General features: G+C 39.4%; 1 long non-coding RNA gene across 1 annotated transcript; it reads right to left on the bottom strand.

Annotated features, from left to right (window-relative positions):
• Positions 1-102025: 102025 nt before the first annotated feature.
• On the bottom strand, positions 102026-104384 carry LOC133276395 (uncharacterized). Its single transcript, XR_009745862.1, has 3 exons — positions 104294-104384; positions 103781-103859; positions 102026-102139 (listed from the first exon to the last, which is right to left on the bottom strand). It is a non-coding gene; the product is annotated as an uncharacterized LOC133276395 (long non-coding RNA).
• Between the last annotated feature and the right edge of the window lie 39795 nt (positions 104385-144179).

Here is a 144179-nt window from a genome sequence, read left to right as displayed (position 1 = left end):
TCTTCCTAGATGTAGTTGAGAGTAAACTGTAACAATGATTGTTCCAAGAAACATGATTTCAATTTTCTTTAGATGAATGTATGTTTTTTTGCAGATGCTGAACATTTGTAAATGTCAGAAGTAGGCTTTTCTCATTGTTTCAGCAATCCTTTTTTATTTTTTTTTCCCTTTCACAGAAATAAGAACTACTGCGTGTGTTTGTTTAAAGCATCTCTGTTAAGTGGCAGGCTGAGTCAATATCCTTGTATCAGGAAGTTGTGGTAAATTAGGATGTTTGTGAGATTAGGTATTCAATGTGAAACACAAAATGAGATACAAATATGAAGCCATATTTTATACTTGAACTTTTTAAAGGCTAATAATGTAGACACTATTATGTTCAAGAAGGTAGTCTGATAGGAGGAAGGTTATACCCTGTATATCCTGATATAGAAAGAACATGTCAGTGACTTGACTATTTTTTTTTTTAATCCATATAATTTCCTATTTTGTTGTTAGTTCACATTAAGGATTTGTAATCAGATGATTCACAAAGTAATTATTATATAAAACTTCTGTTTACACTCCTGCTCCTCATAAAATGTTATTGCAGAGCAATTTCCTGCTACCTTTTCCAAAGCTCACACCTGTTTGTGTTAGAATCCACAATTTCACAAGCTTGTTTACAGGAACCATCTTTACTTTTTTATGAAGGATTTCCTAATATTAAGATTTTTGCATGTACCACTACAGATGACTACATAACAGAATGACAATGGTTTTATAACAAGCTGGTACTAAACTTAAGTAAAGGTTGTGAATTACTTGCTTATTACCCCCAGCAAGAAGTTAACATTTGAACTGGAAATCCCAAGCCAAATACATGCTTTTCTGTCAGTTCAGTAAAAAGTGTATCTAACACCAGTTTTCTTCACACTGAATGTTCTTGAATATTCCACATAATGCAGCTACATAGATACAACATTTTACAAATTCTTTTCACTAAGTACATTGTTTATATATGTACCATCCCAGTCAGAAAAAGGCATGGTTGTTCCAGAAAGATATATCTGATGCACTGTATGTTTAAAGACTGGGGTTTTTTTTTACTGAACGTGTTTCCTTCAAGATGAACACAGTAGCAAATCGATTATGTAGGCAATTATGTTTAATGTTTTGCTCCCTTCCTCAAGTTGGGTGATGAGTACTGTCCCTTAAACTGGTTGCTGTGGTATAAATGAGGAACATGTGGTGAAGTTTCATTGCAGTTCTACACACAGACTGAGCACAATCAAATGCTAGTGGCAGGTCCCACCAGGTATCCAGAACAAGACTGGCCTTGCAGGGTGCAGCATGCCTCATTGGCCTTCCCAGAGAAGCTGCTGGCTACAGAATGTCATCCTTGAACAAACAAGTATGCCAGGAAAAGCAACTTTCACTTGTGTTTGTTTAAAAAAAACTAAAACCAACTTTAACAATTAGGGATATTAAACAAATAGGAGAATGACTTAAATTCCTGAAGAGGGTATTTCTGTGAAGTGACAAAATATTCTAGAGAAGTGAGACAGGTTTTCTAACTAGTCTGTGCCTATGGAACAGAATTCAATAAACATGCTAAAAGAAAGTCACAATGTAAATTTAGCAAGATTTTTAAATAGAAGTGTTTTAGCCATTTGCAGGCAACAGGTCTTAAGCCCTTAAGGAAAAGCACTGTTAACACCCTTCTCTGTTCAACTCAGCCTGCACTAAACAGGATTTGTCAAAGTAAGGACTTCAGCCATAAAGAGATTGCCTTTAAAATTACAAGACCTGCAATGTTCTTTCTTTTATTTAAGAGTGGAGGGGGACCTGAAGGTGAGAAAGTTTTTACATATTTGCTTTTATATTAAGGATATTGTATTTTATTTCATTATTTTATTTTATTTTTATTCAATTTTTATTTTATTTTTTAATTTGACCTTGAAATCTGATTTACTCACCCACACTTTGCTGTGTCTGAACTCCAGAAATGGCAAAACTGTTTATTCTAGATTGTGACAAACTACATCGCAGGGAGGTAGAAGTAACTTGAGACCAATTTTTCCCTTGAAACTTTCTTGAACTAAGAATTAATGCATTATTTAAATGTTGCTTAATAAAAAAGTCCTTTAATAGCTTTTGGAGGGCATTAAAATTTGAATCTTGTTTATAAGAAAAGCACAGAATGTGCATGACATTGCTATGTATTACACACTTGCAGAGTAAAAGAAATAAAGACAAAAAAAAAAAAAAAAAAGGCTATTTTAAAACTCACGACCAGATAGTAGAGTTGATTTAATTTCTACTGAAAGGCTTTTTATAGCTCCTTAGTGGGTACAGTGTGTATCAGTTACACCAAACAACTGAAACATTAATTAATAATTTAAAAGGATTGTATTCCTTGGGTGGGAAATGAAACCACCACTTTCAACACCCTTCTAAAAGCTGAGTTACACCAAGGCCTTAAAAACACATGGGTTTCCTGCTCTTATTATAGATCCCTCTTCCTCTGTGCAAGTGAGTCACTGGCAATTAAAAAATCCAGAAATTAAAAATAATCTCATAAATGCATAATTAAAAATCATATACTACTCAGAAGCTTTTGTTGAACATTCTTTGTATCATTAAATCAGTAACAGATGTATAGAAAAATCTTCTTACCTCTATGTCCCCTGCTATTTCTTTTTTATGAGTAGAAATTATTTTTACAACAAAATCTGTCATCGAAAATGTTAAGCTAACAGTGCTGTGGGAGATGGGGAAATATGGACGCCATGGAGAGTAAGCTCCCATCCATCCCACACCATCCAGAGAGCTACAGCCTGGATCTACTTTGCACCTGGAGGGAGGAAGGGGTGAACACAGGGTGTGTAAATTGATTACAGAATGTGTGCATTGATTTTTATTCATGCGTCTTACTAGCAAACCAGAACCTCTTTGAGAGGGACAGATGGGTGCATCTAATAGGGGATGTGGTGCAAAAAGGAGTCAGTCAGCAAGCGGGTTTTGTTCAGCCAAGCAGATACACGTGTAGGCAAATCTTTCTAAAACCAGTTAAATAACAGCAGTCCCAAACTGGATGTGTCTGTGGAGAGAATATCACAAACTTCATATTGAAACAGAAAACGTAGGGACACTTCTTGGTTTTAAAACCCCAGACATTTCTCTCTTGATTCTAGTTATTTTGTGTGTGTGTGAGCGTGTGTGTGTATCTGTGTGCACATGTGTCTTCTTACCTCTTTAGTTTTGCTTGCTGTTTGAATGCTGAGCTGATGGACTCATCATGCACCTTATGAACATCTCAGCATTTATAAGAGGCCTGTGCATTAGGGATGATTTTGGGGGATTTGGTTGGCTCTGCCATTGGTTTTGTTGATGCGTTCAAGTAATATCGGTGCATGTTTCAGATCCACTGATGATGGCTGTGAAAGTGGGGTGAAAAGTCCCACCAGAGCCAGCAGTAAGAAAATGACACCACCACCACAAACACAATATTTTTATAAGTACATAAAAAAAGGAAAAATAAAAATAATTAAAAAGAAAGGAAGAAACCAAAGGTTTTGACAAATAAAGTGCCACAAAAGAAAAATATGGACCCTATTGTCATGCCTTGTACTCACACCTGGATGGTAGGAGTCTAAGGATGATTAGCTGGCTTGGAGGGAAGGGGTCATGAGTGATGGGCTGTACTGCCTGGACATGCGCACATGAAAGGATGAAGAAGCTGTTTTAAACAAAAGGAAGTATCAAAGTGAACTGTTGTAATCCTGTTACTGGAGTCAGAGGAACATCACAGAGGAAATTCGAGACTCACCCTGTTTCGTTTTGATGTTTTCAGGTCTGTGTTTTTCAGTTTATGACAGTTGTTTTCCATTGTGATTATTTTATTTCTTCTTGTTGGTATGGAGTTTTACATCTGTAATATATATTTTTCTGTGTTTTTTCAAGAAAAAACTTGAATATCTCAGAGACAATGAGAATGAAAAACTATGGGGAAATGGGAAGCTCCTTGAGATTGGTGTCTTAACCCTTCCCGATTTCCCCATTAGGCACTTCCATTTTCTCTCCACCCTCTTCTTTTGCCCATCCCCAGGATTTGAAAGAAAATCTCTATTTTGCTTCTCTTTCATCTCCTCCTTAGTTTTGTTTTTCTTTATTTAGTGTTTGAGCTGGTTTTGGGTTTTGTGTGGAAAATGTGCCAGAATTGTGATGTAAATGCGTGGGCTTCCTCTGCTGTACCCTTCAGTGCCCTCCCCATTTACAACCATTGTCCCAGCATCCCCCAGTCTATGAGAGGTCTTGGCATCTTTCTTCCCAGCCTCAACTCTTCAGCTAACTATTTTTTAAATGCATGTAGAGTACAATAAAATGCAAAGACACAAGCAGAAGAATGAGCCCTACTATAACATGGATGTGTTCTTTTTCTCTTCCTTTGATTTGTTTCTTCCCACCTCCCTTTCTGCACTTGACGAAAAAAAATCTCAATAGGTGGTATTCCATTCTGGTTTTCAAGCCTCATGGAGAGAACTGGAGACAAAATCCCTTGAAGTCAATAGACAGACTCCTAATATCCAAAATATGCCAGATTATAGGCTGATCTTTATGGGCATTTCTCAAACACTGCAATGTTTCAATGAATCATAGAATGGTTTGGGTTGAAAGGGACATTAAGGCTCATCCAGTTCCAAACCTTGCCATGGGCAGGGACACCTTCAACTAGAGCAGGTTGTCCCAAGCCCTGTCCAACCTGGACTTGAACACTGCCAGGGATGGAACAACCACAGCTTCTCTGGGCACCCTGTGCCAGTGCCTCACCACTCTCACAGTGAAGAGCTTCTCCTTTATATACAACCTAAATCTCCCCTGTTTAAGTTTAAGCTTGGCTTAAACCAGAGGGTATAATCCATTTTCTGTTTCTCCAGACTAGGGAGCTATGATCATTTTCACAATCACAGTAGGCTCTCTTTCTATGGTGGCAGATTCCTCACCATGACAGCCGATGGACAGAGACATTGGCATAACCTCAGTGATCATAGGATCATAGAATAGTTAGGGTTGGAAAGGACCTTAAGATCATGTCGTTACAAACCCCCTGCCACGGGCAGGAACACCTTCCACTAGACAATGCCAGGACAATTTGCTTCATGCAAGTAGTAAAAGAGGGCAAGTGGAAGTCTCAGATAGCTATGGCCATCAAAACATGGTATGCTGTGGAGCTGGCAAGTGGTGATGCAAGTGAACCCCAACATCATGGTGTGAACTTCAGCCTCCTGGCCATTTGCAGCCTGAGTTTTCCCTCTTTGCATCCAATGCTGTTCCTGTTTCAAAGTATCATTTGTTCCATGGAGTCCTGCAGTTTTCCCTCACTTCTTTCACCGTGCAATGCCCCTTTCTCCCCAAAAAGTTGAGTTGTCTTACAGAGCATAACTACTTTGTGTAGAATGCTTTGAAAACAGAGCTTGTCAACCACCTTTTCTTTGGGATGGCTCAGTTCACTACGCTATTGGAGAAGGACCCAAGGGGACACAGGCTTACAGCAAGGAATTAATCTGTAGAAAGAGGTCAGAAAAATAATAGATATTTACACTTGGAACAAATAAAACCACCAGCTCCGCCCCCCCCCAGCAAGGATATAAAGCTGTTTAAGTCTAACCAACCTGTCACGTGCGTGATTTCTGTTGTTGTCATTGTCCATTGGCGCTCTTTTGGTTTGTGTTAATCTTCTGTTCTAAAAATGGAGTTTTACCTGATGAAATTTTTTCTGCTTGGAAACAGATCACCTCAAAGATGTTGGCAGCAGAGAGCAGGGTGCAGGGAAGCTCAAAAAAGCAAACCTGGGTGTGGGAAACAAAGGGGAAACCAGGACATTTAGGCTCTTTCAGCATTCCCTTCTCTTGCTGGTGTGCTCTGACGTGTCTCCTTGACTCTGAAGGCAGCATTTCTCAGTAGGAGAGGTTGCTGCTTGCTTTCAGATAGACTGAGACATGAGAGCCAGTTGGAGAAATCAAAGCATATGTCCAAGCTTGCACACCTTCCTGAAATATCTTAAGAGAAACTTGGTGTTATTTAATCTTTCCATGCTGCTCTTTCTCCAGTGCCTGGAGAAAACCCACTTTCCACCCCAGAGTGGGGTAAGGAAGCAGAAATTAGGTGCTAGCTAAATGCTCCCACTGTTTTCCCCAAGGAATCAAGATGAGAGGCAACTGGATTATTTAAGGTCACAAGACAGACCCCTTCCTAGTGTCTGACCCTGTGTCTTGGACATATACATGAGCCCAGAAGTCTCATTCTGTTTTGCTAAAGCTTTGACCTTGAATACAAAAAACAATGTAAAAGCATATCCTTTCTTACAGTGTTAACTAACAGCCTCAAAGAGATGTCAAGACAGCATTAGAAAGGAGGTTGGGATCCTTTTTCTTAGATTGTTGTTGTTGGTTTGATTTTTTTTTAATTGATTCTAGTTAAAAAAAGAAAAGAAATAAATTCTATACTATTTAAATTGGAATCCCGTTGTTACTTGGTAAAGGCAAAGCTTCTGTACCTTTGTTATAATTAATTGTATACCTGTGTATGTAAATATAAGGCATTCCTATTTGCAGTCCAGAACAAAAAAAAAAAAAAAAAAAAAGAAGAAAATACACCTTATTTGTAATATAGAATAAAGTTTATTAAAAAAAAAAAAAATGTTCCAGGCTGTGATTGCTGCTTCCTGAAACTACAGTCAGGGAGAGGGAATTCAAGTGGTTGGTAAGCATGAGACTGGATTCCACATAAGTGCTCAAGGCATGTCTACGTCACATCTACACCGTAACAGCCCTCTCCAAACTCAGGCTTTCCCACCATCCACTGTATGTGCTCTAGAGTTTCCCTAGTGTTCCAGACAGTTGGCTTGTGTTGACATTTTGGGCCTGGCTTCCTTGTTATGCCCATGGGCTGGGCTGGGGAAGTGTGGTGGGAAGTAGATCCCAGATAGACCACTTTGCCTTCCCTTCCCTTCCCTTCCCTTCCCTTCCTTCCTGGCATGGTGTTTCTTCTTAGCATGTATGTTCAAAACTGAAGCTGTTCCCCAGGCAGTGAGAAATGCAGCCTCCCTCCTTCCCCTGTCTCATACCCTGCTCTCCTCCCACACATGGGGAGAAGTAGCAGCTGACGGACACTCCAGTTTCTACAGAATCCCAGACTGGTTTGGGTCGGAAGGGATCTTAAACCTCATTCAGTTCCAGCCCCTGTCACAGGCAGGGACACCTTCCACTAGAGGAAATTGCTCCAAGCCCCTATGTCCAGCCTGGCCTTGAACACTGCCAGGGATGGGCAGCCACAGCTTCTCTGTGGGCAACCTTTGTCAGCGCCTCAGCACCCTCGCAGGGAAGAACTTCTGCCTTATATCTAACCTAAATCTCCCCTTTAAGTTTTAGCTTAGCTTAAAGCAAGAGGGGAAAATCCCTTTTCCCTCTCCCATGTCTGTTCCTCACTACAGTGCTCCCTTTATCTTACAACTGTTATATTATGATACTGTCTTTTGCACTGCTGTTGCAAAGGGTAAATCTTTAATGAAGGATGCCAGATATCCTAGGGCAGATGACCTGCCTTGACACAGGTGTGCATGGCTTAACATATCAGCCTCATCTTGTACCCCAAAGGACAGGAAACTTGACCCAAGACACCTCAGCTGAAGGCAAACTGGAGATAAAAGATTCATGGATACTTTTCACTAACCCTGCTCTTGAAAAGCCAAACTGATGCAAGCAGAGACAGGTCCTTTTGGACGTGGAAAGAAGACATGGTGGTGAGGACTACTGAAACTACCTTCTTTCATGATTCATCACTCTCACAGCAATGAGACATGGCAGAAGAGGTCAGAGCCCCATACCTCCTTCCTCCTTGTGTCCTGTATCCCCCAGCAACCAGTGCTGCACATAGCTACTAGCCTACCTCTCCACACAAAGCAGGGATAAGGTTTTTATCCTCTGTCATCCCAAGGGCTTAGCACCTGGGCGTGCTCCTATCAGCCTCCTTATCAGCCTCCTTTTCCCATGTATACCTCCAGCATTTCCTGCTGCTTCCCTTCTCTCAACCATCCCTGTGCCCCCCTATTCAATTCATCAGAAAGGAAAGTAGAGCTAGGATTGCATGCCCAGAGCTGGTGAAACTCTTGCCATGCTCCAAAGGCCTAAACTTCTGTCACCCACTAAAGAATGAGACAGCTAGCAGGGTTTCTGGGATATGAAGACCACGGTGCCAATATAAGGCTTGTGGAAAGCAAACACCTTCCTGAAAGTCTCAGCTCTATAAGGAGCATGAAATGGAAGTAAAAAACTGTATTTCAAAAAGGAGAAGTAGTCAAATGAAACTCTGACAGCTTTAGCAATAGTCTTCAGCCTGATACCACTTAGCAAGTGTCTGGGTGCCTATAGATGAACAACAGACAAACTGACCACATCCACATGAGACATCATTGTCCAGCTGCTGCTTGGGACACAGCAGAGGAAAAGTCCTTGTCACCAAGAAGGGTTTGCATCACTCTATCAGCACATCCCAGCAGCACATCTATCAGCAACAGTGTGTTGCCTGTGTAGGTATCACCTGTCAGACCACTCTGGGCAGCAGGGTGAATTGAAGGAACTGAGGCTAGAGAATTCTGTGTGCAAAGAACTAGTGGGGCAATGTTCTAGTATTAATGAAAACCAGAAGGCCTCCCGCCTCCCAAGGGTGCCACTAGGGTGCTCTGCTCTCTCCCTGAAATGCCTGTACACCAATGCACGCAGCATGGGGAATAAACAGAAGGAGTTAGAAGTCTGTGTGCGATCTAAAGGTTATGACCTGGTGGCAATTACAGAGACATGGTGGGACAGCTCACATGACTGGAATGTGGTTATGGATGGCTATGTCCTTTTTAGGAAAGATAGAGCAGCAAAGTGAGGTGGTGGAGTTGCTCTTTATGTGAGAGAGAGACTACAATGTATTGAGTCTTGGTGCAGATGAGGAGCAAGTGGAAAGTCTGTGGGTATGAATTAAGGGACAGGCTGGTACAGGTGGCACAGTTGTGGGGGTCTATTATAGACCTCCTGATCAGGACGAAGGAGTTGACGAGGCTTTCTACAGGCAATTGAAAGCAGCCTCACGACTACATGCCTTGGTCCTTATGGGGGATTTTAACTACCCCGATATTTGCTGGAAGACTTACACAGCCAGTCATTCACAGTCTAGGAGGTTCCTCCAGTGCATTGATGATAACTTCTTAATGCAAATGGTGGACAAACCAACTAGGAGAGGAGCACTGCTGGATCTGGTACTCACCAACACGGAGGGTCTGGTTGAAGTAGTGACGGTCAATGGCAGCCTGGGCTGCAGTGACCATGAGATGGTGGAGTTTAGGATCCTGTGTGGGAGGAATAGAATACCTAGCAAGGCCACATTTCTGGATTTCCAAAGGGCAAACTTTGGCCTCTTCAATCAATTGCTAAGGGAAGTCTCATGGGAAAGGGTACTGGGTGGTAAAGGGGCTCAAGATAGTTGGTCAGCATTCAAGGACCACTTCTTCAAAGCTCAGGATCAGAGTGTCCCAGTGAGTAGGAAGTCAAGTAGGGCAGCCAGGAGACCAGCATGGTTAAACAAGGAACTGCTGCACAAACTCAGAGAATCTATGGATTATGGAAGGAGGGGCTGGCCACTTGGGAGGAATATAGGACAGCTGTTAGAGGATGTAGGGAAGCAATTAGGACAGCTAAGGCCTCCTTGGAACTTAATCTGGCAAGTCGGGTCAAGGACAATAGAAAGGGCTTCTTCAAATACATAGCGGATAAAACTAACACAAGAAGCAGTATAGGCCTGCTGCTGAATGAGGTGGGTGTCCTGGAGACAGAGGATATAAAGAAGGCAGAGGTGTTGAATGCCTTCTTTGCCTCTTACTCCTGCAGACTCTCCCCGGGGGACCCAGTTTCCTATAGCCCTGGAAGGAGTCAGGATAAAGGAGGAGTTTGCTTTGGTAGATGAGGATTGGGTTAGGGATCAGTTAAGTAATCTGGGCATCTATAAGTCGATGGGTTTGGATGGAATACACCCGCAGGTGCTGAGGGAGCTGGCAGAGGTCATTGCTGGGCCACTCTCCATCATCTTTGGTAAGCCGTGGGAAACAGGTGAGGTGCCTGAGGATTGGAGGATGGCAAATGTCACGCCGGTCTATAAGAAGGGCAAGAAGGAGGACCCGGGTAATTATAGACCGGTCAGCCTTACCTCCATCCCTGGAAAGGTGATGGAACAACTTATTCTTGACACCATCTCTAGGCATATCAAGGATGAGGGGGTCATTAAGAGCAGCCAACATGGCTTTACCAAGGGGAAGTCATGTTTGACCAACCTTATAGCCTCCTATGAGCAAGTAACTAGGTAGATGGATGATGGTAGAGCGGTAGATGTGTTTTTTCTTGATTTCAGTAAGGCATTTTATACTGTCTGCCACAGCATCCTCATAGATAAGCTAAGGAAGTGTGGGCTTGATGATCAGGTAGTGAGGTGGATCAAGAACTGATTGGAAGGCGGAAGGCAGAGAGTTGTGGTCAATGGGGTAGAATCCAGCTGGAGGTCTGTGACTAGTGGAGTCCCTCAGGGGTCGGTGCTGGGACCAGTGCTGTTTAATATTTTCATCAACAACCTGGATGAGGGAACTGAATGTACCCTCAGCAAGTTTGCTGATGATACTAAAGTGGGAGAAGTGGCTGACACACCAGAGGGCTGTGTTGCCATTCAGCAAGACCTGGACAGGCTGGAGAGTTGGGCGGAGAGGAACTTGATGAAATTCAACAAGGGCAAGTGTAGAGTTTTGCATCTGGGGAAGAACAACCCCATGTACCAGCACAGGTTGGGGGCTGACCTGCTGGACAGTAGTGAAGGGGAAAGGGACCTGGGGGTCCTGGTGGATAGGAGGATGATCATGAGCCAGCAATGTGCCCTTGTGGCCAAGAAGGCCAATGGCATCCTAGGGTGCATTAGAAAGGGTGCGGTTAGTAGGTCAAGAGAGGTTCTCCTCCCCCTCTACTCTGCCTTGGTGAAGCTGCATCTGGAATATTGTGTCCAGTTCTGGGCCCCTCAGTTCAAGAAGGACAGGGAATTGCTTGAAAGAGTCCAATGCAGAGTCACAAAGATGATTAAGGGAGTGGAACATCTCTCTTATGAGGAGAGGCTGAGGGAGCTGAGACTCTTTAGCTTGGAGGAGACTGAGGTGTGACCTCATCAATGTTTACAAATATGTAAAGGGTGTCAGGATGATGGAGCTAGGTTTTTTTCAGTGATGTCTAATGATAGGACAAGGGGCAATGGGTGTAAACTGGAGCATAGGAGGCTCCATGTGAACATCAGGAAAAATTTCTTTACTGTGAGAGTGACGGATCACTGGAACAGGTTGCCCAGGAGGGGTGTGGAGTCTCCTACGTTGGAGATATTCAATGCCCGCCTGGACAAGTTCCTGTGTGATGTACTCTAGGTTACCCTGCAGGAGGGTTGGACTAGATGATCTTTTGAGGTCACTTCCAACCCTTAGGATTCTGTGATTCTGTGATTGCATAAACAGAGAAACAGTGTCCCCTGTAGCAATAACAGCTTCTATGTCAGTGAGAGCAGACAGGAAAAGGAAGAGGTGGGAAGGAAACTGAGGCATGAAGAAGTGAAATGAGATGCCTGCAGTCTCACAGCAGCTCAGAGGCAAAGTTATGGTCTCTGCAGGCTGTTCCAACTAACCCTGTCACTACTTTTGCAATGGGACAGAGTGCAGTGGTGGGAATCCATAGGGAAAAGCATGGTTAGCACTTACATTGTGATCCATTAGCTAATCTCATGTGTGATACGTACAGGACCACGGTTTCCTCTTCAGCACCAAGACTGGGAAACAACACAACAGTCATTCCCACAAAACCACCCTCCAAGCATTAAAAGGTGCTGCAATTACTTAGCACAGCCAAATAGATTCCAGGCTTGTGGGAACTCCCTTTTGTCAGCTGTAAACTCAGGACGTTTGTTTTTCAAGGGGATTACATGTGTGGGTTTGCTACTACTTAGTGAAGAATTTACCTATTGATTTAATGAGAGCTGCAAGAATAGGAGTGAGGAGCAAAACCACATCTACAACAGGACAGGGCATCCGTATGGTTTCTGCTGCGGCACACGGAAGGTCCTCAGAGGCTTTGGCTCAGGCTCTGTTAGCTGTGTTTGCAAGTGCAAGACAGAGACAGCACAACTGTGCTGGAGGTAGCAGCCACTTCTCCCAGGTTCAGCATCTGAAATGCTTCTGATCAGCTTCCAAATGGGCCAAGATGGATATTCCAGACCAACCAGGTATTTACAAAGCTGACAGGAGCTGTCTTCCCATCTATTCTTTGTTCGTGCTGGGTACTCCCACCCCCAATCTAAAGAAAGGAGGCATTTTCAAAGCTTTCCTGCTTTTACTGTCCGCAAGAGGTGATGTCCGTTTCCTGCATCTCAGTCCATCCCTTCTTCAAGCTCCTCCACTGAGGACCATTTGCCTCAGCTCCAGTGTAAATAGCATCCCCCATGGAGAGGGCAGGGCAAAGTTAGGAGCCAGTCTTCAGCTCTCAGGGCAAAGCTAGGAGCTGGTCTGCAGCTCAGCTTCCCAAAGCAATCCCAGATGTCAGCTAACAACTATTTCCAGCAACCTGGAGAATATTCAGTTTGCCTTTATTATATCCCAGTTCCTTCACCCACTTTCTGACACTTCACAGGTTCAGTTGCCTTCATCGTATTAAGCTGTTCCTCTTCCTGGAGGTTTTTCTAGTCCAGTAGAGTATATCTCCAGCATCAGTTCTCTCATGCCCACTTAGTTCAAGGAAACTAACAGATGCTTCTTTCCTTGTTTTCAGCCTCAGGTTCATTATGCTCACCAAGGTGGTGAGAGTGATGGGGACCATAAATCTGAGTCACTTGTCCTTCAGAGACTTTCTGGCTTCAGTATCAATTATGTCAGATGGCAAGGAATGATTCTGGGATCAATGAGCTTTTATTTAGGGCCATCCTAGTAATGTGTATGTGCAGCTCAGAACTCCCCCGTGTGCTGGGCTGCATCCCCAGAGCGTGAGCAGCAGCTCAGGGAGGGGATTCTCCGCCTCTGTTGTGCTCTGGGGAGAAACGAGAAACACACCCCCCCCCCCCGCAGTCCTGATCCAGCTCTGGAGCAACAGCACAAGAGGGACGTGGAGCTGTTGGAGCGAGTCCAGAGGAGGCCATGGAGACACTGGGAGGGTTGAAGCAGCTCTTCTCTGGAGCCAAGCTGAGAGAGTTGGGCTGGTTCAGCCTGGAGAAGAGAAGGTTCCTTAATGGAAGACCTTAGAGCAGCTCCAGTGTCTAAAGGGGCTCCAGGAAACCTGGAGAGGGGCTTTGGACAAGGGCCTGTAGGGGCAGAACAAGGGTAATGGCTTTAACCTGCCAGACGGGAGGTTTAGATGAGCTCTTAGGCAGAAGTTCTTCCCTGTGAGGGTTCTGAGGCACTGGAATGAGTTGCCCAGAGAAGCTGTGGCTGCCCCATCCCTGGCAGTGTTCAAAGCCAGGTGGGATGGGGCTTGGAGAAACCTGCTCTAGTGGAAGGGTTCCCTGCCCATGGCAGGGGGTTGGAACTGGATGAGCTTTAAGGTCCCTTTCAACACAAGCCAATCTGGGGTTCTATGTTTCTATGATTCTACAAAATTCACCTCTTCTGGTGCTGGGAGTTAGCTGAATGGCTTGTGGGTGTTTTCTTCTGTGGTAGTTGTCCTGTCTCCCTGAACAGGCACAGCTGCAAAATAGTTCCTTTCAGGACACAATTCATCTCATTACAACCTCGATGGCTAAAATAGATCAGTGAATGACAAAGGAAAATACTTGTTTCCTCTTGCTGACCCTAGGGAGAATGGGGGAGCTAGCCCAGCTGCACTATGCCTTTCTACAGCCAGGTGGGATGAAACCCACCAGTGGGTCTGCTTTGAGCTTTCCTGTCATTTTGACCTGTAATTGTTTTAGGAAAGGGAATGTCTCTTGTTGTACATGCAGCAGAGCCCTATAATCCTCTGTGGTGTGCTGTATGTTCCCATAACCCAGCAAACATTCAGGAGGAAAGCAGGAATCGATTAGGTTTCTCGTCTTCAGCTAAGCTCTTCAAAGAAGGAGTAAAATTAAAGGAAAACTGCTTTATTTTTGTTATTACTATTTGCTTCTTTGAATTTCCTGCCTTCCCATAAATTCTAATAGGAAATGTATTCACTGACCTTATGTCCTGGGTTCAGCAGTAGCAGTCATGTTTCTCCTTCTTAGTAGCTGGTGCAGTGCTGTGTTTTGACTTCCAGCCTGGGAACAGTGCTGATAATACCGATGTTTTTGGTTGTTGCTAAGTGATGTTTACCCTGACCAAGGACTTTGTGAGGCTCATGCTCTGCCAGGGAGGAGGGGAAGCTGTGAGGAAGCAGAGACGGGGTGCCTGACCCAGGCTAGCCAAAGAGGTATTCCATACCACAGCACTGTCATGCCCGGGGTGGGGGGACAAACGGCTTCCGGGTGGGACTCGTTTCTTGGCCGGTGATATTGTATTCTCTTCCCTTGTTATTTTCTCTTATCATTGTTGTCGGTGGTGGTAGCGGTGGTGATTTGTGTTGTACATTGGTTGCTGGGCTGTTCTTGTCTCAACCCGTGGGAGTTGCACTCTTTCGATCCTCCTCCCCTTCCTCCATATAAGATGCAGGCCTCGTTCCTACAACATAGGCAATCAGATCACAATTCGTGACACACAAACATTTTATGGGCAGGAACATGACAAGCAGATAACACTATCAGGCATTATGTTTTTCCTAGCTACATCTGTGCTGGTAAATAAAAGAAGGCCAAGGTGAGTATCAAGCACTACTGAAGCTGTCTGTGATGCTTATCTGTTAGCATGCTCCCCAGCACAAGTCTGGTCAGTGCCAGCTACCTGTCTCCCAGAGAATTCCCAGTTTGGAAGAGCATATATGAGGGATTTTTTTCCTTCATGGATAAAGCTGCATCTAGTCTGGCTCTCTTTGTCCTTTATGCTCTTAATACAGTTGCTTCACTGATCCTTATATACAGAGCTAAACCAAAGAAAGGTATATTAGGAAAAGGGGCTACTGGGACAGGAGATATTTGTAATAGAATACAGAATATAGAATATTGGAAAAGGAGCTGCTTTAAAGGTTCAGGCTGTTATGACCATGACAGAGTGATGCTTACCTCTTCAGGTACGTAGGGATAGGAGAATGAGCCCTAAGAAATGCTTGTAGTTGGCTTTGAAGTTAGATATGAATTCTGAAACATGGCCTTTTGGGACAGAAAGAGGATGCCAAAGAGAAATCTATCCACTGGAGCAAGTGATACTTCCCAAGACATCCCAACTTTGTCCCTCAGACACTATTGATTTCTGTCATATTGGTCCTGTAAGTGCTGTCCTGTCCAGAGTAGCCCTTTGCTGGAGGAGCACCAGAGTGCTGACCCTGAAGTACTGCCAGGACCTGTTCTTCTTTATAATGTTATGGGACAGGTCGGCAGGTATGGACATGAGCTAGACTTCATGTCCTAAGTTAGCTAAATTTCACCCCCCAGCTTCAATACAGCTCAGGCCTGCAGGCAGCTTGAAGCCCCTCAATGTCACTAGGGAGATCCAAATGGAAAACTTACAGGGTTCAAGACACCAGGGCTGCCTCGATGGCCATGCCATGGCTCTGGTCCTGTGCTTTAGGATGGATGACTCTGAAGAAGGCTGCAGACACTGATTCAACTATGTTAACAGTACCTAAGCCTGTTCTTGGCCTTCTCAGTGCTCAAGCCAAACCAGAATGCACTCACAAGGGAAACTGTCTCATAAAACTGCCCTGCTTTGGATTAGCAAAGGCAATGAGGTGTCCCTGCCCATGGAACTAGATTATCTTAAGGTCCTTGGGTTGGAACTAGATGATCTAAAGGTCCTTTCCAGCCCTAACTATTCTATGATTCTATGTGATTAACTCCCCAGCAGGGGCAAGACACAACACTGAGCTTGATCTCAACTACCACATCAGAGACCTCTGGTGAATTAGATCCTGAAGAGGCAGCTGTGAATTATGGGGCTGGAATTCCATCAAGGGCTTTTGGGGAGGTCATAAAGCACCAAACTGCTCTTGCAACCTCTCCCCTCTTCCTGTCCACTGTCCACAAATAGAATTATAGCCCCATAATTCAAGTGGGGTCTGTTTGTCTGCTAAAGGACAAATGCAAGGAGCCGTCTGTGGGAGTGAGGCTGTAAATCCATTCTTTCTCCTGCCATTCTTCCACCTCTGACTTCACAGGATGCTTCCAGGCTGCACCCAGGTCTCCTCACTTTCTACACCCATCCTATCTTCCTTTCATCTCTTTCCTCCTTCCTTTCCTGCTTAATGCACACAAATCCAACAATCAACTACTCACATCTAATCCCCATCCTTTCATCCTGGAAAGTAAAAGCAACACTCAGTCTGCTTCTCACTTCTTTTATCTGCAAACCATTCCCTAGCACAAACCATATTGCAAACATCTAACCCATGTAAAACCTTCTGAATGAAAGGCTTATCCTGGTTCTTTTCAAGTTGGGCCAAACAAGGTAGTTTCCTTTAATGGCATTCCTTTTGATAGTTTAGGGGATAAGAGTGCTTTATACTTTTGCTGGCATTTACATGTAGACATTAAACCTGCAAACCAGAAAGCCAGTCTGGAATATTTCAGCATTACAAGTTAGAGAAGTCTAAGTGATTCCAACCTCAGTCTCTCTGTGGGCCATTGTGGGCAGCCTGAACTCCAGAGGTGGTCCATGTTTCCCAAAACGTGCCTTCACTGGTTGATAAACAGCCAGACTGTGAATCCTGTTGTCCTGGGTTCAGCAGTAGCAGTAAATTAAAGCTGTCAGGCATTGCAAAATACCCCTAGCATGAATTCAGAAAGAGAATTTGCTATGGTCAGACACAAAGTTAGGACTAGAACTTGCTGGCCCAGAACTTGGGTGATGTGTTAGATAACACCACCTCTTCTAACAATCGAGCTTGTCAGTGTGAATATGTAAGAAAGAGACGGCTTGAGCACTTTATGCTATACCAGTATTCATTCTTCTCCTTTCACCAGAACATTTATAACTTACTGAATTTAGGAATTTGATGTGACAGATCAAAAAGCACAACCTGGAGGTGCTGGACATCCCTACATGAGAAATAACAGGTCACTGTTTCTCACCGGCTCAGAGCCTTCTGTGCCTTCTGCATCATTTTCATTGCCTTTCAAATCATTTATGATATAAATGATCACAAACTCCCTTTAAGTCAGGAGGGAGTTGTACCAATGTCAAACCACAGTAAAATCAGTAGCATACTTGCCATGTTTATTTAAGCCAAAATGGCTTAAATGCTTCTGTGAGTTGAAAGCTGAATGGTTGGGTTCACGCTGCTCTGACTTAGGCATCAGCTTCCAAACCCTTGGAAAGGCTTTTCATGACAAATGGTGCAAATTTGGATCATAGCCTGTGCTACTAACTCTGAAAACAGTCTTAGCACACTAAGAAGGTTTTTTCACCAGACAATCCAGTGCAAATACACTTAAAGTCATATGTGGGTTTAAGTTAATGACATAGTTCTGTGGTTCAGAGATTTCTCATAGCAAAACAGGTTATTGGTCAGTGCACATGGGAATGATGTTTCTCCTGAGCTCCATGAGAAAGATTTACAGCAACAGGTAAAGACATATAATCATAGAATTATTTGGGTTGGAAAGTGCCTTAAGATCAACTAGTTCCAACCCCACTGCCATGGGTGGGGGACACCTCACACTAGACCATGTCACCAAAGACTCCGTCTTGGCCTTGAATACTGCCAGGGATGGAGCATTTACCGCTTCTTCAGGAACCCTGTGCCAGGGCCTCAGCACTCTCACTGTAAAGAACTTCTTCCTTATATCCAATCTGAACTTTCCCTGTTTCAGTTTGAACCCATCACCCCTTGTCCTATCACTACAGTCCCTGATGAAGAGTCCCTCTCCAGTATCCTTGTAGCCCCCTTCAGATATCAGAAGGCATCTTCTTATTGATTTTAAATAACTTCTTCTAGATGTTTTCTCCTAGTTTGGCCAATGAGGATGTCAAGTTTTGTCATCTGACCTTCCACTTTCTTAGTCAGATGGAATCCTAGACAATTGGGTTTTGTGGAGCTTTTTGTTTGGTTGGTTGTTCTGGGGCTTGTTTTCTGTTCATCCCTTAAAGCTGTCTCACAGGACTAATGCCGATGTCTTCCTGTCTCCCACTTGAGGCTTCTTTAGTCCGCTTCCAATCTGATAACTCCAGTACTGGTCTACTGTGAAGGGCTGTGCTGCAAACAGATTTTAGAAGTCACAAACTAAAATTTAAGGAGAAAGAGGGGAAAAAAGAGACAGAGGAAGAAACTGGTTGTGCAAATGAATGAGAGCCATAGAGTAAGACCTGCAATTTATGAGGGAAAACATCTGGAAAAAATAGATTAAAACCACTCCAATCTATTTAAAAAGCCAACTTATATTAAAAGAGTAAGTGTCTTGGTGAATCCCAGCAGAAAAATGCTTTGCAAACTGGATTGTGCCCTATGACCGGCATCATGGTATTTCATATATATATATGAATTTATATAAAAATATAAATTCCTTAATTACTAAGATTGCTCCATGTTATACTTGATAATTCTGCCCCTTTAGGAAGTTGATTGTAAGGGAAAAACACAAAACAGTCTTCCAGATTTCCAGTCTGGAGAAATGTTTCAGAGGCTTGCTTAAATTTATTTCTTTTTGCTTTGTTATTTCTTAACTCCTTTGGAAATCTTTCATTTTCCTTCTTTAGGACAGAATTTCAATTAGTAGAAGGATAATGCTATCAGGAGGCACTGAATATCCTTGGAGATAAAGCTAGCTGGGAGTTGGCAATGGAGTATCTGAAATAGCCTGGCGTTACAGGTCATGTAAAGCTTAGATTACTCCTTAAAAACAAGCAAAAATAATCAGTTTGCCTTTAGAGAAGGAATGAATGGGTTGAGAAGGAGGTTGTTTATGGAATTGTTATGTTCAACTACAAAAGAAGATGATAAAAGAATAGACAGTGTATTAAAGACACCCAAACTGCTGGATCTTACTAAGATCATGTCTAGATAAATTTCTAGGTGCAGTCTGTAGCCACCTTCAAACCTGGTGGATGTTTTCATCAGATGACTGAAAGAGTTTCTTGTTGAACCTTTACTCATGAGAAGGATAAAATTGTTGAAAGAGACCCATGGATGCAACAGGAGCTCACATGGAGTAGAAGATGCTGAGATGTGCTCTAGATCAGCCGTGCCCTCAGTACATAGGAGTGTTGGTTTGGTCTTTTCTGGTTCTTAAAAAACTTGAGTTTCCGGGTAAGGCAGCCTTCCCCCTTTTTGCATCTGACCCTGCTGATGGTTTGCTTGTGAATAATGTTAGAAGCACCACCATGGACATACTGACTGAATATATCTAAGTGTAAGAGGAGAGGTCTTAAAATTTGTATGGGATTCCAGGTTCCAGCTGATGCCTCTAAACTCCCTGATGTGTTGTACAGCTCTTCCTTTTAGTCTTCAGTGGAATTCCCGTCCACTGGAAGGCTAGGGTTTGTCTTGCTAGTTAATCAGAAGTGTGCTGCATCACTGGTACGGCTGTTGGTATTAGGTGTATGGGAGGCTGGGGAAAAGGCCACCATGTCTCTGAAATTGCTGCATCTGTATTGTATGGAGCTTGAGATGTATTTGTGGTCTTGAGCATGGTTATCTCCTAAGGAGGGGTGTCAGGAATAATAGAAATCAGGGAAACTGAAGAGGCCAGTTCTCATGAGCTACATTATTCCTTCCTCACACACCCAAGCTGAAGGGACAATAAGCTTAGCCCCAACCCACCTGAGCAGGGAGCATCTGGCCCAAGTGTTCCTCAGCAGTGAGGAATGGAAACATGGATAAGAGAAGGTTTATCTGAGCCTCCACAGAGCTGTTTTGCAGTGCCATATCTATTCCCAAGCCCCCATACTTGATGCAACTAAAGTCAAATGAACATACAACCATTGGGCAGTTATTATCCTCATCTCAGGCTTTTCTAGTCCTGTGTTGTGAGTGCTTTCATACCTTCAGAAGAATGAGCAGGAGCTGATGTTCTGTGATCAGAAGCATCTGACAGTACAGATCTCTGCCTTTGCATTCAAACTATTGACCTTTCTCATTCACCTGGCAAGTTTAACCAGCTTAGCTCACCAGAAACGGCATAAGGCATTCTTCCTGGCATGAGGCACTGCAGAACTATGACTGCTGTTTGAACTCAGGGCTGGCGAAGCTATTGAAGGCTTTCAGAGATAAAACACACATGGCCCAAATTCCATTGGCTCCTTTATCTGCTTACATCTGGTTATCATCAATGCAATCTGTTTGCTGAGGCACAATTGCTGGTTAATTGTATAGTGGCCTCAACAGAGCTGGGGTTAGGGACATGCTGCGAAGGCCCCTCCTAATCTATTCGAGAGGCTCAAAGGAGCCATGAATGCTCCTTGGCAATGATTTCAGCTTAGCTTGGGCATGCAAAGTGAAAGATGCCATCACCTCAAAAACAGTCTGGCAGCGGAAGGCAAATATTCAAGGATAAAGGGCTGATACCACCAGTGAAACCACTGCAGACCTAGGCTTCAATGAAGAAGTGTATATATGGGCATATTTTTGTGATATACTCTTAGAAAGCATCAGGAGGTCTGGACTCCAGGTCTGCAGAACCTAATGCATAGTCTATGCTCCACCAAGGTTTTCTCTTTCAGCATTTACAATCTAAATCTAGATAAAAGTGATGAAGAAAATAAAACGCCTATTTTTAAGAAAAAGGCTGATAGTAAGACATCTTCCATGGCCAGCTTAGGACATACTTGGACATTAAAATCCTATTTTCTCAGTCACTGAATGGGCATTCTTACACTGAAAACATTGGCCTGGTATTCAACCCCCTATCTCTTGGTTTCTGATTAGTCAGCTTGCTTGAGGGTGATTCTGGATTAACTGGAATGTTTGTGCCAATATCTCCTTTGCTAAATGTCTTCAGGATATGTATCTGCACAAGAAAACGATGCACAACTCTGGCCACCTGGTGAGCATCTTTCAGCATTAATAACCAGCCAAGAGAGAAAGGGAAAACATATCTGTCCAGCTGGGAGGCAGAAACAGCAATCATAAATCAAACATGAAGAACAAGCGGTCATCACTTTCCCCAGCAATTCTGACCCTAAAAATGTTAACAGAAGCAATATTCCAGAAGCCTGGGACAAAGAGCTGGGTTGGGAATACAGTGTGATTCACAGAGTAAATGACAAATGCTCAGTCTGTGGGATAAATTAAACTCCAGAATAATCATAGAAGCAAAGAATACTTAGGGCTAGAAAGCACCTTAAGATCATATAGTTCCAACACCCCTGCCATGGGCAGGGACACCTCACACTAAACCATGTTACCCAAGGCTCTGTCCAGCCTTGCCTTGAACACTGCCAGGGATGGAGCATTCACAACTTCCTTGGGCAACCCATTCCAGTTCCTCACCACCGTAAGAGGAAAGAATTTCCTCCTTATATCCAATCTGAACCTCCCCTGTTTAAATTTTAACCTGTTACCCCTTGTCCTATCACTACAGTCCCTGATAAGTAGTCCCTCCCCAATATCCTTATAGACCCCCTTCAGATACTGGAAGGCTGCTATGAGGTTTCCACGCAGCCTTCTCTTCTCCAGGCTGAACAGCCTCAACTTTCTCAGCCTGTCTTCATAAGGGAGGTGCTCCAGTGCCCTGATCATCCTCGTGGCCCTCCTCTGGACTTGTTCCAACACTTCCATGTCTTTTTTATGTTGAGGACACCAGAACTGCGCACAATACTCCAAGTGAGGTCTCACAGGAGCAGAGTAGAGGGGCAGGATCACCTCCTTTGACCTGCTGGTCACGCTCGTTTTGATGCAGCCCAGGATACGGTTGGCTTTCTGGGCTGCGAGCGCACACTGAAGCCGGCTTATGTTCATTTTCTCATCAACCAATGCCCCCAAGTCCTCCTCCGCAGGGCTGCTCTGAATCTCTTCTCTGCCCAAGCTGTAGCTGTGTCTGGGATTGCTCTGACCCAGGTGTAGGACCTTGCACTTGTCATGGTTAAACTTCATGAGGTTGGCATCAGCCCACCTCGCAAGTGTGTCAAGGTCCCTCTGGATGGCATTCCTTCCCTCCAGCGTATCAATCGAACCACACAGCTTGGTGTCATCGGCAAACGTGCTGAGGGCGCTCTCAATCCCACTGTCCATGTCAGCGACAAAGAGGTTGAACAAGACTGGTCCCAACACCGATCCCTGAGGGACACCACCTGATAGTGGTCTCCATCTGGACATTGAGCCATTGACCACAACTCTTTGTGTGTGGCCATCCAGCCAGTTCTTTATCCACCAAGTGGTCCATCCATCAAATTGATGTCGCTCCAATTTAGAGACAAGGATGTTGTGAGGGACAGTGTCAAAGGCTTTGCGCAAGTCCAGGTAGATGACGTCAACTGCTCTACCCCTGTCCATCAGTTCTGTAGCCCCATCATAGAAGGCCACCAAATTGGTCAGGCAGGATTTCCCCTTAGTGAAGCCATGCTGGCTGTCACCAAGCACCTTGTTGTTTTTCATGGGCCTTAGCATGCCTTCCAGGAGAATCTGCTCCAAGGTTTTGCCAGGCACAGAGGTGAGACTGACTGGTCTGTAATTACCCTGGTTATCATTTTTCCCCTTCTTGAAAATGGGGGTTATATTTCCCTTTTTCCAGTCATTGGGAACTTCACCTGACTGCCAGGATTTTTCAAATATGCTGGACAGTGTCTTAGCAACTTCATTTGCCAGCTCCTTCGTGACCCGTGGATGGATTTCATCATGTCCCATGGGCTTGTGCACGTTCAGGTTCTTAAGGTGGTCTCAAACCAGATACTCTTCTACAGTGGGCCCAATGTGTTCATTCTCACAGTGCCTGCATCTGCCTTCCAAGAAGGTGGTGTGGTTGGAGCCTTTGCCAGTGAAGACTGAGGCAAAGAAGTCATTCAGAACCTCAGCCTTCTCCAAACCCAGGGTAGCCAGTTCTGCCGAGAGCTTCCTGAGGGGGCCTACGTTCTCCCTAGTCTGTTTTTTATTTGCTATGTACCTGTAGAATCCCTTCCTGTTATCCTTAATATCCCTAGCCAAGTTTAATTCTAACTGGGCCTTAGCTTTCCTAACCTGGTCCCTAGTTTCCCGGACAGCATCCCTGTATTCTTCCCCAGGCCACCTGTCCTTCCTTCCACCTTTTATAAGCTTTTTTTTTCATTTGAATTTTCCTCAGCAGCTCCTTGTCCATCCAAGGAGGTCTCCTGGCCCTCCTGCTGCACTTCCTTCTAGTTGGGATGCAACACTCCTGAGCTTGTAGTAGGTGATCCTTGATTATCAACCAAGAGTCTGGCTCCCCCCTGCCCTGATCGTCTCAAAGCTTGCAAAGGGGAAATGCACTTGCACTCGAAAAATCAGTGGTCACAGAGGTCATCTGCATTTCTACTTTCACAGCATCTGTTTTTTCACTTCCTTTCCCATGCCATCCTTACCTACTACTTTCTCCTGGTATCTCAGCTCCCCACACACCTTGTGTGTACTTGGTAAAAGGTTCATGCTGCCACCATGAAGAGCAAATCACCAACCAGCTGTCACCTTACAAAGCCATCCTCCAAAATCACCAACATGCTCTGGAACTCACTACACCAAGATTTTTTTCTCACACCATAAGACCTGAAATCTTATTATTCAAAGCAATCCCTCCACAATATTTCACAACCACATTACGAGCTGAGCGACACAAAGTTATTCTGCTCCTTGCTTTTTTTATTTTTCAGGTATGCAAAATAAGACAGCAGTGGTGTTGGCCAATTTTTGTGGGTAAGTAATAATACTGCATGCTGTGCCTGACTTTCTGTATTGTTCCATAGTCATTGCTTTACAATGAAAGTGTAAGGCCCCTAAATTGATAAGGGTAAAATTGTTCCATAAAATTTATATTGCCGAAAAAGATAACTTTGCCTGGGAAATGGCGCTAATGGGACTAATAAAGGAAATTTTTGTGAGAAATTCTTTGTTTTATTTCTATCAGGAAACTGGGACTTGAGTGAGGCTTGTGGAACTGTACAGACTCACCACCACGCCCCCTTGGAAGTGTGTCATTGCTCTCCTCCAGTATGAGGGCTGCAGCAGGATTTGAAGAAGTGAGGTGCTGGCACAGTTGGCAAACACAATTCTGCAGCAAGGGAAGGGAAGGGAAGGGAAGGGAAGGGAAGGGAAGGGAAGGGAAGGGAAGGGAAGGGAAGGGAAGGGAAGGGAAGGGAAGGGAAGGGAAGGGAAGGGAAGGGAAGGGAAGGGAAGGAAAAGAAGAATGCTTAAGGACATACTTTGAAATAAAGTTGTTTTGATGTGAGTGTATACTTCCAGAGAAGCTCAACTTTGTGTAAGACAGTAAGGAATTAATGAAAAACAAAATTGACATGAAAACTTATTATAGTGTAATTACGCTAATGCATAGCTTCAAAGGCCTGTTTGGAAGTTTATGTAGAATGGTTATGAAGTATGCAAAAATAAATGGGAAGTTAGCTGCTTCTTTCTCTTCACTGTGAAAATGCTTGTTTCATTATCAACATTTTTTCCCTCCACAGCACATTTTTATAGCCAAAGTGTCATTGCATTAAGAATTTTAACCTCATTTGCATAATGCTAATAGCACAAAGTCAGGTTTGCTTAACTATCCATACAGGAACAGGATTGCTACAGCCCTGGAAGAAATGGATCCACTTGCCAAAAAAAAAAATAAAAATGTAGCTAACACTAGACTGTCAGCCAGAAACTGATTTCACTGCTAATGCTAAGAGTTTTATTATCTCAACTAAGCAGACATGTGTCATTAACTCAAAAGGAAGCATCCTAATAAACCTCTACATCCCAGTGCTCCTATTGTGCAGTGGCATGTGGGTACTTTTTGAAATAGTATAACAGGACTTAAGTCAAGGGGAGACAAAAAAAAAGTGCAAAGTTAGGACACACTGTATGGCATTATTATTTTTTTCTGTTTTGATGGCAAAATAAAAAAAATCTTCACTGGCATCCAAATATTATTTCAAACTCTTTTCAATTAAGATTACACCAGAAGAAGTTCAGCATGCTTTTAATATCCTTATTGCTGATAGTGGGAATTCAAGGCACGGAGTAAGGCAATGAAGATTTTCTTAATGTTATTGTAATGGTTTCTTTTCACCAGGTCCAAATGGCTAAAACACTCCTAACTGCACTAACTGCCATTAGCTCTGGATCTTGTCAGTGAGGAGAATTTTAATCTTTTTAAGCTGTATAGATTGTTTTCCCTCTAAACAAACAAACCAACAAACAAACTAGTCCTTCAACAAAATTGTGAAACAGTTCTATTTACTAAAGAAAAATATCCAAAATTTTCTGGATATTTTCTGACTTTATGTTAGTGATATATACTGTACTCCAAGGGACAAAAGAGAAAGGACCCCTTCTTACCTATAAAAAAAGAAAATATATTTTTTAAACCTGGTACATAATTTTAACAAGTACTTGATGTTTTCAAACAAAAATGGATCAACGTAAACAAGTCAATATGTAGATCTATAAAACAGAAAAAAATTGTATTTACCATTAAGAAAATTCTGGTCATCCAGTGAAAGATATCTTTTGGACTTGTTGATGTTTACAATTCCTAATAACGTTTTAGAAAAAGAAAATAATTCAAAACATACCTCACACTTGATTCTCAGAAGAAGTAATCCACAGGAAAGAAAGTATTTTTATCAGTATATGAATACGATGAAATCATATAGAATCCTCTTTCGGGTGGACAAAGAGAAAATGATCCTATTAGTAGTCATAAAAGGAGTTTTACTCTTTTTTAAAAGCACCTATTAATTTTGAGCAGATCTTAAAGATTGATGAAACATGTAAATTGCAATTGTGTTTATTGGTTTAGAATTATGGGATCAGGTACGGGCCATGAAAGAAGGATTGATATCCCTTAGTAAACAAGCCTAACTGTGAGCTGATCATCATGATGGGAGCTCAGAAACATGGTATAGGAGATAGGGAAAGAAAGATTACAACAGCCAGTAGTCTCAGAAAAATTTTATATACGGACTAAGAATAAACTCCCTGAATTAATGATATTTTCTGTAGGGGAGGGTCAATTCTTGTTCAAAAGAATATAAGTTTCTTTCAATCAGAAATTACAAGAGAGAATTGAAAGAAGATATGTGAATTCTAATAATACCATGTGGTCCAAACCTGTCAGAATTAAAGATATTTGCACTGGTTAATTATTGAACTGTGTTCAGTTGTGTTTTATGCACTGCCCCAGGCAAAAGAAAGAAAAGAGATGAGGAAACAGATTTCAAACAGATACTCTTGGGGAATCAGGAAGCTAATATGCTTCTAAGGTTTAAGAAAAATCAGAAAACAAAAGCAAAAATCCCAGCAACCAAACCCATGACTATCAGAAGCTTCAGGAAGAATCATTAATGTAGGGGTTAGAAGAGGAAAAACAAAACGAGAGGTCGAGAGGGATAAATGAGAAGAGCTGACAATGGTGACGAATGGAATAGTAATGGCCCGGCAAAAAAGTTAGAGCTATCCTTTAATAGATAACATAAACCACAACATCCTTCCCCCTACTCTCTGTATTTGTTTGCTGTCATTTACTGCTGGAGGCAAAGATTCATTCTGGTTTTGTAATTGGTGGTACAGTAGAGTCAAGATAGCAGACTTTGTTCTAGAATAATAACTTGACAGTCAGTGGGACTTAAAGGTAGGTTTATCTTTCTAATTCACACTTTGCTTGAAACTTATTTTTATATTATACATTCCCAAAACTGTACATAAGAAGTGTTTGTTGAGAAAAGGGATTACAGTGGGTTATTACAAGTGTTAAATGTTGTGTCTCTACAGGATTTAAATCTATTGCTTTCAGTGTTAGAATCTCTTGTAAGATTTTTTTTTCTTAAAAATGAATGTTTCCTATGATATGCTAGATAATTTGTTAACTTTTGATTATGGAAATTTCATTTGATTTAGCAAAGTTTTTTTGAGAAGGAAACAACTGGGTTATTATCAGAGGATTACACTTGACAAAATATACATGATCATAGAATCACAGAATTATTTGAGTCGGAAGGGACCTTAAAGTTCATCTAGTTCCAACCAGAGGCAGATGCTACTAGGCCAGATTGCTCAAAGCCCACCCAGCCTGGCCTTGAGCCCTGCCAGGGATGGGGCATCCAAAACTTCTCTGGACAACCTGTTCCAGTGCTTCACCGCCCTCACAGTAAAGAATTTCTTCCTAATCTAATTCTAATTCTTCATATTCTAATTTCTATCCAATCTAAATCTACCTTTTTTTATCTTAAAGCCATTTCCCTTTGTCTTATTCCTACATGCTCTTGTAAAAAGTCCCTCTCCAGATTTCTTGTAGACCCCCTTTATGCTCCAGAAGCTGCTCTAAGTTCTCCCTGGAGCCTTCTCTTCTCCTGGCTGAACAAATCCAATTCTCAGCCTGTCTTCACAGGAGAGGTTCTCTAGCCTCCTGATCATCTTCGTGACATTCCTTTAACTCACTCTAACAGGTCCATTTCCTTGTTATATTGGGGACCCCAAGCTGAACTCAGTTCTCTAGGTAAGTATGTTATGTTTTTTCATAATTTCAGTAGTCTTATTGAGCTTTTAATTCATAAAGAATAAATAACAATAGGCATTGAAAGCTGGAAACTTCACCCACACTGACCTCAGAAAAAATACATTCAGACAAATATAGGATAATCTGGACTAGCATATTATGAAAACTTTGCATGACAGAAATTTTGAAAAAAAAAATTGTATTATTTAGCTGTCAAATATAACTAAATATCCATTTAGAATATTGCAGCCAATCTCAGTTATAATGCCCATCTAGTACAATGTACTGAAATTGCAGTTTCAGCAGGTGGTCTTTAGTTAATTAATAGGAAAACTATAGTAGTGGTTTATTTTTTATAAATTTCTTTATGTTTCAACTTGAAATAACAATGTCATCTTCCAAAACTACAGGTGGAATTTCTACTATAGTTACAGAACTCAGAATTATTTAGATTTTTCTAAACACATGGCATTTTCAAGGTGTTATCCTAAAGGACACAAAGGCTGAAGATGACATTTGCAGCTAAGTTCCACAGACTGTAGCTTTTGACATTTCAGTCACTCAATCACAAAAGTCCTGTTCCTGCAGATGCTTAGAAGAGTAATCTTTCTCTACACATGCCTAAAAGGTTGTTCTCTGCACAAAATTCAGTAAGAGAGTCTATTTTTTTCTTTCTTTTTTTTTTTTTTTCCTCCCAACAGGTTAAATGAAACAGTTTCTGCTTTTCTTTCTCAGTAGCTGAAAACTTTGAGTAATTAGCAAGGATATTAGAAATCAAGATTCAAATACTTTTTCCATGTTTGGGTCTTTGAATCCATGTGTTTTTATTTTACAGAGGTGTCTAAGCTAAACTCTATCCCAAATGAGTCATTATAAGTGCATGCATCCTCAATAAATTTTGTTGGAACTATTATCTTTAGTCTGTTGGTTATTAATATAAAATATATAAAAGTACAGCTTATTTTATAGAAAACAGTGATTTTTGCTGTCACTTTCAAAATAAAAGTAGGCACACAGTAGTAGAATAATACTGTAGAAGTTGAGTCTGGAATAATTTTGAGTGTACAATCCTGTCTGAACATAAGAGATTTCACTTTTTGACAACATCCAGCTCTAGATTCCCACACATGGCTTCTTGTGCTTCATTTTTGAGGCATCCTCTTCTTGCCACAAAAATCTTGACACTTAGTGCCTTGATCTGCCTTTCACTATGGAGAGAAACATTTCAAAAGTTAGATCACATCTTGTGCTTTCTCCTACTCGTCTCGTGCACAGCCAAAAGTTAGTAGAGTAACAGAAAATGATTATGTTTCTCAAAATCTATACCTGCTTTATAACTGGGACATTTTCCCTCTTTTCTTCATTATAGTAACTTCGTCATTCTTATTTTTATTCTGTGTACATTTTATTTGTATTCCATGTCCAACAGAATTTGCATAAGTTTTACTGAGTATTTGTGATGAGTAAAAAGAATTATGTAAAAGCTGCTTCAAGAAATTAAAATTTGGCTTTTGATAGAAGCAATGTATCTAAGCCATTTAAAAAATATAGGTGAAATGATGAGCAAGTTGAAAAACACTACTGCCAAATAATAGATTTACTGGTTTACACATGCTGAGAAAAAAAGGCTTGCTGGAGCAACCTTTAGTCAATTGAAATGGCCTTTAGTCAAGTCAGCTAAACACCACCTCCCCAGAGAAAAAGACAAATCTTTAAATTATGATCAATTGAAAATAGAGGTCTCTCATTATATTTTCATTTTACAACATAAGTGCTACTTTAATGGTGTCCCAAGTCTTTCCCAGGCACTTAAAGTACATGCTTGAACTGCACTTTATTTTAATGTACTTTGAGAAATAAATTATTCCCCCTTCAGGTTAACAAGTTTCTGACAAACTGTTAGCCACAAAGGTTCATTATTTTTATTTTTACAAGGATTCTAGCAAAGCACTGAAAACATATACAGAAATTCAGATAACAGTCTGTTGGTTATTTTTAAGTTTGACTATCTAAGTATGCAGAAATCAATAACAAGGGAAACATCTATTTCTTGAGCTCTATTATTAAAACTCCAGTTTCTAAGCATTAGACAGTTTGCAGCCTAAATGCAAAGCCTGCTTGAAGAAGAGAATTTAGCATAATGCAGATAATTTAAAATTTGTGTCCTCAGCTGTGCAAGATTACAAAATTTATCATCTTTCTAAAATCTGCCTCACAAAGATTTTTCTTGTTGATGATAGAGCTGAGAGTCCACACAATTGATATTTAATTAAGAACAATTCAATGAACAGACCTTCATCTTATCACAACTTACCGTGCTTAATGCAACTAAGCATGCTACGTTTGCCTTGTTCGTGAGCTGTACTGTATGAAATGTTTTAGCAGTATTTGGGTCCATCATTTAGATACACATCCTAAGAAGATTATCTCTAGATGACCCTTAAGTAAACTTTTAGTATTGACTGATGAACAGAAATTCAAGCCAAGATTTCACCTACAGTTTGGAGAGTTCCATTTTATGTTAATGGCAGACTGATCTAATACATGTACTCTGATTTTAATTTTGAACGGTTTAATACTTTTTCAAGTATTTTTCAAGACAATAGAAATATACAAATGATTTAATGATTGTCATGAAACATATAGCAGCAGTGACTAGATGATTTAGAACTGTCTGGGAAAGGTAGGTTGTTTGTTTGTTTCTTATGTAAATAATCTACAACTTCAAAATTAAAAAATATGAAAAATATATAGAGTTGGTGAAAACTGGCAGGAACACCATTTGAGGCCCATAAAAATGTTTTGGTTGTATGGCATAAAATAACAGAAATAATAAAATTACTGTATTATTCTGTTGTAATCAATGGGGGGAAAAAATGCAGAAAGGGAGAATCTAAAGATAATTTTCCCCCAAAAGGCTGAAATAAATTTTGTTCTTTTTTTCTCTTTATCATATGTTAAATCAGTTTTACTTTCTGAAAGCTACAATCTTGAAATCTCTACACCTATGTGAAAGTGAGTGGTTTGCGTCAGGAAGAATTGTCTCTAACCTGCACTTTGGGTCTTCTTTACCCCAGTCATGTCTATCATGCTCACAGTGGTTTTCATTCTGTCATACCACATCTTATCTATCTTGTCTTACTTCAGCCTGAGTATTCCCTATTGGCAATGCTAATTTTCACATCTCTTGGATGATGGATGCTTGTCAGGACATCACTGGTGAAAAAGCTTCATACACATCTCTGTACGCATCTTTGTGTTGTCACAGTCTGAATGTCTCTTCTCAGCACTCAACCACAGTGCAACTTTTTACCTCATATTACAGTGACAGTGCATATTGACTTAAAGCAGAGGGATTTTTCCTTCTGCACCTGTTTCTTTTCATCACTCTTGATGCTTAGTGATAGCTTGTCTATGTCTAGCTTTTTTTTTTTTCCACAAAATACATGAAAGCAGTATACAAAGGGACTATCTGAGCAGAAATGTTTAGCAGAAAAATCATAGAATCGTTAGGGTTGGAAAGGACCTTAAGATCATCTAGTTCCAACCCCCCTGCCATGGGCAGGGACACCTTACGCTAAATCATGTCACCCAAGGCCTCGTCCAACCTGGTCTTGAACACTGCCAGGGATGGAGCACTCACAGCCTCCCTGGGCAACCTATTCCAGTGCCTCACCACCCTAACAAGAAAGAATTTCCTTCTTATATCCAATCTAATCTTATATCCAATATCCTGTTTAAGTTTTAACTCATTACCCTTTGTCCTTCACTACAGTCTCTAATGAATAGTCCCTCTCCAGAATCCCTATAGGCCCCCTTCTGATACTGGAAGGCTGCTATGAGGTTTCCACGCAGCCTTCTCTTCTCCAGGCTGAACAGTCCCAACTTTCTCAGCCTGTCTTCATATTGGAGGTGCTCCACTCCCCTGATCATCCTTGTGGCCCTCCTCTTGACTTGCTCCAACAGTTCCATGTCCTTTTTATGTTGAGGATGCCAGAACTGCACACAATACTCCAGGTGAGGTCTCACAAGATCAGAGTAGAGGGGCAGGATCACCTCCTTCGACCTGCTGGTCATGCTCGTTTTGATGCAGCCCAGGATACGGTTGGCTTTCTGGGCTGCGAGCGCACACTGAAGCCGGCTCATGTTCATTTTCTCATCGACCAACACCCCCAAGTCCTTTTCCGCAGGGCTGCTCTGAATCTCTTCTCTGCCCAAGCTGTAGCTGTGCCTGGGATTGCTCTGACCCAGGTGCAGGACCTTGCACTTGTCATGGTTAAACTTCATGAGGTTGGAATCAGCCCACCTCACAAGCGTGTCAAGGTCCCTCTGGATGGCATTCCTTCCCTCCAGTGTATCAACCAAACCACACAGCTTGATGTCATTGGCAAAAAATAAATGTTTATTTATGCATGTTCTGCTGTTATCTAAATACAGCAACTTATAGAACTTTAAATTTTCTGAAGAACAGAAAAGAAAATAAGATTTAACCCCCCCCCCCCCCAAACTTTGGGGTACACTTCAAGAGAAATTTTCTGAAGTCATTGTTTAGGGTAGGTAATTTAGATGTTTACATAGTTAACATGTTATCAAGATCATGACACAGTTTTCTGCTGTTCTCACATTGTTAGCTGAAAATATTTTACCTTTCCATCCAGCAAAGTAATGTTCTTTCTGATAGCATTCAGATGCACTATCATGCTGATTTATTGGAATATCTCCTGAATTAAAATGATTACTTAGGTCATTAAGGAAATGAGATTTTGATAAAATGAGGTGCTAATGATCAATATCTCAGTCTTGTAGATTTTTCCACTCCTGCAGAAGACATTTATACATGCCAATTACAACCTCTTAAGGTGTCATTTCAATCCAGTTTATTGCAAATTCAGCGACTTCAGAGATTTTAGTGCAAAAGGAGAAATACATCATTTTCAGAAAGGGAGATACTGAATTATTAGTGAAATAACATGCATGCCACATAATGTGATAAAAAAACCCAAACGAAACACCTACATATTGTTACTGTTGGTTGAACAACAGATTTTATGAAAGTCATGACATGTATGCAACATAGCTAACAAGAATACACACATGCTACATTAAGTTTGCAGACAGAGAGAAAAAATATGAGGTTTTAAAGAGAGGATTTCTTTCCTTCATAGGTCTAATTAGCATGTTTTGTTCATTGGAGAAAGAAGGTCATGTTGTGACACAACCCTGTTATCAGACTAGATAGTGGAAGCATCTGTGACAGCTGAGTTTAGCATCTGTGACTATTGCAGAGAGTCTAATAAATGGTTTTGCGGAGTGATTTCAAAGGGAATGTGGTTGATTGATGAATTTTATAAACTTGAAAAACACTTTCATAAGGTCATGCTGTGATGCTGTTTTCCTTCTGTTACAAAGGATATAAAATGACACAGTTCAAGTACAGTTGCACAGAACTGACTACGTTAATAACAATGGAAAAATTTCTCTATTCAAACTTAACAGGGAATAGAAAAAAAAATGCTGAAATATTTTTTGCAAAAGTCATTCTTTTAAATTACATCTTTTTATCATGATTAATTTTTAAGATTTAAAATCCATGCATCTGTCTATCCATACAGCTGTTTTAATTATTATTTTTATTTCAACTTTTGTCCATTACTATTTAAATGCAGTTATTGTCCTCGCAAGTCACTCATCCACCTGTTAGCTGAGATAATAGTACTCTCAGCAAAGTGGTTATACATTGGCTGGTTGTGTCTTTGTAATGCTAATGTTAAAGGCCCCAGAAATACTTTAACTGTTAATATCTATAGGAGGCAGAGCTGAGATGAAAGAAAAAAAATGTGCACAGTGCAGGTTGAGACATGACACTTTGATTTTGGAGAACAGACTGTCAGTAGACAATGGCTGACTAATCAGAGCTCTACCATATTGCATTCTCGTCTCCAAGTTATTTTGCAGGTTTTTACAATTTTATAGAGTGCTTTGATGGCTTAGCATGCATTATCCCTGTTAGGCCAACATTTTCAGCTACATATGCTACAGACAGGTATGTCTTGGCAACAGTGCTTCTCAAATATCCTTTATAAAGTCTTTTATTTCTAGAAACTGAGCTTCTATTTGCTTCAGAAATCTTCAAACTTACATTCTTGTAGGGAAACTTTTCCCTTTAATTTACCCTTAGGCTAAACTATGTTTCTGTGGCTAGTTTTATTGATCTTAGGATACTGGCATATCTGAAGTCCTATCTAAACAATTGCTGTATAATACTGAAAAATTAACACAAGATACCAGTGCAGCCCTTTTTTTGCTGTGTCCTATATTGTCTGCTTTTTCATGACACTAATTCCTCAAATTCATACTGCTGGCTAAATAACAAAAATCTGTTTCGAGTTTTCTGTTTCAGATAACTACAGAAAAATGCACAGGACTGCAGATTACAAAGCAAGTATAAATTCCAGTTTCCCTAGGGTGGGCTGAGAAAAGGAATCCATCAGAGATTGAGACAGAATCTGCAGCACAGATTTAAGGTATGTTTTCATGCTCATTACTCTGTCTTTTATCTTCTCTCCTCCTATTTCTATGTTTTTTCCTCATTTATTTATTGGCGGTTTTACTGTTCAAAACACTAATAAAGCTACTTAATGAAATCTTAGAAGTTTTTGGAAGTGATGCATTGGCAAACTGGGTTACTCTTACACATGCTGATCCCAAAATATAGAGACTGAGAGCTAAAATTAAAACCGATAGCTTTTCAATTTCAGTCCTGTTAAATATATCATTGTTCTTGCTATCTTGTATATATATGGTATCAGTTAACCAAGTAACTCATGTTTAAGAGTGTACTAAGGATAAATTTAAAGAACCATTCATAAGGATACATTTCCCAAGATAAATGCTTGCTTTCTTCACTTTTGTTTTTTTTCCAAAACACCAAAAAGTTTAAAAATTATTTTATCTGAGAATACTGCCTTTCCATCCATAAATATTTCATTCTCAAACAATACGGTATGATCCTTGTATTCTGAACTGACTCTTTCATTGTGTTGGCTACTTGAATTGTAAAAATTAATTCTGAGGCTCAGTTCTTTCTCTTGGCTATTAAAGGATAATGAGAATATCTCCATGTCATTTGCGAAATGTAGCGTAAAATTTTTTAAGGAATTATAAGTAGTAAATACAGAGTAAAAGTCATGAAACAAACTCCAGTGGTAGCTTGCAATGTCAATGCACAAGAATATTAAGTAGGAAAAGCTAAAATAAGTGAGATTTAGCCAGAAAATCCTGTTTTAAGTCAAAAGAGCACATAAAGATTTGAAGACGTATACATATCTACTGTATACACACAAGTCTGTTTTGAGCTTTGAGTAAGAGAGATATTTGGTTGCTGGAGAAGGTCCAGAGACAGGCATCAAAGCTGGTGAAGGGCCTGAAGCACAAGCCTGATGAGGAGCAGCTGAGGGAACTGGAGTTGTTTAGCCTGAAGAAAAGAAGGCTCAAGGGGGACCTTATCACTCTCTACAACTACCTGAAAGGAGGATGGAGTGAGGAGGTGCATGGTCTCTTCTCCCAAGAAAAATGACAAGAGGTAAATGTCTCAAGCTGCACCAGGGGAGGTTTAGACTGAACATTAGTAAAAATTTCTTCCCAGAGAGGGTGATCAGGCATTGGAAGAGGTTGCTCAGGGTGGTGGTGAAGTCGCCGTTCCTAGTGTTCAAAAGCTGTGAAGATGAGGCCCTTAGTGACATGATTTAGTGGTGATGTTTGCAATCCTGGGATGACAGTTGGACTTGATAATCTTAAAGGTATTTTCCAACCCAGATGATTCTATGATTCTATGAGTTTATGCCAGGTCTAACAATAAGCCCTACTTAGGACTAATAGCAATTAAAAAAAAAAAAAAAAGAAGGAAAAAAAAAAAAAGAAAGGTTGTCATAGGATCATAGATGGTTTGGGTTGGAAGGGACCTTCAAAGGTCATCTAGTGCAACCCCCTGCCATGGGCAGGAACATCTTGCATTAGAGCAAATCAAATCAACCCTGAAAGTGTCCAGGTATGGAACATCAGCAGCTTCTCTGGGCAATATGTTCCAGTGCCACAGCCCTCATTGTAAAACATTTCTTCCTTATGTCCAATCTGAACCTACCCTCTTTTAGTTTAAAACCATTGCCCCTTCTCTTGTCACTATGAGCCTTGGTAAAAAGTCTTTCTTTGTCTTTCTTATAAGTCCCCAGTAATTATTAGAAGGCCACAGTAAGATCTCCTTGGAGTCTTCTTTTATGCAGGCTGACCAACCCTAACACTCTCAGCCCATTCTTTATAGCAGCAGTGTTCCATCCTGGATGATTCCCATTCACTCCAGATCTTTAATCATTCCTCCTTGTTCAAGCGTATATTTTGCAGTCACTGTGCTTGTAAAAGTGGTGTTGAAGAGAGTTCACTGGTGTGAAGTGCCACCATGCTTTTCCAGACAGGAACCGTTGAACTAGAATAATTTATTTTGGCAGTAGTCATCTCTCTTGGTTTACATTTGATTTACTAATAGTCCTTTTCTAGGGATCAAGTCTGAAAAAAATATGGAGGCATACTGTCTATCCCTCTGTCAAATGTCCTCTGAATCTTGCAAGATCCTCCTGGTCATACTAAATATGTGCTTATTTCAGTGACATAAGTAAGGCTGTGACAGAAGAAGGGGCAATTTTAGATTAGCCTGAAAAAAAATCTGTTAGGAATATTATGATTTAACCTTTTGTGTTTTGAAGAAGAGTTCCTTTTTCTTCGTCAGACATAAAAAAAGAAATAAGGCAAAAACCTGAAAATTATCATTCATCATCAAGAGGCTGATTTTAATCACTGACCAGTTAGTTGTATGAGATTACACATCCAGAAAGCTAATTTGCTGTACTCCCTCAGCAAAAGAGTTGCTATTTTCTTCTACTACCTAATAATGTGGTAATTTCTCTGTTTTTGTTTCTCCTTTCAGTTCTTAGGGCTTCATGTTTAGATGAATATTTCTGGGATAAGGAAACAGCCTTTTCCCTCCATTTTTTAGATCACTTACAATGATGTGATCTACTTTTAGGCAGTACACTGTTGTTTTAATTATTGTTAGTATCACTGGGCCTGCCCTTTCATACAATACTGTTTGATTGGAAGCCTTTACTCACAAAAATAGATAAGTGGATGTGCTGTCACTTTTTCTTACATAGAAGTCACTAGCATGCTCTCTAATGGTCTTCTACTGTTAACTCTAGTTGTACCCTAAAGTGCACTGAGCTAACAACATAAGAATCACAAGTCTTTGCTATTGTATAAAGAGTGTAAAGGGCTTTTCTTCTGGTTGCTTCCTCTACTGAGAGTTCTGCCTCCTTTCTGTAGGTGTCTCTGAGAAGAAAGTGTGACTGTGACAGCGGTACCTCTGATCTTAACTTGGGACATACCCTGAGAGTATAGGTGCATGCTTGTCTCTTTGCCTGCAATATGTTTGCATGTCCTTTAGTTTCCTGTGATGTTCATCTTCATAGACCTTTGTAGAAGGGACCAGGATTGTATTTTTACATTGTCTAAGTTAAAAAGAAAGTCAGTATAATCAAGATTGAAGATTCTGGGCCTACTGGGCACTACTTCCATTTGGATAATAAATATATACCTTGAGGGAATTAGATATGATTATTTTAGAACAGACTGTCAGACTTGCTATTCTGTGAAAAGGTATATTCTTAACAAAGGCAAGAATGAGCTGACGTAGAATTACTTGTCTTCTGGACTAAAGATGTCAAAAATAAATGACAAGAAGGGATGGATATACATGGTTGGCAGTTATGTTAATTCTTCAGTTTGATAAGAAGGGAAGAAGGAAGCAAAGAAATAAACTGACAAACGAGTATTCCACGAAGACTGATAAGGGGGCAGTACAACTACAGCTTCAAACCACTGAAGAGAAGCTAATAATAATCATAATAATGAATGAAGAAATGTGGTGAACCAAAAGAGGGGAAAAACAAACAAATAAGCTTACAAACTAAACCAAAAAAACACAAAAAACACACAATCAAACAAACAAAAAACACACCTGGACTGAAGAAGAAAAAGGATTCTGAAGAAACTGGAGTGGAGAAAAAAGGACTGAATATGAACAGGAGAAACAAGAGAGAGGTGAAATACCAGCATAACTCACAGAGAAGCAGGCAGCAAAAAGACAAAAGTTTTGCATAGAATATTTTCACTGAAAATAATGGAATGAAAAATAACAGAACAATACAAAACAGTGTCTTAGAAATCATGGAAATAAGAATGAAAAATAAGTCAGGAGGTTGCCAGAGATCCATATCTTGCTCAGGCACACAAAACGGAAGAGATGGTAGTTTACATCACCTTCGAGGCTCCATGTTTAGAACAGAGACTGGGTTAGCACTTTGATGACAAATTATGGTTAAGTACTGTAACCGATAGGAACATTTATGATCTTTTAGTAGACAGGTAGCTCAAAGCACACATTGACATTTACTATCCTGGCTTACAGATTTTTAATCTCTTTTTCATATTAGCTTTGCTAGACTGCTTGATATCTACATATGAGATAAAGTCAAATGCCTGACTGCACAGGACAGACCGTCTTATGCTTTCACCAAATACTTAACCATGCACACAGATCCTAATCCATCTATTAATGACAATTAAAAATTCTGTTTGGTCAGAAAGATGCAGACATTAATATAATATATTTCTGTTGCTGAAGTGCTATCATTTAGCCAACAGTAACCGATCTTTCCACTCTTGTTATTGCAGATGTCAATATGCTTTGTTTCAGCTTGTAGACCAGTTTGAATTGACTATATATTTCTGTCTCAGTGCCAATTAAGAATTCTGCGTAACATCAATAATGAAGAGAAAATTTGATTTAAATAAGAAAGAGGTGGGCATCTGCAGACCTTACAAAGTTCAACAAGGCCAAGTACAAGGTCCTGCACCTGGGAGTAGACAACTGCAAGCAAAAATACAGGCTGGGCACAGACTGGATTGAGGGAAGCCTGGAGGAGGACTTGGGAGTGTTAGTTGATGAGCAGCTCAACATGAGCTGGCAGTGCGCGCCTGCAGCCCAGAAAGCCAAAGGTATTCTGGGCTACATCAAATGTGAACAGCAAGTAGATCATGTTAACATTTCTACTGAGAAATGATCCAAAGATCTCAGCTGTTATTCATTAGTGGGTAGGTGGTTGGTGGTTTCTGCCAGAATATTGGCTAACCAGTTAGCTCACGCATGTCTCCACAGGAACTGTACCACATTTCTTTACCTCTTCTTTGCTAAAACAAAGGGCAGACACAGAGGACTCAGGAATATGGGACAAAGAGAAATTAAGTCTGGGTTGAAGGAGGGTGTGGAAATACCTTATAAGTCAGAGATTTAGAAAAAAATCTTAGAAGATGGAGCATGTGGATGTTGTGATTCAATGGGATGGAAAACGACATAGCTAAATAAATAATTTGTGCTTTCCTACTTAGAGTACTTATTGAAAACTTCTTATAATCACAAAAATGGCATTACAGAATCAGTGATCAGACAATGGTCATTTAGAAAATTCACATCTACACACAGTAAATTCAGATTTATATAGGACAAAAACATTTTAGTGGTGATGACATTAACATTTTATGTAAAATTTTAACGACTTATTTAATGAAAGTCTAAAAGTGAAAAGTAATTGTAAGTAGATTCTGGTATTAGTGTTAGCATTGTATTAACATTAACTTATGTTCCTCTATATAAGGATGGGAAAACCATAGAAAACAAGGATACAATAGGGGTAAGAAATTTCTCTTCATCAAGTTCATTACAGTTGCTACTTAATAATTGTCTGTGCAGAGCAGAAGAGATAAATCTTTCCTGTTGAAATCTTCACTTTTTTGAATAGCATAGATATCTATAGATAGGACTGTAATCTTGGAATTGAAATAGATTTCTCTCCATTGGGGGATTAATTTTGCTTGTTCCAAATAAAATTATTTTCCATATAACCTAGCTAAAAGCCTCAGAAAATCAGGAACCAAGGATGTTCATTTTATTTTAACTGGGTTTCTAATGTGCACATGACAAAAGGGTGCACTTTGCTTTCTTTTGGTGCCATTACTCTTTATATAATGATCTTTGTCTGTAATTTAGCTTCTACAGGACTCTTGATGAAGGGCACACCATTCCTTTTTCACTGTGTAGAGATAAAGTAGAACATACAGTTCTACAAGTAAGGAGCTAGACTGCATCAGATATTGAAACAGCTCTTGGTAAAACCAGAAACTTCCTTGTTTGGGGTAAATCACTCAATGCAATGCATCTCAATTAATGATTACTACATAAAAGTAAGGTATCTAATCAAAGTTGTCTAGAGTCAATGGAGAAAGAAAAGCACCTGAAAAGGAGGATTCATTGTTTGTATCTCAAATGCCAACATTTTTTTCCTCAGCTTTAGCTCAAATAATTTAAACAATAATAATAATTCTCTCTTTTTTCTATCTCTTGTCTTCTTTTACCAGTTACATTTTTAAATTTTGGGGAGGAAGATAACTCTATTGACAGTACTTAATGCTTTATACTCAATGTCAACAAATCTTAACTGGTAAATATGAGGAGCTCATAAAGTAGCTGTACCTCCCAGTCTCCTACAGGATCAGTTCAGGAGATTAGGGAAGTAAAAAAAAAAAAATCAATTTTGGAAAATACAATGCATGGTATTTGAGAAATAGTATCTAGTGATTTAACTGTAGTGTGTGTTTATCATAATGCATTCTATGGTCTGGTGCATTTCATGAGAAATCGTAACTTAATGTAGTCTGAATTATTAATTTTCCAAATAGTAGCAAACCAGCAAAACAGTTTGTACAATATTATATTTTACAATCTTACACATAAAATATTAAGAATAGGATTCCTAGACTTGTTTATTGAGCAAGTCTAGATTCTTTTGTAAAAACATGGATATAATTTCCTCCTACTTACTGTAGTCTAGTTAGCATTAATGTATGTGGCCAACCAGCATACTCTGCTTGACCTGTACTGCTTCCTTGATAACTCTAGTTTATAATTGTGTCTTGTTCTCCTACGTGGTGCTTAAATAGTTAAAGCAAAAATGTTTTTTTCTTGTTGCTCACAACAGAGCCCAAAATTTCAAAAGATAACAAAAACTTCTTGCTATTAAGAAATTATAAACTGTATTTGCAAATATGTGTTTAATGGCAATTGTCAGAAGCAATTAGCTTCAAATACATTTCACAGTTTAATCATGCTGAGAGATGCTTCTGAACTTAAAGGATCCAAACTGAGTAATATGGATACAGTTTCTTGCTAAAGAGCATGAAAAATATTGGAGGAAGATAATTACCACAGATTAAACAGTATATAATATTTATGTCTCATTCATTAGTTTATAAACTGACTCTTAAAAGAGTATCAAGTGTGTTCAAATGAGCACAAGTCCTACATTTTCATTGAGAGAGGCTTTAATTTGACGGAAGACATGGAAAATGTTTTTATGTACGTTTACTTTCATAGCTTCAGATGGATCAGGGGTCGAGTAGTTTTTGGGCTGACAAAAATTACCATCTACATAAGTGTTCACTTATGAACAGTGCTCATAATGATTCTATGACATAATGCAGCCTTTGATTTTTGTCCTTATATAGCATCATGGCTGTTAAGAATCACAAAGAACAGATCCCGAGAAAACATGTAGATTGCATGCGTTTCCTGAAAAGAAAAAAAAAAAAAAAAGGTAGCAAAAAGAAAAGTGCTGGTTTGCTCATTTGCAAAATGCAATTAAGGGAAGGTACTAATGGCAAATGGAAAAGGGATGCTGGAGACAGAGACATAGAGATGAATGCGTAAAATGTGAGAGGAAGCATTTTATAATCAACAGTCAGATGATGGAGTAGACCTAGTATTAATAGGGACAGATACAAAAATAAGAGAAGAAAAGAAAAATAAAAAGAGAAATGAGCGCACATTTCATGTACTTAAAACCAGCCAATACTTTAAAGATAAACTGCACAGAAAATAGTTATAACAGAGATTTTTCTGACATGTATTGCTTAACTGTAATATATTGTGTGGGTGCACAATGTGGCTGAACATTGTGTGGGTGCACAAGAAGGTGTTCCCTAAAAGAGTGAAGTTTTCTTCTTGCCTTTTATTGATCCAAACTATTAGGTCACAATGCCAGTGATTTCTCTACAGGACTTTCTTCCCATTTTCAGAGCCTGGGGACTTTTTGTAAGCAAAAGATGAAAATTGCTCCAAGATTTTTTAATGGCTGCTTAAAAAGCTATGGTACAAGTAAGATACTGAGCTACAGGAGAGACTCCAATGAAGGGCCACTGTTGTGATAGAGGGACAGAAGCATTGTGTACATAAGGAAAGACTGAGAGAGCTTGGGCTGTTTCACCTGGAGGAGCCTTAGGGAGGATCTCAGCAATGTATAGAAATACCTGAAGGGAAAGTGTAAGAAAGGTGAAGCCAGCCTCTCTTCAGTGCTGCCCAGTGACAAGCAAGAAGCAATGGGCACAAACTGAAACACAACAGCTTCCCTATCATCAGGAAAAACTTTTCTACTGTGAGGATGATATAAGTTGCCAGTAGTGGGAGGTAGTGGAGATATACAAAAGCTGTTTGGGCATAATCTTGGGAAACTGACCGCAGGTGACCCTGCTCGAGCAGAGGATTTGGACAAAATGACCTCCGGGGTCCCTTTTAACCTCAACCTTTATCTGGTTCTCTGTGTGATAGATGCCAATTTACGTGCAGACATTACCTTTTCCATTCAGTAACTTCTGATGTCATAAAACATTTTATAAATCTTAATATATTGTGGCAGGCTGACCTTGGCTGGATGTCAGCTGCCCACCAAGCTGCTCTCTCACTCATCTTCCTCAACAAGGACAGGGGGAGAAAACATAACAAAAAGATTATGGATTGATCACTTACCAGTCACAGTCACAGGAAAAATAGACTTTGATTTGAGGAAATTAATTTAATTTAATTTACTGCCAATGAACAAAGCAGGGTAATGAGAAACAAGAACAAATTTTAAAACATCTCCTCCCCCCTCCCTCCCCCAGTCTCAACTTCACTCTCCACTTCTTTACTTCCTGCTCTCCAGAAGCCCAAGTGGGATGGGAAATGGGGGTTGTTCATCAGGTCGGTTGTCGTGGTTTAAACCCAGTCAGGTAACTTGTTCACTCACTCCCAGTGAGTGGTGCCGAGCTGACAACAATCGAGGTCCGTGTCCCCCCCCCCCCCCCCCCACTGGGGTTCTCCCCCACTCCCGGAGGAACGGGGAGGAGGATCGAAAGAGTGCAACTCCCACGGGTTGAGACAAGAACAGTCCAGCAACCAATGTACAACACAAATCACCACCGCTACTACCAACTACAACAATGATAAGGGAAAATAACAAGGGAAGAGAATACGATACCACGGGCCAAGAAGACGAGTTCCACCCGGAAGCCCCGTGTCCTTCCGGGTAACTCCCAGTCACCCCCCACCCCGGCCATGACGTGCTGTGGTATGGAATACCTCCCTGGCTAGCCCGAGTCAGGCGCCCCATCTCTGCTTCCTCCCGGCTTCCCCTCCTCCCTGGCAGAGCATGAGCCTCACAAAGTCCTTGGTCAGGGTAAACATCACTTAGCAACAACTGAAAACATCGGCTTCACCAACACTGTTCTCAGGCTGGAAGTCAAAACACAGCACTGCACCAGCTAGCACAAAAGAAAAAAAAACAACAAACATGACTGCTACTGCTGAACCCAGGACATCGGTTCATCACAAATGGTCTCTGCTGCTCCTTCCTCCTCACACTCTTTCCTTGCATGGGATCCGTCACAGACCCACACTGTGGGTCTTTCAAGAGCTGCTCCAGCGTGGGTCACTTCCGTGGGGTGCAGTCCTTCGTGCACAGGCTTCTCCAGTCTGGGTCCCCTGCAGGGTCACAAGTCAGCAAAACTGATCCTTTGTGGGCTTACCGCAGGCCACAGTTCCTGCAGATACATTCACTTGATCTAGTGTGGAGTCCTCAGAAGTCTGTGGGTGTATATCTGCTCCACTGTGGACCTCCATGGGCTGAAGGGGGACAATCTGCATCAGCCTGATCTGTACCACGTGCTGCAGGGGAATCTCTGCTCTGGCACCAGAAACACTTCCGTCCCCTCCTTCTCCACTGCCCGTGTTGTCTGCAGGGCTGTTTCTCCCATGTATTCACAGTTCTCTCTCCCAGCATCTGTGCAATGTCTTTTTTATAAATATGTTGTCATAGAGGTGCTACTAATGTTGCTGACGGGCTCAGCTTTGGCCAGTAACAGGTCCAGCCAGCTCCTGCTGGCTGGAAGTGGCTCTGTCAGTCATGGTGGAAGCTTCTAGCAGATTTTCACAGAATTATTTTTTTCCCTGGATGTAAAGACTAAACAGTTTGCTAGACTATACACCTGAACTTTAGATACCTAAAGCTGGATGAGATCAATCTTTAGAAGGTTTCTTCCTTAGTCCCCAGATTGTCTTGTCATCCTTCCCTGGTTGTTGTTTGCCATCACAAGGGTATAAATGAGTTTGTGGTTTTATTTCATTTATATATACACTGTCTTTTAATGTTTGCCTTTTTCTTCTTTAAAAAAGTATTACTTTGAAATATTGGTTGTTGTCATAGAGGAGTAGTCCTCCAGAATGTATATATCTCCTCTGTCTGCGTGGCATATTCTTCTCGTAAATAATTTAATGTCCTAAAAGAAAGAACTCAGCATCATAAGACTAAGATATTCTTGCTGATACTAAATTAAATTACTCTTATTTTTTCAAAAGAAAAAAAAATATATTTGCGCATATAACACATCTAGTTTACATTTGTTAGATTATTTATGCAATTTTAGAGATTTGAAATAGTAGGTTATTGCCGTGGTTTAAAACCTAGGCAGACAGCTTGTTCACTCACTCCCAGTGAGTGGTGCCGGGCTGGAAGCTGTCGAGGGATGATCATGCTCCTATTCAGAGGAACCCTGACAGGCTGGAGAATTGGCCTGACAGGAACCTCACGAAGCAGAAGAGAGTCCTCCACCTGTGGAACGGGTGGACTAGATGATCTCCAGAGGTTCTTTCTAGCCTCAAAAATTTTAGGCTTCTGTGATTCATTGAGATTATTTTCTGAGCAAGGAACTTGCCAAAGCATGTAAACATGGCCATGATTTTTTAAATAAATATTTATTTTCAGTTTTCATTGTAGTTAAAAGAAATTTGTGCAGTTTATAAAGATCAATATAGAGTTAAGGGTTCACATGTGAGGCGTGACTAAACTGAGCATTACAGTGCAATGCATAGAACATTTTTTTTAGCGTTGCACCTGGAGAGAAGTCTGTATGATTTGGCATAACCCTCCTAGCATGGTTCAGATACAACAATGTGCTGGTACAGTCAGGCTGCTTTTAGTCCCAGGATACTTTATATGAACACTTTAATCTGCAGTGAATTTTCATTTAAGGGAAAAGCTCACATATTACCAAGGAAGAGGTTGTCTGTGTCAAGAGCACAGACATTAGGACATCACAATGAGGCTTAAATCTATTCTCCATTTAAACTGGTAAAACCTTTGCTATTAATTTTAGTAGGGCCAAGATGTTAATTATAACTTCACCAGGGCACACTGCCATGCGTTAGAAGTAAAAATTTTTAAAGCCATTCTTTCCCATTGTTTTCTGGACACATTCATTAATATCTCCTCTACCTAATCCTCACTTTCTTATCACATTCAAAAGTTCATGCTTTTTTACTCTCATTAGTATATTCCTTCAAGGAAAGCCCTTTCCTCTGAAATAAGTATCATCACTAGTTTGTTATATCTTTCCTCAAAACTACTGGTGGTGAAAGATTATTTAAAACAGTTGGTTATAAAAAATGTTTACAGTCCTAAAAAAGACCAAACAGAAAAATAAGATCAGTCCTGAAACCTGGAGTGTTTTCTTTTGGAAAATGCGTTCCTTAGACTTAATTTTTAATAAAATAATCGGCATTATAATATTTAAAAGAAGAACAAAGTATCCATTAAAGTATGCATTGAAATAAAATATTTCACTTTAATATTTTCCATAGTTTAGACTAAGGTTCCAGCCAGTCACATTTTAATTATTACAGAAGGTCACACAAATGAGGAGGAAAAGCAGACATTTCTACAATTGAAATTAATAATAAATAAATAAATAAAGAATAAAAAAAATATTGCAAAACAAAATCTTGTTATGAATTTCTCAGCAGTGTCAGAGCTCCAATTTTTTTTGCGTGGCCAAAGAAAATGTTTAACCACTTTAAAAGGAAAATTTTCAGGAAGGTTCTAAAGAGATATTGCTTGTATATATCCTTTTGTAACCTTCATCACCTAATCCACATCATCATTTAGGTTTAAAGGTAGTTATATTATCTCAGAATAGGGTACCTTTGTATCTATCTTATGCATTTGATTGGACATATTAGGTCAGACCAAAGTTCCAGTTAACATAGTATCTCTTCTTCATCTATAATTATTCTATAGTGGTTATAAAAAGTGTTTTAAAAAAGCACAAATAGTAATATTTTTGATATAACCTCCCAGCTCTAAGCTGTCTGACTTCTTGAGTCAGAATTGATATCTTTGTACTCAATAACCCTTGATATATTTGTCTTTCATGAATTCATCTAATTTACATCATTTCCATACCTACATCCATCTTTAGGACCACTGTTCCTTCATAAATATCTTGCCTAAATTCTTCAGTGTCCTGGTGACCTTAAAAATATTCAATCACAATCACTGGTTTCAAAAATGCCCAACCTCATAAATATTTAATCAAAATCTTGTTATCACTCACTGTCAAAACAGCGTTATTACTTACCACTTTCATATTCTAATCCAATAAATTAACATATGACAAAGCCTTGATTTTGTCTAGTCGAATGAGTAGAATTTGCTGTCATTAGCTTTACAACTTTCTTGTTTGTTTTTTAACTATGTGTTCTAAAGATATTTAGATTACAAAATCCTTGTAATTATTAAATTGAAGGAAACTAAAGTAAAATTAAATACTCAACATGGATATTAAAGAAATATACCTCCTAGTATATGATAGGACACTGCTGCTCAGTCCCCCTAAAGATGTCTTTTCCAGGCCGAACAAGCCCAGTTCCCTCAGCCTCTCTTCATGGGAAAAGTGCTCCAACATAAAGCTACTGTTGTGGCCCTAAACTGTCCAGTTAAGTGAAGTCTGGTACTGGGAGCTCAAAACTGGCTGTAATTTTTGAGACACTGTCCGAAGTCTGCTGACTAGAAGAGAATAATCCATGCCCTTGATGTACAGGTTCTGCTCCTGTTAACACCTCTTTGTTGTTAGGTGACTACCAGCTTATGTTCAGCTTACTGCCTGCCAGAGCCAAAGGAGCTTTTCTATAGAGGTGCTCCCCAGCCAGTCAAGCCACAACCTGTATCTGTTGCAAGGGGCTCTTCCTCTGCTAGTACGATGATCTGCATCTTGTCTTCCTGAATTTAATGAGCTTACTGTTGGCCCATTACACCCATCTGTCTATATCCCTCTGGATGGCAGCACAACTCTCTTCACATACCAGCTGCTTCCTCATTTGGTGCCATCTGCAGGTCTGATTAGTATGCTCCATCATCTTCCCCCCTATCATCATAAAGATGATAAGAAAGGCAGTTCCTAAGACAGACTCTTGCATTACTCCGCGTTACTGGTCAGATTATTATTGCCTGAGCGCAAAAATCCAACCAGTTTTTATCCATGTAGGTATTCACCTATCCAGACAGTAGTGTTCTACCTTGGAGATAATAATATTGTAGAAGTCAGCATTTAAAGCCCTGCTGAAATCAAGGTGAATGGCATTCCCTGTTCTTCCCTCAATCACAGATCCTGGAGTTCTGGCCTTTTTGGAAGACAGGTGCAACATTTGCTTTCCTCAGTCATCCAGGAGGTCTCCTGATCTCCATGACCTTTCCAAGATGATAGAAACCAGCCTTGCAAGAATCATTTCTCTCAGCTTCCTTAAATGCAGCATGTGGATTGGTATGGGTCAAGTAACTGATCTTAATCCACTGCTGTGTATTCTCCTCCTGGAACCCTGCTTCTAAATAGAGAGTTCTGGGAGACCTTATTGGTGAAGTCAGAGAAAAAGGAGGCAAGGAGTACCTCAGGCTTATCTGCATCTGCTGTAGTACCTATCTATTCTGAAGTTGCCTTTCTTTCATCTCAAAATTAAAAAAAGAGTCTTGATGTCTGTTACATCTGAGATGACTTTCTCTGAACTACCTAATGCTGAATCATTGTAGGTCATTCAGACCATATGTCAATTATTTTAAAGCTATTTTAAATACTTAGGGTCATAAGAAATCTCTAGATTTTTCTCTCCAATGCTGGATGTTCCTTATATGTGTCAGATTGAAGTTTATTCAGACTTTACAGAATTTATAGATCAATATTAAAATATGGCTTTTATTAGGAGAAAATTAATCTTCTTTCATAGCAGACATTTTTTTCTGACCGCTGTTAGTGTAATTTATTGTTTAGTGAACAGATTTTTTGAGAAGCAATTAAGAATATAGACGTGTTCACTTGGCATTTGGTGCTTTGTAACTAAAAAATTTGTTTTCTCATATGATTTCTTCTGAGTGAAATATTGCAATATTTTTTTTTCAGTCACTTCAGCAGCCCCAACATAAAGCAGATTTCTTCAATGCTACCTTCCCTATCAATTTCAGTTACAGAAGAGGTACGGTTTGTCCTGAAAAATAAGAGTTAAAAATTTCTTTCAATATTGATCCAGTTATGATACTCAAATGATCTGAAAAATTAAAAAGTTTGCTTGATGAATTCTCACTAGCCAAAATAAACTATATAAATATGCGGACATACCCCATAATAACTTTCCCTTACTATTTATTTCATGTATTAGTAGATGCTGGGTACTGAGTAATCTAAGAACCTGTTCCAGAATTGGGACATCACCAAATAGCATTACCTACTATAATTTGCCATAACTTCCTATACCTTCCAGGATGTTCTATGGTATCCAGACTGGTAAACTCATTTTACCAGTAACCCCAATAATTCTTCAGGTTATTTTCAGACAGCCAAGGTCTTGTGCTGTAGTGCAATAGAGCCTAGTAAACTACCCACTGCAGCCCACAGGATTATGACTTTACAGTAAAAGTTCTGTAATCAGAAAAGTGTGGAAGAATCTCAAGTAAGTGTGAAATCAGAACTTCATGGTGCATTTTGAAATTTAGCCCCTCAGCCTTCAACTTCATAGGTATGACTGTACTTTGCTGTATAGAGTCTCTCTATGTGGGGACAAGGGTACAAATTACCATTCTAATCAAGGCCTATACCTAAAAGAACCTTTATACTCATCATAAATGAGGAGCATGTAGGAATGCCTCTCCCACTATAAGATTTCACCAGAATGACTGACTTACAGTGAATTCTCTATACCAGCGTTTTTTTATACCTGTCCTGGTTTTGGCTGAGTTTATTTTCTCCCTAGTAGGTGGTGCAGTGCTGTGCTTTGGCTTTAGTTCAAGAATGCGCTGGTAATACACAGATGTTTTAGTTGTCACCAAGTAGAACTTACTCTGATCAAGGACTTTTCAGTTTCATGCTCTGTCAGTGAGGAGGGGCACAAGAAGCTGTGAGGGAGCAGAGACAGGACACCTCACCCGAACTGAGGTGAGGACAGGAGACAGGACACCTGAGCCAAAGGGGTATTCCACACCACAGCATATCATGTCCAGTCTATAAGCTGGAGGAAGTTACTTGGAAGACCTAGTCTGCTGTTTGGGTCAGTCTGGGTATTGATCAGCAGGTGGTGAGAGACTGTATTATACATCACTGTTGTTTGTTGGTTTTTTTCCTTTCCCCTTTTTAGTTTTATATTCTGGTGGTTTGGGAAAGAAGGCGGCTTTGGAATCTCAAGTTAAAGCAAACAAATAAGCAAAAAGCAGAGTCCACAGTTAATTAAATGCATAAGTAGCAAATTAATTAAAAAAAGAAGAAAAGCAAATATAGATTAGGAAAACAAAACAAAACAAAACAAAAAAACAGTGAGATATTATAACTGGTAAGAGGAAAAAATATAGAAGCTTGTGAAGTACTGTCGTGGTTTAAACAGCTTGTGAAGTACTGTCGTGGAGAAAAATGACTGCTACTGCTGAACCCAGGACAAGTACTGTTAAATACTCTGGAAAATTTTTCCTTTAACTGAGCTTGTACTTTGGCAAATATGTCTAATATCAAATCTCAGATTGTCTTTCAATAGTTCAAGCCCATTACTACTTTTCTGTTCTGTGATGTCCCTGTACACATATCCAGGGAGAGTTACCATATCTGCTGTTGATTATCATTTTGGCAAAATGTTCTTGGCTTTCTTATGCTTCCTACTTCAAAGGTTTCTCAATTTAAAGCATTAACAATTCCCCCCTACACACACAGTAGTGCTGGTTCCTGATTTAACTTAATGTTTCACTTCAGGGTTGAAGTAGAACAGGATAATTGTTTTCTGTACTTTATATTAACTTCTATTAAGACTAGCCATTGTGGTAGTTTCTTTTCCTGCAGTAGGTGCACAACTAACTCATACTGAGTCTTTAATTTGCTTTAATTTCCACCAGCTGAAACAATTGCATCTTTCTCATAAGCCAATTGAATTTTGAAAAAGAAGTCACTGAACTTGTCTCTGTATAATTACCTTATTGAAGAAAAAAAAAAAAAGAAGTAAGAAAAAGAAAAAAAAGAAGATTCTTATAAAGCCTCTTTTTCAGGAAATGAGCAGCAGCAGACATTTTCTAAGGAGTAGGACCAGCGATCTTTGCTCTGATTCAGTATTGCTGATCCATGACTTCATGGCTCTTGAAATAGAAAGAACCTTATTTCTGTATTATTCATTTTGTAATTGAGGTCATTCGGAGGATGATTTTACCTTCTCTACCTTTGCTTCTTATGTTGTACAGTTTTTCCAATAGCCATTGAGGCAATAAAGAAGCACACCGGAAATAATGTTACAACAAATGTCTATTCATAATGAGCACTTTTGCCACCTCAGAGAAGCAGTCTTCCTTTCTGTAGCTCCTACCTGGAATGGCCTCCCTGTCTCTCTGCCTTGCTGAACATTTGTGACACGTCATCTTGTGGCAAGGCTGCAGTCTGCACCTATGCTATGCCAGGATCCTGATTCAATGTTTTTTCCAACTTTTGTTCCATTTAATGGCACTGGCTAGAATCTGTATTCCTTGCCAGTATAATGTACTTTGCAGACTTCCATACATATGTCTGGGGAAAGGATCACCTTACAATTGATTTGTGATCATAAGCATATCACCAAATAGAGTGTGACACAGCAACAAAATAATACGTGAGAAGGAATAAGGAAGCTTCTGAAAATTCTTGGAGCACAGCAATTCCTGAAGTTTTCATTATATGCTGCAACAGATCAATGGTTATTAATGCTTTCAGTCTACTACTAACCTTGGGTGCATAGGCCACAGTTACTGATTGTAAGGAAGTTTGCGTCACTCTTCCTTACTCTCTTGCTCAAGGCATGGACCATCTCTCACTGTCAAACTTCACACACCCCTGAGTGTTATAATTATGAGGAACTGCTCTGTTTAATTTTAAACCACACACAAGGAAGGAAGAGTCCTAACCTATTTCCCCATGTAACTATCCCAAGACTAGGCACAGCCTAGCTGTAAACTGTAGGGAACTATTACTTGAGTCATGTTTGAATTCAGCCTCCTGATAAAGCTGAGCTGAGTATGCAACTCTTTGATAAAATGTGAATCAGTTTTTTGCAACTATATGAAGCAAAAAGCTGACAATGAAACATGAGCAGATGCAGAGCGTGTAGACAGTGCAGCTTTTTATTCATTATAAACTCAACATCCTTTTTAGAAAAATAAGGGAAAATACTACAAATCTCTTGAATTTAAGTTAACCACATGAAGAGAAAAAAGAAGTAAGTTTGATTCAGGAATCTGTATAATCACTAATTAGTTTTCATGCATAAGAACAGGACTTTAAATTCACAAATTTAATTAGCTGTTTCATGATTCCCTAATGTTTTGTGTGTTTATTAGGCACATAAACAAGTCTTAGATTATTATTAGAAATTGTTGGGTGTTGAAGTAGTTGCATAGCAAAAGTAGAACACACTAGAAAAACTAGGACCTGAATCACAGGTAAAGTTAACCCATTCATGCAGGCAAGTCTGCATTGATCCATCGAGGACTTCATGGCTGTTATAAAAACAAATAGTCTTAACAAAGAAGCCAACAAATAGAATCACTGTTAATAAGTGTAGCACACAGTAGTTCATATAAATAAAAAAAACAACCCATAAACAAAATGATTAACGCTTATGAACTTAATGATTGACAGGTCCTATTTTGAATGTGAATTCATATCCTGTCTTAAATGAAACACAAATTATTTTCCATTTACATGTTTATTTCCTTTTAAAAGTCTTTGAATATTTCTTGATCTGCATCTAAACATTCATCAGACGGCTATGTCCTGCATTATCTGGCTATTCCTTCCTCCCTGTTTCTAAATTATTCCAGTTTAGTAGTCATCCCAAATGCACATTGATAGGATTTGATCACTGATAGATGGAATGCACTGTAGCACTGATGCTCTTTTCTTTTGGTCCATGATTCACACATTCCTTTCTAAACAGTACACAAATTTTATCAAGAAGGCTACACAGCATGTTCTACCATTGTATAGTGTTAGGATGGTCTCTTACCACCAAGACATAGGTTAACTGTGAAGGCGAGGAGGACTTGGGATCAGGTTCTCTGAGTCCTTGAGAAAAGCTGCAGCTGTCTGGTACTTATGAAGCATAGAAAGAAGACACAGAAATAATTTCTTCTGGCTGTGTTTTAGAAGGAAACCACTAGACTTCATTAGTCCTTTGGAAATATAATTACTAAAAAAAGATTGTCAGTTTCTGCACAAATTTATTAATATCACATAGATGTAAAATACAATTTCAGCTCTAAAAACCATTAAGGAGGGTTTCTACTCAAACATTCAAGTGTTAATAAACTTAGCAATCTGTTTTGCTACTAGCAATGTACAGTAGAGAAAACTTGAGGCAACTTTAAGAGTAAAGTTATGGTGTCTGTATCCTTCTTGCACAGCTGCACAGCAATGTAAAAGATTTTTAACAGAAGCCTAGGTGAGCAAAGCAGCCCAGCATGGTTCAGTCTCTTAAACTGAACAGTAGTACTCAAAACTTGCATATAATGGGGCCCTACATGAACCAGGATAGGTGTTCTTTGTGCTACTGAACAGCTCAAAAAGCACTCAAAATTGCTTCCTGCAGGTAGCTGAATGTACTTTCATATTTTTTCTTTAGTGAACCAGGTGTGTCCCTCCTACACTGTGAGAGAATCTTTAATGGCACAGAGCTATCTTAGCATAACTTTTCTATCAAAGGAAGTGTATCCCAAAGTCAGGAGACATAATGAGGGGCTAAGCCAACACCAGTTGATCTTGTCAGGCAGCAAATTTCCTTGCATGTTGTAGTTCAAACAAGTCTGAGTCAAAGCTAGGGGTACAGGGAGAGTTTGCTATCATGTTTCAGCCTGTTGTTTTGAAGTTTAAACTGAGTGTGGATACTTTTTTCTGCAGTGGTTTCTATGAAGGTTCTGGTTAAAATGTCTATAGAAATCTAGAAACTGTATTCACACATTTTCACTGATAACAAACAGGAAAAAAAGACAGAAATAGAAATAGCAATTGCAGCTGTGAACGTATTGTGATTTTTAATATGGCAGGACATTAGATATGCGAGATGTCACTGATTCGCTATTACTGAACTATTACTAGACTGAAAGGCCTCTACTGAAATGGTTATATGCTTCAGGTTGAAATACAATCATTTTTTATATCCAATTGATGTTATACTACAGTGTTTCATTGTTTTTTGGTTGTTTTTTTATTTTTTCAAACAAACAGGAATATCTTTTGAGACAGCCTACTATATTTACACAGTTTAAAAAAAAATTCATACTCTGTGTATGCTAATCCTTAGCGTAAAATATTACTGCCTTTGTGCCCAGGAATATTGACTCATGAGTTATTGGTGAATGTGTGTGTTAATTACTTCTTTATTTAGTAGGAAAGTATGGACTTGAGTCTCAAGTCCTAAAAGACTCAACTAATCACAGAGTAGTTGAGATACTACAAAGCATGTTTTCCTTCTTGTCTACAGTTTTGCACCACAGTAGATATGGATAGATAATACAGTGAAAAGATGTAGCCCTAGAGGGCAGTGGGGGTCCAAGACTGTTGGTTGATATTCAAGGATCACCTGCTACAAGCTCAGGAGTGTTGCATCCCAACTAGAAGGAAGTACAGCAGGAGGGTCAGGAGACCACCGTGGATGGATAGGGAGCTGCTGAGCAAACTTCGAAGGAAAAAAGAAGCTTATAAAAGGTGGAAGCAAGGACAGGCGGCCTGGGAAGAATACAGGAATGTTGTCCGGGAAGCTAGGGACCAGGTTAGGAAAGCTAAGGCCCAGTTAGAATTAAACTTGGCTAGGAATGTGAAAGATAACAGGAGGGGATTCTGTAGTTCCATTGCAAATAAAAGACAGACTAGGGACAGCATGGGACCTCCCTGCAAGCTATCAGGAGACCTGGCTACCCTGGATTTGGAGAAGGTTGAGGTTCTTAATGACTTCTTTGCCTTGGTCTTCACTAGCAAAAGCTCTGAGCACACCACCCAAGTCTTGGAAGGCAGATGCAGGGACTGTGACCTTAAGCATGCTGTAAGAGAGGATCTGGTTCGAGAACATCTTAAGAACCTGAATGTATACAAGTCCATGGGACCTGATGAAATCCATCCACAGGTCCTGAAGGAGCTGGCGAATGAAGTTACTAAGCCACTGTCCAGCTCATGGCAGTCAGGTGAAGTTCCCAATGACTGGAAAAAGGGAAATATAACCCCCAATTTCAAGAAGGTGAAAACAGATGACTTAGGGAATTACAGGCTAGTCAGTCTCACCTCCATGCCTGGCAGAATCTTGGAGCAGATTCTCCTGGAAGGCATGCTAAGGCCCATGAAAAACAACAAGGTGCTTGGTGACAGCCAGCATGGCTTCACTAAGGGGAAATCCTGCCTGACCAATTTGGTGGCCTTCTATGATGGGGCTACAGAACTGATGGACAGGGGTAGAGCAGTTGGTGTCATCTACCTGGACGACATCCTTGTCTCTAAACTGGAGAGACATCAATTTGATAGGTGCATCACTCAGTAGATAAAGAACTGGCTGGATGGCCACACACAAAGAGTTGCAGTCAATGGCTCAATGTCCAGATGGAGACCAGTAATGAGTGGTGTCCCTCAGGGATCAGTGTTGAGACCGGTGCTGTTCAACCTCTTTGTCGCTGACATAGACAGTGGGATTGAGTGCTCCTTCAGCAAATTTGCCGATGACACCAAGCTGTGTGGTTCGGTTGATACGCTGGAGGGAAGGAATGCCATCCAGAGGGACCTTGACACGCTTGTGAGGTGGGCTGATGCAAAGTTTATAAAATTTAACCATGCCAAGTGCAAGGTCCTACACCTGGGTCGGAGCAATCCCAGGCACAGCTACAGGTTGGGCAGAGAAGAGATTCAGAGCAGCCCTGTGGAGAAGGACTTGGGGGTGTTGGTTGATGAGAAAATGAACATGAGCCGGCTTCAGTGTGCTCTCACAGCCCAGAAAGCCAACTGTATCCTGGGCTGCATCAAAAGGAACGTGACCAGCAGGTCGAAGGAGGTGATCCTGCCCCTCTACTCTGCTCTGATGAGACCTCACTTGGAGTATTGTGTGCAGTTCTGGTGTCCTCAATATAAAAAGGGCATGGAACTGTTGGAACAAGTCCAGAGGAGGGCCACGAGGATTATCAGGGACTGGAGCAACTCTCTGTGGGGAATGTTGCACAAGAAGCTGCTCCAGCAGACCTGAACTAGATCACGAGCATCCTGACCCTCATCAGCTGCAAACCATGGGAGTCAAGAGGAATCGGAGTTAAAACACTGAGATAATCTCAAAGAACTGTAGATATTGAAACAAAGAAGTTACTGAAGACAAAGATATAATCTTGTACTTGGGACTTTCCCAGGAGCTAATGAAAGTCTCCTATGTGGACTGAGGGGACAAAAAAAAGAATGTGTGTTCAAGGAAAATTGAAAGTAATAATGTAGCAGAAAGTGGTAACAGGAAAATATGCTTATACATCTGGGAACAAATTAGTTGTTCATGCAAAGGTGCTTGAACAATAATATGATTGGTTGGGAAAAACATATGACGTTGCAAAAAGTACTGAAAAGAAACTGATACTAACAATTACTAACCACTACGCAGGGCTCTCTAAAAAGCCTGTAAGCTCACTCAGTAAACGATTTTGGTTGCACCACAACTGCAGTCCATGCCTCCATTGCCACACCTTCTGTATGAAGACAGGCTGAGAAAACTGGGGCTATTCAGCCTGGAGAAGAGAAGGCTTCATGGAGACCTCATAGCAGCCTTCCAGTGTCAGAAGGGGGCTTATAAGAATGCTGAGGAGGGACTCTTCATTAGGGACTGTAGTGACAGGACAAGGGGTAATGGGTTAAAACTTAAACAGGGGAAGATTAGATTGGATATAAGGAAGAAGTTCTTTACTGTAAGGGTGGTGAGGCACTCTAATCAGTTGCCCAAGGAAGTTGTGAATGCTCCATCCCTGGCCGTGTTCAAGGCGAGGTTGGGCAGAGCCTCGGGTGATATGGTTTAGTGTGAGGTGTCCCTGCCCATGGCGGGGGGGTTGGAACTATATGATCTTAAGGTGCTTTCTAACCCTAACTATTCTATGATTTTATGCTAAGATAACAGGATGAATTTAGAAAGCAATATCTGTCACTGTCACATGTGAAAAATTCCTTATATGGGTTTCCTTAATGTTTCTTCTTAAAGAAAATTCAGACAAGAATCAGTGTTTTTTCTCATTCTTAAATATTTGTGTATATATATATATACTCACAACTGTAGATATGTTTCATATATACATATTTATAGGTAAGCATCAGACATGCGTGCAAAAAAATACACACACATACAGTCTTCTTGTATGCTGTTATTATATCTCAACTACTGCTTCTGCCTTTTGTATCTCTCGTATCGAAACACAACTTGGAGCGCAAGACAGGCCTGGCAGGCGGGGAGGGGGAGTTGCCCTTTATGTTAGGGATACGCTGAAGAGTATGGAACTGTCTGGGGACAGGTGAGCAGTTAACAGAGAGTTTGTGGGTCAGGGTTAAAGGGAAAACAGCTATGGGAGATGTTACTGTGGGGATCTGTAACAGACTGCCTGATCAAGGAGAACCTGCGGATGAAGCACTCCACAGACAGATAGGAAAAGCCTCACGCTCACAGGCCCTTGTTCTCATGGGTGACTTCAACCACCCTGACATCTGTTGGAAGGACGGTACGGCCCTGCACAAGCAATCCAGGAGGTTCCTTGATTGTGTGAAAGACAACTTCCTTCTGCAAATATTAGAGGAGCCGACAAGGAGAGGTGCCATGCTTGACCTTGTGCTCACCAACCGGGAAGGGCTCGTTGGAAATGTGACTCTCCAGGGCAGCCTTGGATGCAGCAATCATGAGATTGTTGAATTTGAGATCCTCAGGACAGTGAGAAGAGCGTGCAGCAAGCTCACTGCCCTGGACTTCAAAAGAGCAGACTTTGGCCTCTTCAGGAACCGGCTTAGGAAGGTTCCATGGGATACAGCCCTAGAGGGCAGGGGGGCCCAGGACTCTTGGTTGATATTCAAGAATCACCTGCTACAAGGTCAGGAGTGTTGTATCCCAACCAGAAGGAAGTGCAGCAGGAGGTCCAGGAGACCTCCTTGGATGGATAAGGAGCTCCTGAGGAAAATTCAATTGAAAAAAGAGGCTTATAAAAGGTGGAAGCAAGAACAGGTGGCATGGGAAGAGTACAGGGATGTTGTCTGAGAAGCTAAGGACCAGGTTAGGAAAGCTAAGGCCCAGTTAGAATTAAACTTAGCTAGAGGTATTAAAGATAACAGGAAGGGATTCTACAGGTACATAGCAAATAAAAAACAGACTAAGGAGAATGTAGGTCCCCTCAGGAAGCTATCAGGAGAACTGGCTACACAGGATTTGGAGAAGGCTGAGGTTCTGAATGACTTCTTTTCCTAGGTCTTCACTGGCAAAGGCTCTGACCAAACCACCCAATTCTTGGAAGGCAGATGCAGGGACTGTGAGAATGAAGACCTTGTGCTCACTGTAGGAGAGGAACTGGCTCGAGACCATCTTAAGAACCTGAATGTGCACAAGTCCATGGGTCCTGATGAGATCCATCCGCAGGTCCTGAAGGAGCTGGCAAATGAAGTTGCTAAGCGCCTGGCCATCAGATTTGAGAAATCATGGCAGTCAGGTGAAGTTCCCAATGACTGGGAAAAGGGAAATATAACCCCCATTTTCAAGAAGGGGAAAATGGATGACCCGGGGAATTACAGACCAGTCAGTCTCACCTCTGTGCCTGGCAAAATCTTGGAGCAGATTCTCCTGGAAGGCATGCTAAGGCCCATGGAAATCAACAAGGTGCTTGGTGACAGCCAGCATGGCTTCACTAAGGGGAAATCCTGCCTGACCAATTTGGTGGCCTTCTATGATGGGGCTACAGAACTGATAGACAGGGTAGAGCAGTTGATGTCATCCACCAGGAATTGTGTTAAGCGTCCGACACTGTCCCACACGACATCCTTGTCTCTAAATTGGAGAGACATCAATTTGATAGATGGACCACTCGGTGGATAAAGAACTGGCTGGATGGCCACACACAAAGAGTTGTGGTCAATGGCTCAATGTCCAGATGGAGACCAGTAACGAGTGGTGTCCCTCAGGGATCGGTGTTGGGAATGGTCTTGTTCAACCTCTTCGTCGCTGACATAGACAGTGGGATTGAGTGCGCCCTCAGCAAGTTTGCCAATGACACCAAGCTGTGTGGTTCGGTTGATACCCTGGAGGGAAGGAATGCCATCCAGAGGGACCTTGACACGCTTGTGAGGTGGGCTGAGGCTAGAGATTCAGAGCAACCCTGCGGAGAAGGATTTGGGGGTGTTGGTTGATGAGAAAATGAACATGGGCCTGCCGTGTGCACTCGCAGCCCAGAAAGCCAACCGTATTCTGGGCTGCATCAAAAGGAACGTGACCAGCAGGTTGTAGGAGGTGATCCTGCCCCTCTACTGTGCTCCCATAAGACCTCACTTGGAGTATTGTGTGCAGTTCTGGTGTCCTCAACATAAAAAGGACATGGAACTGTTGGAAGAAGTCCAGAGGAGGGCCACGAGGATGATCAGGGGAGTGGAGCACCTCCCATATGAAGACAGGCTGAGAAAGTTGGGGCTGTGGAGCTTGGAGAAGGCTGCGTGGAGACCTCATAGCAGCCTTCCAGTATCTGAAGGGGGCCTATAGGGATGCTGGGAAGGGACTCTTCATTAGGGACTGTAGTGACAGGACAAGGGGTAACAGGTTAAAAGTTAAACAGGGGAAGTTTAGTTTGGATATAAGAAGAAAATTCTTTCCTGTTAGGGTGGTGAGGCGCTGGAATAGGTTGCCCAGGGAGGTTGTGAATGCTCCATCCCTGGCAGTGTTCAAGGCCAGGTTGGAAGAGGCCTTGGGTGATATGATTTAGCCTAAGGTGTCCCTGCCCATGGCAGGGGGGTTGGAACTAGCTGATCTTAAGGTCCTTTCCAACCCTAACTATTCTATGATTCTATGATTCTAAGTATCCTTCGGCTTTGGTAAAGCACTCAAAATGTGATCCTACTAGCAGTGCTGTACTTACTTATTTGCAAATAGGTAAAAAGCTGCCCGTTTTGACATTAGCTGCTGTTTCCCTAACACATTTGGAAGAGCGTATCTCCCTGCGACAGTTATACTTCAGCATAATTAGGCAAAATTGTCACTGAGTCCAGAACGGGTATCTGGCATCATTTATGTAGAATCAGGAGATTTAAAAGGATGCTCAACATGATTCATTCTTCACTTCTTACACGTTCATGTACTTCCTTCCTACTCAGGTCTAGTTTAAATAAAAGTGTGATCCAAACAAGATAACACAATCACAAATGTGCACAGAATTCCAAATTTTGGAGCACTATGATATATTTGAAAGGGCCTCAATAACTAAATTTGACACATGCCTGCAGCCTCTTTATCTGCCCTTTCTTCAGTAGTTGCCACTTCTTTTTTTTCTCCTCTTTTACTAATTCAGGATGTGACATTTCCTTTGGTCATTTCTCACATATTTTCATGTTTTATTTTGGTGCAAAATTAGAAACCTTATAGCTGTAAGATAAAATAACGAACCTTTGTATTAGAAAAAAAACCCACCTTTATAGATTTTCTAAAATAAACAATTATACTGTATGTGTTACATATATATTATATAGTACATGGTTGCATCAGATAATGCTTTCACTGGCACTTTTTTGATATCTAGATGGCATATCTGTCCAAATTTCTATTGTATTGCTTTATATTAATCACTAGCTGTTTATAGATCTAAGTGTTAAGAGCAGAAACATTGCAATAAGGTTGCAAGCAATTGTCTCTATGCATGTTACAGCAGCATCCACAATCTTTCATCAAAATAAATCCCTTTACAGTTTCACTAAGTGGCTACCTGCAGCTCATGCTTTTCATCTGCGTTCATAGTCAAATCAGAGAAACAATGCCACTAGCAAGTTTTTACATGTCTCAGCTTGTCGTGGTTTAAACCCAGTCAGGTAACTTGTTCACTCACTCCCAGTGAGTGGTGCCGAGCTGACAACAATCGAGGTCCGTGACCGTCTCCCCCCCCCCCCACCTGCACCGGGGCTCTCCCCTTCGCCGCTCCCGGAGGAACGGGGAGGAGGATCGAGAGAGTGCAACTCCTATGGGTTGAGACAAGAACAGTCCAGCAGCAAATCACCACCGCTACTATCAGCTAAAACAATGATAAGGGAAAATAACAAGGGAAGAGAATACGATACCACCGGCCAAGAAAACGAGTTCCACCCGGAAGCTCCTGTCCTTCCGGGTAACTCCCAGTTACCCCCCCACCCCGGGCATGACGTGCTGTGGTATGGAATACCTCCCCGGCTAGCCCGGGTCAGGCGCCCCGTCTCTGCTTCCTCACAGCTTCCCCTCCTCCCTGGCAGAGCATGAGCCTCACAAAGTCCTTGGTCAGGGTAAACATCACTTAGCAACAACCGAAAACATCGGCTTCACCAACACTGTTCTCAGGCTAGAAGTCAAAACACAGCACTGCACCAGTTAACACAAAGGAAAAACATGACTGCTACTGCTGAACCCAGGACACAGCTATTAGAGCATTCGTTTCAAATATAGATTTTCTAGTGTAATGGAATTAAAATATACATATTTTACTTCTTTGGGAAGAGCAAATCACCAGTCACAGACTATTTTATAGGATAGAGCCCTTTATATGATAGAGCCCTTCCTATCTCCTGTTAACTGTAGGCTGTGCACCAGAAATAACTCAAGATGTAATGAGTCCCAAAAAATATTCCAGAAGAAATGTATTCAAAAGTTTAATGATTATGACATTCAAAGGAGGGTAGAATTTGTCATTCTTTCAAATGGCTTGTATTTCTCTGCATGTCACTTTTGTATTTTACAAAGTGATTTTATTTAACATAGAAGTAATTAAACTGCTCAAAACAGAGCCAAAAAAACCTGCAACAATAAAGGTGGGTCTTACATTCAGGATAGTGGTGTCCATTATAGAGCTCAATAAATGTTTTAATTAACTGTGAGAATGGAAACTCCCAAACCCAAATTCTGAACACCTTTGACCAGTATTTTAAAATGTTTGGTCACCCTCAAAGTAAAGTTTTTCTACCAGTAGCCTCTTGTCCTTTCATTGGACATGACTGAGAGGTCTGACTCCACCTTCTTTGATGACCCCTAATCAGACATTCACACAGATGGGTAAGTTGTCACTGCCACTGTCACTGTTTGCTCCTCCCTCAGCCCCCATCTTCTTGAGGCTAAATAACTCTACTTTAAGAAGTTCAGTTGCACATCCGCTTTAGTTAGACATTTCTTTTTTGCATCACACACAGTATTTATGAAAATGATTTTGTTGCCTCAAAACTTAACATTATTTGTCTCTACTGAAGACTATATAGAATAAGTTAAAGAAAAATCCTTTTCCAGTATTCACAGGTAAAATTATTTTCTATAAACGCATTCATATCACATACTTAGTAGTCATTTGGCAGCTTTATTTCCCTCATGAAAAGTAAGAGCAACAGATTGTGATTGAACAAAATTGTCTTTGTTTGCAGAGTAAAGTTTTCTTCCTGTTCTTGTGTGTCCACATGAACTACTGCTCTGCTTTCAAAACCTTTTGATATTTGAGTAAATATTTCTATATTTTTAACTGTCAGTGGTGAAATCAATGCAGTCTATTTGTCCACCTCAATCTGAGAAGCTCAGTAATCCTTCAAACTAAGCCCAGTGAAATGGCTCCTGTGTTTTAGTAATGCATTAAAAGAAGAGAGAGAAAAAAAAATTAATTCAGTGTGCTCAAATCCTATTGGGGTTGTACAGTGAAGCTGGGTAACAGCAGAAAAAAGCATTGGCAGAAATATCAAGTGCATAAAAACTCAGTCCCAAACTGGACATCAGTCATTCCATTTTCATCACTAGATATGAAATTATTTCACATTATTGCCATTGATTGGAGGAATAAAAAGTTTTCTACATTTAATTTTTCATTTATACAAAACATGAAATTTGTAGTATATATTGAATCTTTTTACATAAGACTATATATGAACTTTTAAAAGAAAAAGCAGTATGATGAAATATTATGTGATAAGGAAGCAGACAGCTAGTCTCAAAATTTGACATATAATGATAAGAAATTCATTACTGAAAATTCCCAAAACAGGACAATTTATCTTCAGCTAAGCAGTTGATACAGACAGTAACAGATATTAATCAATGTCATGAAAAGAATAAAAACGTTGACAACATGTCAAGAAGTGTTAGAATTCCAATGGAGTCTATCTTCACTGTAAAGTACATTAAATTTTTGTATTCAGGCTATTATTCCCTCTTAACATAAACTGTTAGCCTGCAGTATTGTAACATACAGTGGCCATAAAGCAATATTTCCAAAAACCTCAGAGGGATTATGCCCACCTCTAAATGGGCTGAGGAGGATTGCCCTAGTTTTTCATTTCCTTCCTGTGTGAGTTTGCCATACACTTCCTCTCGTTTCAAGCTGATGCTTTTGGATCAGAGTCAAATCCCCTCACACTGCCTGTAATTCTGGGACTAGTTCTAGTTAAGGTCAAGGTGGGGTGTCAAACATTCAGAGTGCCTGCTGCTGTTAAGAAATATTTTGAAGGTAATATTCTATTGCCCTGTGATATACTAGGCAAAAAACTCTTCAAATATTGTTCTGTAATAAGGAAATGTAATTATAGCTTGTCTTTCCCAAATGAACGTTACTTTTAGTAAAACTGCCTGGAAACTCTACAACAAGGCAGGTATTCTTTGAAACTAACTTTTTATGAAAATGAACCCACTTCAACTGAATTTTCGTGTCTCCACAAACAATTTGAGCATTAAAAAGCAAAAGCCCCTCCTTTGTCAGCTGAGAAACATAGCTAACTTTTCTTGCTCTCAGCACCTTCCCCAGGCTGCCAGACTACAGTTACTCCAGTTCCTATTGCTCCTTCAGAAGCCAAAAACATCTCTGCTCCAAACTGCTGGTCAAGCTATGGCTAGCTCAGCATTCTGGCAACTTTAATTTTTCTTGCAATTTTGACTTAATACATTATTCACCAGCTCCCATTTATATAACTCGTGTAATGCTGTTACTCAAAAAGTGGCTGAGTACATTTCAGCAGGATGAACAGGGCCTCAAAGTGAATTATGATCTCACTAATGACAGCAACATATAAATCCAGGATAGACAGCTCTGACTGAAGAAGTAATTCAAACCTCTTCCCAATATATTTCTGTGATTCTATGATTCTATTTTTCAAAAGAATTATGAAATTACTCTCAATAAAGCACTTATGTTCTTGTGTTTTATTATTTTTAAGTTGAGTAACAAATTGATTCTCAGCGAGGTCTTTCCTCTGAGAAAAATACCTTATTCTAGGAAAATTGCTGTTGCTAGGGGTTCCCTGTCAAAAGCCATGGTCATCTGCCCTGGGTTATTAAGAAATGTCCCTAACAGTGCAAAAATACAACTGAAGAAATTGACAATCTGATTTTTCCCTCTTTAGAGGTGGATACGTGTGAGTATCTTTACGATTAGCTCAGTGAAGACAAAAGCAAAAAAACAGTAGGGTCTTTTATGTTCTTGCTTCACCAGTTGTCCATATTCCAGACCAGTCCAGTTTCTGGCTTGAATGTCATTTCAAACCTCAGCAGATACTGATGAATATTTGATCTATTCTGCCAGTAAGCTGCAATCTTCTTTCGTGTTCTTCTGATAGCCTCTTTCTTCAGTTCCCATTAATCTGGGCTGTGGCCTCTGTATGGTTTGGTTAGGTTTTTTGCACACCTGAGGGAAAACTCCTGTATGTCTCCGTGGTATGCAAGGTGAAGGAATGAAGCATCTTCTTACACTTCCATTGCTAATTGTATAGAAGATACAATCAAGTGGTGTTGAGATATTTTAGATGGAGTTTTTTATCATTGAACAAATGCAGTTTTATCTGTAGAAGTATCTAACTGGAACATAGTTCAGTAATTTTTTTTCAATGAGGAAATATGAGTTTATTATTTAAATAATATTTAGACTAGTTTTATCCAGATATTTGTATTAAATAAATATAAAAATCAAAGTAAAATTAATATTATGCATGTGTTATTCTGACAGTCATTCTGTCTTTTTATCATACCGCCCATATTTAATTTTCTCAGGAAGTTTGTAATTCTTCTTCCATGTCAAGGACTTTTTGTTTTGGCCTTTGGGGTTTTGGGGTTATTTTTTTTTTGTTTGTGTCTGTGTGATTTTGTTGTTGTGCTGTTATTGGTTTTAGTTTTGTTTTTGTTTTTGAAATTTCAGTATTTCCTTAAGGGAAATGATAACCCCTGCACATCCTTCTAAATTTACTGGCAAGTTATGGAAGCAGAAGAAGAGGGATGGATGACTATTTTCATTTGTAAATGAGTTGTAAATATTACAAAAGACAATAAAACTTATTTTTAAAATGTAGATAAAAGCCACTATAACATTGTCAGAATCTTAGTATCACTCCCTGCATACTTGAAAGTAACTAAGACTGTATTTGAAAAGTATTTTCTTTCCAGTAGAGGGACAAATAGAGCTAAATATGAATGAGTTAACCTAATTATTTTCATGAAAATAAGCATCTATCAGATTTAAAAATAACCATAAAGGTCAGTGAATTAAAACATTTAAATAATACAATAGGTGCTTGGAAAATTTATGGTTTTAACAAATAAAGCAAATACGGTAACAACAAAGGACATTCGAAGATTGCCTTGGGTTATTATGGAAGCAAAAGGTAAGATCTGTGAACTTTGCTGAAAACATTGCCATGAGAATACCAAGTGATCTGCACTTTGTAAGCAGATGGCCACATACACTGTAAAACGAGCATAGTTATAGAAGTGATATTGCAATGGTACACCTTATTTTTAAGTGAGAACCTTTTTTTACGCAAACATGATCATTAAACAGCAACAGGATGATTGCTTCAGGAAGATTCAAACATTTACTTGAGCATTTAAGTCAGTAGAACAGTGAACCTTGCTCCATTTACATGAGTAGGTGTTCCTTTAGATACAGTGCCATGTCTTCATTCCTTTCTTCCTTCTTGAAATACCTTCCTTCTTGGTGGTATCAAGTGAAAGCAGCCTTTGTGTTCAAAAAACATGGCACTAGGAAAGAGTTTTCCTTCCCTTCATAGTACTAGGCAATTGCATTATCTTTTACATCATCATGAACACAGCCCTTTCAGGGCTCATTATAGTGAAATTAGGTAAAAGTAAGGTGCAGACATCTTCATTCAGATCATGGAAGCTAGGATTTTGATTTTGTATAGCAAATCATTATTTCTACATGATTTTATATGAGAAGGCCTTTTCTCCCACTAATTGCTATGCAAAATCATTGCATGCAAAGTATTTTTCCATATCCAAGTGTGTTGAGATAAATACTTATGTGCCCTGATATCTCAAGACAGTAGGGAACAAAGACCTTTGGATTTGTCCAGACCACTCAGGAACCTGCTGTGAAGAAAGAAAGGAAAGAAAAGGAGAGAAAAGATCATTCCTTTGTATTGTGCCTTGATCAAGAATACTGTTTCCAGCTGAGCCTGATCAAATTGAGAGAAATAGATGGCAGTGTTTGTGTTCAGAATATACACACGCTACAAGACACAGCATAAGACATAATACCTGCCCCATACCATAATGTCAGACATTCTCCTCTCTGCAGTGTATTATATTTTTAAATTAATTTTATCGTATACAGATTTTGTTAATAAGGTTTTTTGGTTTTGTTTATTTATTTTTTTTAACTGAATGTGTCTGGTCATGTTTTAAACATCCCTTAAACAGTCAAGGCTTGCTTTCTGTCTTAGGGATGTAGCACAAAGATGACAGTCAGGAGATAATTATTCCTTTCCCTATTTCTGATGTCGAGTATGTTACCTTGCAGAATTCATTTTTTCTCTATGGCCTCAGTTTCTAACATAAAAAAAAACAAAAAAAAACAAAACTGAACCATGGCTGTAGGCAGGCATTTATGTGAGACATTGAAAAGAATATGAAAATACAACTGGGTTATATTACTGCCTCCTACAGTTTCCAGTGATGTGCCATATTCAGTAAGACGAATTCTATTCTATTCTATTCTAAACCTATTCTGAACAAGATGGAAATCTGGTTTTAATAATCCTCAGGTTTTTTTGGTGTTGGGGTTTTTCTGTTTGTTTTCTTATTCTGTGAATTCGCACAATTCATGTTTGAACTTGCTCATGTAAGTTTTCAACATCAACAGCATTCCGTGCCAAATGCATACACTGAATGAAGGCATTGTTTATGTACTACCTTCTTTTTTTTGTACATTCTTTAATTCTTATAATATTAATCTCCTATGCATTTTCTTCATGATATACATGATGTTATATACCTTTACATAACCCCCCCACTTGCCTATTATCTGTAATCTATTCAATAGTCCTTTCTACATTTTGATATGTTTAAGAACTTTTGTTACACATCTCTATACCTTTTCCAGTTCTGTTATAATATTTTCACCAGTAAGAATTGTGCACAATATTCAAATGTGCATATATCATGGATTTCTACAAAAAGGGCATAATGAAGTTTTCTATTTTGTTTCCTATTTCTTTCATAATGCTTCATAAAATTACATTTGTTTTCTTGACTACTGCTGCACTGACCTGACATTTTCTTAGAGTTATCTGTTATGACCAAGAGATCTTGTTTCTCAGTAATGATTGTTAGCTGTCAGCTCATCACTGTACACGCAAAGATTTTTCATTGCTTTTCACTAATCATGTTCAAGTTCCAGCTGCGTCTGATCCATAATCCCTGACAAGATCCCAAGATTCTTCTGTCCCCAGCAACTTCCTTATTCTTGATGAGGGTTTTATCATACTCATTATCCCCCCAATGACTTCTCTTACATCCATTCCACTCTGTATAAACTACTCACTTAGGAAAAGATTTGAATATTTAAGCCCCTCCATGTTACCCTGGGAAACACTAATTATTTGTATAAAATGAAATAGTTCCATGGGAAACAAGACAGACTGAAAAGAGGTTAATTTTCATAGAATTCCTCTATATTCAAGAGAAAGAAATTTGTGTAAAGGACTACCTGCAGTGCCCTAAATTTGTCTCCACTGCCTATTAAGGACGCTTTTCTACTTGAATAAACTCAACTCAGTGAACAGTGAACAGGGCATTCATCTGCGCATTTACAGAGAAAATGCAGGGATTCCAGCAAGACTATTCATCATTAAAGGTAAATTCCCCAGTTACTGGGAAAGTCACCCTTTTAAGAAGAGCCTTGTTCTTTCTCTCATTTGAACGATGCATTCTTTACTGAATCCAAAAAACTATTTTTGATGAAAATTGTGGGATATTAAGTTAAAAATGTACTATCACAAAGGAGTACTGAATAATAAGAAAGTAAATGAGCAGATAAGATTTCCCTTTCAACTCTTCTGGAGTTGAAAGGGAAATAAATAAGATATGATAACTGAAAAGGTAAAGGTTTAAGACAAAACAAGCTGAGATTTATTGTAAATTTTAAGCTTACTTACAGCTACCAATGGGGCAAACACAGCATTAAATTTGAATTTTAGGTTTTCATTGCTGTGTTTTAGATTGGATTCACAACAAAGTCTTTGTAGTAAACACAGCCCTGGCCCAAGGCATTGGACACCTCCCCCAGCCCTCAGCCTGGGATGCTGGCCTGGACGTAGTTGTAGCTCAGCGGACCCATGACCAGGCACATGGCTGCAGTATGGCAGGAGCTGTAGCTCTATCAGGACCAAGGTGAAAGCCTCAACAGGAAGCACTTTCCCTGATCAGGGTTTAGCACCATGGCACCTGAGCATCTCTCCCTGGGGTCACCACTGGGAAGGGGCCACTTTTGACTGCACTGGCTCTGAGGTTGCCCAGAGCCCTGTCAGACAAATCTCCAGAAGCCCCCACGGGTTCTCTAATGGCTCCCACAAAATCTTCTACTCAAAGGTCACTGTCATTGTGCTGGATATGGACTACAATGTATACAAAGTATTCTGAGATTATCCACATGATGAAGCTCATTAAAAGTCATGGACAAGGACCAACTAATTTCTAAGTAGTCACTGGGCATTGACATGGTTTAGGTATGGATTTATTTAAAACTGTCCAAACTGAAGCATATCTTGGATGCCTCATAAGCAGAACTTCAGGTGTGAGGGAACTGCTAATGTTGAAAATGTAAAAGATGGGAGATTTTGGCTGATTTGGAATGAACATTAGATGAGACAGAAGAGCTGTAGTGTCATAACTGAGAAATGAAGTAATCAAATTCCACTTCAGCCATCTGAGGTGCCTTGTTCATCTTCTGGACCACACTTCTTTGGATCCTGAATGAAAAAATGAGCTACGGTTAGTTTTACAGGCAACAACCAGTCTATGAGATGTCTCTTCCTACAATACTATTTACATGTTTTGTGTAAAATCTGGATAAAACTCCAGAGTATTGGGAATGGGAGTCTTTCCCCTGAACGGTTGCTTGTGGAATTTTGCATCTTTGCTTGGTTTCCCAGCTTTCACAGGCTTGAGAAAGAGGTCTAGGTGTTATCACACTCAATAGCACAGCAGCTGGTGTTTGTTGTCAGGCAGGAGTGCTGTCAGGCTGAGAAGAGTACTGAGACATGGTTCAGCATCCTGGAGAGGTCAATGCCTCTTTTATTATGGGCAATGTCCTCTTCTCATGACTGTATAACCAAAAAGAAACTGGTTACAACTGCTTTTCATGATAGTTCCAGTCTCATCAATTTAGACAGAATTTATCTTGCACAAATTCAGGCACATAAGATATTACAGGTTAGAAAGAATAATCAACAACCTGCAGTAGAGCTGTATACTGGGATTTCTTTAAGAACCCTCAGTACTAGGGCTGTTTTGTTTGTTTATCCTGTTTGATTACACACTCACTCACTTGCTCTGCAAAAGTTCTATGTGCACTATGTCTCAATTTCCCTCGCCCACAGGGAGGTCCCTACTGCCCAGGAAGTATGGGCAGAAAGTCATGCCAGTTTGTGCTGCCCATCTTCTTGAAGCTACCAGTGTCAGCCCCCATGTCCTTGAGCATCCCCAGCATTCAACTCCACTCAGTTCTTTGATCTCCAGGATCATGGCCCACTTTCAGTTTATTTTCTCCAATCAGGACCTTCTTTTCACCATTTCAGATCCTCTTTGTCTTTGCAAGACCACTTAGTCTTTCTTTTGGTCACTATTTTTCTTTCCAGAAACCCAAACCCTGAGCTTTCCCACCTAAATAGTGTGCATTCACACACTTAGCTTCCTAATCAGTGATTCCTCTTATGTCTCTCTATTAATTACAGGATTCAGATGTTTCACTTTTGTTCAGCCCAAGTGTTATAAAAATTTACAACTAGTCCACGCTGATTTCAGCTAGCAAGCAACAAGTTTCTCCTTGAAAATACAAAAGCTCAATTACAGACATTTGCCCATAGACACACACATACACTGAATTATCTGCTGCCTGTTAGCATTTACAGTTAAAGCTGTTTTTATCAACTGCTACAGGCATAGACATATTCATCTATACTGGTCATGGCAGAGTGCCTTTAAAGGCAGTAGAGAGGAAAGGGCATTTTTAGGGTAACTCGCCTGCTTTAAAAGTACGATTTAAAGATGTCATGGACTAAGCCATTGAAATGCCAGTTGTCTTCATCTATAAAATAATCGTTGGGGTCTGACCTCCAGCTTACCTGATCAGGTGGTTCCTACTTTTCACAGCTGATAACAGTATAAAGATGCAAATATTACTCTGCCTAGTTTTTGAAGACAAAGGGCTGGGGGTTGAGCAGGTCTGATCAGGGGAGCACAGTGCAGCATTGCAGATGCTGAGGATGCTGGTAAAGAGGGGAGCATCCTAAGTGGCTTAGGTTTCTTTACAGTCAGACAGCGGCTAAGAGAGATTGTTCTGGATACCAGTTTTACATTTGAGCATGTAAGATCCTTACTTAATTCCTCTTGATCCTTAATTCACTTTTCAGAACTGACTTACCTGTTGTTTTAATGCTTTGTTTTGTCGTGGTGGTGGTGTTGTTTTTCTCTATTGTTCTGGTTTTAGTTCTTTAATAGAAAAAAAATGACAACAGAATTAAAACAAGAAAAAAGTGCTACCATTTCTGTTCTTTTTAATTAAACTCTGAACACATGACTGTTGTATTCATGCATATCTATTTTAAGTTGGAGATTTTTTTCCTCTATATTTTCACACTAGTACTGAAAGTGAATAATTTGTGTTACGTTTTAAGTATGTAATGCAGCATAGTGAACTGGAGAGCTAAAATCCTTTTAGTGCAGTAGGCTTATTCAAATAATTATGTCTATGCTTTTGGCAGGTAGTTTTATGTATAGAGAAATAAGGAGACACACACTCCAGTACAGGTAATTTTTTATTCCAGTTGACATTCGTGTTAGACATCAAAGTAGCTTAAAATCAGAGTGAACTTTCCTATTGTCTTTAGGGAACGGCATATGTACATTTTTTTCCCCTTTTCTTCTTTGGCTACTGCTCAAATGTCTATTTATTTAAAATTCAAGGTGCATTTACTAATTATTACCGGAGGCATTGTAATCTTAATAGGTCATAATAGGTCATATATGTCATTCCATATTATACGCACACAGGAATCTCATTCTAGTACATAAAAATGAGATTAATGAGATTCTTATTTTATGTCAGATTTGATAACAGGTAGAATTGCTTATACCTATGACTTAAACATTAGAACATGTGTCACATGGAAGCCTTATGTGAGCCCATTAGCATAAGCAGTTGATGGAGGGAAGGAATGCCATCCAGAGGGACCTTGACACACTTGTGAGGTGGGATGATGCCAACCTCATGAGGTTTAACCATGACAAGTGCAAGGTCCTACACCTGGGTCGGAGCAATCCCAGACACAGGTACAGGTTGGCAGGGAAGAGATTCAGAGCAGCCCTGCGGAGAAGGACTTGGGGGTGTTGGTTAATGAGAAAATGAACATGAGCCGGCTTCAGTGTGTGCTTGCAGCCCAGAAAGCCAACCGTATCCTGGGCTGCATCAAAAGGAGCGTGACCAGCAGGTTGTAGGAGGTGATCCTGCCCCTCTACTCTGCTCTTGTGAGACCTCACTTGGAGTATTGTGTGCAGTTCTGGTGTCCTCAACATAAAAAGGACATGGAAGTGTTGGAACAAGTCGAGAGGAGGGCCACGAGAATGATCAGGGGACTGGAGCACCTCCTGTATGAGGAGAGGCTGAGGAAGTTGGGGCTGTTCAGCCTGGAGAACGAAGGCTGCGTGGAGACCTCATAGCAGCCTTCCAGTATTTGAAGGGGGCCTATAGGGATGCTGGAGAGGGACTCTTTATTAGGGACTTTAGTGATAGGACAAGGGGTAACGGGTTAAAACTTAAACAGGGGAAGTTTAGGTTGGATATAAGAAGGAAATTCTTTCCTGTTAGGGTGAGGCACTGGAATAGGTTGCCCAGGGAGGTTGTGAATGCTCCATCCCTGGCAGTGTTCAAGACCAGGTTGGACGAGGCCTTGGGTGATATGATTTAGCGTAAGGTGTTCCTGCCCACGTCAGGGGTGTTGGAACTAGATGATTTTAAGGTCCTTTCCAACCCTAACGATTCTATGGTTCTATGATTCTATGCTTATACTAAATCAGGGTCTCTAATACGGACTAAATAGCAGTCCCAGGGGAACATCTTAGCATTCTCTTTTCCTATGCTTATAATAGTAAATTCACTTCAGCATATTTAATCAGCGATTTTGTACCTGAGATTTTATTTCCTGAATGTCTTTTGGGTGGTATGGCTTTAGAATATAGAAAACAATAGAATATAGAAAACAGACTTAAAATGACAAAATGGTACTTATTCCAATGCTGTAAAATTATCATTTGGAAAGGAGGAATGAGAAAGCACAGTGCCATGCAATTCTTGTACTAGAGAAATGTATTAATTTGCATGTTTCACTAACATAAGACACAGTCTCTCTATCTTTGTAAATATTAAAACTCATTTATTGGAAGCAATGGATCAGTCCAGCTATCACTTCAGCACTGCTGGGGGAAAATGTGTACTCCAAGCAGAAGTGGGTCATGTGGAATAATAGTACTCTCTCCCCTAATACTCTATTTCAGATGCTTGATGCATGTGCATTTGTGAATTTGGGAAATGACAGAATATTTGTTAATTTGAGAGCAGATGCTCCTGGCATAGAGTGACATGTGCCAAGGCAAAGACTTTAGCCTTTTTCTTCTTTTGTCCTTTTTTTTTTTTGTGAATGGCCCATTTTGCAAGGAAGGGAAGCTGTAGCATATATTGTGTGTAGTAGAGGGTTCATGAGAAGTGAGCACATGAGTACTGCAGTTTTTCAAAATTTATAATGTGGCTGTATAAAGACATTTTATGTGCCTGGCAAAATACATGTTACTTCATAAATGTGACCTCTCTGTCAAAGTTGTTCAAAGAAATGACCTCTGCACATATTTTAACACTGGAAAAACCACATTCCTCTGGAATTTACTGTTAAAGTACTAATCATGTTGGCTAAAATGTTTCAGAAATGTACTCTGACTTAAGGTCTGAAAATCATTAGTGTAAGCATTAAAAAAAATCTACACGCCAGAGGCAACTTTATTTTGCCATTTTGCAGAATCTTATGAGGGGTGAGCCATGTTAGGTAATCCAGAAAATATTTCTTCTAAAGCAGGAATTCTTTTTCCACTAAGCTATGCAACTCTAACTGTACACTACATCCACTCCTGTTTAAATATTTCAAGAGTCTCTACTTATATTCTAATCTATGTCACATTCTCACCTCTGCTTGTTATAGCAGTGTGCAGTGAAGAGAAATCCCATAAAGACCTCAAAATAATTATTAGTTCATGCGAGATAATAAATGAAATTTTCCCTAATTTACTATTGGGTATATTAGCTTAGTGAAAAGGGCATATTTCAAATGCAGTTTTTAAAGGAAAAGAGTTTGGGAGAAGATTTTATGTTTAAGAAGTTTGCATGATTCTGGAGGCAATGGATTTTTGACTGTTCATTCTATTTGTTCTTTATAAAAAACAGCTAAAACCCCCATAATTGTTTCTAGTACTAGATAAATAATTCTATTCTCAAAGATTAAAAACCTAGATCTACTCTATTATCCAATGGAAAGGGCATTAATGGAAAAATAATCAGAAATTCATAAACAAAGGTAAAAAATGTAGGGAGGAAAAAAAATGCTTCTGGGGAAACTTTTAAAATTTTTTGGCTTACAGTTTTAAGAAATGAAAACTCTTCTGAAATTCATTTCCTTGCAGCTACTGATAATTATTTCACTGCCACATACTTTTGTGCAGAAATAGAAATGCAGAATCAGTGTGTTATGGGAAAGTAGATGCTAAACTGAATAACACCCCCAGCTATGCTCAGAGCAACACAAGTAGTTTGCTTTTGCAAATAAGACTAAATTTTGGCCCAATCGCTTCAAAGAAATGGGACTAATAAAAGTAACAGCATCTTTATAACTATCTAAAAAGACTTTTGCCTTCTGTTAATGTACTTTATCTACCACTATAGATACAATCTACCATTCCTTCGCCGGCTGTCTTCCCCTGATTTTTGAAGTTACAACATTGATCTGAGTCTATAATTCCAGTCTTTCCTGAAAACTTTATATTGCCATCTTAAAGAAAATTTTCCTGCTTTTATATCCATCCCTGAATATGACAATGAATGGTTTATATTTTTTTTGTCTTTATATTAATGTTATTCATTTGAAATCAGTTCCAATGACACTAATTAGAATACTTTGCCCTAATTTAACTTTATGATGAATCACCAGAGCAAAAAAGTTACTTTTTTTCTTAAAAAACTCAGTTTGAAATATTCTTCCTATTTTGATACCTGGTGTAGAGGTTTTCTAAACTTCACTAAGCTGTTTCTGGATGTACACTGATGTACAGCTCTTTGTGTTATCATGTTCACTGATGCTTCTAGACTTACATTTAATTTAGGAATAGCCAGTACAGGTATCTCAGCATATGCCATGCAAAACAGATTAATGATAGGAGGAATTGTACATATTTGGTGCCTTTAATTGTATCATACAAGATCAGACTCAAAACATACACATTAGTGGGTAAAGGACTTGCTTTGATTGCTTTAAAGGCTCTACAAGGCTGAAGGTCAATCTGAGCTCAGCCTGCAAAAGCTGTCTACTTTGACAGTGCATAATACTAGGTCTTGCTTAGAAAGGTGCGGCAGACAGCTGTGTCTGACACTGGCCACATTACATTTGACATTGCCTGATAGTAGATGAGAGACACAAGCCTTTTGTAAGCATGTGCCTGTCTAAAGACCTTGTTATTTTTCTGTCAAACACCACCTGAGAGTGGCTTCTGTTTGCACATCATGGACTGGGTGAAATTCAGACTCTTTTGTGGTCCTGGTCCTTTGATGAAAGTACAGCACAGAATCACATTGGTGTTCTGTCAAATCCAGTCATGGGAACACAGAGCATGGAAGTCACTGCAAGCAACAATGATGGAGCTTTTGCAATAGGAAATTAAAATGTCAAGTTCTTCATAAATCCCAAGCTTTAAAGCTTTTGGGAGTCCTGACTATATGGGATTTGCACTTATCATTATTGTTCTGGAGTGAATTCTTAAGAGAATATATTCATCTACACAAAAACTATTACATTTATATGTGGTGTTTCCGTCTGTTTCACCATTACTGTCAAGTGTACTTTAGAATTATATGCGTATGGTCTTTAACTGTATGTATTTCCTTCCATAAAGACACTGTTTCTTACCTCTTTATCTGTGTCTTTCTAAGGTAATTTATTGAAGCCTTGGTTGGTTCTTCCTTTTCCCCATAAGGAAAGAAATTTTAGATAAGAATACAGTAACAGAGATTAAGAAGACATAATGTATAAAAATCACATCATAAGTTCATAGATCCTCTAAACCACCACATATGGAATAATCAGTTTTCTTTAAAAGGACTTTCTTTTAAAGGACTGACTATGCCTGACATTCCACTGGTAAAGAAGATCTCTACTGGTGCTGCCAGGACAAAGCAGCGGGTCATAGTATTAGGGGACTCTACACTGAAAGGGGCAGAAGCACTCGTCTGTCGTCCTGACCTGGTCTCAAGGGGGGTGTGTTGCCTACCAGGGGCATGGATCAGGGATGTGGCAGAGAGGCTGCCTGCTCTAGTAAATCCCACTGACTATTACCCACTTCTGGTGATACATGTGAGTACTAGGGAGATAGATAGTAGTAGACTGGGGAACATAAAGACTACAGAGCCCTGGGAGAGGTGGTTAGGGGTTCTGGAGCTCAGATAGTCTTTTCGTCAATTCTCCAGGACACAGGGGAGGACCTAAAAAAAGCTAGAAGGATTGGTCAGGTTAAGAAATGGTTAAAAGGGTGGTGTCATAGTCAGGGGTTTTGGTGTCTTGAACACGGGACCCAAGTTAGTAGGCCAAGTCTAGTGGGGGCTGGTGGAGCTGGTCTTAGCAGTTTTGGTAGGAGGATTGCCAGACTGGTCAAGGAGGCTTTAAACTAGATGTGTTGGGGGAGGCGGGCATCATTCCATCCCAACACACCCAGTCTGTTGCCAGCACCTATAATAAATGCCCGGAGCAATGTAGAGATTTTGAAGCTGCTCCAGCTGATGAGCTGGCTTCAGTTGGAGCTCGGCTCAGATGCCTCTATACAAACGCCCGTAGCATGGGGAACAAACAAGAGGAATTAGAGATGTTTGCACATCTATGGGGGTATGATATAATAGGCATCGCAGAAACATGGTGGGACAGCTCCTATGACTGGAGTGTTGGAATGGAAGGTTACAGGCTCTTCAGAAAAGACAGGCCTGGCAGATGGGGAGGGGGAGTTACTCTTTATGTTAGGGATAGGCTGAAGAGTATGGAACTTGGTCTGGGAACAGGTGAACAGTCCACAGAGAGTTTGTGGGTGAGGATTAAAGGGAGAACAGAGATGGGAGACATTACAGTGGGGATCTGTTACAGACTGCATGATCAAGGAGAACCTGTGGATGAAGCACTCTATAGACAGATAGGAAAAGCCTCACGCTCACAGGCCCTTGTTCTCATGGGTGACTTCAACCACCCTGACATCTGTTGGCACGATGGTACAGCCCGGCACAAGCAATCCAGGAGGCTTGTCAATTGTGTGAAAGACAACTTCCTTCTGCAAGTAATAGAGGAGCCGACTTAAGTAGAGAAAGTTTAGATTGGGTATAAGGAGGAAATTCTTTCCTGTTAGGGTGGTGAGGCACTGGAACAGGTTGCCCAGGGAGGCTGTGAATGCTCCGTCCCTGGCAGTGTTCAAGACCAGGTTGGACGAGGCCTTGGGTGAGATGGTTTAGTGTGAGGTGTCCTGCCCACAGCAGGGCAGTTGGAACTAGATGATCTAAAGGTCCTTTCCAACCCTAACCATTCTATGATTCTATGAAAAGATTTGACTCCCTATAATGAAATCAAAGCTATCTTTCAGTAGTAACTATATTAATTTATATTAATTTTATAGTTTTTGTTATATATTGTATTGTTTAGCTTTTGGAAATTATTTTATTCTATGGCTGTGATACACGTCCCTTTATATTGTGATGAAAAGCACTGCTTAAATAATTTCTATGTATATTTTCCTTTCATTTTATCCTGTCATTTTGATCAAGAATGCTTAAAAATAAACTCTCTGTATAACCTTCACTCGTGCAGCAATTTTACTCCTGAATCATGTGTGAGGTTTCTAAGCTAAATATCAAAAATCTCTTTAGTTTCTTGTCATATAAAAATGCATCTCTGTCTCCAGACCTAAGTGCTTTAGGTTCATGTTCCACTTTTGAAGGAAGTGAATCAAGTGAGGAATATGTCCTTTGCACTTGAGATCTCTGAATCTTATAGAGTGTGATTAACATGAGCCTTAAAACAGATGGCCATTAAACATTATCATGGATAAAGGCATGGAGGGTCATGATCTGCTAATTTAATACATTTGCTGAATTAATAACTTTGTGGAGCTGCAGTTTGCAGTGTAAGTAAAATCACCTAATTCATTAAGAGGCCCTGTTTAAGATCATCTTATTTGGCTTAAATATAACAATAATTTTATTCTCACTAGGATTTGTACCACAGAGGTGCCTAAGAACAAAATCTTAGTATCGTAGAATCATAGAATAGTTAGGGTTGGAAAGGACCTTAAAATCATCTAGTTCCAACCCCCCTGCCATAGGCATGGACACCTCCCACTAAACCATGCCACCCAAGGCTCTGTTGATCCAGGCCTTGAACACTAACCAGGGATGGAGCATTCACAACTTCCCTGGGCAATGCAGTCCAGTGCCTCACCACCCTTACAGTAAAGAACTTCTTCCTTGCATCCAATCTAAACTTCCCCTGTTTAAGTTTTAACCCGTTACCCCTTGTCCTATCACTAAAGTCCATAGCGAAGCGTCCCTCTCCAGCATCCCTATAGGCCCCCTTCAGATACTGGAAGGCTGCTATGAGGTCTCCACGCAGCCTTCTCTTCTCCAGGCTGAACAGTCCCAACTTTCTCAGCCTGTCTTCATATTGGAGGTTCTCCAGTCCCCTGATCATCCTTGTGGCCCTCCTCTCGACTTGTTCCAACAGTTCCATGTCCTTTTTATGTTGAGGACATCAGAAATGCACACAATACTCCAAGTGAGGTCTTATGTGAGTAGAGTAGAGGGGCAGGATCACCTCCTTCGACCTGCTGGTCATGCGCCTTTTGATGCAGCCCAAGATACGGTTGGCTTTCTGGGCTACGAGCGCACACTGAAGCCGGCTCATGTTCATTTTCTTATCGACCAACACCCCCAAGTCCTTCTCCGCAGGGCTGCTCTGAATCTCTTCTCTGGTGTTTAAAGCTATTCAAACACAAAATGATGGATTGTCTGTATACTGTAGATCCTGTGTTTTAAGTAGATGATAAAAGTAAAGTGAAAAGAATATGCCATAAAACCCAGATAAGAAAATAATCTCGGTTTTAAAATGCCCTTTAAATAGGGACTGATTTGCATGCTTTATTTACTTAACTACACTTGTATAGAAGATGTTACTGAAAACTCTTTGAAGCCTCGTACTACAGATGGTATTAAAAAAAGAAAAAAAAAAGTTTTGCCATTACATTTTCATTTAATGGATGTTTCACAAAATGTGGAGCAAGTCCTCCAAGGGTAAGAGTGTGAGGATTCCTTCCCTAAGGAGGAATGAGCAACAGAGACAACATGCGATGAACTACTAGGAATCCCCATTCCTGGATCCCTTGCACCACTGGAGGGGAGGAGGTAGTGTATTCAGGAGTAAAGTTAACCCAGGAAGAAGAGAGACGGAAGGAGTTCTTAAGATTTGGTTTGAATTCTCATTATCCTGCTCAGATTTGATTGGTAATTAATTGAACTAATTTCCCTTGTCAAGTCTGTTTTGCCCATGTGCTGTAATAGTTTTATTTAGAGTGCATTATGAAGTGGCATATGTAAGATTGCTTTTTGTCTTTACTTTGGTGTGTTTTTCCCCATATACACTATTTACATTTCAACTGAAACTCCCACTCTTGTAATATTGTGAAGTCAATTACAATTAAATCCTTCTACCAAGTTTTCATAGTCAGCCTTTAGTTTTAGAGGCCTGAGCATTTTTGCATCATTGTTATACCTAAATACAGATTCACTAATTAAACTATTTCTACACTATTTATAAATGTGTTGAATATCACAAATCTCACAGAAGGGTATGGTGGAATTTATTTCCTGCATTTGTCAACTGACAAATGCTATTCTAGATCTTTTATGTTACCTTTTAAAACACAGTGATGATATTTACTCCAAAAGTCTATTTCCCAGCAGTTTATGTTATTATTAACAATAAACGAAATTGAAGGGGACAATTCGTAGATTAAGACACAGAAATTCGCAGAACTATATGACACGAGTGTGAAACTTCCATTATAGTCAGTGAAGAGCTAATCCTACAGTCTGAAGGGCTTTTCATCTTACCCTAAACTAGACATTTATGTATGGTTCCAAAATAATGGAATCATTTTGTTTACAGTATCATTGTGTTCTCAAAAGAAATATAGGATTTTTTAAAAAATAGCTCTTTCTATAAGACCCATCTTGACTCTTACTATAAAGCTCCTTTTATTATTTGACAGACTTTATGCTAATTTCCCTAATACAGAAGGCTAACTTGTTGGTCTGTAGTTTTCCAGATTCCACTAAGCGCACGTTTCATTCTACTGATAATGAGTTTGATTAAATGATAGGTTATGGGTTTAGTAATTTTACAGTTTCATTACTTAGTCCTTTCTGAGCAAGTGCATGAATACTTGACAATTTCTTTCTATTCACCTTCCATATTGTTCTAAAATATATTCTGGTGATATGTTAGTCTGCAAGAGTTTCTTCAATTTACCTCATGTAAAGAACAATTCCTGGAAGAGCACCTTGTAGCTCCTTTGTGGTGAACACCAATGCAAAAAATGCTTTTAATTATCTGATCTTTCTTGAGCATTCCTATCACAACTTTCTCATCTATTGACCTTACAGACTTACTGGCAATCTTCCTGCTTCCGTTGTATTTTAAAAAAAGACAATGTTTTATTAGTGCTTTCCATGTTTTTTTAGCAAGCTGTTTTCCAAAACATTTATTGGCTCACCTGTTTGTAATTTCATATTTATATTTCTATGAGTCAGCACTGTGCCCAGGCAGCCAAGAAGGTCAACAATATCCTGGCTTGTATCAGAGAGTGTGGCCAGCAGTTCTAGAGCAGTGATCATCCCCCTGTACTAGGCACAGAGTCAGCCAAACCTCAAACACTGTGTTCAGTTTAGAGCCCCTCACTACAAGACAGATATTCAGGGAATGAAGAAGAGCAATAGAGATAGCAATAAAGATGAAGGGTCAGTAGAGCAAATCCTGTGAGGAACAGGTTGTTTACTGTTGAGAAAAGAAGGTTCAGGGGAGACCTTAGTGCTCTCTACAACTACTGAAAGGACATTGTAGTGAGGTGGATGTCAGCCTCTTCTCTCAAGTGAGAAGTGATAAGACAAGAGGAAATGGACTCAAGCTGTATTAGGGGAGGTTTAGACTGGGTATTAGAAAAAAGTTCATCACAGAAAGGGCTATCAAGCACTGGAACAGGCTGCCCAGTGAAGTGATAGAGTCACCATCCCTGGAGGCACAGCACTTAGACTCTATGATCTTTTCCAGCCAAAATGATTCCATGATTCTACACTTAACATGCCAGAATTGCTATTATTTTTTTTTTTTCATTTTCTATTATTTCTATTTAACTTGTCTTATAGTCAAGAAGCCTTTTGGGGAGTTAGGGTAGTTGTCATTTTGAAGTCCATTTTAGTTTATCACATTTATATATGCTGGGTAAAGTAGTAATTTTGAACAGTGTCCAGACTGATGGCAAACTTTTTAATCTTTAACATCCTTTTTTGAATTATTATTCAATTATTTTTCTCATTCATTGTAGATACTCTTTTTGAATTTAAGAATTACAATGCTGAATTTTCTGAATTTGTTTTTTTGCTTCTAAATACATTGAGGTAAGAAGACCTTCTCCCTTCTCATTAGTTGCTCTGTAATGAAATCTTTTATTATTTATGATTAGTTAATCTGTACAGTAAGACTCATTGTGAGAGTACCCCATCTCTATGGAAACACTGAAATTTCCTATTACCACTGTTCTTGCTGCTATTGCAGTGTCTGCAATTTGCTTAGTATGTCTTAGACACATGTAGGCACCTGACAGTGAAGTTGTCCACTTGTTCCTCTTCCTATTTATGTGTATGATGTTTGTGTTACTTACTGATTCATTAAGGAATTTTCTTGTTTAACCCTGTTTTACTGATATGTGACATTATGCAACTCAATGATCTAGTGAAATGTGTCAGTCTTCTACTGAAATGAAACACTGTGTCCTGGAAAAAAAATTCTGTATGACCCATGTCCATTCAATGAGTCTCTTCCTTCCACATTTCTGATAATATCCTTCTTTTTTTTTTTTTTTTGTACTTCTGGCATTTTATGGATGAAAGAAATCATGTCATTTCCTGCTATATTAGTTGAGGATCCAGAGGTTACATTTTCTGTGCTAAAGGATGAGTCATCACAGCTGGATCAGGAGGGATATTAACCATAGTTTCTGTTATTATGAAGAAGACTGAAGAGATAAAACACTTGGAATCTAAAATAAATAACTACATTCCAGTTTTTTTTCTTATTCAGTCTGTAATATAGAGGAAGAATCCACTGCTAGAACCAAGTTAATGTAATCCAGAAATTTGGACTGAAATGACAAAATGGCAGTATAAAAATCTATATTGAGGAACCACTGTTTTTTGGTGGTGGCTGAAGACTAGGCATTAATGATTTTCATCTAGTCCCAGTCTCTGCGTGGAGACCTCATAGCAGCCTTCCAGTATCTGAAGGGGACCTACAAGGATACTGGAGAGGGACGCTTCACTATGGACTTTAGTGATAGGACAAGGGGTAGTGGGTTGAAACTTAAACAGGGGAAGTTTAGATTGTATGCAAGGAAGAAGTTCTTTACTGTAAGGGTGGTGAGGCACTGGACTGCATTGCCCAGGGAAGTTGTGAATGCTCCATCCCTGGTTAGTGTTCAAGGCCAGATTCAACAGAGCCTTGGGTGGCATGGTTTAGTGGGAGGTGTCCGTGCCCATGGCAGGGGGGTTGGAACTAGATGATTTTAAGGTCCTTTCCAACCCTAACTATTCTATGATTCCATGATTATGTGATTCTATGATCCTATAAAGTACAATTCCCAAAAGAAAAAAATACCTTAGGTGTTCTGATACTGTGTTGACAACGGTCCTCAGTGGAATGGATTAAGATAACATTATTTATAAGAAAGTGTGTTTTTTTTTTTTTAATGTATGGATGTACCATAGATGGAATTAAACCTGGAAATGTATGTTAAATCTGCTCATAAAATGAGATAATGGAATCATAATTTTATTTAAAGTGGAGCCACAGGTTATTATCCTGGCTGCCAATTTAGGACACCGTAATAAAATCAGATTTGATTTTAGTTAAGGTATTCCTTGACACCAATGACTTTCTCAACTGATGAAAAATAATCACAAAATACAGCATTGTACTGAGTGGAAATTCTGTGACAGTACTCTAAATGCAACATTAAGTGGAAAATAAGTACCAAAAGCTTTGGTGAGGCCACAATAAGCATGTGGTCCTTTCTCTATGAAAACTGGGACTGATTTGAGAGGGGAATTTTTATGCCCATAAATGGCAATGTAAAGCAGAACAAACAGCAGGGATTTGATGGAGCTATGAAAATTTATTCTGACTTTGAATCTGTCTGAGATTTCTGTCTTCTACTTCTCATTTCAGTAAAACACAGCAAAACTAAATAAAAATAGAAGTTTGCCTCCAATACCAGAGTGAAATAAAGGCCTGCATTTTTAGGTCTACAAGTAGTCATATATTAAGTGAGGTTGGTCCATGTGAGGCCTAAGAACTGCTTCAGGATACTGAAAGGGTCAAACGAAAAAGAACTCCATACATAATCAAGGAGTTTTGGTTAGGTTAATAGCAGCCTTTGCAGATGAAAAACTAGATTGTGGTTACTCATTGCCATCATACCCCGACTTGAGAAACTGGGCAATATGCAGAAGGAGAAGAAAACACTTTAGCAAATGTAACTACTTTTTTTACCATGATTCATAGTCAGATGAATTCTTCAGTTAGGTCAAATTAAGAGTTTAACAATTTTACAAATATAAATGGTACCTCAAAAATCCATTAATCTTGCTAACCCATCCTAGCACATTCACATGATGAGTTTAAAAGCAACTAGGTTCAGGTATATCAACTTTCTAATAACTGTAAAATAATTTTAAGATTCTTATATTCAAGTGCTATCAATGAGTCCATAATTTTAAGAAAGAAGTGTTCCAGGCTGTAGACATGTTGCAGGTCTTTCTGAGCCCTACAGTTGTTATTAACTTCAACTGCTGGTGTGTATGAATATGCTTCTGGAAAGAAGGCAAAGGCATAAACATCAGTGAATAGGAAGTGTTATTGTAGGTTATTCTGAAGTGTTGGGTATTATGTCTTACAAGCGTCATGTGCATTTCCTTGACAAGAACACAAGTGAATGTTTTCTTGTCTTCTTCATCATAAACACTGATTTAGGAGTGTTGTTTGGGCTTTTCCACAAGGCAACAGACAGGAATGCAGAACACTTGAGGTAAACAAGTCATGGATATTTGCATAAACAGAAGATAAATGCTAAACATTTTTTTGGCTAATTCTCAATTTACAGTATGAGAAAAAGCATAAAAGAAAAATTCTGCATCATATCTAAGCCCTGAATAAACAGACCATTTGAGGGAAGCTGAAGCTCTGTTATTTAATTAAACGTAACTTCTAATTAAATGCAACTTTAATAATGTGGGACATTCAATCCTCCATGCAATAACAATTCTAACTGTTATACTAAAAAGTAAATAAGAAAAAGGATGTACTTAGTACAGGCTACTGCTAATAAACTAACCATAAAAGCAATTCAGAATCCTTTAAAAATAAGTATTCAAAATTAAATACAGCCAAAAGATACTCATTTGGACTTTTTATAATCATAATAATACTTCCCCACACCTTTGGAAGATGGTCTGAGAAACCAAATAATGTATTATGTATAAATACCCCATATTTTCTTGGTGGTGTTAGGAGACATCAATCCCATCTCTATAGCCCCTATAACATCTGCTATCAGGATATCTGTCAGGGAACATGACTTTCTCCTAGTCTCCTAATCCTGGAGGTCCTAGTGGACGACAGCATGACCATGAGCCAACACTGTGCCCTTGTGGCTAAGAAGGCCAATGGCATCCTGGGGTGTATTAGAAGGGGAGTGGTTAGTAGGTCGAGAGAGGTTCTCCTTCCCCTCTACTCTGCCCTGGTGAGACCGCATCTGGAATATTGTGTCCAGTTCTGGGCCCCTCAGTTCAAGAAGGACAGGGAGCTGCTGGAGAGAGTCCAGCGCAGGGCAACTAAGATGATTAAGGGAGTGGAGCATCTCCCTTAGGAGGAAAGACTGAGGGAGCTGGGTCTCTATAGTTTGGAGAAGAGGAGACTGAGGGGTGACCTTATAAGTGTCTATAAATATATAAAGGGGGAGTGTCACGAGGATGGAGCCAGGCTCTACTCAGTGGCAAACAATGATAGGACAAGGGGTAATGGGTACAAACTGGAACACAAGAGGTTCCACTTAAACTTGAGAAGAAACTTCTTCTCAGTGAGGGTGACGGAACACTGGAAGAGGCTGCCCAGGGAGGTTGTGGAGTCTCCTTCCCTGGAGACATTCAAAACCCGCCTGGACGCATTCCTGTGTAACATTATCTAGGTGTTCCTGCTCCGGCAGGGGGATTGGACTAGATGATCTTTCGATGTCCCTTCCAATCTCTAGCATACTGTGATACTGTGATACTGTAATTCCAGGGATGGGGCAGACACAGCTTCTCTGGGCACCCTGTGCCAGTGTCTCATCACCCTCATACTAAAGTAGTTGTCCTGGGTTCAGCAGTAGCAGTCATGTTCTTTCCTTTGTGTTAACTGGTGCAGTGCTGTGTTTTGACTTCTAGTTTGAGAGCAGCGTTGGTGAAGCCGATGTTTTCGGTTGTTGCTAAGTGATGTTTACCCTGACCAAGGACTCTGTGAGGCTCATGCTCTGCCAGGGAGGAGGGGAAGCTGTGAGGAAGCAGAGACGGGGCGCCTGACCCGGGCTAGCCGGGGAGGTATTCCATACCACAGTACGTCATGCCCGGGGTGGGGGGTAACTGGGAGTTACCCGGAAGGACAGGAACTTCCGGGTGGAACTCGTTTTCTTGGCCGGTGGTATCGTATTCTCTTCCCTTGTTATTTTCCCTTATCATTGTTTTAGCTGATAGTAGCGGGGGTGATTTGTTGCTGGACTGTTCTTGTCTCAACCCGTAGGAGTTGCACTCTCTCGATCCTCCTCCCCGTTCCTCCGGGAGCGGGGAAGGGGAGAGCCCCGGTGCTGGGGGGGGGGGGGAGACGGACATGGACCTTGATTGTTGTCAGCTCGGCACCACTCACTGGGAGTGAGTGAACAAGTTACCTGACTGGGTTTAAACCACGACAGTTCTTTTTGGCGCCCAACGTGGGGCACGAGGGGTTGAGATAAGAACAGATCTGGCTGGATTGATAGTCACTCGTCACAATGCTGATTTATTGGCTCTCAAGGTTTTTCCTCTTGATCTCACAGTTTCAGTATACCATATCTTACGTCCATCCGGTATTGGCTGTATTAGTGTTTTTTAAGTGTGGGGCTTGGGCTAAGGTTTTTATCCCATTGTACTTTATGGTAATGACTTGTAATACAATAGAATCATTGATCATGAAACTGATCTGGCTTATGTTCCCAGTGTAATCACCACCTTTATACTTTGGGTGGTATATATAGAAGTGCTTAGCAATTACACATCCTTTTTCTCCTTCTTGGGTGGTCAACCTGTGAAGGAGACATCCTTTTACCCTCCTAGTCGTCCCCCCAGACCATTTACATTTGAGAGTTTTGAATTTTTTAAATGGCCTTTTAATGCTGTTGAGACTTGTTTACTGATGGTGATGGGAATCACCATGCTAACACGCATACAGAGTGTGTTTTGCCCACTACTGATTTCAAGAGTTAAGCAGATTCAGGTTTGGGTCTTGTCTGGGGTCAAACGACGATGTAGGAGGACCGAAAGATTTTCCCAGAGGCTGGACAGCCATGAGTGGCAGGGTGTGTGGGATAGTATGGGCAAGTATCTAGGTCAGTGGGCCCCTCCAGTATTTTGGAATTTCACTACCGAACAACTGCAAAATCCAGAAGAATTAGTAAAACACTTAAATGAGGTGTGTGGTCATTCTGGCCATACCAGAGATGGACAAATCACGGCAACGTGCTGGGGCTTGGCCTATGCTTACAGGGCCTTGTTCAACACTATCCAGCACCTTCAAAAGGAAAAGAATATCGGCGGATTTGAGGGCAAAGCGACAGTCGCTACTCAAACTTTGGCTGCAATGAACTGCGCAGCTACCCCAGTGGCAAGTACAGCAGCTGCTCAAACTTCAACTGCAACAGACAGCGCGGTTACCCCAGCTCCAAGCACGGTAGCTACACCACCCCCAGCAACAAGTACAGTCGCTACTCAAACCACAGTGATAATCACTGCAGCCAAACCAGAGGACCAATTCGTACCAATATCAGTTGCCCCTGTACGCAAGAGAACAAGCAAAAAGGAGGCAAAAAGGGTGAAGCGAGATGAAGAACCAATGAATTCACCACCCGGTCCAGAATCTGATCAGGAGTCATCCTCACATGACGAAGAAGAAGAAGAAGAGGTAACTTCTCGACCTCGAACCTCAACCGAGCTGCGGAATATGCGAAAAGATTTTACCCGTCAACCAGGGGAGCACATCATCACCTGGTTACTCCGATGCTGGGACAATGGGGCCGATGGTCACGAACTAGAAGGTACAGAAGCCAAGCAGCTGGGATCACTTGCTAGAGAAGGGGGAATTGACAAAGCAATTGCAAGAGAGAAAAAGTCCCTCAGCCTTTGGAGGAGGCTCTTGGCAGCTGTGAAAGAAAGGTTTCCGTACAAGGACGATGTTACGAGTCGTTCGGCCAAGTGGACTACTATAGACAAAGGCATCCAGTCTCTGAGGGAATCGGCCATCGTAGAGATGATCTATCACATCAAGCCGAATAACGGGGATACACCTATAGATCCAGATGAAGTTGAATGTACACGACCCATGTGGCGAAAACTTACACGGAATGCACCGTCATCATATGCCCATTCATTGGCAACAGTGACCTGGAATGACATAGTACCACTAACAGTGGATGAAATGGTTCATAAACTCCGAGAGTTCGAAGACAATCTCACTCCTTCCATCATCTCAGCTGTGAAAAAACTGTCCCAGGACCTCGACAAATTGAGGGACGATGTATCTGATTTATCCAGCTCCTCACGTGTACCAACACACGTCTCAGCTATTAACAAAAGACGTCCTATTATTCAAGAGAGGAGATACAGAAGGTATACGCCACGGGGTACCCTATGGTTTTACCTGCTGGATCACGGAGAAGACATGACAAAGTGGGATGGAAAACCTACTTCAGCTTTGGAGGAACGGGTGAGTGAACTGAAGAGGGGAGCAAGGGCCAAGACTGATCGTCCCATGAGAGCTACGGCTTCAGTCTCTGGTGAGCAGTTTCCCAGATGGAGTGGAAGAGCTGATTTTACTCCAGCTCCTGTGATAATGAAGAATAATCCCTTTCAACACGACTTAAGTGTCCAATGCTGTGACGACCATTAGAGGGGCCCTGCCTCCAGCCAGGTGGAGGTAGGGGACAATCGGATTTACTGGACTGTGTGGATCAGATGGCCTGGCACATCAGTCCCACACATGTATAAGGCTCTAGTAGATACCGGTGCACAGTGTACCCTGATGCCATCAAGCTGTCAAGGGGTGGAACCCATCTATATTTCTGGAGTAACAGGAGGATCCCAAGAGTTGACTGTGCTGGAGGCTGAAATCAGCCTGACTGGAAGGGAATGGCAAAAGCACCCTATTGTGACTGGTCCAGAGGCTCCATGCATTCTCGGCATAGACTACCTCAAGAGAGGGTACTTCAAAGACCCAAAAGGGTACCGGTGGGCTTTTGGTATTGCTGCTTTGGAGACTGAGGAGATTGAGCAGCTGTCCACCTTGCCTGGTCTCTCAGAAGATCCCTCTGCTGTGGGGTTGCTGAAAGTTGAAGAACAACAAGTGCCAATTGCGACCACAACAGTGCACTGGCGGCAATATCGCACCAACCGAGACTCCCTGATTCCCATCCATCAGCTGATCCGTAGACTGGAGAGTCAGGGGGTGATCAGCAGGACCCGCTCACCCTTCAATAGCCCCATATGGCCAGTGCGAAAGTCTAATGGAGAATGGAGACTAACAGTAGACTATCGTGGCCTGAATGAAGTCACACCACCATTGAGTGCTGCCGTACCGGACATGCTAGAACTTCAGTATGAACTAGAGTCAAAGGCAGCCAAGTGGTATGCCACGACTGATATTGCCAATGAATTTTTCTCCATTCCTTTGGCAGCAGAGTGCAGGCCACAGTTTGCTTTTACTTGGAGGGGTGTCCAGTTCACTTGGAACCGACTGCCCCAGGGGTGGAAACACAGCCCTACCATTTGCCATGGACTGATCCAGACTGCACTGGAACAGGGGCAAGCTCCAGAACACCTGCAATACATTGATGACATTATTGTGTGGGGCGATACAGCGGAAGAAGTCTTTGAAAAAGGGAGAAAAATAATCCAAATCCTGCTGAAAGCCGGTTTTGCCATAAAACGGAGTAAGGTCAAGGGACCTACAGAGGAGATTCAGTTTTTGGGAATAAAATGGCAAGATGGACGTAGACAGATCCCCACAGATGTGATCAACAAGATAACAGCAATGTCTCCACCAACTAATAAGAAAGAAACGCAAGCTTTCTTGGGTGCAGTGGGGTTCTGGAGAATGCACATCCCAAATTACAGTTCGATTGTAAGCCCTCTCTATCATGTGACCCGGAAGAAGAATGATTTTAAATGGGGCCCTGAGCAGCAACAAGCCTTTGAGCAAATTAAACGCGAGATAGTTCATGCAGTAGCCCTTGGACCAGTCCGGACCGGGCCAGATGTAAAAAATGTGCTGTACACTGCAGCTGGGGAGAACGGTCCTACCTGGAGCCTCTGGCAGAAAGCTCCAGGGGAGACTCGAGGTCGACCCCTCGGCTTTTGGAGTCGGGGATACAAAGGATCTGAGGCCAGCTATACCCCAACTGAGAAAGAGATACTGGCAGCGTATGAAGGGGTTCGAGCTGCTTCGGAAGTGATTGGCACTGAAGCACAGCTCCTCCTGGCACCCCGGCTGCCCGTGCTGGGCTGGATGTTCAAAGGCAGGGTCTCCTCTACACATCATGCAACTGATGCTACATGGAGTAAATGGGCTGCACTAATTACACAACGAACTCGAATAGGAAATCCCAGTCGTCCAGGCATTCTAGAAGTCATCATGGACTGGCCAGAGGGCAAAGATTTCGGAATGTCACCAGAGGAGGAGGTGGTGCGTGCTGAAGAGGCCCCACCATATAATAAACTGTCAGAAAGTGAAAAGCAGTATGCCTTGTTTACTGATGGCTCTTGCCGTATTGTGGGAAAGCATCGGAGATGGAAGGCAGCTGTATGGAGTCCTGGACGACAAGTTGCAGAAACTGCTGAAGGAGAGGGTGAATCGAGTCAATTTGCCGAGGTGAAAGCCATCCAGCTGGCCCTGGACATTGCTGAACGAGAAAAGTGGCCAGTACTTTATCTCTATACTGACTCATGGATGGTGGCAAATGCCCTGTGGGGGTGGTTGAAGCAATGGAAGCAGAACAACTGGCAACGCAGAGGTAAACCCATCTGGGCTGCTGCACTGTGGAAAGATATTGCTGCCCGGGTGCAGAACCTGGTGGTGAAGGTACGTCATGTAGATGCCCATGTACCCAAGAGTCGGGCCACTGAGGAACACCAGAACAACCAAGAAGTGGATAAAGCGGCTAAGATTGAAGTGGCTCAGATGGACTTAGATTGGCAACATAAAGGTGAATTATTTCTGGCCCGGTGGGCCCATGACACTTCAGGCCATCAGGGCAGAGATGCAACATACAGATGGGCCCGTGACCGAGGGGTGGACTTAACAACGGACACTATTGCCCAGGTTATTCATGAGTGTGAAACATGTGCTGCAATTAAACAAGCCAAGCGGTTAAAGCCTCTTTGGTATGGAGGACGATGGTTGAAGTATAAATATGGGGAGGCCTGGCAGATTGACTATATCACACTGCCACCAACCCGCCAAGGCAAGCGCCATGTGCTTACCATGGTGGAAGCAACCACCAGGTGGCTGGAAACATACGCTGTGCCCCATGCCACTGCCCGGAACACTATCCTGGGCCTTGAGAAACAGATTTTGTGGCGACACGGCACCCCAGAGAGAATTGAATCAGACAATGGGACTCATTTCCGGAATAACCTTATAGATATTTGGGCCAAAGAGCATGGCATTGAGTGGGTATATCACATCCCCTACCATGCACCAGCCTCTGGGAAAATCAAACGGTACAATGGGCTGTTAAAAACTACACTGAGAGCGATGGGTGGGGGAACTTTCAAGCATTGGGATACACATTTACCAAAGGCCACCTGGTTGGTCAACACCAGAGGATCTGCCAACAGGGCTGGCCCAGCCCAGTCAGAACTTTTACATATTGTAGAGGGGGACAAAGTTCCTGTGGTGCATATGAAGAATTTGCTGGGGAAGACAGTCTGGGTTATTCCTGCTTCAGGTAAAGGCAAACCCACTCGTGGGATTGCTTTTGCTCAGGGACCTGGATATACTTGGTGGGTAATGCGGGAGGATGGGGAAGTCCGATGTATACCTCAAGGGGATTTGATTTTAGGGGAAAACAGCCAGTGAACTCAATTGTATACTGTTGCCTGCTGTGTAATGCTTTTATAGCCCATCAACTAGATGTCTCCAGGTCACCAGCGACTGGCCCTGACTTCCCTCCAGCCATCATCCCAACAGAGAATGAACTTGGAACATCATGGACCGAATGGACTCGGCAGCATTATAGGGATTGGTCCATGCACTAAGAAAATGATTTTTTTTCCTCTTGGTCTGTATGTATATGGATGTATATATGTGGGAGAGCGATGGTGTATTGAAAATGTGGGATCTGAGCACGACGTGAATGGTATGGAATAAGGGGTGGATAATGTCCTGGGTTCAGCAGTAGCAGTCATGTTTTTTCCTTTGTGTTAACTGGTGCAGTGCTGTGTTTTGACTTCTAGTTTGAGAGCAGCGTTGGTGAAGCCGATGTTTTCGGTTGTTGCTAAGTGATGTTTACCCTGACCAAGGACTCTGTGAGGCTCATGCTCTGCCAGGGAGGAGGGGAAGCTGTGAGGAAGCAGAGACGGGGAGCCTGACCCGGGCTAGCCGGGGAGGTATTCCATACCACAGTACGTCATGCCCGGGGTGGGGGGTAACTGGGAGTTACCCGGAAGGACAGGAACTTCCGGGTGGAACTCGTTTTCTTGGCCGGTGGTATCATATTCTCTTCCCTTGTTATTTTCCCTTATCATTGTTTTAGCTGATAGTAGCGGGGGTGATTTGTTGCTGGACTGTTCTTGTCTCAACCCGTAGGAGTTGCACTCTCTCGATCCTCCTCCCCGTTCCTCCGGGAGCGGGGAAGGGGAGAGCCCCGGTGCAGGGGGGGGGGGGGAGACGGACACGGACCTTGATTGTTGTCAGCTCGGCACCACTCACTGGGAGTGAGTGAACAAGTTACCTGACTGGGTTTAAACCACGACAGTAGTAAAGACTTTCTTCCTAATATCTAATCTAAATCTCCCCTCTTCTGGCTTAAAGCAATTTCCCCTTGTCCTGTCCCTGCATACTCTTGTGAAAAGTACCATACAAGATTTATTGTAGGCCCCTTTTAGGTGTTGGGAGACTGCTATAAGGTCTCCCCAGAGCCTTCTCTTCTCCAGGCTAAATAACCCCAAATCTCTCAGCTTGTCTTCACAGGAGAGGTGCTCCAGCCTCCTGATCATATTTGTGGGCCTCCTCAAGACTAGGTTGACCAAGGCCAAGTGCCTCTTGTGTTGGGGGCCCCAGAGTTGAATACAGAACTGCAGGTGGGGTCTCAGGAGTGCAGAGAGGGAGAATCACCTCCCTCAGCCTGTTGGCTTCGCTTGTTTTGATGCAGCCCAGGTCATGGCTGGCTTTCTGTGTTGCAAGCACACACTGACGGCTCATGTTGAGCTTCTTGTCAACCAACATCCCCAAGTTCTTCACCTCAGGGCTGATCTCAATCCATTCTCTGCCCAGCCTGTACTTGGGATTGCCCTGGTGCAGGTGCAGGACCTTGAACTTGTCCTTGCTGAACTTTATAAGATTTACAGACACCCACCTTTTGAGCCTTGCCAAGCTTCCTCTGGATGGCATCCCTTCCCTCTAGTGAGTTGACCATACCACACAGCTTGGTGTCATCAGCAAACCTTCTGGGGATGCACTCAGTCACAATGTCCATGTCGCCTACAAAAATGTTAAACAATGCTGGTCCCAGTACTGACCTGTGAGGAACACCACTCTTCACTGATCTCCACTTAGACATTGATCTGTTGACAGCTCTTTGAGTGCAAATGTTTTAAAAACTTCTAGATAAAAATCAAGGTTGAATTATGGCCAGGGGTTTTTAGTGGTTTTCTCCATCTGTAATTTGTAATAGCAAACAAATCAAGCAAGATAGCAAGCAGATAATAGTTATAGATACATAATAGATAGCAAATAATAATAATAAATAATAATAATAATAATAGAAAGCAGACAAATCTCATCTAAAATAGGTTAAGATCAGACCTCCTCTACTCAGCTGACATAACTGCTCCATACTAGGTCTGCAAAACCATCTGGACAGAAAACATAGGGGTTCATTCTCACAAACTGCCTCAGAAATTCAGAATTTTTACCTAAAATCAATCTGGCATTCTCTAAAGAGAATATACTGTGATGACAGGAGCCAAGATCAAGTCATTGTTCCTCCCTTGTTCACAGGCTTTATATATATTATTATAAACTATTCTGCAAATTATTCAGACACCATGCCTTCTTTTCCCTCTTTCACCCTCATGAAGACTGTTCCTTTTCATTCCCTCTGTATTGCCTTTTGTGTCTTTCATTTGCAGGGCATTTTATGTAACACATTTTCACCACTTCTGATAGCTGAGCTGACAAGTACAAATCTTACTTTTGATTTTACGTGTGCAGCACCTTAGTGAATCTCTGCTATTTGGAGGTGGATTCTACTTCTGAGTGACAAGAAACTGTACATTATTTTTCGTTTGATATTACGATACATACTAATTCACTCATATTCACGCCTAGCTAGTTTCTTGGCAAAATTTCCCATCATAGACTTCTTGTCAGAAACAACAGACTAGCCTAAGGCTTTTGGTAAATGACAGCAAATTGTATTCCTTATTGTATAGGCTTGTATAGGTAATTGTAAACAATTGGATTTGCTTGTGTGGTGTATGACTGGAAACGACAATAGCATTTTTCTTGCTGAAGCACAGCTCTGGATCAATCTTTAACAAAGACAAAAAGTCAGCACTTTCCTATACAGATTACAGCAAATACAAAAGCCAATTTAGTGGAGCTTTCATCTTACCATCTTATGGAGGCTTTACTCCCATGACTTTATAAGCCTAACCTTATATCAAATTGATTAAACAGGAAAGTTCCTGTAACATCAGTACACTATGTATGTTCATAACTTTCTAGCTGCTATATTTATTGTGAAGACAAATTCAATGTACAGAAACAGCTTTCAGTTATAATTAGCTTGCTATTGTAGATCTATGAAATACTCATTCATTTTAATAGATTTTTACATTTTAATAACTTTTTTCTACCTCTCTAATCCACTTAAAATTTTATCTTTTAGTAAATCAAACCATTATTTATCTGCTGCATATACAGATAATTTACTACCATTTTTAATCTATAAATCAACAAATATCAGTTACTCCATTCTGTACTCCATTTATTCCAGAGCCTTGATACTGAAGTTTTGCAGAATATTGGTATGTGAATTCTTTCACTACCCCTCTTCCTCTTCCTCCTCCCCTCCATCTGTTTACATATGGCATACCACTTTGAATAAAAGATAATGCAATACTTTTGCAAATAGTTGCAATTTCAAAACTGCTGTCAAAAGAGGGAATTATTAGCTATCATTTTTTCAATGACCTAGAAGCTTAAATAGTTTTATACTTACATGTGGAATGCGATGTTTGCCTGTGACTTACATCAGAACTAACCAGTAAATTTTAAACAGTGAATGGATTTTTGAAATCAAGGAAATTGATCTGTAATGCAAAGGAAAAAAATTGTAATGTAATGGAAAAAATGGAATCTGTAATGCAGACCATAGATAGCAAACTGATTTGATTTGTCATGTTGCAATTTTTTGTTGTTTTTTTTTCTCACCCTTTCATTCAATTGCCATTCTATAACCTGCTTTGATTCTGAAAGGATTTTCCACATTCTTATCAAAAATGTGGCACTTCATCCATGCAATGAAGGTGCAAAGGTGTGAATTTCAACAAATGAAGATGGCTAAATGCTAATGAGGGTCTGTTTGCATGATTTGTGGCATATCAAGTTTAATAGAAATTTCGTTAGATTTAAACAAAGTGACCACATGTAGGAAAATGGTCCTGTAACAAAATTAGTTATGCGCACTCAAAGCACCAAAGCAGGTTCTGAATTAACTTGAAAGGAATAAACTCAAGTAAATACTTTAAAAAAAAAAAACAAAATAAAACTAAATATATTGACAAAAAATATTTTTCTGGAATTTATAAAAAACACTTGACTTTTGGTCTATGTATGCTCATGAGGCTGCAAACCTGGACTCTCATGACAGTTTTTTATTAAAAGGTTATTTCGGGTGTTGGATTAAGTTTCAGGCATTTTTTGGTTGTGTTTGGTTTGGTGTATAGGTTTGGTTTTTTTTTTTTAGGTTTTGTTTTTTTTTTCTGATTGGTTGGTTGGTTTACTCTGGTTTCTTTTTCGGTTTGGTTTGGTTTGGCTTTTTCCCCTCAACTTCTTTTCTGTGCAGATTTTGGAGGAGCTGGAGAGGAGAACAAAACTTATATATTTCAGTGTCTGCCTGTGTGTCACATTTGATTTTGTGGATGTCAGCAAGGTCTCTACAAATTCATCAGTTTGATGAATTTTTTCTGCTGTATTTTTTTTGTCAAGTAGTGCGTTAACTGCCTTCAAACCAGGCATAGTTGCATCAGTGGTACCCATTGGAAGGCATGCTTTTTCTCACAGAAGCTCAGTGATACTTTGACATGTATTTTATATTTGTTATGTTATTTTATATATTTCATATTTACAACATTGTTTAGATGTTTTCACCACAAATTTTGCAGTGCGTTTTGTAAAAATCAGAGGAACAGATGTCCAACAGCTTTACTTAAAGGATTTTTAATGTCTTTTTCTCATAGACAAGGTGAATAATATCATCATTCTGTGACTCTATGTATTGCAATCGACAAAGCTAAAATAACTGCCCTTCTGACTGCATCAGCATGAGATGCAGCGTGAACTGTGGATTACGAATTTTCAGTTCTCCACTCAACTAAATTGTTGACCAATTCCTTTCCAACAGTAAAATATATCTCTGGGAACTCAGAACACCAAAGAGTAAATGCTGGCACAGTGCAGCACTGTATTTTGAACAGCACTAGATTTTCCTTTTCTGTAAAGTCTGATTAATTGATCCAGATTTTATATTTTTGGAGTGATTTAATGTTAATATAGAATAATAAAAAGTTTATTCTATATGCTTTTTTCTGAATGCCTATATATATGTACACATATATAATATAATGAAGATTACAGTTGTACAGCTTCCCATGTCTTTCTTTGAAACATGGTTAACTAATGCCAGTGGTTAGGGAAAACAAGACTCCAGACTTGACAGCAGTTAACATGATTATCAACATATTTGTAATTGAACATCAGTCTTTTCCAATTAGAATGGTCTTCATCAGCTGAGATGAATACATTCATAGTCTGTAATGAAGGTTTTCAGGGTTTGCTGTTTGGTTGGTTTTTTTTCATGTGCATGTGTGTTCTAGACATCCTCTCTGAAGTGGAGAAAACTCTCCACTGACAGTTAAACTTTTCTGTTTTATCACAACCTAGACTTACAAATGTATGCTCAGCACAACTCAGGTTGAATTTATAACGGTACTGTTTTTTAAGGAAGTAATTATGCTGACAATCTTTCCTTTTTGGAAATGTAGTTTCAAGACCATGACTTCTCAGATAATTACATAATACCACTTTTCTAGTACTCTAGTACTCTGAGATGTAACTTAACAAGGTTGCTTAAGGAAATCACCAAAACTATTTTGAAGAAATTTTTCAGAGCTGCAACTTTCTTAAAAAAAAAACAACAAATAAACAAACAAAAAAAACCCCCTATTTCAATCCATTTCTTTTACAGAATGCACGTTATTTAAAATTTCATTTTTCATTTCAAAATCACCTTTCACTTTTAAACATTAATTGTAGTAGCAATCACACAAGACTAAGTGAAACAACCTAGTGAATCCATTGGACTCACTAATTAAAATAAAAAGTTTACACTGACTGCTGTCTTGGGAAGTTTTTCCCTTTTTTTTCAATATGTTTTTATATTTTACCATTAACTTTATTCTTAATTGGGAATAAATTGGGAATAATTTTTTTATTTTTTTAGAAATCTCAGCTAATTCAAGGAGTAATCTTATGCAAAAAAAAAAAATTGTCATTTTAAATCAATTTACCATTTAGTATGTAAATTCCTTCTCCACTGTATCAATGAGGAACATTTGAGAATTCTTTGTAAACAAAACAGTACACTGTTGCACACCAAAGGCAGTACTTTAGGTAAATACTGATTGAGTAAGGAGAGAAAAATATACAACATCTCCATACAAATTCTTCATACATGAATCAATTAAACAGTTATTCTATAACTATGTGGCAATTCCAGGCTGGAACATTTAACAGTCTTTGTAAAAGCTTTGTAAAAGAAAAATTGAAGTCCCCATGTCTAAGCCAATATTTGAGACACCACGGTCAAGACAGTTTAAATTTTCTAAATTTGATTGTTGAAAGTGGGTGATACACCAAAAAGTATATCTATACTGAGTATCCAGTAGTTGCCATATAAGTCATTATATTGTCTGCAAGTGTGTCAAAAATTCAGCTCAAACCAGTTTAGATTGGATATAAGGAAGAAATTATTTACTGTTAGGGTGGTGAGGCACTGGAATGAGTTGCCCAAGGAAGTTGTGAATCCCTGGTGGTGTTCAAGGCCAGGTTGGACAGAGCCTTGGGTGACATGGTTTAGTTGGAGATGTCCCTGCCCATGGCGGGGTGGGGTAGGAACTAGATGATCTTAAGGTCCTTTCCAACCCTAACTATTCTATGATTCTATGATTCCATTGAGGAATGTTTTAATATCAGTAACCACCATTTTCCCATCTGATTGTTCTACATTTGCTGAAGACAGACTTGCTTCACACTGCAATTTGAATATGTTATTAACAGCCCAGTAGTTGCTCTACATTTTCATACTGAAGACAACATGTGCTTGATATCTCTTTTTAAAGAAAGAGCCTGTACAGAAGAAAAATACAGACAGAAGAATATATGATGTGCAGCCTAAATATTTTTGTTCTGATTGACTCTTATTCTGGTCAGACAACTGAGCTGAATCTTGTTTTTTTCTTGTTTTTATTATGTACCACTGTGTCACTGACTAGCAAAGCACAGAAGGACAGACTAGGGTTTGATTTGTTGCAAACCTATGGCCACACTGCATTTGCCTATTCATAATGTGTTGCTACATGTGTTGGCCTTGAAAACAAAGTATGCAACAACTGCGTGTTGTTGAAAGCACATGCTTTCATGATAAGTATGCATTGCCTTAAAAAAATAAAGTTAAAATATTTACTGACAAAATTCCTCACATTTTTGAATTACTGGTCATCCTAAAATGCTAGAGAAATCATATGTCTTTTTATATAATGGCATTTTACCTTTTACTTGGGACAAGAAAGAATGAAGATGTAAGCAAAGGAATAAATATTACACCTGAACTCATATTCTTTATAATTATTTAGTGTTATGGCTGGAGTAAAATATCTCTCATAATTTTCTGAACTTTAGGGGAGATTCAAGATCAATTTCTGGTTACAATGCCTTTTTTTCTCATTTTAATCATTCTTGAAGGACTACATAACAGGAACTTGCTCTCATTTCTTTCTCCTTGATTGTCTGCAAAATGAAGATTGATTAGTGTAGATCAAGCACCTTTCTTTTTTTTATGAGTGATTCAGGAATTTTTAGTATGAGCAAAAATGTGTGCTTAAAGCGAAATTCTGTAGTACATGCTGATACCATCTGAAGAAGAATAGATAATCTTTCTGATGTGATTATTACTAGATCTTCCCATATGATCTTGATAAAAATACAGTATATTGACTTCAGTAGATGAAATGTGAAACCAAATACTGACAAAAGCAAATGCTTGCTTTAGTATGGTTTGTTCATATGTTAAAAATATCTTTGCTCATTCTCCACAGGTCCTTTTTCCTAACTACATCCTCAGTTTCCATTAATTTACTTTAGGCACTAGTAGTAATGCCTATTACTTCAACACTCATTGAAAATGAAAATTATGTCCAAAATCTAAATTTTTAATACTGCAGACTAAGAAGAAACTAGATTTCTTAAAAACATGGGGAAAGGAAAACTTTTTATATACAATGAAAATTTTGAAATTAAATAATGTAACCAATCTCCTCACTTACCTCTCCTCTGTTCATTCATGAGTTTACACCAAATAAAAAAAAAAAATTCTCATTTTATTTGAGCCATTAAGAAAACACTAGAAACACCACAAAAATAATATCACTGTAGACCTTTCTCTTTACATTTTCATGAGGATCAAGTAAAAGAAAACAAGCTCATTTTCAGGGAAACAAGAAAACAGTGCACACAGCTACATCACAGAGAGATGGTAGGACAGCTCTGCAGGCAATTCCAAAGCTGCTGCTACACTGCTTCCTTGGGTATATGCCAAGGAACCAAATGCTAAAAACTGGAAAGGATTTGTATAGCTTAACATAGGGCTGTCATCATGGCCAATAAAAGCTTCTGGGTGTCCTCAGGTACTGTTGCTTCTGCATAAAAAAAGGAAGAATAGAAAGGAATCATGGCAAAAAGAGGCTGACTTATTTCATTACGACATAAAAGATATTTAAAAATAACTCTGAAGGTGATCTCTCAAGGCACAGTAGAAACGGTCTGTAAAAGCTTCACTCAGGTATTCTTCACTTGCTTTAGATAAAGCAAAACTATTTCTGCTTATATGCAATGTTCAAAGATTGTTGCTGATATTATAATATCAAAGAAACATTACATAGCTGTTTTCTACAAGACCAAAATTGTCAGCATTTTATCCCAGATAGTTTACTAACCATTTTAATCTAAAGTACTTGTAACATATTTTGTGTTTAATGGGATTTATCATATAGTTCTACATTAAAGAATCCTTAGAATTGTCTTCCTTAATTCTACAGTTCAAAGTTCAAATTCCATTTTAGGTATCAACCATCCCCTTTCAGATACACACTAAAAACACAATGAACATCCCAAAACACTTTTCTCAAATATGTTCCACTTTTCAGCTTTTATTCATCATTTTCATAGTAAAATGAGATTATCAGTAATTAAAGAACTTAGAAAAAAAATATAATAGGATTGTTTAGAAGTTAAAAGAACTGTATGAAGAAATTTTTTTTTGTTTGTTTGTTTGTTTGTTTTTTAACATCATCCATAAATTCATACTTTGCTGGCTCATGGATTTCAGTGAACATTCACGTTCAATGAACTGAGTAACTTCACCTACCTGTGTCAACAGGTTTTGGACTAACCCATTCTGCTATCCCTAGAGATATAGCCTTTGAAAGCTGATTATTGTAGACTATCAGTTGCCATGTAAAAGCAGTGGGTTTTAGTTCATTTAAACTTTCTTTGAACACAAATTTTCTTCTCAGATGACTTCAAAGATTGCTGTGTTAAACATGAAGTAACATTGTGTGATGAAGCGTTTAGCTGCAATATATCAACCTCATGTGCAAGAATACCCAGCAGTTCTCAAACTTCATTTTGCCAAGAAAATCAAATGAGAATGAGCCATAAAATGAAATGTGATTTATCTTCAAACAAAGAATATATATGCAGTACAAAGAAAATATTTTTCTATATAATGTTAAAAATGTCCTGAAAAAATACAGCCAAATTACTGGCAGCTGCAGTGCATGAGCACAAAACACAAATCAAGCTCTCCACTGTACATCAATTTATATTTGGTAGTAACTGCTAATTCACTATGAATTTTATAGCCGCTTTTATGACATATTCACATTGCAACAAAGAAACAATGTTGTTCCTCTACACAATATCTAAGTAAGAAATGAAAATGAATAATCAGTTCCACGGCAGTAGACATCAGTAATTTATAATTTAGATACCCCATGTGAATCTATTTTATTTTAATTTTCCTGTGGCTATAATCACCAGTGTAGCAGGGCAAGGTACAGGATAAGGTGATAAAAAGAGAGCTCAGTTTAATGTTTAAATATTTTGCCTTAATCTATTATAATGAATGTGCATTAAATGACAACTATTTTATACAATCTCTTCACAATTCAAAAAATAACTTGAATTTTTTATTCAAAAAAAATAACTTGATGTCATGGTTTAAACCCAGACAGACAGCTCATTCACTCACTCTCCCCCTACTCACGGAGGGACGGAGAGGAGAATTGAAAAGAATGCAACTCCCCTGGGTTAAAATAAGAACAGTTTAGTAACTAAGGTATAACACAAATCACTACTGCTACCACCAATAAGAATAATGATAAAGGAAATAACAAGGGAAGAGAATACAACACCTCACCACCAGCTGACTGATAACTTGCCCTCCCAGCCCAAACAAGCACTGACCGATACATCCTCCAACCCAGCAGTCTCCCAGCCCTTCCGGGTAACTCTCAGTTACATCCTGGCCATGACGCGCTGTGGTATGGAATACCTCCTTGGCTAGCTTGGGTCAGGTGTCATGCCTCTGCTTCCTCCCAGCTTCCCCTCCTCCCTGGCAGAGCATGAGACTCAGAAAGTCCTTGGCCAGACCAAAACATCATTCTTATCAGCTCTGTTCCCAGGCTGAAAGTCAAAACAGCACTGCACCAGCTACCAAGAAGGAGAAAAATGACTGCTACTGCTGAACCCAGGACACTTGAATTTTTTATAAGTCCATATTTTGTGCTTTATTCCTCCATAAGATCATAAGGAATCTGTTCCTATGCTGTTCCAGGATGTGCTGCATGCTATCCAAACCATTTTTTCTGATTTAGATAATGGGAAGCACAGTGAGCAGTTATGAAAATTGAATCCTTTACCTGCATGTTTTCTCCCCCAAAGTAAAATATTCTAAAAGATTTTTTACATCTAGTCTTTTCCTCCCTGATTTGTACTTCCCTTCACCTGAGAGAATATTTCTTATACTTCAGTGTGGAGTTAATTAGATCTGGTCTTACCTTAAAGCAACAAAACTACTTGTGTGTCTGCATGCAGATTTCAGTGGAAGGCATTAAGGAGATTCAAAGTAGAACTCTGTTAAATTGTCAGCATTCTAACTCTTGGGAATGATGACACTACTCATAATTGTCAAAACCTGAAACAGATTATGTATTCCATGATTATGTTTGATATGTAGTAAAGATCATAAGGAAGACCTATAATTCTTGAACACAAAAGTAAGAAAAAAGGAACAGCAGAGAGATAAAAAAGTCTGCTGGTTTTTTTTTGTTTTTTTTTTCTGCGTGAAAATCCAAGTTTCTAAGTTCAGTAATTATAAACTTGCCATAAAGGCAAGAATTATTCTGTTATATAAAGGGAATGTGAGAAACATCACAGAGTAAAATATCAGGGGTGAAATATTACAAACTTCAGAAAAAAAGCACAAAGTTATTTAAGTACCTAACCCCCACTGATTTCAGTGGTGCCTAGTACTTCTTGAATCTGGTCCCATATCTTTAGCTACAACTGAAAGATGCTCATTTTGTGGAGGTCTGTTATATCTGTTTGCATTTTACCATTCTTAAGCACTTAGGAAAGGATGATATGAAGCATAATTTTGAGAAATTGAAAGTCTGGTTTGTATTATGAGTGTATGTCCTAACACTTAAGGTACTTATTTGATAGCTCCTGAGGATATAGTAAGAAGATATTACCCTTTTTCTCCTGGGACCTACTTATTCACTAATGGCCTTGGAAATTAAGCACTGTAAAGCTACCCTGCCAGCTTTATGTTGCTGGAGGAACTTCCTGTACAAAAGTATTGCTCAGAAAAAACAGTTAATCATCTAACTCCCTAACTTCATTCTAATGTAACACTGATATGAACAACTATAATGATCCAATGATTAAACTGGTTTAAGACTCTTGTAATGTTTAGGAAGTAAGAATTTGAAAAGATAACTTTAGCTTTTCTAAATCATTACTTATTTCTGAAGTGAAATGGTCTATAGATTTTGTAACAACATAGAAAGAAACATCTTTATAATGCTTTTTGTAATTATATCAATTTGATATCTCAAATTTCATATTAAAATGGCTTTCACATTCACTGCTTATTTTATACCATGTAGAGTAAAATACCAATAACTGCTGTCCTGGTTTTGGCTGGGATGGAATTAATTTTCTCCCTAGTAGCTGCAGTGCTGTGTTTCAGCTTCTGTCTGGGAACAATGCTGGCAACACATTGATGTTTTAGTTGTTGCTTGGTAGCACTTACCCTGATTAAGGACTTTTCAGTCTCTTGTGCTCTGCATAAAAGGGGCAAAAGGAAGTGGGAGGGAGCAGAGACAGGGACACCTGACCCAAACCAGCCAAAGGCATATTTCATGCCACAGTATGTCATGCCTAGTATATAAGCTGGAGGATATTGCCTGGGAGGGGTTGATCACTGCTTGGATATGGGTTAGGCATTGGTCAGTGGGTGTGATTGTATTGTGCATCACTTAGGAGTTTGTTTTCTTCATCTCTATTTCCTATTCTTATTGTTGTTGTTATTATGATTTTAATTTATTTCAATTATTAAACTATTTGTATCTCAACTCGTCCATCCCACCAGGGGCGGCAGGGAATGAGCGAGCAGCTGCATGGTACTTAGTTGCCATCTGGGGTTAAACCACAACTGCATAATAAATAAATAGAAAGATGTTAATAGGGTTGAAATGTTAATAGAGTAAAAATAGAAGACGGTTTGGTTAGGAAACCCTATTTCCCAAGAAGGAGTACCAAATAAGTTTACCATTCAGTGGGCAGTTCATACTCAAGGCCTGGATGAAGAGATCTTGCTGTTCTGAAGGCTCTCAGCTACCCATCATCTACTGATAATGAACTGATTAAGTAGGAATTGAGCAGAAACACTGAAGTAGAGAATTTTATTTTATGACTGAATAAAAAAAAAAGTTTATTTCTTCTTTTGAAAGTAACAACCAATAATTATTCTAAGGAACACTTTTTAGCAAGACACAGCCCATTTACAGAATCTTGATCATGCAGTAAAAAATGATATAGCAACAAACACAGCATAATTAAAAAAATAAGATGCTGAACATAAGTTTTAAAGAGATATATATTGTGGAAATATCTGCTTAACGGTAATGTTTCTCTTTTCTGGATGACTGCACAGTAAAAAAGATCTTATTCAAAGAGGTACCTGTAAAAAGGAAACCCTAAAATAAAAGCAACACAAAAGTATCTGAGCAAATTAAAGTTGGGAGAAGTGTTTGACTATGTAGGGGAAGAAGAGATGACTAACCTTGGTAACAAAGATTGAGAATAATGTCAAAGTTACTTCCAGAAGCTTCTGCAGTTGCCTGAGAATGGCAGTTTCTGTTATCTCCTGCAAAATGAGCACACTGTTTTTATTTGCTCTTTTTATCCCCTTTTCTACAGTTTTAAATCCTGGTCACCATACCACAGCATGGGAAAGACCAAGAGCCAAGAAACCTGCAGTGCAGCCCTGTGCTAGCACAGGAGTAGGAAGGAAGGAAGGAGTGGGGCAACCTCAGAAAGCCCTCTGCTATTGCAGAGCAGGCTGAGTTGTGCAACCTCTTTCACCAAACACAGCGCAGATCAGGCTCCCTTTTGAAAACTAGTCTGTTTTCTGGATTCTGTTACTCCCGTAAGAATTTTGGTTTAGACTCTAAGATTTCCCTAAATATATGCATTTTCATCATGTTTGTGCACTGTGTCCAGGTGCCCAGGCATTGGCAACAGGGGTACTACACAGGTGACCTGTGTGAGGAGTGGCCAGGGCTATTCTGTGCTGGACACAGCTGGTTCCAGCTGGCTCCAACTGACCCACCACAAGGCACAGATGAGACCCTCGAGCAATGTGGTGGTGCCTCTCAGAAACATACTTAAATGTATTGAAGAAAGGGGAAAAACGACAAAAAGGAGAAGGGGGAAAATAAGTAAGAAACAGCACGTCTGTGAAATGGCAAATCTTTCTGCATGGTAGTTAATAGTGAGGAAATATTGGTGAGAAATAGCCTTGTGACCTCCCAGGTGAGCGAAAGAGCAGGGGAGGAAGTGCTTGTCCTAGGTTCAGCTGTAACAGTTATTTTTCTTCTTCCTAATAGCTGGTGCAGTGCTGTGGTTTTGACTTTAGACTGAGAATTACACTGATAACACCGATGTTTTTAGTGGTTGCTCAGTAATGTTTACTCCAGTCAAGGACTTTTCAGTCTCATGGTCTGTCAGGGAAGAGGGGAACCCAGGAGGTAGCAGAGACAGGACACCTGACGCAAACTAGCCAAAGGGTTATTCCATACCACAGCATGTCATGCCCAGTATATAAAATGGCGGAAGTTACCTGGAAGGCCCAGATTGCTGCTCAGGTTTGGCTGGGTATTAGTCGGCGGTTGGTGAGTAATTGTGTTGTGCATGACTTGTTAGAAACATCAATCCCTGGATAGCTAGAGTTTAAATACCTTTAAAACTGAAATTGCTCTTTAGGAGAAAATATTAACTCCATGAAAAGGAAACATATCCTTTACTGTAAAAATAATTGAAGTGTAATATTTTTTAATAATCTTTGTAGTCTTTTAAAAATATTTCTACATTTTGTTAAATACAGATGAATCCTTTAGATTGATCCTTAACTGCACTGTGTTGACATTTACCTCCTTAAAATGTGCTACACCTCTTTCTTACGTAAGGAAGAAGTAGCAAGATCAAAACATTGAAGGAAATAAGCTGAACAGGTTCAGTGGTGCAAAGACCATTATTTTCGTATTTGTCGTAATTTAAGCCCAGCCTGTCATTTCAGCCACGCAGGCCTCAATCACTCCCCCCCCTTCCTCCCCCCACTCCCGGAGGGATGGGGAGGAGAATCAAAAGAATGTAACTCCCATGGGTTGAGATAAGAACAGTCCAGTAACTAAGGTATAACACAAATCACTACTTCTGCCACCAATAATAATAATGATAAGGGAAATAACAAGGGAAGAGAACACAACCGCTCACCTCCTGCTGACCGATACCCAGCAGTACCCGAGCAGTGATCTAGCCCTTCTGGGTAACTGCCCCCAGTTTATATAGTGGACACCCCTTTGGCTAGTTTGGGTCAGGTGTCCTGTCTGTGCTTCTTCCTGGCTTCCCCTCCTCCCTGACAGAGCATGAGACTCAGAAAGTCCTTGGTCAGACTAAACATTTGAGCAACAACTACAAACGTTATCAGTGCTGTTCCCAGGCTGAAAGTCAAAGCGCAGCACTGCACCAGCTACTAAGAAGGAGAAAAATGACTGCTACTGCTGAACCCAGGATAGTATCCACCCCTTATTCCATACCATCTACGTCATGCTCAAATACCACATTTTCAATATGCCGTCACTCTTGTCTCATATAGATACATATATATACATCCACAGAAAGAGATAGAGAGAGAGAGATCACTCCTTAGTGCATGGACCAATCCCTATAAAGCTGCTGAGTCCATCCGGTCCCTGATATCGGGCTCCATCTCTTGTAACAGTCTTTCAGAACAAGAGAGATAGTGTGATGTAGTCACTCTGCCAGGCCTCCTCATATTTGTGCTTCAGCCATCGTCCTCTATACCAAAGAGGCTTTAACTGCTTGGCTTGCTTAATTGCAGCATGTTTCACACTAGTGAATAACCTGGGCAGCAGTGTCCATTGCTAAGTCCACCCCTCGATCATGAGTCCATCTGTATGTTGCATCTCTGCCCTGATGGGCTGAGGTGTCATGGCCCCACCAGGCCCAAAATAATTCACCCTCCCCTTCAGCAGTTACTGCAACCTGTCACTGGGGACTTCATACAACTGCCTTCAACCTCCAACCTCCAAAGCACTGGAGGGGCCCAGCAGACTAGGTACTTGCCCATACTGTCCCACACACTCATGACTATCCAGCCTTGGGGAAAATCTCTTAGTGGTCCTCCTATATCATTGTCTGATCCTAGACAAGACATAACTCCGCTTAACTTTCAAGATCAGATGAAATGGTCATGGATAAAACACATTCTGCATGTGTGCCAATGTGGTGATCCCCATCACAATCAGCAGGCAGGTCTCAAGGGTACCCAAAGGCCATTCAAAACCTTCAGAACTCTCAAAGGATGCTGCTGTACTTGTCACTGGGACTTGTGTAGCTGCTGTGCTTGGAGCTGGAGTAGCTGAGCTTTCTCCTGCTGTCTGAGTTTGAGTAGCTGCTGTACTTGTCACTGGGGTTGGTGTAGCTGCTGTGCTTGGAGTTGGAGTAGCTGTGTTACCTGTTGTAGTCAGAGTCTGAGTAGCTGTTGTACTTGTCACTAGAGTGTGTGGGAATGTCTCCCTCAAAGGCTGACCACCCGAGGAGGGGAAAAAAGATGTGTAAGTACTGAACACTTCTACTACATACCTCCCAAAGTATAGAAGTAGTGACCACACTGGGAATGCAAGCCAGATCAGTTTCATGATCAATGAATCTATTGTATTACAAATCATTACCATAAAGTACAGTGAAACAAGAGCCTTAGCCCAAGACCCCCAGCCGATAAGCACTAACACAGCAAATATCGTCTGTAAGTAAGGTATGACATGCTGAAATTGTGAGATCAAGAGCAACAACTTTGAAAGCCAATAAATCAACATTGTGATGAGTGACTATTAATCCAAAACAATAAGCGCTTATCACAAATACGATTAGACACACTCTGGTCAGATCTGTTGTTGTGTCAACCCTTCATGCTCCACATTGGGCGTCAAAAGAGAACTGTTGTGGTTTAAGCCCAGCAAACATATCTCCGGAAATGTTAAATTTTCAAGAAAAAATAATTTCTATGATGTGAAGACACATCATAAGAGACATACAGCAATGCTGAAGAAGAGAATACATTTATTGTATATTTAGAACTGTCTACTCTTGTCTCCCTTAAAATAACTTTCACAGTATCATTTTTCTTTAAATCTGCTTTGATAAACTGGTTAAAAAAATAAAATTTTCTAATTACTGAAAGCATGTCTCTGGCAGTAATTACTCATTTATCTTGTATCTGCAAGTATTTAGTGATCAGTTTAGCAGAGTAAAAGGAAATATGCTTTGAATGGTTCCTTTAAAGGGTGAAAAAGCTGAGAGCTTTAACTGTCCAGAGATGATTAAATGGGCTGAAACATATAGATTGGCTGCATAGCAGATAACTTATCTCCTAGAAGTCAAGGTTCATGCATTATCAGGAAAGAATTTACTCTCATATAGGTCTTATTTTATAGTGGAAACGATACAAACATCTTAGAATACTACAAAAGAGCCTTGTGTGTCATTCTGTGATATAGTGTGGCTGTGCACTAAGTTCATCTCAAACAATGGAAATAAATATTCAGAGTGCAGGTATCTCAGAAATCTTTCTCTTAATGTGATGTATGGAAATCTGACGTTGTCTTTTGTTAGGAACATGAAAAATTGTTTGAGTATAGGATAACACAATTTGGGGTTGGTAAATATGAAGCCTCTTCAGTCTTCTGAATGCAGGAATAAATGAAGACTGGACGAAAATGGGAAGGAAATCGAGGAATCAATGAAGCAAACAAGAAAAGTAGTATGTAAGGCCAAAAAACACCAAAAATCTTGCCACTATTCTTTTTCTTAATTTTTTCCCCACAATCTTCATTTCCACTTCTATGCACTTAAAGACAGGAAAAATGAAATAGAACAGGTTTGGAATTAATAAGTGTTAAAAATTAGCATTTTCAAAATATATTTTAGATGAACACCACACCTTGTGGTGACACTTAGAAGACAAATAAATGACAAATGTTCCCACAAAATCAATAATGAAAAGTTTACACACATTTCTTCTGAAGAATATTTATATTTAGAGTTTGATTCTTCTCATCTCACTTTAGTTCCCTATCAGTTAGGCACCTTAGTTTAGTCACTTGCAAGCCTCCATTGCTAACAGAGGGAAATAAGTGGCTCCAGAGTATGATCCATTCCATCTCTCTTTGACGTTTCTCTGGATTTTCTTTAACTGTGAAGGAGATTTCAACTGAAAACTAGTGCCTAGATTGGACTAATTGCTGATCTTTTAGCTTAGCTGTTTCCTAAAGGAGAGATCATTTGAATGAACTGCAGGGAGCAAACTCTCTAAACCATAATTTTTGTGATTTACACTGTTTTTCAATGGATTTTGAAGTATGATTTAAGACATTGGCTTGACCAAACCGAGTTATTGTTTGTCTGTACAGCTCAAAGCACTTGTAAGTGCAAGAGTAAATAATATGGAGGAGAAGTTGACCTGAACAATGCTATAAATCTTGAGAAGGGTATTGAGTCAGATGCTAATTTATATCAAGACTATAAAGATAGGCTGTAGGAGATGACAATTTCTTTTCTTCCAAGGACTTTATGGGATAGTTTGCTTTGCTTCCAAAGTCTTTGACTCAGATCCCTTTCCCTTCCTAGGCCTAAGTTAGCTCTGATTTTTTTTAAGAAATATAAATTTTAATGTGTTTTGCTGGGTAATGAGATATCTAGGGGATACAACATACATATATCTCTGACTTTGAAAGAGCTCTTTACTGATGGCAGGTTGTTTAGTTAAGAAATATATATATGTTTAATATTTATACTTATTTGAGTTCAATTTTAACATTAAACAGCTGTTCCTTCTGGCTGACAGAATTAAAGTATTTAAAAAATCTGATCCCAAGAATTAAAATGGAAAACATTTTCTATTTCATAGATGATTTTATAACTAAATGAAGATTCAGTTATACACATCTTGAATTAATTTTTTGTCTGATTTTATACTGAATATTTGGCATGGTTAGCATGCAGATGCGTGAACTGTTAAATATGATTCAAAGGATAACAGTACTTTATTTGTAAGCATAAGTAGAAACAATAAATCACTGACAGGACTGATCATCTTCCACAGAGAAATGACAAAATTTTGGGCCAGTAGCAATTTTACAATGACACCAACTAATCACGTGCACAATTTACCCAGAATTCCCACATAAAAATATCTTTCTTAAATATTAGAGAAAAAAAAAAGTAAGAGAAAACTAAATGAATGTTAATTCTTTCTAAAAGCTGTGTATATGTATTCTAATTTCATTATAGCATGACTAGCTTCAGGATAAGGTATCATATACTTCAAATATGGTTTGATTCTTCTTCTACTTTTTGATACTCTGTGTGGCTGATTTTTCTTACAAATACGCATCCATTTTGTATTCAGAGATAAAAGGTGACAGCAGTTACAGACAAGTTTCCAGTTATGCTGATTTATGTCCTAAGAAGTAGGAAAGTGCCATCATTTTGTTATTTATGTGAAAATCTCTATTAGTTTTGTAACTTAGGACTTTGAAATGACTAGAGAATAGGATTTTTAAGTAGAACAACCATGAAACGTCAAGTATCTTTTTCAGCAAGATTTCTTGGAGAGATGTTCTAACGTGAAGTGAATCACCATAACTTACAGTAAGCCTGTGACGCGTTGGAAAAAACAAATACTGAAAGATACATTTCTATTTACACAGTCCCACAGTCTAAACTCCAAGAATAGTCATCTGAATAATGAAGTAGTCAGTAATTCTGTTGCTTGTATAAGAGCATGTGCCTTTAATGTGATTTCAGGAATTTGTTAGGCAGGATCTCTCACTCTGAGAAATAGCTGGTAGCTGATGTAACCATCTGTAATCATATTAGGTAACAAAGGTGAAAAAGGGAGAAAATTTCAGAAATCCTAGAAGAATAAAATCTTCAGATGTCCTAACTCTGTTACAAACACAGTTTACAGTTTTAGATGCACGTGAAGAAACTGTGGGCTCAGATTTGTAATTATGCCACTTTAAATTGTCATATAATCATGTGTCATGTAATCCTGGATAATCTCTTCCTTTGTGTCTTTCATTAGCGCACTCACTTGGGATTTCCAGCTGGTTGAGATTTTCGCTAATGGAAGAAAAGTTAATAGAGTGGGATTTCTGAGCCCAAGTCTCATTGCAAGTCTCACCTCACCATTGATGTCATTGAAAATGCTTCCCATTCTTGGGGTTTGTTTTTTTGGTTTTTTTTTTGTTGTTTTTGTTTGTTTTTTTTTTGTTTTTGTTTGTTTTGGTTTTTTTGTGGGTTTTTTTTTTTTGTGTTCACTTAAACCGTTTAGTTGGTTGGTTTTGGTTGGTTTTGATTTTGTAGTACTATGTGTTATACCTTTCCTTTACATACTTTCTGCCTTGACTTGTTTCCATTTAGATAAGATCCAAAAGATGCTGTTACTCATCTTACATATGCTCTTACTTATTCTAAAAGAATTGTATTCTTTTCCCTTCTTCTCAAATATACCATTTACTTAGAAATATTTTCTTTCATGTGCGTATATATATACGAGCACACACAAACTGCAGTACAAGCTTACAAATGGACTAAAATATTTGCCAGCTGGACAAAATTGTGAAATAAAGCCATATCAGATACTTTTTCTTCTTGTTTTCCACAGTGTTATCTTGACACTTTAAATCAGCAATGACTTAAAGCTAATAATTAACACAGTGTTAATCAATGGCAATTGTTCTATTTCTTCTTTCTTCTAAAACCTTTATTCATTATAATTTTGCAACTCATCTTTCTGGCCTTATGTTCCCAAAAAGAGCTTCTGGCTGCTGTGGCTACCCAGTGAGTCATGTTACTGAATGACAGTGGAGTGCATCAGCAAAAAATATAAATTCATGTTCAGGTAAAAAAGCCTTAATTTCCTGTTCACTCCAGTTTTCTTCCCTTTCAGAATGCACACTTAGCGAAGTCCTGTTCATAGCTCAGCGGTTTGTTCAGTTTTGCCATTATTACTCAAAGTATGACGATCTTTTCTCTCTACTAAATGACAGCTACCCCGTATGAAGACTAGCTGAGGAAGTTGGGGCCGTTCAGCCTGGAGAAGAGAAGGCTGCGTGGAGACCTCATAGCAGCCTTCCAGTATCTGAAGGGGGCCTATAGGGATGCTGGGGAGGGACTCTTCATTAGAGACTGTAGTCATAAGACAAGGGGTAATGGGTTAAAACTTAAACAGGGGAAGTTTAGGTTGGATATAAGAAGGAAATTCTTTCCTGTTAGGGTGGTGAGGCACTGGAATAGGTTGCCCAGGGAGGTTGTGAATGCTCCATCCCTGGCAGTGTTCAAGACCAGGTTGGACGAGGCCTTGGGTGATATGATTTAGCGTAAGGTGTCCCTGCCCATGGCAGGGGGGTTGGAACTAGCTGATCTTAAGGTCCTTTCAAAACCTAACGATTCTATGATTCTATGATTCTATGATTCTATGATTCTATGATTCTATGATTCTATGATTCTATGATTCTATGATTCTATGATTCAAGGGCAAAGTAGATGTAAATTTGTGTTTCAGACCAAACAGAAGTAAATCAATTAAGAGAAGAGGAACAAATCAGCATGGGAATCTAACAGTTATACTAATTCCCCGAACTGAGAATGTTACTCTTTCAGAATCTTTGTGGCCACATTTACACAGACTTCTAAATCTCTTATTCTAACTCTCTGTACTTCAGAATTACTTAGCAGAATTATTTTTCCTTCTTCTAATTTCCCAAGGAAAAGACCCTCTGTGTCAGAGACTATTTTATTGCTTCCACGAGAAATCTGCTGTTGTGCTAGTTTCAAGGGGAGAAAAATCAGAACCCAACAAAGCCCCTAAGTGAATTCAAAGTAAATGATACGGCTGAAGAGATTGTCTTACAAGGCCTAGCAGGCGCATGAATCGTTTAGATTATATATGGGTGGAATTACATAACCACTTTCAGTAAATGTTAACTTTTATCTTCTAAGACACTAATCTTTTTCTTCCAAGTGTTGTGATTGGTTAAGAAGTCTTCCTCTCTCCTACTCACCTAAATATTTCTTGTTCTGCCAATGGATGGAGTGAGCTCTTAAGGGGCATGTAATGATGTCTTTAGAAAAAAGGACATGAATATTGGGCTTGGTTTACTGTGGTTGCTCATTTAATTTAAGATTAAACTAAATTAAAGTGACATCTGCATTGAAGATTTTTCTTTCATGTATTTTTCAGTAGCCTAATCTATGTGGCAAATGTAAAACCTGAATGTTTGTTAAAAGCTCAGAAAAAAAATAAAAAAATTCTTTAGTGTCTCTCTAGTTTTACAGCAAACATCTGAAGCCTTTATTTCTGCTTATGAAAGTCATTTAAAGAAATAATCTTACTTTAATTTTAAAATTTGTTTCTTGAATACTTATTATTTTGTTAATATGGGACCTGATTATAGGAGTGTCATGAAGTACACTGGAACAATCCAGATGAGTGAATACTAATGCCCTGCCCTGTCGCTTTCTGCAGAGATGCACATTAATGAGGTTGGAGCACAATGTACTGGCTCCCTGAAAAAACTGACACAGCATTCACAGCCTGGGTTGCTCTCAAACTAGCAACAATTTAGGGTTCCAAGCCATATGGACACTACAGGCTAAGAAAGTTGTGGCTGTCCAGCCTAGAGAACAGATGGCTGCATGGTGACCTCATAGCAGCCTTCCAGTATCTGAAGGAGGCCTACAAGGATGCTGGGGGGGAATGCTCATCAGAGACTGTACTTATAGGAAAAGGGAGAACAGGCTCAAACTTCAGCAGGGGAAGTTCAGGTAAGATGGAAGAGTTCTTTGCTGTGAGGGTGGTGAGACACTGGAATGGGTTGCCCAAAGAAGTGGGAAATTCTCCATCCTTGACAGTGTTCAAGGCTGGGTTGAAAGAGCCTTGGTGTGAGGTGTCTCTGGCCATGGCAGGGGGGCTGAAATGAGATGATCTTTTCAGAGCTGCAAATAGAGAACCTATTTTTACTACATTTGTAGTAGCATCTCTTAAGTCTCTTCAAAATCACTTTGGGTTTTTTTGTTTCAGTGAGTGATTGTGCAAAAGCAGTCAGAATCAACCGTCTGGGATACATCAGATTGGTCAGTGAGCTTCTAACACACTATTGCTACCAGGACATTCGAGTGTCCTGGAGAATACAGAAGGGAGGCAAACTGTCTGGGAGTCATTCCATGTTCCCATCTCCTGTGAAGACTACTCTTTAAGAGCAGTGTAGACTGTGCACAGCAACCCCTATTCCTCATCTATTTGTTAGCAGTCTGTGACTCTCATATACAACATGGTGCTCCTCCAGTCTCCTGTTTTCTCCTGGACTAAATGAATCACTTTCATCCTCAATGTATTTCTTGTTAACTTGGTCACTGTCACGGCCAACACCTTGAATGGGTAAAGCCATTTGATCAATGAAGTTTTCAGTGTTAACATTTCCTGACAACCTTTTGTTTGTTCCTCTTTTCAACCAACTCAATTTTGTATATATCCATTAATCCAAGAACAAGGCATCTTGGTACTGGAGAGGGGATGGCTTTTAAACCACAAATGCACAAAATGCACAGAAGTTTGCTCATTTCAAACTGTAAAGCTGCTAAATACACTTTCAGCAAAGTTGCTCAGGTGGATCTGGATAGAGGAGGCTGGATTTAAATAGATGGCAGCAAGTCGGTGAGTATGGCAGACACCATTCCTCACAGTCTATTTACCTGCCTTTTCAATGATGTATCTGAAATGATTTTCCTCTGCATTTTCACTCTATTCAAGAAATGAGTAAAGATAACTTAATGTGTATATAGGGGAGGTTGCGGTGAGTGCAGCATACACTGTTCCCATAAACCAAAATATGTTTTGGTCTAAATATAGGGATACCACCCTTGATATTGCCTTTTTCAAGTTGTTAAATTTCACTTTGTCTCTATTATATTAATTCCTTTCTTCCATTAAGTGTTATATTTATTATCTGTCCCTGAGTGTAACTTGGGCACATTTCTCAGCCACTGAGAAATTCAAAAATATTATTGATCTCATATAAAACTCTCCTGAGGCACTTGCATGAAACAGTCTTCTGAAGGAGGAGATAAATAATGTACTACATAGTAGATGGTAGATACTTTTTTGTCTTGAATCCACACATACTAAGGGGAAGGGGTGTGAATACTTTTCAAACCAGATTATCTTCTGGAGGAATTATTGAACAACAAATTCTCAAGCAGAGCTGTTACAAATTCATTGGCTTTGGCTTGCAGAGTCCATGCAAAGGATATATTCATTTTCTGTTCTTGTAACATTTGTACCTTATTTTGTTCATTAGAAGCTCACAATTTGATCAAAGCCAGCCAAACTGCAGGTTATCTTAGTTTGTCTTTGAATTTAGCCATCCTCTGTATCTGCTGTATTACAAAATGAATCTATAAAATGCTGCTTGCTTTTAAAAATTACTATAAGCTAATTTTAAATGTTTTGCTGGTAAATGGCATTTATATTATTCCTTCGACATCCCTTCCAGTGAATTTATGCTGAACTTCCTTTTTTTTTTTTGTTACAAACATTGGTGTCATGCTAAAAATGTTTTAGGGGTTTCACTGTAATAACTCTGCCTTGCCACGGTTTCCCAGAGGCACAGACTTCACTTTGAGAACATCTCAGGTACTGTCAGTATTCTGCCTTTTCCACACCATGGTTTCAAGCAAAGAAATAGAGGTTTCAAATTATGGGCTACCTGACAGGACTGTACATGACAGCCTAATATCTAGCTTTTGTAACCTTGTAACAAATAGGTCATTACAACAAATTAAGCTTTCTAAGGCTTCATGTAAATTATTGTACTCCAGCAGTAGATACTCCATTTTCTGTGATGTGTTTATTAAAAAAGATGATTTTTTATACTTTTTTATCTGGCAGGCAAACCTATGACACAGTGATATTGTTTTTTCCTTTATGCATTTTACAGGGAATTTTAAAGGGTTTTTAAACATAATTAACAAAGAATAATTAAAAATTGCTATACATTGCAGATATATAAATCAAGGAGTATCAATAAGAATAGCAATAATGTATTACAATATCACGTTATTCTACCTGCAGAAGACTCTAACCCAAGCATACCATGTTGTTAAAGGTTGTTGACTTATGTTAATAGATTTGTTGTATGTTAAATTCTTCTGAAGAATGATGGATACTCTTTATTTCAGACCTTGATGGAAATGCCTGATGAGATATTTATACTGTATTCATGCCATTGGAAATTACATAGGGGTTTCATCTCACCCAAATTTGGACTTTCAGAATTTAGATCTCAAAGTCTGAGTTAATCACCCTACACTCCCTTTCTGAATGAGAATGGACTGTAATAATTTTAAGCCCTCTTAACTATCTTAGGGTCCTCTTTTACAAGTGTCAGATTGTCCATAAGAAATGCATGTTTCTTTTAAGTGCATGTAAAAATAGATTAGTTTAGAAATAAATATCTAATTTCAAAACTCTCAGGTTAAAACAGATGGCTGTTATGCTAAGAATGCTTTTTAAAATGAAAAATGCTAAATTCTTTGCTAAGAATTACAAAGCACACATTATCTCTCCACTAAATGGGGATTTATACAATGGATTAAAGGGTAGATTAAAACACAGATATCCTTCTAATATTTTAATGACTGTTTTTAAAAGATCTTTTTCTATATGACAGCACTAGAGCTGATCTAGTTAGATAAGTTATTATTTCCAAGTTCAAGTCACTTTTATAAATTGAGAATGCTTACATATTTTGAGTACAGTTAAATTAATAAAGTAAAATTAAAGCTGAAATATTAATTCATAACTGTAAATTTATTTCACGCATTTTGCCTATTCTTTTGTTTGAAGATTATCCCCCCACAGATGATACTAAAAAGCACATACCTTCCATGAATAATTATTGAAGTACAGATAAGCCTAGCAGCAGTTTTACAAAACCTTTCATATTTAAAATTCATGATATGTTGGTTAATTTTCATTGCACCTTTGGGTTACTTGCTACTGTTTCTCTAATTTTCTTAGGCTATGCGTTGCAAAAGCACTACTTCTATTACTACTGAATTATAACTGAAATGTTACAGGATCAAAACCAGTAATGTACCTTTTCTGCTTTTGCTGCTCCAGTTTAAACTCAGTGATGACAGTCATATTAATGTGACTATACAGGGCAATGTGCAAAAACTTTTAAAAATCTATTTCAGATTATTATAAAGTACTTGTAATTAGCTGTTTTGTTTGATATTGTTTTAATTCACTTTAATTCACTCTTTTCACCCCAAACCAATAATAAGTTTCTTAAAAAAAAATTCCTATTAAAGTGACCATGAAAACATTAGGCTGTTTAACAGAATCACAGTCTTGAGAACAGTCAAAACTGAAAATTTTTTCTCCATGAGTTATTGATTTTTCTGTGCAGCTGCAATCACACCTTCTGAAGCAGAATCTTTTCTGTAACATCATGATCAAACTGTTATTATTCTTTTTGTTGTAATTTAATAAATATTTTAAATATTTTAAAATTTACTGCTTCTAGCTCTAGCTTAATGCCAACAAGAAGATTTGGTTTACTTTGTGGCAAACCATATATGTAAGCATGATTAATACAAAAGAATAACAGCTATTATATTTTTGCTGAAATAGTTTTCAGCTGGATCTGCTCCCTAATGAATTCACTGGATAGACACTGAAATGCTTGTTACAGTACAGAGAAACAGAAAACGCAGAAGTGTGAGTAATTGACTGTCAGTGAAAGGTGAGGCAGACTCTTTCTCTTATTAACAACATTGTTTCATGCCAGTGCCATTTTATACTTAAATTGTTCACTGGATCTCAGTGTAAAATGCCAGCACTGTTATTGAGGAGCTGCTCTCTATTGACAAGTTCATATGACCCTTAAGAATTAAGCAGTATATTTGGTTTAGTATACTGGTCATGATACAGTAATAGGATTCATGTCAATCAACTTTTAATGTCTACCAGGTACAGAGTGAGATTTTCCTGAGCTGAAGATACTAGAATTTACATGTCTACATGTAAATACCCACAGACGTGGTTGGTAACTAAGCTTTCAGTGGCAGCAATGCAGATGAATGGCTTGGTTTTTTTGCCTAACTGTAGACTTCTGAAAAGCTACTTGAAACGTCCTAAAGTATTCTGCTGCCACACCAGAAAGGCACATGCTGTCCATAGCTTCAAGGCATGGCAGGATGTCTCAGATACTGTAGGGAGTTTAAAATTTCATGCGTGTTATAGATGTAAATTTTAATGTTGATGTCAGCCTCATCCATGACTACTGTATCTATATAAGAATGTTTCTGTTTCTAGTAAATGAGTTTTACTTATGGTATGATTTATCTCTTGTAAGACAAAGTCTACTATGGGTCAAATGAACTGTGCTCTCCACTGACTGCAAAGGAATTCTAGGCAAGTAGCTTGGAGGCCAAGGTGGGTGGGACAAATGTGACACAATATGACTTTTCAGTTAGAGTGTCCTTGACCTAAATTATAAGACTCACAGCATAGAAAGCAATAAAACCACATGTTCTTTCTAGCATGGTGGAGCATTATTCTTTATATTTCAGAAAGTTGCCTCCAAACTCTCTGAAACCAGGTCATTCATACAGGAACAGGTGACTAGCTTCAGGCATACAAATTTAAACATGTTGGACTTGATATGAGAAAAAAAAAAAGACCTCAGAACCAATCTTTAAATGATCTGAGTACCCAGACACAGAAAATTACAGCAGAATAAGTAATCCTGTAATTATTAAACACTTTAGCCTACACCACACAAGAATGAAAATCTTAGTGGCTTCTGGATGATGACAATTGTTCCTTTGGAAGCTTAGTGTTTGGGAAATAATACTACCCTCACTTCCTGCACCTCTTAGACTAGGAGCAAGACATCAACTTTCAGATCACCTAACAGTGTAGACATGAAGACTGTCACACACATCTGCAGATGTAGTAAATTGCATAACCAGAGGATTTTACTATAAAACTATGTGATATATGTGACAGTTGTCCTCAAAATGTTTGAAATGTTCCTGGGGTTCTAAACATGAAATGGTGCCCTAAAACCAAAGTAAAAATAGTCAATAAAACATCTAAGAGATACTCTTAACATAGTCATGTGAATAACAGACTACTTCGTTGGTACACGCAAGACATTTTGCAATAAAACATGACTTCTTCCTTTGCACCTCCAACTGCCTGGATGATCACTTACTATCAAACCACATTTTTAACATTCTAGTAATTACTATTTCAAGGAATGTTGCCATCATTCTCTTACTCTTTCATTTCTTTGTTCAAAAAGAAATTGGAAAATCCAAAATAATAGTTACTGTAGAGGAAAGCTTGTAGATCAGAGCAAATATTTCATACATACTTCTCTGAAGTTTGTTTTGTAGGATTTGTCTACTTTTTCATCTGAGAAATAATTCTTTAAATGTTTTATCTTTTGTTTCAACAAATGTTATCATTTTATAACTGCTCATATATGCTGCAGTTTAATATACGATAATAGCAGAAACATTACAATGCATATAATCCTGTAGGGAATACCAGTATTTTGACATTTTTCCTCAACCCCTGGCTTAAGGAAATAATAAAAAATAATGAAATCTGAAAAAGGTTCCTGGAACTGAAGAGCTGAAGGCAGAACAGAAGAAAATATGGATTAAGAAATAATAAACCACTAAATTTTGAATCAGTTAAACAGTAAAAGACGTATCGTTATAGGACCGGAGTCTCTTCTGCAAAATATAGGTGAAATACAACTTGCTGTCACTGTTTCTTGAGAGCATTATGGCTGCACAATGATGTGATATATGTAACATTTCAGCCTGAGAAAGGTAGGTTTGCACAATCATAAGCATAGGTTTCTTTTGGACTGTAGTGTCTACACAGTGTAATAACACTGTTATGCAGGAGATAAGATCAAACTCAGGAAAGGATTAGTACAAGTAATATGAGTGTCTCTGTTTGGATCAAAATGTAATATTTTGCTTATGGTTCTCCAATGGTGAAATTTTGAGAAACCATATCTTTAGTTGAAATTACTGTTTTGATTTTAATTGGATATCACTGATCACTTCCAACTGCAAAGTTAGCTAACAGGATGATTATTGTGCTGTTGACTAATAATTTTCAAGACCCAACTTTGACACACTTAAATCACATTGAACATGAGTGTTTACAGAAGACCTACTCACTGTGAGAAAGGTGTAAAAGTCAGGAAATCAGAAACTAAATTACTATGTATATTCTCTGGTTTAATAGTGAATTACTATCTCTATATCTATTTCCATGTGCTACTTTAATCCTCTTATGTCTTCAGTGTATGCTTTTTACTGACTGGGACAACATTCATTACAAGAGACAATCTAATTCATCATCTTTGTCTCTTAGTGGCTGAATTTACTTAATCAGATACAGCTTTCTTCATCTAAACTCATACTTGAGACATCATTTACAGTCAGTGGATCAAGGATGTCCTGAGGTCAGCTGTAGCAGTCATTTTTCTCCTTCTTAGTAGCTTGTACTGCGTTGTGTTTTCTTAGCATTATCCTAGCAATTGCTATTTCTCTCCATTCACTATGTAGTGTGGTATGATAGTTCTACTGATAAAAAGTCACTACTTAGAAGCAAAATTTTTCATACAAATGCCATTCTACACATTCATGTGTGTGTCTTGGTGCTTAGATTTTAAAATTCTCTTTATGAAAAGAGGAAAAAGAAGACTCCTAGTTCTCTAAAGATTATCCGCAAAAACGCTGCAGATAATAAAGATCAGTCTTCACAGATCAACCACTGCTTGTCCTCTAAAGGTTTGATTCTCTCACTGGCTGCCAATATGAACTATTTAGAATCATGTCAAAATGGTATGGCTATAACAAAGAAAAATGGAAAACGAAAATAAATCACTTCAGTTTCCATTAGACTTGGGATTTTGTGGATATGTCTTTTCTGCAACACACCACATTCTGTGTGACTTCTTCCATAACTAACTGCTTAATCTGTCACAGTTTATCTGCTCCTAGATGTAATGTGCTGAGAAAGATCACAAAGGACCACAACTGAAGTGCTGCATGACAAATTTACTAGATTTGCATGTCTTATTTAATGTAGATTTCCACAGGTTATTTTAATGTTTTGAATTCTTTGTGGTTTATCTCTATGGTTGTTTAAAAATTCTAGCACTCAGAACTCTGGTTAGCTGTGACTTATCAACTGGAATCACAGTGCATCATTTTTTTCTGGTGTTCATGCCATGTACTGTGATTCTATGTGTGTTTTTACTATATAATGTTTCACGTACATGACATTTTAAGTTGCCTTCCTACTAAACATGTTTACCAGAGAACTTTAACTCTTCAAGAATTCATTTAAATTGAAGCTGTTATATACACTGCTTTCTTTGTGACATTAATGAAATACACTTGCTGTTCTGATAGAACTAGACATCAGCCATGACCCTATGCCAAAATACAAGATGATATAATTTAAAAAAATAGCTTCAATGACCAAATTAATCTCACAAGCAAAATAGGAATTTCTTCCAACACTTACAGCATTCTTTGTAGCCAAACATTGATCATGTTTTACAGCACATGCAAGTTTTTCTGCCTGTTCTAATGATAATGTGATAATGTGTGGTCGATGCTTGTCACCTCTCAGCTATCAAATAGGCTTGCTTCACCCAGTGATGACATGAAATGACTGACTGTATTTAACTCAGTACAAACTTGATTTTAAAGAAAATATGCAAGTGGCCTTAGGATTCTCTGCAGAAAACACTGTTTTTTTGTTTTCATGGAGGAAAGAAAATCCTGCTAATTGTGACACAACCTACCTCAAGAGCAGTAAATAATTTTTCTATTTTCATTTCCTTCATCTTTACATACGTGTTTATTTTAAAAGAAAATCTGCAAAGCTATTGATGTTTTAAGTCTTCCAGCACCACAGTTTAGCAATTTTTACTCTGTTAATATTGAAGATATTGCAGAATGCAGATAATTGGTAGTTGTTATATGTGGTTATTACTGTTAATTCCAAGCAATTATTTCAATTGCTGAAATACTTTACTGTGTTTTGTGTTCTGCATAAACGTTAACACTTTTCAAACACAATGGTTGCTTTGTTAATTTTATTTACAGCTCTTTGCCAATTTTCTGAGGTTGCTCTAGTGAGTGCCTTTGAAATGTTTTGATGGTTTTTACTTCAGTGAATTTGGAAAAATGCCTGGTTTTTTAATGCTAAGAGTGAAGCTTTAAATATTATACACTCCACTCGCTAAAAAGGAAAAAAAAAGATTGAATTATGAAATCAGTATTGAAGCCCTGAAAAATCTGTTTATAATACTCTTAAAAGTTTAACCCATACAAGACTTTAAGAGCACTTGGTTCTGGGTTGGATGTACTATTGGCAAGTATCTTGATATTTTCTCACAACACTGACTATATTTTTAATAATTTCCAAAAGGATTGTAACATGATTTAAGAGTTTGATCTATGTAGTAAGAAAGGGAGAAAGAAAAGAACTTTACTCCCAGCTCGTACACAGCTACAGAAGGGCTTACACTACAGCAATCTGCGTTTAAGCATCTCTTTGTAAGGTCTAAACACAAATATAAAAGTAAATTATTTCCTCTATGTCATATATATTTTTTCACTCCTTTAATTTTTTAAGCTAATGTCAGACTTTATCTGGTCTGTAAACAATTCAAGTTCGCTATAAACAGAACAATTTCTTTTATTTCACTTCATCACTGTGGCACCTTAGCAATAATTACTTGCAGTGTACTGCCTTAGACCCTAATCTCTCTTTTCCTTCAAAAACACAATCTTTTTTTTTCTCATATAAAAACTTTCCTAACCACAGATAGCCAAAGCAATCTACACCACCATTCACATTTTAAGGGCTAAACTCACTGGTTTGTAGACATCTCAAGCTCTAGTCACTTTACATAGGGTTGTATATCCATGCTAGTTACCCCATACTCCCTTTTTTGGTCAGTGAAAAATGAACTTTCAGCAGAAATAAATTAGATTAATCTAATCTATTAACAAGAATTAGGATTAATCTGATCTATTAACACACTATATGATGCTAAGAATTATGATACAGATATATTTATTTCTTTACATTTACTGGAATGTTCTGCCTGAGTTTCCTAAATCTTAATTGGATGAGATTACTATTGCTATTCCTTCTCAGTTTATAATTTTCTGTCTAGTTCTCATCTCCTTCCTCTGCAATGTATATAAAACTAATGAAAAATTTTTAAAGCGAAAACAAATTTACTGTTGAATATATTGGATTAAAAATGTTTCAAAGGGAAGATTTTGGGTCTAAGGCATTATGTCTGCCCAAATTGATGGAAAACCAGCAGAATTAACCTCTGGATTGTGTATTCATTCTGAGTAAAAACATGAATGCAGATATGTAGCTCAAAAAAGGGACTTTACTGTCAGTTTTCCTGTCTCTTTCTCAAATTAATAAGCATGCAACTACTTCCACAAAAGAGAACTTGCAAAAACTGAATGCAAATTCAATGGTATAGGAAAAATTCACTTAGCTGAGGGAGATGAAAGACTGGGATATAATCCAGGTTCCTCAGTTCAAATCAAGTACTTAACAGAGTAGTAGCTTCATTAGAGGAAAAGAACTTAAAAAAAAACCCAAATTTAATTATTTTATATTGATTTGTTTTTCAGGAAATTCTAAGCCTCATTGCAGAAAAATAAAGTCTCAGGACCTTCTTTTTTCATCTTATAAAACTCTTGGGGTTTTGTCTTAACCAGACGCCTTTTTGGAGTCCTAATTGCTGATCGCAAGTGAGTCAGTGTCCAAGAGACAGGTACAGAACTTATTGAAGCTAATGAGTTTGTCAAGCACAGTTTCAGGCTGAATGAAAGGAACAATAATATCTTTCTATGTAACAGAGATAGCTGACAACAATGGAATAATCATCCAAGGCAAATAGCAGATCAGAGTTACTTTGAATACATGCTTTTGACATATGAATAGATTAATTTATATCAGTTCTAGCTGCCCTGATTTTTAAAATAGTTGAGAACATGTGACAAATATAAGAAGTTGTCAGCACTCCTAGGAAAATAAGAGCTAAACATCCTGGTTTTAAAAGCTCATTTCCTAGGGAATAATCAGAACACATCTCAGACTTCTCAATGCACTGCCTGTTTATTTTCACATACCTGACATAGTGTAATCTGTGTCACTTTAAATGCTCTAATTAATGCCTCTGTATATACCTATAAGCATGATTAAGTGTGATACTTGCCTGTTTAAAGTAGAGGCATTAGGCATTTGGATGGCAAATAAAGATGAGGTTTAGATGCAGGAAGCTGGGAAAGACCTGAAGAAGTAACTGTCAATGTCAGTGTTCAGAGGTGCAAAACTCTTTGGGTATACAGTTCTCTGTCTCTGAGATTGTAGAACAAAGATATTGTGTTGTCTTTTATTCCAGTTGCAATTAGAAAAAGTGTAACTGGGTTCATATTCCTGTTTCAAATAAGTAAACCTATGTATGCAAAGAATACATCTTTGGTAACCAGTTCATCCTCCTAGCAGAAGCAATCCTTTCTGCCTGAATATTAGCCAGATACTCAGATCAGCTAGGTGATCTATCTATAAAGCTGCAGCCAACATTATCTTCCTTGCCTGCTGACTTTTAATACCCACTCATCTCTCCAAATCCCGTTACTGGCAAGCTTTTACTACTCTACTGAGTTTAATTTTCCTAGATTGTTGCTTTCCAGGCCCCGCACTACTGCATGAATACTCTATCCTGACCAATTTTCATTAGTAGATGTACTTTTCTGGACAGACAGTATTGAGTCTTGCAACAGCCTGAGATGAGAGCAGACACAAGTATTCATTTCACTTAGATGTCAAAATCCTAACAGAAAGGATCATGCTATCTGAAAGCACAAAACAGGCAGTGACTGACACATCCAATGTTACGCTATATATGTATGTTTGTGTATTTATTTATCAGTAATATCAACATATTTTCTCTTTTGCAGTTTTTCTCCCTGGAACACAGCAGGAACTTGCACATATATATTATCAAGCAGGAAATTCAATACTCTAAAGCAAACATTGTTCCACATAATTTTTATATTTTCTGTAATTGCTTCAACTACTGCAGAAATACAAGTGATCTGAAGAATATTACTCCATGATTTGTGAAATCAAGAATTTTACTTGGGCATGAGATTGTGATCTTTGCACACTAGGATTTAGTATTGCAGGTACTCACCATCCATTAAAAAGCCTCTCAAGAGCTCCAAAATCTGATCATATGTGTGATAATGGACCTTTGATTATATAAAATGAGACTTTCGGTTCGTTGGTTGGTTGCTTTTTAAAATCTATTATATGATTGAAAATCTAGATAATGGAAATATGTACAGTACTTTCCTCCTTAAAAACGCTGTTCTGACTCTACAATAGCAGTTGGGATGACTAAGGTAAAAGAGTGCAACAATTTCTTAAGGAGAAAGTGAACAGGGAAAGGCTACACATTTTACACTGAAGAAGCAGAGATGACAAAATTGTAATTCCCTTTAACATTCTACTTGCTTGCTTTAATCATGAAGATACCTCTAATACAAGAAAAACGGTGTTCATATCCCCTATATGTAGGCTTCTAACAGTAACATCAGTGATTTGACCACCTATCTTGATGACAATTGAAAAAGTTTCCTTCAGACTGAGGATATTGTTTGATTTCTTGGAGGAACCTTCTTCTCTACTGATAACAGAATACTGTAGTAGACCCTTTGAGCTTGTCACACCTAGAGAAAATACCTGAAATCAGGTAGTGTGACTGCCTAAATAATTTTCCTGCACAAATATTTATCTTGCTTGCAACCTTTCTTCAACTTAATACTCTATTTAGTTCATTAAGATTAGGTTTACTAGAGGGAAGAGATGAAAATCCCAGGTAAGAAATAATCTTGCTATCCCTTGTCTTATTTTACGAATCTTTTCCATGTCTTCTTGGCTTATTTCTTATATTTGTTTCTCCACACCATGACCAAAGTGCTTATAACTCGTAGGACAGCATTTTAGTTAAATGAGAATAAATCCTTTTTTTTCACAGAATTTTTGCCCTTATTACACAAATAATAGTTACCACCTTTGTCACCTCCTAGTCTATCATTGATTTAGCGATGTTATTGGTTAGCTGGTTATATTTGAAAGGTTTTTTTTGGTACGGGTTTTGATTTAGTTTCCCTCTAATGGCAATTTCTCACTTATTTTCAATATTGGGATCACACAGCTTTGTTTCAATTTTATGCCAGCCAACCATTAGCTGGATGACCAAGGAGAAAAAAACACCATGTATTTAAAAAAAAAAAAAAAGATTTTTTTCATTTTCATACAGGTCCCCTTATCAGTCTAGTCTTAATAACACCTTTTTTCTAATATTCAGTTTAGTGTATGACAAGCATCATACACATCCTTGACTGTTCTAACACTTCACATGCTGGAGTATCTGTGTATCTTGGAATATAAAAATGGAAGAATACCCTCTCTGGTTTTTTATGTTCTCTCTCCATTAGATGGCCACTGTAAATGGTTTTCTGGCTTGCTTTCTTAGGCTAAGTAGGCTGTAAACAATTTAAATCTTATCTGAGCTTATTACTACTCTAGGTGAGTATTGCTGGGCTGGATAAATCAGATTGTTTGAGATCCTGGGACAGTTTTTCCACAGCTGAGATGGTGGAAGGGGTGAGATTGTCTTCGAACTCTTGGAGTTTATGAACCATTTCATCCACTGTTAGTGGTACTATGTCATTCCAAGTTACTGTTGCCAATGAATGGGCATATGATGACAGTGCATTCCGTGTAAGTTTTTGCCACATGGGTTGTGTACATTCGACTTCATCTGGGTCTATGGGTATATCCCCATTATTCGCATTGATGTGATAGATCATCTCTACAATGGCTGATTCCCTCAGAGACTGGATGCCTTTGTCTAAAGTGGTCCACTTGGCCGAATGACTCATAACGTCATCCTTGTATGCAAACCTTTCTTTCACAGCTGCCAAGAGCCGCCTCCAAAGACTGAGGGACTTTTTCTCTCTTGCAATTGCTTTGTCAATTCCCCCTTCTCTAGTAAGTGATTCCAGCTGCTTGGCTTCTGTACCTTCTAGTTCGTGACCATCGTCCCCATTGTCCCAGCATCGGAGTAACCAGGTGATGATGTGTTCCCCTGGTTGGCGGGTAAAATATTTTTTCATATTCCGTAGCTTGGTTGAGGTCTGAGGTCGAGAAGTCACCTCTTCTTCTTCTTCATCATGTGATGATGACTCCTGATCAGATGCTAGACCAGGTGGTGAATACATTGTCTCTTCATCTTGCTTCACCCTTCTTGCCCCTTTTTTGCTTTTTCTCTTGCATACAGGGGCAGCCGATACTGGTACGAATTGGTCCTCTGGTTTGGCTGCAGTGATTATCACTGTGGTTTGAGTAGCTACTGAACTTGTCGCTGGGAGTGGTGTAACTGCTGTGCTTGGAGCTGGAATAGCTGCACTGGCTGTTGCTTTGCCCTCAGATCCAGTGACATTTTTTTGCCTTTGAAGGTGCTGGATAGTGTTGAACAAGATCCTGTAAGCATAGGCCAAGCCCCAGCACGTTGCCATGGTTTGTCCGTCTCTGGTATGGCCAGAATGACAACACACCTCATTTAAGTGTATTACTAATTTTTCCGGATTTTGCACTTGTTTGGTGGTGAAATTCCAAAGTACTGGAGGGGCCCACTGACCTAGATACTTGCCCATACTATCCCACACACCCTGCCACTCATGGCTGTCCAGTCTCGGGGAAAATATCTTGGTCCTCCTATATCATTGTTTAACCCCAGACAAGACCCAAAGCCAACTCTTGAAATCAGACGAAATGGTGGTGGGCAAAATACACTCTGTATGCATGCCAATGTGGTGATCCCCATCACAATCAGCAAACAGGTCTCAACAGTATTAAAAGGCCATTCAAAACCTCAAAACTCTCAAATGATGCTGTAAATGGTCTGGGTGGGGGACTGGGAGGGTAAAAGAATGTCTCCTTCACAGGTTGACCACCCAAGAAGGAGAAAAAGGATGTGTAATTGCTAAGCACTTCTATATATACCACCCAAAGTATAAAGGTGGTGATTACACTGGGAACATAAGCCAGATCAGTTTCATGATCAATGATTCTATTGTATTACAAGTCACTACCATAAAGTACAATGAGACAAGAACCTTAGCCCAAGCCCCACACTTGAAAAACACTAATACAGCAAATACCAGCTGTAAGTAAGGTACGATATACTGAAACTGTGAGATCAAGAGAAACAACTTTGAGAGCCAATAAATCAGCATTGTGATGAGTGACTATTAATCCGGTCAGATCTGTCATTATCTCAACCCCTCATGCCCCACGTTGGGCACCAAAAAGAACTGTCGCAGTTTAAACCCAGCCAGACAGCTTGTTCACTCACTCCCAGTGAGTGGTGCCAGGCTGGAAGCAGTCGAGGCCCGTGTAGTCCATCGCACACCCACCGCCCCCCGGGGGCTTTCGCCTTTCCCGCTCCCTGAGGGATGGGGAGGAGAATTGAAAGAATGTAGCTCCCATGGGTTGAGACAAGAACAGTCCAGCAACCAATGTACAACACAAATCACCACCGCTACCACCAATGATAAGAGAAAATAACAAGGGAAGAGAATACGATACCACTCGCCAAAAAATGAGTCCGACCCAGAAGACCCCGTGTCCTTCCGGGTAACTCTCAGTTACCCCCCCGGGCATGACATGCTGTGGTATGGAATACCTCTTTGGCTAGCTTGGGTCAGGTGTCCTGTCTCTGCTTCCTTCTGGCTTCCCCTCCTCCCTGGCAGAGCATGAGCCTCACAAAGTCCTTGGTCAGGATAAACATTACTTAGCAACAACTGAAAACATCAGTATTATCAGCCCTGTTCCCAGGCTGGAAGTCAAAACACAATGCTGCACCAGCTACCAAGAAGGAGAAAAATTGACTGCTACTGCTAAACCCAGGACAATTGGAGAGATATAGGTTTGAGTAAGAAATTGCCTGGATGGTCATGTCCAAAGAATTACTGTTGAAGTCAAAACCAATAATGAGTTTTGTCCCTCAAAAGTTCGTACTAAAACCAATACTATTTACTGTCTTCAGTAAATAGTGTATTACTACTTTTGCATACATTGCATACTACTACTATGCAATGACATAGACAGTGGGATGAAGTGAACCTTTAGCAAGCTTGCAGATGACACCAAGCTGAGTGGTGCAGGTGTTTCACTGGAGGGAAAGGATGCCATCCAGAGGGACTTTGAAACACTTGAGGAGTGGGACCATATGAACCTCATGGAGCTCAACAAGGCCAAGAGAAAAGTCCTGCACTTTGCTATCCAGAAGAAGGCCATGAAAACGAACAGAGGACTGGAACACTTATTCAATGAGGAAAGGCAGAGAAGAAGAATCCTGGAAAAGAGAAGTCTCCAAGACCTTATTGTAGTCTTTCAGCACGTAGAGAAGATTCATAAGAAAATTGGGAGAGATTTTTAATTAAGGCCCATAGTGACAGGACAAGGGACAGTGGCTTTAAACTGAAAAAGGGTAGATTTAGGTAGACGCAAGAAAAATTGAAATTTATTTTTTTTTTATTATGAAGAGACAGTAGAACAGAATGTAAAAGAAATGTTCTCTTTTAATGCACTACTTGATACAGAGAAGGTATAGCCATATTCATCTGAAGTAACTATGGACATAGCTGCCTTTTCTAGAGCTGGTAGCACCAGTAATGGCTGTGGCTTTAATTCTTTTCTCACATGCTTTTTCTCAGCACTTACACATTTCTCTGTCTTCTCTCTCCATTCTTCACACAATTTTAGTAGTTAGACATGCAAAGAAAACACTGAGGACAATATCTGGTCATTGCATTTGAGCTCTGAATGAAAGACCTGATACAGTTCCATGCAAAACAGTAATTACATTTTTTTTTAGTAATTTAGGCATATAATATGTTATTTGGAAACATTTGATGAAGTAAACCCAAGAAGTCTCCTCCCTCTTCTCCACAGCTCCAGAACTGCTCTACTGAGCAACACACATGTCAGACAACATCAGATGACAATGTATGTTGGAGACAGGGAGGTCTTCTGAAATGTGGGAGTCAGCAACCGGCAATCCAATGCAACCTGCAATGCATTCCATGCGTACAAGCAGGAAGCTTGGAATGAGAAAACTCCCTCAAAGGGTGGGAATGAAAATGGTTAGCATACAAGCAGCAATATATATAAAAAGTACATGTGCATATCCTGAAGTACTTAAATCTTGGCAGATATACCTGTGTGCAATGTTCTCTGTAAAACAGAAAACTGTAAGAAAGATTTACAATGAAAGAAAACATGGCTATTCTCCACCTGAAAAAGAATTAATTACTGAAGTGGTGTGATTAAGAATAATAGACTAATTTTTATATTCCTCTTTAATTAGGAGTTTAAAACTGAGCCAAGATCAATTGTGTTCCAGTAAATGCAATAGTTGGATCAGATAGTTAATAGATACTTAATTAGAAAGTGTCAGAGTTCTAATCGAATATAGCATTATTATTGAGCTCCTGTGATGAGTTTGCTGCCTGTACGTTGCTTCACTTTAAAAGTAATCCAGACGCTGAATCAACACCTAACTGCTGAGGAAATTTCCATATTTTACATATATATACACATGTGTATGTGTATATATATATATATATATGTATATATACATATATATCTTATATGGAAAAAATATATATAATCTGAACTAAATGTTATTGGGATGAATTTGTACTGTCATAATCTTGGAATTGATAGATGTTCTAGATGTGATAGAAATCTACTAGATAATTTATCTTGCTGAATTCTAAGTGAAAACAAGCAGGAAAAGCTCACACTAAATGAACCTGGCATTACAAAGCATGTACAAGTTAATCTCCATGACAGAAAATACAAGTAGTTTCACATCAGAATCACATAAATAATTAAATCACCTTTCATTCAAGAACATGCTCTGAATGGAAAATACAGGTTAAGTGGTATGTTACCATTACTTAAAACCACATATTTTTGCCAGCATGGTTTAACCACTGAAGTGTGATCTAAGAAAAGGTCTCTGTTATTAATATTTAATAAGCTATATCAAAAAACAGAGCTGTTATTAACAGTTTACATCCAATGATTTCACACCAAGATTGTGAGGTGGGCTGATGCCAACCTCATGAAGTTTAACCATGCCAAGTGCAAGGTCCTGCACCTGGATTGGAGCAATCCCAGGCACAGCTACAGGTTGGGCAGAGAAGAGATTCAGACCAGTCAGGTGGAGAAAGACTTGAGGGTGTTGGTCGATGAGAAAATGAACATGAGCAGGCTTCAGTGTGCGCTGGCAGCCCAGAAAGCCAACTGTATCCTGGGCTGCATCAAAAGGAGGGTGACCAGCAGGTAGAAGGAGGTGATCCTGCCCCTCTACTCTGCTCTTGTGACACCTCACCTGGAGCATTGTGTGCAGTTCTGGTGTCCTCAACATAAAAAGGACATGGAACTGTTGGAAGAAGTCCAGAGGAGGGCCACAAGGATGATCAGGAAGGATAAGGAGGAAGCTCTTTACTGTGAGGGTGGTGAGGCACTGGAAAGGGTGGCCCAAGGAAGTTGTGAATGCTTCATCCCTGGTGGTGTTCAAGGCCAGGTTGGACAGAGCCTTGGGTGACATGTTTTAGTGTGAGATCTCCCTGCCCATGGCAGGGGGTTGTAACTTGACAATCTTAAGGTCCTTTCCAACCCTAACTGTTCTATGAATCTATGATTCTGTGATAGTGTTATGCCCCTCAGAATATGAGAGTGTATTAGTCACAATATATCAACCTTAAAAAAATATGATCTCCGCCTCATAAAACAGTTTATTATACTGTTTATTCAGACCTCTTTCTCTGTCTTCATTGTTCCTTCATGACCACTGTATAGCCTTTAGCTTATTGTTTTCATCAGAAAACATGGTACTGTTTTCTACTCAGCTTAAAATATTCTGTGGTCAAATCTGAGCCTGCTGTTTTCTCCATCAAGATCCTACTACCTGTTTGGATACTGATCTATCCTGGCAATGGATACATCAACACTGCCACTTGGACCCAGGACCAGATCAGGCTCACCTAAGGTGCTTCTTTTCTTTTCCTCTGCATGTCGACTCCAAGATCCTACTTTTATCTTCTTCCTTCCTCCTTCCTCGTTCTTTATGAAAAGAAGTTCAAACATCCTGTTGTCTTCAGGATCCAGTGCAGCTCTACGCCTTGCTGTTCAGTGTCTTGTGTCTTTTAGCATCATAACTGTGCTTGCCAACTTTTTGTTTATCTTCTCTGATATTTTATCCTGGTTTAAAATCCCTTTCCTAATCCCCCAAAATCCTCTTGAACATTAAAAATAGCTATGACCTTTGGCCACATGCTCTTGAAATTCTTAGTCCTGAGTTAAGAAGAGCTCTATTGAGCTCACCAGGATTACTTTTATTTTAGAACTTTTTGAAATAATTCTTCAGAATCACCAGTCTCTTAGTTTGCTTTTCACTGCAAAGACATATAATGTATCAGATTCCAAATATGTGTTATCTTGTTATTCAAATTTTTATGTAGGTTATCATGGTTTTGATAAAAAAAAAATAATCCAAGAATTATCTTGTGCATCTTGGTAGTTTTCATTTACTAGAAAATAAAATTTACCATAAACTTGGAGTAATTGTCTATTACTATTGTTTTCCCCATTTTATGTTATTTTTCTTCATTTTTGTTTAAATGTTTGGTGTTTTCTTCTTTGTCTGTTATCTTTTTACAGATCATCTTATGATGTGTAATGAAATCCCTACAGAGATCACTCAGAAACATCACACAACCTTAATACAATTAGTCAGATGAACTGGAAGGTAAAATGGCTTTTCATTCATTCTCTGTGTTCAAAGAAACAGCAAGCATCATTATGAAGATCTTGATAGATGATAACTAAAAAATAAAGTGTATTTTCTAGCTAACTTATTTGGATTGAAAGACAAATACAAACTCCCATGCTTCATAGTTGGATTTACGTATACATATGGATACCAATGCAAGGTAAAAAGGACAGTGGAGAATGATAATGTACTGAGGAAAAGGAGAAGTGAGGAAATTAAAACTCAAGCAATCAATCTACTCTGAAAATTCTGCCCTAGGCAAGGGCTGTATTCACAGTGTTAATCTCAAGCTTTCTTTCAAAACAACCCCAGAAGATGGAGAGAGAAGTACTTTCAAATAAAAAAGGAGTGTTTTCCCTAAAATCTTTGAAAAGAAGAAAGTGATCCAAGAAGAACTGAGGGGAAATGCAAGAAATGACATGAAGATTTCTTCATTAAAAGTAAGAAATTTTGCTAGGTTAAGACACAAAGAACAACTCAGGTATTGCTGGCTAGACTACAGCTATGCGGTATAACTATATAAATAGCTGTAATGCTTGGGTACAGTTATTAGACCTAATCAAAGTCATGATGCATTATCATCTATCAAATCATAAGGAAAAAATCCCACAACATATAACATAACAAAGCAATATTAGAAAATCCATAAGATGGATAGAAAACTAATTTAAATTGGTTTTGAGGGAATGAACTTGGAAGAAATACACTAAATATGTCCAAGTTAATCACCTATTTGTTGTGGGTAATCCCAGCAGGCAGCTAAGCGCCACCCAGCCTCTCGCTCACCACCACCCCTCTGTGGGGAGAAGGAAATCAATTGGAAGGGTAAAAGTGTGAAAACTCATAGGTTGAAATAATTGGGTAAGCAAAAGCTGTGCATGCAAACAAAAGCAAATTGAGGAATTCGTTCACCACTTCAATGGTCAGGCATGCCTTCAGCCACCTTCAGGACAGCCAGACTCCATCATATGTAATGGTTACTTGAGAAGACAAATGCCATTACTCCCAACATCCCCTTTTCCTTCTTCTTCCCCCAGTTTCATGCTGAACATGGTGCTATATGGTGTGGAATGTCCCTTGCATCAGCTGGGGTCAGCTGTCCCAGCTGTGTCCCTCCCAACTTCTTGTGCACCCAGCCTACTCTCTGATGGCGTGATGTGAGGAGCAGAAAAGACCTTGGGTCTGTGTAAGCACTGCTCAGCAACAACAAAAACACCTCTGTGTTATCAATTGTGTTATCAATTTTGAGGATAAATTCAAAACATGGCCCCATACAAACTTATCTGAAGAAAATTAACTCTATCCCAGCCAAACCCAACACATTATCTTAAGGCAGTCATGTAAAACTAAGAAGGAATGTTTTACTTTTTTTAGGAAGCAGAAGATGATATTAAATTAAAATATAGAGAAAAAAGTAATATTTACCAAAGCTGTCATTGTAGGTAAAGGTAGAGTGACACTTTCTACAAGAAGTGACCAAACTCCAGAAAAAAAGAGATTACACAGAAGGGTAGTAGACTAATGACACTATGTTTTCTACATCAGCTTTTGAATGGAAAGACTGAAGTAGCAAATGCTGGGCCAAATGGTATCCTTACCAAAACCAGAACAGCTCCTGGTAGTTTTATCAGGCTTCCATGAATGAATGCTGCATGTCAGGGCAATGTTAATTATCACACTTTTTTAACTGCAAGCCATGTTTAACAACCATGAGGAATCTGTGAACACTGTTCATATCAGAGCATATCTACAACAATGTTTAGGTGAAGATTTTTCCTGCAAGATGCAAATATAAAACAAGAGATACCAAGGTTCAGATTCTGATTGACAAGCTGGTTATGATAACTGCTTAATCCATGAAGGGGAACCTCTGAGTTAATATAGATGGATTACAACACGGCATTTCAGGCCTGTGTTTAGAAATATTGAAAATACTGAGACTGTATAATAACACAGCAAATTTTAGTTTTACTGATTATCACTAAAGAAGGATACTTAACTATTCTTGCTATCAGCTGGGGATCTTTCAGGGAGGCTCCTTATCCATTTATTGTCCAATATCTGTGTTTTGACTCCCTTTTGAGGGAAAAAAATTAAAAATAAAAAGTTGACTGGCCTTCCACCGAAAAAAGCATTTACTGTTATATAGGTAAAACCCCAAATAGAGTCATAGAATCATAGAATAATTAAGGTTGGAAAGGACCTTAAAATCATGTAGTTCCAACCCCCCTGCCATGGGCAGGGACACCTTACGCTAATATCACCCAAGGCCTGGTCCAACACTGCCAGGGATGAAGCATTCACAACCTCCCTGGGCAACCTATTCCAGTGCCTCACCACCCTAACAGGAAAGAATTTCCTCATTATATCCAATCTAAACTTTTCCTGTTTAAGTTTTAACCCGTTACCCCTTGTCCTTTCACTACAGTCCCTAATGAAAAGTCCCTCTCCAGCATCCCTATAGGCCCCCTTCAGATACTGGAAGGCTGCTATGAGGTCTCCATGCAGCCTTCTCTTCTCCAGAGAGGTCCCTCTGGATGGCATTCCTTCCCTCCAGCGTATCAACCAAACCACACAGCTTGGCGTCATTGGCAAACTTGCTGAGAGCGCACTCAATCCCACTGTCCATGTCAGCGACAAAGATGTTGAACAAGACCGGTCCCAACACCGATCCATGAGGGACACCACTCGTTACTGGTCTCCAGCTGGACATTGGGCCATTGACCACAACTCTTTGTGTGCAGCCATCCCGCCAGTTCTTTATCCACCGAGTGGTCCATCCATCAAATTGATGTCTCTGCAATTTAGAGACAAGGATGTCGTGTGGGACAGTGTCAAACACTTTGTACAAGTCCAGGTAGATGACACCAACTTCTCTACCCCTGTCCATCAGTTCTGTAGCCCCATCATAGAAGGCCACCAAATTGGTCAGGCAGGATTTCCCCTTAGTGAAGCCATGCTGGCTGTCACCAAGCACCTTGTTGTTTTTCATGTACCTTAGCATGTCATCCAGGAGCAAGGTGAGATTACAAGGACAGGACCAAGATGTAAGAGATGGTCTGAAGAAATGACAAAAGATTTTTTAAAAAAATACAGTTGGTGGGTCCTTTATAATGCTAGGAACAATGGATTCAACCCATGAACCAAGAGGTCTCAACTATATAGAACAAATTCTTTACACAAATTTAGAATATTTATGAAAAAGAGGTGAAGCAAAATATAAATAAATAGGATGGTAAGCATGATGTGACATTATAATATGTGTGATTAGTGACTGTGCAGTGCTGATGCAGAGCAGACACCAGAAAAAACATAGAACAGTTTGCGTCAGAAAGGACCATTAAAGATCATCTAGTCCAACACCTTGGATATGAGCAGTAGCTTCTTCGACTAGATCAGGTTGCTCAGAGGCTTGCCCAACCTGACCTTGAATGTTTATAGGGATGGGGAATCTACTACCGCTTTGGGCATCCTAGATAAACAGGGCCCTTTGCAATGAGCACTAATTTTGTAGAGCTTTAAAGAGGTAAGAGCATTGCCTGAGCACCAGAAATAAATTTCATATTGGGTTGCCACAGGCTGTTGGAAGACAGATAATCAGACATTGTATTCATTATAAAATTTTCCTGTTCACAAAGCACACCCTGAAATCTACAAAAGCCCTGGTTTTCATTTGGACAAATACCTCTTAGAGAAAGCAGAAAAATTCCTCCCCAAATCTCAATTCCTAAGGAGATAATCTATAGGAATAATGATAGAAAAAGAGTAAAAAACTTGTTAAAATGCCACTTTTCACATATAAGTGCCCTGTAGTCTAAAGGCCTTGTGGTCTTAATCAGTTGGCATTGTCCTTCAGCATAGAGTCTTCAAAACCTTTAATTTTAAACCTTTAAACCATCTTCCACATGTCTACAATATATTAACCTGCAAAATATATTAACCACTGTGACACTTTATTAATTCATATTAGAGGGAAACAAAAAAAAATAAAACCAAAAAACAACAACAAAAACACTTAAACCCCCATGATATATATAGTAACTATTCATCAGAAAATGTTCCTATTAGTCTGTGTGAAAAGCTTTAAATCCCACAGGTGATATCACTGCTTCAAACCATTGTCAAGTGTGGCTTTCTGCTCTTGCTAAGTAGAGATGGCAGGAACAGAAACAAGCCATAGTCTCAGCAATTTCATTGAATTGATTGCCAACATGAAAAATACTGAGGCTGAAAATGAAAAGTGTATTGACGGTTATTCATATAAGAAGTAATAAGTTGTCCATTTTCAGAAAAAAAAAATATATATAAAGACTTTTTTTTGGTTTACATTCAGTATTTGACTTACGATAATACCTTAATTGAACCAGAAGAATAAACTAATCACTCTTGACAAGGATGAGTGCAGGAACAATAATTTTAAAACTTCTTTATCAATGCAAAATGAGGGAAAAAAGGAGAGAAAGTTAATGGATCTAAATATCCCATCTCTTCTGAAAGTCTGGTACTAGAAAAAAATGTAACATATGAAAACACCACAATGCAAAGTTTTTGATTATCGCAGAGAATTTTAAGTGGAAAGGTGTAGGGACTTATTAAAATCCCATTAAGAATATGAAGGATAAAGTGAGGCTTCAGGAATTAAAAATATCTTTAGATAAACAGAGCCAATGGACTACAAAACATAATAACTGAAGAATAAAAGAAGTGAAAATATGTTAAGAATTTTTTAATTCAGATAAATGTGCAGCAGTTAGACCTTATTAAAAAAAAAAAAAAGTCCCTTATCTTGAATGTATAGGAAAAATAATGCCTAAGCACATTCTTGTAAAGGATTCTTTACAGAAAGCATTGCCTGTTAAAGGTACCACAATTCATATTTATTAATTTTCCTGAAAAATCCAAAACTAAAGTGAAAACAAGTATCCCATTGATCATTTCAGGTCCGATTATAGACACCTGTACCTATGATAGGGCAAATATCTCCAAATGTAGTAAAGAGTAATATTGATAAGAATTATCAGGAATTTGTTCCTGCCTTTTTTTACAATCAAAATGAAGGTCATACCTGAAATAATTTGGGGGTCTTGGTCTTGGGGACTGGCCAATCGTTTAATATAGAAGCTGTGGAAAAAGACTAATGAAGATTAAAGAAAACAAAACAAAAAACAACTCAGGAAGATACACAGAAGGGCACTAGAGAGGGGAAGGTGACTGGGCTTGGATTATCTGTGTTTTTTTATCACTGACAGGGAACAGTTGTAGTCAGTTCACCACATGTTGTTTCTGATCTCCTTCCTCTTCAGGGGGAAGATTCTTCAGATGCTTCCTGTGCTTCACCACGGGATCCCTCCCGCAGGAGACAGTCCTCCATGAACTCCAGCATGAGTCCTTCCCATGGGCTGCAGTTCTTCATGAACTGCTCCAGTGTGGGTCTCTTCCATGAGGTGCAGTCCTTCAGGAACAGGCTGCTCCAGTGGGGGTCCCTTTGATGGGTGCAGTCTTCAGGAATAGGCTGCTCCAGTGGGGGTCCCTTTCATGGGTGCAGTCCTTCAGGAGTAGGCTACTCCAGTGGGGGTCCCTTTCATGGGTGCAGTCCTTCAGGAGTAGGCTACTCCAGTGGGGGTCCCTTTCATGGGTGCAGTCCTTCAGGAATAGGCTGCTCCAGTGGGGGTCCCTTTCATGGGTGCAGTCCTTCAGGAGCAGGCTGCTCCAGTGGGGGTCCCCGCAGGTTCGCAAGCTCTGCAGCAAACCTGCTCCAGCATGGGCTCCTCTCTCTATGGGCCCCAGGTCCTGCCAGGAGCCTACTCCAGTGTAGATTATCCACAGGGTCACAGCCTCCTTCAGGGCATTTCTACCTGCTCCAGCATCATGTCCTCCATGAGCTTCAGGTGGAGATCTGCTCCACTGTGGACCTCTATGGGCTGCAGGGGCACAGCTGCCTCACCATGGTCTGCACCATGAGCTGCAGTGGAATTTCTGCTCCAGTGCCTGGGGCACCTCCTCACCTCCTTCTTCATTGACCTGGGTGTTTCTCTGCATGTTTTCACTCCTTTCTCTTCTGACTGCTGCTAGTTTTGCACAGTTCCACTACCACCACCCCCTTCTTAAATAGGTTATCCCAGAGGTGCTACCACTGCTGCCGATGGGCTTGGCCTTGGCCAGCAGTGGGTCCGTCTTGCAGCCAGCTGTCATTGTCTCTACCTGGACAGAAGGGAACCTTTCAGCAGCTTCATACAGAAGCCAACCCTATAGGCCCTCTGCTACCAAAACCTCGCCACCAAGCTCAATATAGAAGCATTTTGCTTTTTATGCCATATTTTCTGAATCTGTAAATGTACAGTGTGCTCTTATTTAAAATGTTGCCCCATTTGTATTTCAAAATTATACTCATTGCAACAGCATTGGTGTAGGAAGTGTTGGTTTTGCTAAAGAATGCCTAATACTGATTTTGTTTAAGAAAACTAATTACCTACACCATTAAAATTAGTAAAATCAGAATAATAGCATCTGCAGACAGCCAGATCATCAAGAGAATTTTTCTCATGGGCACAAGCCTCACATAAAACAGAATATTCATGGACTATTGATGATTGAGTGTAATATTAATAATCCTGTAAATGCTTCAATACATAGTTCATAGAAGATTCATAGACCATTCACATGGATCTTATAATTCAAGTAGATCTTAGATGAGTGAATTTGAGCTGATAGTCTGTTACTTTCTGTGAGGGGGACTCTAAAATATCAGTACCACAGTACTAATCTGGATCATTATTTAACCTAAATCTAGATGAGATTAATTCAACATAGCTTCAGTCTCTGTGTTGATACATCCTTATTCATGACTAGAGTTCTTAGACACAGCAGCAACAAAAATGTCATCAGTCTTGTCTCACTGTCCTCTTACTGCCATGTTGTTGCTTACTAAAATAAATCAGTAAATTCCAGATCTGGACAGAAGAAAGTAATAACAGTAGTTTATTTAGAATAGGAATTGCACAGAATAAAATATAGTATAGAAGAAAAAATTTATACTTATTTTCCTCATAACATAGTTGTTTCATTTTTTATTCCCTTCCTTCCTAAATCTATAAATAGGGTAAGATACTTGCTAAAATCAAGTGGTAAGGTCTTCAGATGGCTTCTCTCACTAGACTTTTGTGTCCAAAGTAATGCCTGTGCAGATATTGACAATTTAGATACACCCTTGCCAATGTTATTTGCAGCTGCTTCAAATAGGATCTTCTAGGATAAACATTTCCAGGGGAAAAAAAAATAAAAAATTAATTAAACCTGATTCCTTTAACGTAACACACTCCTAAATTAAAACAGGGCTTGGAAAGATCAGTTACCCCAGTTGCAAGTTGCACTTATTCCTTTAGATTCATATTAGTCTAAAATAGATATAATAATATGACTTATAATACCATCTAATGACAATTAACAAATATAATGTAAGAAAATTTATGATTATGTTATCAGCATCATTAAAAAATAGTTACTGCTACTTTGATAAACATACTTGTATTTATGTGTTTCAACCAAAATAATTAGGGAACTAGAATCAGCAGTAACAAGTTACGTGCTCTTACATTATCCTCTGCTTCTCGGAAAAGAGAATTAATACCAGTTGCAAATGAATATAAGATGGTAGCATTTGTATCATAAATAGAACTCACTAAAATATGGGAATCTCATATTTTATAGGAAAAGCCAAATGTTTTAAGTGTTTTCAGTCTAAATAAAGGTGAAAATTAAAATATGGCAGACTTTTTTTCCATCAGAGAGAGAATGCAATAATGAAAAGATGTTCAAAAGTAATTAAGAAATAATGTAAAATTAGGGAAAAAACAAACAAACAAACCCAACTCCCAACTGCCAAAAAATCCCAAACAAAGCAAGCTTTCAACACTTTGTTACAATTTGTGTTAAAAAAATCCCAATGGAATCCAGATGTTCCCAGTTCTTTATTAATAGAATCATTTTTAAAGATGAGCTGGCTCCTCCTGTTCTGCTGATCTAGAGCAACTCCAGACTATGGAGGTATTATGTTGTCAGTAAGCATTAAGTTGATTTTCAATAAAAACAATATAATGACAGAACCAGCCAATCTGATGGAAGGTTATAATGTGACCATTTATGAAATATGAATGAATATATGGTATGTAGAAAATAGCTAAATGTAGCCTTACTAAAATAATGAATATTATTTCTTTTTAAAAAACATTGATGCAAACTTATTTTTTAGTTTCAAAGGAAAAGTAAGCTATTTAACAACAGTTTTGTTAAAACTGTTAAAAAAATGTTGTTTTCCTATCCAGCTGAAATTATATCAAGTTGTTAAGGGGTAACTTAATGCTGTGTTGTGGGGTTTTTTTTGTAATTATTAAGCACAACCTTTCTCATGAAAGAGGTTGTTTTCCATTGTTTTCAGTTTTACATAAATTCTTTTATCTGTTGTCATATCATTGCCTTCTTTTAATTTTTCCTTTTGACAGCTTCTATCTTTCAAATTCAAACATAATCATGCTTTCGAAATTGTCAGAATATGAAGTCCCAGCATAAACATTATATAAATATATATATATATATATATATATATATACATATACAAGTGGTGTCCCTCAGGGATCGGTGTTCAGGCCACTCATCTTCAACATCTTTGTCGCTGACATGGACAGTGGGATTGAGTGCACCCTCAGCAAGTTTGCTGATGACACCAAGCTGTGTGGTTTGGTTGATACGCTGGAGGGAAGGAATGCCATCCAGAGGGACCTTGACACACATGTGAGGTGGGATGATGCCAACCTCATGAAGTTTAACCATGCCAAGTGCAAGGTCCTACACCTGGGTCGGAGCAATCCCAGGCACAGCTACAGGTTGGGCAGAGAAGAGATTCAGAGCAGCCCTGTGGAGAAGGATTTGGGGGTGTTGGTTGATGAGAAAATGAACATGAGCGGGTTTCAGTGTGCACTTGCAGCCCAGAAAGCCAACCGTATCCTGGGCCGCATCAAAAGGAGCGTTACCAGCAGGTCAAAGGAGGTGATCATGCCCCTCTACTCTGCTCTTGTGAGACCTCACTTAGAGTATTGTGTGCAGTTCTGGTGTCCTCAACATAAAAAGGACATGGAACTGTTGGAAGAAGTCCAGAGAAGGGCCATGAGGATGATCAGGGGACTGGAGCACCTCCCTTATGAAGACAGGCTGAGAAAGTTGGGGCTGTGGAGCCTGGAGAAGAGAAGGCTGCGTGGAGACCCCATAGCAGCCTTCCAGTATCTCAAGAGGGCCTATAGGGATGCTGGGGAGGGACTCTTCATTAGGGACTGTAGTGATAGGACAAGGGCTAACGGGTTAAAACTTAAACAGGGAAAGTTTAGGTTGGATATAAGGAGGAAGTTCTTTACTGTGAGGGTGGTGAGGCACTAGAATGGGTTGCCCAGGGAAGTTGCGAATGCTCTATCCCTGGCGGTGTTCAACGCCAGGTTGGACAGAGCCTTGGGTGACATGGTTTAGTGTGAGATGTCCCTGCCCATGACAGGGGGGTTGGAACTTGATGATCTTAAGGTCCTTTCCAACCCTAACTATTCTATGATTCTATGATTCTATAACTTTAAACATCAGTATAAACACAGATATAAACCCCAGTTCTTTGGATAAGTTTCTTCTTAACAAACTTTATTTGTGCAAATAGTAGGCATCTGACCTAAAACTAGTCCATGAAGACAGAAACGTGCTTCCACAGAATTATTTACCCTGCCAATTTCAGAAACCTATTTTAGAATTCGATGAATTGTTCTCTAGAGTTGCCTATGTCTTCTTCTTAAGAGTAGAAGAATCCTATCTTACTGTACTGCATTAAATATGTAAGTGTAGAAGGACTCAAACTGCGCAATACATAACTGGTGAGCTCCAGTTGCTCTATAAACAAAATTACTTTGAAGATTTATTCTTGTTGAGACAAAGGAAAATATCATGGCAATCTTATCTGTACAACAATGGTTTTCTCAAACCTCTCCTGGATTGTGCACAGAGGGATCATGAGTCTTTTCTAAAGGCAGTGACCATGAGGCAGATCACCATTTTCATCTCATTAGACAAGATGGTAATCTGCCTCATGGCAGAAAAAAATTCTCAGTGAGCAGGTATAATCTGGAGCTTCCTATCTGTCAGTTGTAGACCTTCCTCTGGTCCACTCAGCTCAGCAGCATACATTCAAGACCCAACAAGGGGCTTTCTAGCCAGCTGGCTTTTCTGCCTCATTGCTACCCCCTATCACAGACCACATCATCTGCCATGTGTTTAGGGTGCAGCTGCGCTCAGTTCTTTAAAAGTTAACTTGCAATAGCAGTGGGGTGCCTAAAGACCAGGTGCTTATTACTTCTTGTCCTGAACACATTCAGAGCTTGTGCAAGCTGCAAATCCATTCAAAAAAAATATGTGTACTTTTTATCAGGGTGAAGCTTACGTGGGCAACTATAGGATAAACAGCAAATCAAGGTATAAAGTCAACAAACTTGTGTCAGACTGAGAAAGGATTAATAGAGGTTAGGTATTATTTGGGAGGGGATGAAGGTGGTAAGCAGGGTGAATCTGGGAAGAGAAATAAAGTAAATTGTTTGGTTGGGATTGTAGGGTGTTCCTATTGAGCACCCTGCACCAGATCAGTGGAGTTTGCATCAGAACAACGAATCTGTAATTTCTTTACTATTTCACCCTTTGGCTTGGGCATTTGGGTTGCTTTTCCTAATCCTCGCACGGGAATGCCAAGAAGAGATGGACCAGACATTCTAATTTCCTAACAACTGGCACACGCAGATAGGACACATAAAATTAATTTCTTCAAGAAATCATGCTAATTCCTCTCTGGGACTCGTTTTACATTACCACATAATTTTTTATACTATTTTTTTTACTTCAAATCTGAGATAAAAATCAGATGCCAACACAGTTCCTGCAGCAAAGTATCCCCCTCAGGCTTTGCTCTTTGTTATCTGTCTTTCTTGCAGCCAGGTGCCCTGCAAAGAGTAAATATTAAGGCTAGTTTTTTTATATGATGAACTTTGACATTGGAATTAGAAGAATGTGGAGTGATCAAAATGTAAATTGAGTTTTCACACTCAGTGGCAATGGTTTTCATGATTACCATTCTATCTTTACCGTGGCCTTGCCATTTGCAAATCCAGTTAAGGACAACTTTACCTTGAATATTCTACTTTCATAAGGAACCCGTCAGGGGCTGACAATTGGCATAATGAGTTAGTTGTGTCTTTCAAAGTTTGTGGTACAGGGATTCTT

The sequence above is a fragment of the Pezoporus flaviventris genome, unplaced genomic scaffold (genome assembly GCF_033815535.1).
Source record: "Pezoporus flaviventris isolate CSIRO_AGI_PZ_B2104156 unplaced genomic scaffold, CSIRO_AGI_Pfla_v1 ptg000045l, whole genome shotgun sequence".
Taxonomy (NCBI): Eukaryota; Metazoa; Chordata; class Aves; order Psittaciformes; family Psittacidae; genus Pezoporus; species Pezoporus flaviventris.
Note: the sequence above shows the minus strand (reverse complement) of the source record. Positions and strands in the feature narration are given on the sequence as shown.